The 144,179-nt window shown below is 37.1% G+C and overlaps 2 protein-coding genes and 4 non-coding genes across 6 annotated transcripts; 4 read left to right on the forward strand and 2 right to left on the reverse strand.

The window, feature by feature from the left end:
• Positions 1-113: 113 nt before the first annotated feature.
• On the reverse strand, positions 114-2,166 carry LOC107641727 (MYB-like transcription factor ETC3). Its single transcript, XM_016345197.3, has 3 exons — positions 2,002-2,166; positions 1,817-1,904; positions 114-439 (listed from the first exon to the last, which is right to left on the reverse strand). Exons 1-3 carry the CDS (start codon positions 2,066-2,068, stop codon positions 298-300), a joined length of 297 nt encoding a protein of 98 aa, XP_016200683.1. The 5' UTR covers positions 2,069-2,166; the 3' UTR covers positions 114-297.
• Positions 2,167-44,086: 41,920 nt separating this feature from the next.
• On the forward strand, positions 44,087-98,458 carry LOC148563480 (uncharacterized). The gene is made up of 3 exons (XM_088486824.1): positions 44,087-44,711; positions 44,970-45,185; positions 98,328-98,458. The coding sequence occupies exons 1-3, from the start codon at positions 44,087-44,089 to the stop codon at positions 98,456-98,458; spliced, it is 972 nt and encodes a 323-aa protein (XP_088342950.1).
• On the forward strand, positions 55,606-55,709 carry LOC148563481 (small nucleolar RNA R71). Its single transcript, XR_015885406.1, has one exon. It is a non-coding gene; the product is annotated as a small nucleolar RNA R71 (small nucleolar RNA).
• Positions 62,368-62,471, reverse strand: LOC148563482 (small nucleolar RNA R71). The gene has a single exon (XR_015884372.1). It is a non-coding gene; the product is annotated as a small nucleolar RNA R71 (small nucleolar RNA).
• Positions 86,880-86,983, forward strand: LOC148563483 (small nucleolar RNA R71). The gene has a single exon (XR_015885228.1). It is a non-coding gene; the product is annotated as a small nucleolar RNA R71 (small nucleolar RNA).
• A 20,230-nt stretch (positions 98,459-118,688) lies between the features above and the next one.
• Positions 118,689-118,796, forward strand: LOC148563484 (small nucleolar RNA R71). The gene has a single exon (XR_015884858.1). It is a non-coding gene; the product is annotated as a small nucleolar RNA R71 (small nucleolar RNA).
• Positions 118,797-144,179: the final 25,383 nt, after the last annotated feature.

The raw sequence follows: 144,179 nt of genomic DNA on the forward strand, positions 1-144,179 counted from the left end.
TATACATATGTTTAAAATATAATAATTAATTATTATTAACAATAAGTTAGCAGATAGTATATTAATACTCTATACTTTTTCTATATAAAATAACAAATTAGATGAACTTGGCAGTTGGCAAATAATTAAGAATGAAAGTAAACTAATGCAACGTTAATTAACTAACTCATTCCATAGTTTCTGCGTGGCACATATGTATATATATGACGAATTGAGGCAAGTGTTCAACTAATAACGCACGAGAAGGAATACAATAAACGAACGTAACAAATACAAAATTTATATACGGGGAGAAAATCACGAGTTATTGGGTTTACGTTGTTGTTGTTGTTGATTATTTGTTCTTCTAAGAGAAAAAGCATCGCCATGTCTCATAATCCAGAATCTCTCAATTTCTTCTGCTTTACGACCTGGAATGCGCCCGGCTATCAAATCCCACCTGTTTGTCATCGTAACAACGTACTAACTACTAAGTACTAAGCTATTAGCTACTTAATTAATTCAATAATAAGTTCCATAAATTAATCACATCTATATATGTATAATTCTAAAGAGGTATCATGATGAGTTATTAAACTACAACTAACAAACCCAACTCCCGTTCCATTATATTGCATGCAGGTACATACATATTATATATTATAATAAAAAATATTATTTGTACACTAAAATCAACTACTAAAATCAGCTACTAATATATTTGTATATATAAATATATGTATAGTTTAATTTATTTTTAATACGTATTTATATTTTAGTATGTATTTTATACTGATAGCTAATTTTGGTGACTGATTTTAATATATACGTAGTATAACTCTATTATAATATATGATAATATACAAAAATAATATTTGTATACTAAAATCAATAACTAAAATTAGTTACTAATGTATTGTGTATAAATATATGTGATTTAATTTATTTTTAATATATATTTATATTTTAATATATATTTTATATTAATAATAAATTTTATGGACTAATTTTAAGGTAGACGTAGCATAATCGGTTAATATATTCATCCGCGGTTGTTGAAATTAGATAGCTGCTTAGGTAAATAAAATGTAAAACAAAGATAGCTAGTAAGGACGTGGGGTGTCTGTGTTAGAAGAGAATAATGTAAGATTGCAACAAACGATGAACTGGGCTATAATACATTTTATCAAAAATATTATTTGTAAGCTAATATCAGGCATTAAAATTAGTTATTATATATTTATATATAAATATATATTATTTAATTTATTTTTAATATATATTTTATATTATAATTTATATTTTATACCAATAAATAATTATTAATTTTAATGTAATATTATTTCATATTCATACACTAAATTAAGGATAAGTAGCTAGGAAGAGAGTAAAATGAACCGGCATATGTATCAAAATAATTTTGTTTATATCAGCTGGTTCATTTTGTTCTTAAGATCAAAATTAACCAAATATATCATTCATTAAATATTAAGTGAAAGCGTAAAAACTAAATTTACCATGAATTATTAACGAAAAAATAGGATTTAACTACTTTGTGTTTTAAAAATATATTTTAAAAATATAATAATAAAATTTTTTAATATTTTTGATGTATTTAATATATTAAAAATGTAAAAGAAAAAATATTTTTTATAAAACATTTTTTTATAGTTTAATCTATGTCTTTAAAAGACAATTTAGGAAAATTCAAAAGAATAAAGAAAATAAAATCTGGATGGTTGTTTGTGACGTTGTGCGTGCCCTACCTACCCACTAACTAAAAAGAAGGAAGATTATTAAAAAATAAAAAAATAAAAATGAAGAAAGATGCATATACCTATCGCCAACAAGGCCATACATCCTGCGAATAAGATCCTCCTCTTGCTCGCTCATTTCTATAAATTCCCACTCATTACTACTCACTTCTGCATCCATTAACATATAAATTAACAAAAAGAAGTGTATGTGTGTATGTGTGTGTGTGGAATGAGATGAGAAGAGAGCGATGAAAATTAAACAAACCTTCAGAGTTAGTACTTGCAGTTGTAGAGAGCTTTGCCTTATTCTTCTGGGAACGGCGCTCCTCCATTATATTTTATGAGAGCCCACAACAGAGCAAATATAATTCTCTTTCTTTTCAAACTGCTGCGAAACAAAACAAAACACATGCCACTTATTATATAGCTTTGGCCATTATTCTTCAGTCAAACTAACTAACACGTAGCTTCAAATATATATAATAAATTTTTTTTCCCCCGATCCCCTAATGTTCAAAGGTACTTCGAATATAATTTTTTTTATATTATAACTTTCAAGTGTGTACCCCGTTGAAGACTAAAATAAAAACAAAAGAGCAAAGTAAAAGTTTAATAATTTTAATTTATATTGGTCAATATTTTTAATTAATAATTTAATTATTTTTAGTTTAATAATTTAATATTATATTTAATAATTAATAAAAAAATAATAAATTATATAGTTTTATAATATTACTCAAAACAAAAAAATTTTATAAATAAATTTAAAATTTAATTTTGATACATTGATTATAATATAAAATATTTTATATGGTTACTTAATCATATTTAATTTTTTAAATAAATATTTACATAATTAAAGTAAAAATTATTTTTTTGTGATGTAATAATATATAAAATTAAAAATACATGTAATTTTTTTTATATTTATCATGTATCGAAATTAAATTCATTAATTTATAAAATAATACCCTTGATTTTTTCCTCTCAAATCCTACTCTCTTTGATATCTTATTACTTTGGGATATATGTATAGTTGTAATAATTTATTTATTAACAACTAACAGTGTCATCCTCTCTTGTCTGTTTAATATTATATTCGACAGTGATATTTTCTGCTTATGTACATATTTCAAGTTTTTATTAATCTTTCCGCTTTAATTTAGAGAAGGGCCATGGTTGAAAATATTAAATATCTCTTACAAGGCAAATCGTTGACAATAATCACAATATCTAGAGAGATCCCAAGATTACCCTCTCAAATCTTCAAGAAGGAAATTAAATAACTTCTTGTGTCCCGGACAGCAGAGGATATAAACGCCATACAACGTCGTCAACTTAATTATAAAAATAAAAAAATAATGATGACCGCTTGGTGAATGCATCATATAGTATAGGAAGGGCTGGTACAAATGCAAAGCAATCTATCTCACTTCATAAAAAGAGAATATACAATGAGTTTGACTAGTAGATATTTCTTTTTCTGTGCTCCAATAAAGTAAGGAAGCAAAGTATTTTAAATAGAACTTGTTTTATAATTAATGTGACTATTCTTTTATAATTAAGTTGCGGTAACGATATAGATAAAAAGATGGATTTAGGTTGAATATTTTATTGCCTTATCTTAGCTATTATGCAACATATCTAGAAACTTGTTTTAATAATACGAATTGGAAAAGTATAGGGTACCAACATATTATCTGCCAACTTCTGCCGACTCTTATTTATAATTGTGTTTTATGGAAGTGTGTTCATGGATGTGTCTAATAATTAATATATTTTAAATACATATATAAAGAGACACATCCAAAATATATATCTATAAAGACACTTTTATTAAACACAGCTATAAAAAACACATTTTTATTAGACACATCCACGAACACACTTCTATGAAACACAATTATAAATAAGAGTTGGCAGAAGTTGGCAGATATGCTGTTGGTAACGTAGCGGAACCGATACGAATTATAATGGATCGGCATTCTAGAATGCACGTCGCTTTCTCGATCACCTTCATTTTCCTATTAATTAACGGCCTTTTATATAAAATCATCATTGATTCTAGAAGACTAGGGATTAGGCAATTTGACTAATGGATCATGAAAGGTACACGTTAGATGGAAAAAAAAAAAAATCAACCACTAAATTAATAATAAATATAATAAAATATCAAATATATATTAAAAATAAATTAAATATTATATATTTATATGATGATTAATTTGATAATTATTTTTGTATATGTTTAATATTTTTATATTATAACAAATTAGAACATAATAAATAAATATATTTTATCTAAAAAAATAAATTTGAATAACAAACACCACTGTTAATATAAAGTTTATATAAAATATTTAATGCTAATAACTTTATTAAATTCAGTAAAAAAATTTACTTTGATAAATTACATTGTATGAGTATAAATTAAATAAATCATTTAATAAATATTTATTGACTTGTGAATCGAGATATAAGACTTACATAATTTTAGCACGTACACTAACGTAAACATATATGGATATTTAATTATACATTATTATTACATTACCCTACCAATTATTTAACTTATATATATAATTTTAAATTGTTTAATATAACTTCACATTAATAAAATTCACATATGATGATAATATATATAATCAAACAATAGTATAAATTTTTCTAGGCTCTTGACATATGGCAATTTGTTTGGTTATACCATTAGCTAGTTTGATAAGAAGTAAAGAAGGATAGATATATTAACTATCAAAAAGCTTTTGAATATTACAAAGATATTTTGAAAAATCCATAATAAAAGTTGCACTTTTCATAATTTAGTAAATATAAAGTTATCCATAGTGTAAGGCATTTTCGTAGTAATAAAAGCCTTTTTCCAAAAGCTACTTTAATTCTTTTTTTTCTTTTTCTTTTTCTTTGACGAAGCGTATTAATTACAGTAGATGTCAGCTTGTAACTTTGACCAATCATGTAACAAACGGAGCTAACTTTGAATGTTGAAGAGAAGCTTCCCCATGGAAACTTGTGGTATTTAAGTGGGAATCGTACGAAGCTTCTATTCGTTCAAGGATGTGGACCTAACCTACCTTATTGTTTGTTTTTTTGTTTTTGTTTGATTATTTATTTACCCCTGTTCAGTATTCAGTATTCACTATTCACCGCTGCCTCGTTCCATATTCATTCATTGATACATGACGATGCATCCAAAATTACACGGCAATTCACATGTTTAAATCAAATAGAGATGAGAATTATCCAAATATAATATTTTTAAACTGTTTAAATTTGAATTCTAATTTATATAATATAATCTGCTATAGTGTGCAGGATTTTAGGAATTATCACGCAAAGTCTCACAGCGAGTCGCGAATTAGGTGTGAAAACTACCAAAGCTTATACCATCTTGGCCTACAGCAGATTACGTTAAATCATTGGAAACCTAAACGAAAAAAAAAAAAATATATCTAAAAGGACAATATTTTTATTAAAATTTGATCAACATTCAATTAATAAAAAAAAATGAATAATCTCATATTATTAAATAAAATTTTATAATATTAAAAATATTAATGATAATTAATTAATTATTACAAATCACAAAACTTGCTAATCTCCCCTAACACTGATCAACCTATAAATTGGAGTGAAAATAGGTCATATGGCGTGTTAAGAATCTGCAACCTAATCTATATTTGGCCTTATTTAATATAAAATAATTTTAAATTCAGACTAATTTAAAAGTTTGATTTTGTTATTAGACTAAACTGAAGTTCACAAAATAACTTAATAGTTTTAATTTATAGCCTGTTTTTATTTTGTTTTTTTTTTCGAGTTTCTTATTTTAATAATGGTGTTGAATTTTCTTACTCAATTGTTGAGAATTTCTCGCATGATTTTGGTACCTTTTGACTTGTTGATATTATTGGGTGATAAAACTTCTAAAATCAATACTTCATCTTGTATGACTCTTGTGTCTTTGTGCATTGATATGACCTCATATTGTCTTTTATGACCCACTTCTTCCTATTTGAACTTGATGCTCCATATGCTCTTCATGCTTTAACTGTGCTCTTGCATCAAGTAATAATTGATATGCCCTTTGCCTATATTGTTTTCTCAGTTACGTGCGTAGCTAACATGTAGTGAGAACCTTATTCTTATTTGGCATTAGCCCCCGCCTATGTTCTACTTGCTTTGATATCTTTGATGTAGGCTTAATTATCCTTCTTTATCTTTCTTTTTAGGTTAGCCACCAAGAAGGAAAGGATTGGAAAGGCTTCTAAATGGGGCAACAAACAAGTTCACTCGCACAACCTTTTGAAAGAGCTCATCAATTGTAGCAATCCGTCCACCTTGTTATTTTTTGCATGCACCGAGGACGGTGCAAATTTCTAAGTGTGGAGAGATCGTCCGACCGACCTTCATGGGTAACAACTTCCTTTTTCAATACCAATTTTTAATTTTTGTCTTTGTTAGATTAGTTGTTGCATTGCATGATAGGTTGCATGTTAGTTAGAATTTGTACATATTTCACCATTTCTTTTATGTTAGGACTACTTGGTTAGGGTGATGATTTCTTTTCCAAAAAAAAAATTATTTTTAGGGCACCCTACCAATTTGAAAATTTTTTTTTTCTTGTTGAACTTGTTGGAAGAATTTATTTTGGAACATGATTTTTGAGCTAAGAACACAAGCATGTAAGTTTTGAGCCTAATTGTGTGGTTACATCTTATAACCACTTATTTCTATTCTTGTATGTATTATTCTCTTTCTATGATTGTAATCTTTGATTTGTTTGATTTTTTATGTCCATTATTCCATGTATACATGCATTTATATGATTGAGGCCATCATTTCATTTAGCTCACTTACCCAAATAGCCTTCCTTTCATCAACTATTGTTAGCCAATTTTGAGCCTATTTAATCCATTTTGTTCTTAATGTTAGCACATCACTACCCATAAGCGAAAAACAATAAATGTCCTTAATTTGGATCTTTGATTAGTTTAGGCTAGTGAAGGTGTGTATCATTTAGGAATGGGAAACTTGGGACATTGGTTGAGGTAAAAGTGTAATTTTTATTTTTGTTAAAAATATTGGAAATTGGGTACATATTCATGCACTATATGTAAAATCATATGTATTGATACATTTATATATACTTTAGAAAAAAAATGATGATAAAGAAAAAGAAAAAGAACATATATATATATAAAAGAAAAAAAATATAGAAAAAGAAAAAAAAAAATAAAAAGGGGACAAAAATGCCCCAAAATAAAGTTCAATAAAAATCAATGCATATGGAATGTTAATTAAAGAGAATGCATGAGTATGTGAAAAAGTGGGAATCATGGGTAGCTGATTTGTATTAGAATTGCATAGGTTGTTGTATGTGTTTGGTGAGAACTTAGGTTAATCAAAGATTCAAATTTCAAGCTCACTTGACCATATGCATCCTACCTTGACCCTAGCCCCATTACAACCTATGAATAAGTCCTCATGATGAATGTATGCATGTATTGAATAATTGTTGATTGTTAGAAGAAAAACAAATCTTGGAAAGCATGAGTAGAAGAGAATTTAGTGATCGACCTTATACACTTGAGCGACTAGAGCGGATACACTTCCGGTGAGGGTTCGATGCTCAATTCCTTGTTCCCGGCATTCATGAGCTTTCTTCTTGCAAGTCTATTTGAACTTCATTTTGATATTTGAATTGGTAGGATTCATGAATCGTCATATGATCTTAGCCCTACTTGTTCATATATGTTCTTGGGGATTGATTTATTTTTAACCAAGTAGGTAGAATCATATTGCATTTAGTTGCATGCATGTAGATAGGTTTATATAGTTTCTTTGCATTGAATAAGTGTTCATACCCTTTTTCTTGTCCTTCTTTATTCTTAGCATGAGGACATGCTTGGTTTAAGTGTGGAGAAATTTGATAAATCCCGATTTTGTGGTTTATCTTGTGCTTAATTTAGGAGATTTTATCACCTTTTTCCACATTTATTCAATGAAATAGCATGGTTTTGTAATTCTCCCTTGATTTGTGCTTAAATGTGAAAACATATTTTTTAGGCCTTAAAATAGCTAAATTCAATTCACTTTAATGCCATTCGATACCTTGATGTGTTTGTTGAGTGATTTTAGGTTCATAAGGCAAGTATTGGATGGAAGAAGTGAGGAGAAAAGCATGCAAAGTGGGAGAACTCACGAAGAAATGAAGGAACCGTAAAGCTGTCAAGTCTAACCTCTTCGCACTCAATCGATCATAACTTGAGTTATAGATGTCCAAATGAGGCGGTTCTAGTTGCGTTGGAAAGCTAACATCCACGGCTTCAAAAATGATATAAAATTTACCATAGTTGCCTGACTTCTAGGGACGCGCACGTGCACTGTACGCGTGCGCACCGATGGAGCAGCGTGGGTCCACTTTGGGCAACTCGTTGGGGGCGATTTCTAGCTCATTTTGGACCCAATCCAACTCATTTCTAATGCTATTGAACCCAAGGATTGAAGGGGGAATGAACCAAGTAGTCATAGTTTAGTTTTCATCATGTTTTAGGGTAGAATTCTAGAGAGAGAAGCTCTTCCTTCTCTCTAGAATTTAGGGTAGTTTAGGTTAATTTCTCTCAATTTTCTCTTTCAATTCTTGTTTTGATTTCAATTCTCTTTATGTTTTAGTGTTCTATTGTCTTTATCTTCTTAGTTTCTCTTGTTAATTTCTTAATTTACTCTCTTTTATGTTGATGAACATTGTTGGATCTTGATTTCTTCGAATGCAATCTTATGTTTCCATGCTCTTTTATGTTTATCTTAGTTGTTATTGTTGATTTCTTGCTTTTGGTAGTTATGAGTTTCCTTTAATTCTTGCATTTTATGATGTTTATTTTTCTTACATACTAGGTGTTTGATAAAATGTTTCCTCTAGTTTTTGAGTAGTTTTCTTTACTCTTGGCCTAGGCTAAGGGAATTGAGTGACCTTGAGTCATTGGGTCTCATTGAATTGATGATTTGAGAACCCTCGATGATCAATTTGATACCCATTGACACTAACCCACTACTAATCTAATTAGTAGATAGGTTGGGACTTATGGGTTGATGTTGATTAAGCCATTTGATATACTTCAAGTATAGAAGTAAACTTAATGAGCTTGGTTCCTCATAATTGTTAATATATGGTTTGTAGACAAGGATGGTGATCTCAATTACCTATGTCTAGCCAAGAGTTCTTTTGCTTTATTTCATTAGTTTTTATCATTTACTTTCTTGTTGTTTACTTTCTTGCAAAAATATAAAATCAAACCCCCTTAAATCTTCATAGCCAATAATTAAACACTTCATTGCAATTCCTTGTGAGACGACCCGAGGTCTAAATACTTCGATTAATTCTTATTTGGGGTTTGTTACTTGTGACAACTCAAATTTTTTATTGGGAGGATTGTTTGTTGGTGTAGAACTATACTTGCAACGAGAATTAATTTTGAGAAATTCTATACCATCACAATAATTCGCTCATCAAAATGACGCCGTTGTCGGGAAATTGCAATGGTGTTATATTATTGGCTATTGTGAATATGTGAATATGTTTGCCTTTTGCTTATTTGTTAGTTTTTGTTAGCTTTAGGACTTTGTTGCTTATTTTTGTTAGCTTTTGCTTTTATTTGTTACTATGAATTTTCACCCCTTTGGCTATGAGTTTGGCTCAAATCATGTTGTAGGGAATGGGAACTATAATGACAATATGCATCAAGGATGGAACAATCAAGGATGGAGGGAACCTCAAGGGATTGATCACCCTTCTTGGCAACAACAACCTCCGGATTCTTATGGGTATAACTCTCATCCCAATGCATATCAATCTAATGGATGTGGTGACCCTTATTGTTATTGTCAACAACCACCACCACATGCCTATGAACCACCCCCTCAACATGATTTTAAACCACCTTACTCACAAGCCCCATACCACCAAACACCTCCATATGGCCCTAATCCTTATCCACCATACCAACCACCTTATGAGCCATATGAACCATACACAGAACCACCACAATTCCAATATAACTACTCCCAAGAACCACCTCCATATACACAATCTCCATACCCTTACTAATATGAGCCACCTTCTAACTACAACGCCTTTTCCTCAAACAATGAACCCTCTCTTCCACCACCTCCTGATGAAGCCCCCGCGCAGGAATTGAGAGATCTTGAATCTCATATCCTAAGGCGACACGAGGAGGATGAAAAAAGTTTGCGGAGTTAAGAGAAAAAATGGCTATCATGGTAGAAGCCGTTAGCAACATGGTCTCCTCCCGACTAAGCCTAAGCAACCAAGGCACTCCCATTGACGAATGTTGAGAAGCAACTAAGGAGCATAGTGAGGGAGTGAGTTTAGAGCTTCAAGGTGAAGAAGAGGAGTTGAAGAAAGAATTGCCACAAGGGGAGGAAGATGAGACAATTGAGCCGGAAGGAGTGGTTGAAGACCTAGGAGATGTTGGAAGTCCATGGGAATGTAGAATTAGAGAGCCCTCTTCCAAGATGCTTGATGTTGATGTTGAGGAGAGTGTACAACCTCTAAAGCATATTATGATTGAAAACTTTGAAGAGGTTGATCAAGAGATGGATTCAATCATTGAGGAGTTCCTATCTACAATTGAATCCTCCCATTGGGCTTGAAATTGAGGTCAAAGAAGAAGATGAACAATCTCTCATGCCCTTGGTGAGCAATGAAGAAGAGATTGAATTGGAAGAGAGCCACCAAGAGGAAGAGGTCGAAGTTGAGGAAAGTTGTAAAGAGGTGGAGATAGTCAAGAAAGTGCACAAGGGAGTAGACCTCGCATTGTCTAAGTGTGGGGAGGTCCCCCTTCCTAAGTCACCATCATCCAACACAACATTCAAGTGGGTAAAATTTCTATCCCTAAGCTTCACTTTCTCACTTGAATATGGTTTGATTGAAAATGATGGTCAACTTAGAGCCCTTTGTGGAGTTAAGAGTAAGAGAGAATTGTGTAGTGGTTGGAAACATCACTCTAGGTTCATGATGGTTGCATGCTCAAAGTTGAATGGCAATGGTTGGTGTAAAATCCAATTGCATGGGTCTAGGGGAATGTTTGGATGCTTAATTGAGAATTCACAAGCCTTGTCACCCAAATTTAACTATGGTAGTCAACGAGAAGATGGGTGTAAGAACAAGGTTTGGGACCCCGGAATCTATTTCAACGTTCAACACTCTTAGGGCCTTGTCATCTACCTAAGCTTACTTGAAGGCCTTGTGCGCCTAGTTTGGGATCCCGATGGACATTGGAGATACAAACAATGGTGGGGATTCAAGGATGAATTCAAGCATAAACCACTCTAGCAAGGACCCCCACCAAATGTCCAACTTAAGAACTTAAACTAAAAGTGCTAGGTGGGAGACATCCCACCATGGTAAACTCTTTTCATTTTTTCTTTTGTAAATATTGGTAGAATAGGTTTGATTTCATATTTTGTTTAGTTTGTTGAGTATATTTGGTAGTATAATATGTTAAATAAGGTTTTAGGGTGTTTTGGTAGCTGTTTGGAGGTTTGGAAGGCTTGGTTTGGTACAAGAACTTAAAAAATTTTTTGAAAAACAGAGCACCAACCCGCGCATGCGCGCACCTGGATTTCTTTTTCGTGTTTGACTGAACAACCATTGGTTCAGACTGGATAAGCCTACATTTAGCGTACTTATTGAGAGGTGGTGTCCTGAGACGCATACCTTCTATATGTCGTTCGGAAAGTACACCATCATGCTGCAGGATGTGACATATTAGCTAGGGTTGCCTGTTGATGGTGAAACCGTTAGTATATATCTCACGGACTTCCCGTAGTTCATGGCTAACGGGAAGCCAATGTGAGAGTGGTTTGAGGAGCTATTTGGTGAGCTGCCGCCGTCGAATAAGGTCAAGCAGATGATAATATACTTCACATGGTTCCGTGAGAAGTTCAAGGTGCTCCCAGCATTGGACAAGAAAAAACTTTAGGGTTTAATGTAGATTGGACAAGAAAAAACTTTAGGACTCTGCATTTTCTCCCTCAACAAGTGTAAATGCAATCGAGATGATGTCCGAGTTTCCATCATGCACAATCGCCAAAAACAAAGTACCACCGTACTTGTCATAATATTGAGTTCTATCGATGCTCACAAGTGGCTTGCCACGTCGAAAAGCCTCAATACACAGAGAAAATGTCTAGAAAAAGGGGTAAAAGTATACTATGAATTCATCAACCTACTCCTTAACTCTAACAGGAGATGTCTTTAAAATGAGAATACTTCCGACCATAGTTGACTACATACCAAGAATCCAATGTGGCAACTCGCCATAGGACTCCTCCCAATCACTATATATCTATACTATTGCCTTCTGATTAGCCAACCAAACCTTCATATATAGTAACCGCAACATCAACCCTGACCAACAGAAAGATGAAAGCACATATCACGTGATAATCAAGCTGACTGTGATCGCTTGATATCGACATAGCCAAACAAGTGTGGGGTTCATTACATCTTCTGACCTCTCAGGTACCCTTTTGTTGCTAGAGTGAGATTCGAATCGACCAATTTCATCCTTTTCCAAATTTCTTGCGTTTTTCGTGGTACTTAAGATGGTCTAACTCTAATATTCTGTACTCAACTCCACGGCGGATGCTATAACTCTTGACACTCAACACAACTTTCTCTTTATTCTGGAATGATTGCCCAATCTAAAATTCTGTACGGACAATTGTATCATGCAACTGTCGGCCACCAAAAGAAGACTGAAAGTCCGACTGTTATCCCATAGCTTCCAAGTTTAGGGTGAAAAAGTGTGGAGGATATTGTTGTTTGCTTGAACTTGAAGGACCATGCTGTGTATGTGGATTGCACCTTGTATTCTTATCACTGTCTCCAACTATGTCGACAAGATCCTCGTCCATATCATCCTCTCACATTGCATTTTCAACTCAATCTAGTTTTCCGTTGTCTACACCATCAAAAACCACGCGAAGATAACCAGCCATCGCAACCGCCAGCTCGCATAAGGAACGATTGTCTCCTACAACACAGGCATCTCCATCCTCGCAGTTTAAATCAACTGCAAAAGTCAGAGATGGAGCCACTAATGCGGCCGGTACAACCACAGGAATAGAACTCGAAGCTCCCCCTAAGGCAATCGATTGAGGATTAGGAGCTGATGCCCCAGAACCTGCAGGTCTTCATCATACCCTACCATAAACGTATCATACTTCACACTAATTGAGACAACTGCAATCGGGATCTTGTAGAATAACTTCTCCACCCATTTAGTTCCACACACGCAAGCTTTTCCAATATACTGGTTTGTAATCCGAAAAACTATTTAATGAATGGATAAAAACACTTAAAGGCGCTTTGTCATCAGTAAATTTTACACCCTTTTTTTTTTTTTTGAATTTTTCCTTTGTAGTGCACAAGCACTAAGATACTATTTTGACTAGACATTGTGTATTTGGCACTCTACTTCATATTCACGTTCATTTGGTATTTATAACGGGGATCTTAGTTTTTCATAATTTGCTATAGGACATCAAAGATTGTTACAATGTATCTCCTCATAATCCGCTACACCTAAATGGATATTAACCCACCTTATTCGAATATAATCAGCTACATCTAACAGAATATTATGTCACCTACTTCATGCATAATCTGCTGTGACCTATCACGGTTTGTGGAGCTTCAGATCTACAGTATATATAATTCTTTTTCTGCTGTCACAGATTATATCTTATGCATATTCATTCATACTCCGTAATGATTTGTAGCTTTTTACGTGAATATTTTTAAAATTCTCTTGGTTATAGTAGATTACATAGAATAAGTTTAAGACAAAAATATAAGCATTTTATGAATGTTGCATTTGTGTAATTAATTTTGATCTTCATTTGTTTTAAACATGTGAATTGTCCAAAATATAAGTACTTATTTTGGTTTTAAATTAGTATATACTTTACTTTATTTTTATTTTTAAAAACCTAATTAAGCAGCATTGATAAACTTTTTATTTGTAAATCTAAAATTAAAATATCTTCAATGTATTTTTTTTTGAGTCGGTCTCTTCTTTTTCTCCCTTTCTAGGTTCATTTAAGAGAAAAAAAAATACTAGAGGACCAATATTTTTAGTATAAAAAATAGAAAATTGCTTAGTGTTAGTTCATCCTTAAAACAAAAATAAAGAAAAAAGGGTTGATTATTTATTTTTAAAATTTTTAATTTTCTTTTATTTCTTAATCGTATGAAACTTAATGTTTATATAGACGCTACTACTTTATAAGCAGATTCACAAAGTAGTATCCTGTATCCCTAATTAGTATCGCACCAAAGAAGCTCGATGTTGAAACTTGAAAGATTGTCTTTGAACAATTCATCGAAAGATTGTCTTATAATGAAAGAATATCTCATGACATATTTTTTTTGTCAAATTAGAAATTAAAATATAAATTATAAGTTATATATAGAGTGAAAATGATAGAGAGAAATAGAGAAAGAGAGAGAGGTAGATAAGAGAATAAAAGAAGAGAGTTTATTAATTTTGAAAAAACATATTTCATTTCAGTTTTAATAAGAGAGTGTCATGTGACACATTTTGGTTGTTAAATTAGTAATATAATATAATTATATTTTAATTTTAATTTTTATATTTTAATTTAATTATAATTAGAGAATATCATGTTGCACGTTTTGATTGTCAAATTTATAATTAGTTATTGATAATGATATATAAGAGAGATAAAGTAGGTGAAAGAATGAGTGAGATAGAAAAAGAGAGAAAAAAAGAAAACTTGTTAATTTTTGAAGAAAAGATTTGATTTTAATTGCAATGAAGAAATGATATGTGATATATTTTGGTTATAAAATTAGTAATATATAATATATATGATTTCTAAACACATCGTTTGCCCATATTATTGAAAATTCTAGAATTTCTCAAATCCAATATATTCATGTTAAAATATTAAGAAAGAGAGCTGAGAGTACAGAAGCGTACTTGAATTCGTGAACATGATTGAAAGAATTTAATTATTTGATTTTTCTCAATCAAAACCTTCTGTATCCATGATAGAGCTGCATTGCAACTCCTTTGATGGTAAAAGAACTATGGAGGCAGCTTTGATGTGTTGGGACTAAAACTCTAAAATCACTATTTATATTTGAGTGTGACACCTATTAAACCCTAAAAATTTAAAAACATATCTCTAGTTTATTCTTATTTAATTCCAAATCAAAAGTAATAATGACTTATTTAATTCAGCATTTATAATAATAAATGAGATCACCGTTATATAAGTCATTTAATGTGAAATAGTTTGATTTGTGATTATAACTAATATATGTATTGCCCATAAATAGATTAAGAAATAATAATTTCTTAACAATCTCCCACTTGAGCTATACGTATATATTTTCCTGAGATAATCACATCTTATAAACTTTATACGCACATCTGAATGGTATTTTCCTGATTATTTTAACAATTTGACATGTCTCATATATCAGTTATGAAATTATCGCAGCTTTTCATCACATTAGTATCGTGACGAAAATAAATGATCACCATACTCAAACACATAGATCAAATTTAAATAAAAACATTTAGAAATTACATGCGAAAATGATCTCATGCTTGCCTATTTTCAACTGGTCTAACTTTAATAAACTTTATGAGATCACAAGTCAAAGTAAAAATAAAACTAAATACTTTATTTCTGCAGAAATATCTATTTTCATAAATTTGTCTAAATTATATGAGCATCCAAATACACACTTTCATTAAAATAATATATCATAAAATGATGATACCTATATGAATAGTATCCACATGAAAGATCTTGAATGTTTCTTATAAACCAAATATGCATGCATTTATGAGATAATTGCTAATATACTCATTAGACATTTAAATACTCTGAAATCTCTTGTTTAATAATAATAATATAAAATATTATATTAGTAACACATTATCACAAAATAATTCAAGTGATTTTTTAAATATATATTCATAATTTATGACATATATTTATAGTCACTTAATTGGACGTATTCAAAAGGTGTTTCATATTCAAGTGCTTTAGTGAAAAGAATAATAAGTATTTGAGAAAAGGACAAAGCGATGCTTGACTTTTTGGTTCAGACATTTAAGTCTCTAACCTCTTCAAAATATGGACATATCGATTCCTGAGTCTAATTTGTCTAATTTTAAAAACTCTCTTATATATATGCATCCATATCAACTAGATCAGTACAACGGGAGTTACGTTTGATTTTTTCGTTAAATCTGACAGACCCAAGTGATCATGAGAAATCGATATGTCCAAATTTTGAAAAGGTCAGTAACTTAAATGTATTTTAAAATCCTTAAGGACGCAGATCAAAAGATTAAGGACTTATTTGTCTTTTTCTCTAAGTATTTTCTTAACACTTTTCTAAAGAACTCTTCTAATGAGCATATAAGTATACCTACAATGGATCAAAATTGTCTTGACATCGAACAAAGTCAGAATTTGAACATCAATTATCTCTAACTTTAATTTCTGACTTCATATGTGTGAACATATAGGTAGCGTTTGTTTTGAGGTACTGAGACAGAGATTAGGAGACTGAGACTCAGTATTATGTTTGTTAGTTCAGAGACTGGTACTAAAATTTCTGTCTCTGTCTCTAAAATTTCAGTATTTCAGTACCTCCAAAAAGTGGAGACCCAAGGGACTAAAATTTTTAGAGATAGAGATTAAAACTTTAATAACATTTTATACCTAAAATACCTTCATTTCAATTAATTCATTCCAATTATACCCTTTGTACAAATTAAATTAGAATTTCATTCTTGTTTTAATTTCTGTCTCCTACTTTGCACCAAACAGAATACTGAGATTTATTTCAATCTCTGTCTCTTAGTCTCTGTCTCTCAGTCTCAGTCTTTCCGTCTCTGTCTCTCCAGCAAACGCTACCATAATGTTTTGCTATAACAAAATTTGTTTGTCTACTATCTAGTAATACATTGTTAATTGACTGAAATATCTGCCAAAGATACCAATAAAGTATACAATAAATATATGCCAAAGGTACCTTATGCACTTTTGAGCTTTATAACTTTCTTGAGGTACCTAATGAGACTATACTTGTCTTTCTTAGAGTTGAGTATACAACCTTATTTATAATTCTATATGATGCTGACATACAAGAATAGTAAGATATACTTACTCCCAGTAAACTGATATAAGTCATCAACCACATTTATCTCAAAAGGTCATATGAGATAATAATTTGATGAAATATATATAAGTTACTAATGACAAAAAGTCTTTTTTCTTTAATTTTAATTTAAAAAAAATCTATTTAAAAATAGACTAACATTGTGAGATATAACTTTAAAGTAAAATATATATATTCATACAAGTTATATATCATATGCATAAAATTTATATAATGTTGGGCCCATCACAAATACCTAGTACAAAATTAATATTTAGTTTTTGGACAGAAATATTAATTTGTAAGCGATATTTTAATACAGTAATCAAATATTGATAATAAATTCTGCCAAACAATAAGTATATCTTTGGACAAACTTATTGTTCACATGGAATCAAATAAGTATCACATATTTATTACCATAAATGTGCATGTAATTTGACCATGTACAGAACTTCCTTTGGGCCGTTCTGTGTAAGACCCGGTCAATTAACGGCTAACTAACCCATAAAATAAGAATTTATTCTAGAAAGTCAAAAAATGTTATTTTTATGGCTAAATGTGATAGAGGAAATTGAGACGAGAATTTCGGTACCAATTTTATAGAAATCGGACCAAGATTGGACCGAACGGGCCAAATCGGTCCAACCGGACCCAAAGTGGGCCCTTGGCCCAACATAACTAAACCCTAAAATCCTCATTTCAGCACTCTCTCTCCTCATTTGAGACAATAAACACGCTGAAATGGAGGCCATGGAGGGAAGAACACTCTCTCAAGTTCTATCTCTCACTTGATCTTCAAACCACCATAACTTTTGATCTAGAGCTTCGATTGCCGCTCCGTTTGCGGCCACGCGTTCACCACGGAGAGCTCTACAAAACCCATACAATTAATCTTGAGGTAAGCCACGTTTTACTGTTCAAAATTCCAGTCCTTGATTTCGAGTTTCATGAGTAAAAATGTTGAGATTTTGGGTTCTTTGATGTTATAGGACCCAACTCTCTTGAAGGAGAAGGTTAATCTTGTCTCTTTGGACCTTGGGTGTGGTAAGATTCTCAACCCTAGTGTAATTTGTTGTTCTATGAGGTTTGGGCATTGAGATGTTGTGTATGGGTATGATGATTGTGGCTTAGGTTGTGTATATGTGAATATTGGAGCTTGATTGGTGATTTTGGAAAGCTTGGAAGAGGGTTTTGTGTGATAAAATCTGTTCTTGGAGGTGTTGATACCTTGAGAGCTTGTGGACAAGTGGTTTGGAAGTGCTCCGGTTGAGCTTGGGAAATTGGCTAAGGTATGGTTTCGGTTTCCCGTATCTAATATGTAATGTGGTAGGAAATACTTAGGCTAGAGGCCCTAAGATAGGCATTGAATTGATGATGTTGTGGAATGGTTGAGATATATGATGTGATCATATGTGTGATTATGAATATTGATGCCTTGATTGTGTGATATGTGAGAAAATGCATGTTGTGATATATGCTTGATGAATGATTGAGGTTGAATTGATGGGTGGTGCCATATTGTTGGTGAGTATGATGATTATGTATAATGATGGTTGATTGGAAATTGATATTGTTAGAAATTGGGATGAGAAGGATGTATGACATAATATTGTGTTTATCCTTTGGCCTTTTGATTGAGAAGTGTTAAAATGGTTGGAGGTAGTTTTGAGAATTTTGGTAAAATGTCAATGCGTGAGTTGAGGATGGCTTGTTGTTGAATTTGGTACACTTTGATTGATTTCAAAGAAAAGGGATGAAATTGGCATGTTTTAATTGATTTTGAAAAGAGTTGAAAGTGGCTTGTTTTGAAAATGGCACTTTGTGGTTTTGAATGAAAATATGGTTTTTGGGCATACTTTGACGGGACATAATTTGGACTACGGATCTTTGATTTGTGCCAAATCTATTTAGAAATGAAATTGGATCCGGGATGTCCACGCCGTTCGAAGAACGGGTGAAAAATGATTTAAAATGAGAGAGTTATGACCGTCGGAAGATTGGGGGTTGAATGTGTGAATTCTGCAGCTTTTAACTTAGAAAATTTTTAGCAGAATGACCCCTCGCGCGTAGGCGCACTTGGCGCGTATGCGCTGTTCTTCGAGAAAGCATCATCCACGCGTGCGCGTGGAGTGCGCGTACGCGTGGCCCTGTTTTCATCCCAAAGTTGATTTTTGAGTTTTAAAAGCCAAACTTCATACTTCTAAGCCTCCAATCTCACCACTTATGTCTTAAATCATTATGATATGCCTGGCATGAGGAAAAGGGCTAGTGAATGTGGTAACTTGCGAGTGAAGCAAGGGAAAAATGAATGATCCATGAGGATCAAAGATGATTATGTGAGATGTGGAGGATGGCGGTGGAAGTACTTGTTATGCCATGGGCCGAATGGCCGTAATTGTTAATGAATTGGCTGGTTATGGATTTAACCGTGAGCCGGATGGCTGGATTATGCCGTGTGGCGGCGGAGCCATGTTTATGGCTAAGTATAAATGCATATATGCTGTTGAATGAATTGTGAATGTTGGCACTTCCACCATTGGAGATGAGGGTTTTCCTGGGTAGTAGCAATGGCTAGCCACCATGTGCTCCAGGTTGAGACTCGAAGCTCTGTTAACCCAATGTCGTAAGTGTGGCCGGGCACTGTGAAAGGCCCGGATGAGCTCGCCCCCGTAAATATTCACCAGTGATGGTGATGGATAAATATTCACCAGTGAGGGTGATGGATATGGATCATGATTATGATCAAGTTTATGATGAGTATAACTCGAGTTGGGGATGCACGACAGAGGGACAGTCCAATAGTTAGCTACCAGGACTTGTCGGGTTGGCTCTATAACCGACAGATGATATCATCAGCCACTAGGGACAGGCATGCATCATAAGCATACTACATGAATTGTTTGAGATTGCCTATTTGACTGCATATTACTTGCTAATTGTCTAAATGCCTTATCTGTTCCTATTTGTAAATCTCTTGTCTGATATAACTGTGTTTGCTATATTATACTCCTGCTGGTGGTTGGGAGGTCTGAAGGAATTGGAAAGGGAAGTATTAGTTAGACTGAAGAATCTTTAGTCAGTTGCCACTTACGGTTTAGCTTGTTTATAAGCTTTGATATTATCTGGAGGAAGCTCTAGGATTGCCTTCGGCTTTCCTCTATTATTATGTATTATATATGTGGAAGCTGTTACTGTGCTGGGGACCTCTGGTTCTCACCCATGCGGATTTTGTGGTTTTCAGATGCAGGACGCGAGGCTTCTCGTTGAGGCATGCTAGAGACTTCTGGATTAGCGAAGATCCTTTGTTCTCGGGACTCTGTTTTGGGTTATATATCTTGTTTAGATACTTTTATCTCCATTAAATAATACAAACTGTGATGATTCCTTCTAGAGGGGATTTTTGGAGAATAGGTTTTCTGTATTTGTGTCCCTTTGGGTTTCCTTTGGGGTTTCCTTATTTTATCATATGTATATATTGCTATGCTCGGACCGGTTCTCTTCGCAGCTGGGTTTTGAGTCTTGATATTATTGTTTTTGACACTCTTTATATATATGATCTCGCGTTAGCTTATCCCGGTTCGTTACGTTATCGATCGGAGTGTTGCCCGTTCGAGTTACGGTTTTTGTTTACCCCCTTTTTCTACAAAGGCTCCTAGTTATAATCAATTATTCATACTACTATACATACTAAATTTTTGTTTTAGAGGTCGTAATACCTTGCCATCTCTGAATTATGACTTAAGCATAAGACTTTGTATGGTAGGGTGTTACATTATGGTATCAGAGCAGTTCGTTCCTGTAGAGCCTGAGGAATGGACTGACTATGCTTCTTTGCATTCTCTGTATGTGTGTTATGTGCTGTTAGTATATCTACTTGATATAGTTGGCATAAACGTTCATGAGCATGCATTTGGGACTTTGAAGCACTAAACTTCCGATATTGAGACTGATCAACTTAATATCGATTGTTTGGTGTGTATAGGAACCAGATAGCGCCTCGTGGACGCGGTAGAGGTCGTGGGAGAGGTCGTACTAATGCTCGTGCGTCGGAGACTAACCCTAATGATCTGGTGAACTTTATGACTGCGTTGGAGAACATGACTGCTGCTATGCAAGCCACTGCTGAGGCTCTTGGCCAACAGATGAACAACCATGGTAATGACGGAGGTGGAGTTCAGGGCCCGATGACACTGGCAAACTTTTTGAAGGTTAATCCCCCGAAGTTCAAGGGAACTACTAGCCCGACTGAGGCCGATACATGGTTTCAGGCCATGGAACGAGCACTGCAAGCGCAGGTGGTACCTGAAGGGTAGCGTGTAGAGTTCGCTACCTATTTGCTCACTGGGGAAGCGTCGCATTGGTGGCAAGGAATCCGACGCCTCCTGCAGCAGGGTGATGATTATATCACCTGGAATGTCTTCCAAGAGGAGTTCTATAAGAAGTACTTTCCGACTTCTGCTAGGACGGCCAAGGAGCTTGAATTGTGGCAGCTGAAGCAGGGTACTATGTCCGTATCTGAGTATACTGACAAGTTTGAGGAGCTGTTCAGATTCTCTCGTATGTGTCAAGGGACTCCGGTGGAATATGAGGAATGGAAGTGTGTTAAGTACGAAGGAGGACTCCGGAGCGATATTTTCAGTTCAGTGGGACCAATGGAGATTAGGACTTTCTCCGAGTTGGTGAACAAGTGTAGGGTTGCTGAAGAGTGTGTGAAGAGGGCAACCGCTGAGAAAGGAAGTCACAAAGGATCATTTTTACAGAACCGAGGGAAGAGCTTTGCACCTAGAGGTCCGCCTTTCAAGAGGGGAGGTTCTTTTAGGAGGCCCAACAACAATTACTCCCAAGGAAAAAGGTTTGGGAAGCAGCCTCAGAATGATCAAGCTTGTACTAGGTGTGGGAGTCACCATCCGGGAGTACCATGCAAGGCCGGATGGGGTTTGTGCTACAATTGTGGAAAGGCGGGGCATAAATCCGCAAGTTGTCCGGAGAAGCAAAAGCAAGGTGCTGGGAAAGCACAACAGACTGGTCGGGTATTCACCACCTCAGCTGTGGGTGCAGAGGGATCCGAGACACTCATTCGAGGTAACTGTGAAATGGCTGGTCAAACTTTAAATGCTTTATTTGATTCGGGAGCATCGCATTCATTCATTGCATTTGAGAAAGCCCATGAGTTAGGGTTGAAGATCGTAACCTTAGGTTATGATTTAAAAGTGTATAATGCTACCCATGAAGCCATGGTAACTAGACTAGGATGCCCGAAAGTTTCGTTTAGGTTCAAGCAGCGTGATTTTGTCCATAATCTAATCTGCTTACCGATGATCGGTCTTGATCTTATCTTGGGATTGGACTGGTTATCCGAAAACCATGTCCTGCTTGATTGTTCTACCAAGTTGGTGTACTTTATGCCGGAGGATACAGAAGGGCCGGTTATGGTGAATAATTATTACTTGAATTCAATGATGGTGAACTGTTCTGGAATCAAATGTCAGGGTATCCTGTTGTTAACCGCTGGTGTTTCGGGTGATGATCAAAGGTTGGATCAGATTTCGGTAGTGTGTGAGTTTCCGGAAGTGTTTCCCGATGATATTGAGGAATTTCCACCTAACCGAGAGGTCGAGTTTGCTATTGAATTGGTGCCTGGGGCGGGACCAATCTCAAGTGCTCCTTATAGGATGTCACTGTTAGAGATGGCCGAGCTAAAGTCTCAGTTAGAGGAATTGTTGGGTAAGAACTTTATCCGACCAAGTGTTTCCCCGTGGGGTGCTCCAGTGTTACTGGTAAAGAAGAAAGATGGAAGTATGCGGCTCTGTGTGGATTACAGGCAGCTGAACAAGGTCACAATAAAGAATAAGTACCCATTGCCGAGAATTGATGATCTCATGGATCAGTTACAAGGGGCTGGAGTTTTCTCCAAGATCAATTTGCGATTCGGTTATCACCAGATAAGGGTGAGGGGTGAGGATATCCCTAAGACCGCTTTCAGGACTCGTTATGGTCATTACAAGTACACTGTAATGTCCTTTGGATTGACGAACGCTCCTGCGGTATTCATGGATTACGTGAATAGAGTTTTCCGTCCGTTTCTGGATAAATTTGTTGTTGTCTTCATTGACGACATACTAATTTATTCCAAAACTAAAGAAGAGCATGCGGAACACTTGCGGACCGTGTTGCAGATTTTAAAGGAGAAGAAACTCTATGCGAAACTGTCTAAGTGTGAGTTCTGGAAGAGTGAGGTGAAGTTTTTGGGTCACGTGGTGAGTAAGAAGGGAATAGCCGTAGATCCAACCAAGGTAGAAGCTGTGATGGATTGGAAGCAACCAACCACAGTAACTGAGATAAGGAGTTTTCTGGGTTTAGCTGGCTATTACCGAAGGTTCATCAAAGGCTTTTCGCAATTAGCTTTGCCGTTGACAAAGTTAACTCGCAAAGACACTCCGTTTGTTTGGACTTTTGAGTGCGAGGAGAGCTTTCAGACATTGAAGAAAAAGTTGACCACTTCACCTGTGTTAGTGTTACCTGAGCCGAACGAGCATTTTGAGGTGTACTGTGATGCATCGTTAAAGGGCCTAGGGTGCGTGCTGATGCAGCATCATAATGTGGTGGCGTATGCCTCATGACAGTTGAGACCTCACGAAGTTAGTTATCCTACGCACGATTTGGAACTCGCTGCGGTTGTGTTTGCCTTGAAGGTGTGGAGGCATTATCTCTATGGGGTTAAGTTCCAAGTCTTCTCCGATCACAAGAGCTTGAAATACCTCTTTGATCAGAAAGAGCTTAATATGAGGCAAAGGAGGTGGATGGAATTGTTGAAAGACTATGACTTTGAGTTAAATTACCATCCTGGAAAGGCGAATATAGTGGCGGATGCGTTAAGTCGAAAGTCGTTATATGCGTCTTGGATGATGCTTCAAGAGGAGAAGTTGCTCAAGGGATTCGAGAGTCTAAAAATTGGTGCTCGAGAAGTATCTGGAACCTTGTGTTTGAGCCGATTAGAAATCTCGAGTGACTTTAAGTCCGAACTCCTAAAGGCTCATGAAAATGATGAAGCGTTATGGAAGGTGTTACCGGCTATCGAGCAAGGAAAACAGTGGAGAGTGTCGGAAGAAAAAGATGGGTTATGGAGATTCAAGGGTAGGATCATTGTGCCGGATGTTGGCACTTTGAGGCAAGATATCTTAAAGGAGGCACACAAAAGCGGATTCTCCATTCACCCGGGAAGTACTAAGATGTACCATGATTTAAAGGCGATGTTTTGGTGGCCGGGTATGAAGAATGATGTGGCGGAATATGTTTCAAAGTGCTTAACTTGTCAAAAGGTAAAGATTGAACATCAAAGACCTTCCGGGATGTTGCAACCTTTAGAGGTTCCGCAATGGAAGTGGGAAAGTATTGCAATGGACTTTGTGTCGGGATTGCCAAGGACTAGGACTGGTTTTGATGCTATCTGGGTGATTGTGGACCGACTGATGAAGTCAGCTCACTTTCTGCCCATTCGGATGACTTACACCCTTGAGGAGCTAGCACGGTTATACATAAAGGAAATTGTGAGACTTCATGGTGTACCTGCTACTATAATTTCTGATAGAGATCCTCGTTTCACTTCGAGATTCTGGGGTGCATTTCAGAAAGCTTTTGGAACCCGATTAAGATTGAGTACAACTTACCATCCTCAGACAGATGGTCAATCCGAGAGGACGATCCAAACACTAGAGGATATGTTGAGAGCTTGTGTTTTGGACCAACCGGTGAGTTGGGATCGGTATATGCCGTTAGTGGAGTTTGCATATAATAATAGTTACCATGCGAGCATCGGAATGGCTCCGTATGAGGCATTGTATGGGAGGAAATGTCAATCTCCGCTATGTTGGTATGAAGCTGGAGAGAAAGGCTTGTTGGGGCCAGAGATGATAGCTGAGACCATTGAACAAGTCAAGAAAATCCGAGATAGGATGCTTACGGCGCAGAGTTGCCAAAAGAGTTACGCCGATCAGAGGCGGAAGCCCTTGGAATTTGAGGAAGGAGATCATGTTTTCCTTAAGGTTACTCCGACCACAGGAGTAGGTAGAGCGATTAAAGCGAAGAAGTTGAATCCTCGATACATTGGTCCATTTCAGATCCTGGAGAGGATTGGACCGGTGGCATATCGGATGGCTCTACCACCTCATCTTTCGAACCTGCACAACGTGTTTCACGTGTCGCAGCTTCGGAAGTACACTCCTGATGCTAGCCATGTGTTAGAACCCGAATCGGTTCAGTTAAGAGAAGATTTGACGCTTCCAGTGGCTCTAGTCAAAATTGATGATACTAGTATCAAACGGTTGCGTGGAAAAGAGGTTTCATTAGTCAAAGTGGCTTGGAGTCGAGGCGGTGTTGAGGAACACACTTGGGAACTTGAGTCGGAGATGCGAACGGATTATCCGCACTTATTCTCAGGTAATTGAATTTGAATTTGAATTTTGTGGGCAAAATTCCCAATTTGGTGGGTAGAATGTAAGACCCGGTCAATTAACGGCTAACTAACCCATAAAATAAGAATTTATTCTAGAAAGTCAAAAAATGTTATTTTTATGGCTAAATGTGATAGAGGAAATTGAGACGAGAATTTCGGTACCAATTTTATAGAAATCGGACCAAGATTGGACCGAACGGGCCAAATCGGTCCAACCGGACCCAAAGTGGGCCCTTGGCCCAACATAACTAAACCCTAAAATCCTCATTTCAGCACTCTCTCTCCTCATTTGAGACAATAAACACGCTGAAATGGAGGCCATGGAGGGAAGAACACTCTCTCAAGTTCTATCTCTCACTTGATCTTCAAACCACCATAACTTTTGATCTAGAGCTCCGATTGCCGCTCCGTTTGCGGCCACGCGTTCACCACGGAGAGCTCTACAAAACCCATACAATTAATCTTGAGGTAAGCCACGTTTTACTGTTCAAAATTCCAGTCCTTGATTTCGAGTTTCATGAGTAAAAATGTTGAGATTTTGGGTTCTTTGATGTTATAGGACCCAACTCTCTTGAAGGAGAAGGTTAATCTTGTCTCTTTGGACCTTGGGTGTGGTAAGATTCTCAACCCTAGTGTAATTTGTTGTTCTATGAGGTTTGGGCATTGAGATGTTGTGTATGGGTATGATGATTGTGGCTTAGGTTGTGTATATGTGAATATTGGAGCTTGATTGGTGATTTTGGAAAGCTTGGAAGAGGGTTTTGTGTGATAAAATCTGTTCTTGGAGGTGTTGATACCTTGAGAGCTTGTGGACAAGTGGTTTGGAAGTGCTCCGGTTGAGCTTGGGAAATTGGCTAAGGTATGGTTTCGGTTTCCCGTATCTAATATGTAATGTGGTAGGAAATACTTAGGCTAGAGGCCCTAAGATAGGCATTGAATTGATGATGTTGTGGAATGGTTGAGATATATGATGTGATCATATGTGTGATTATGAATATTGATGCCTTGATTGTGTGATATGTGAGAAAATGCATGTTGTGATATATGCTTGATGAATGATTGAGGTTGAATTGATGGGTGGTGCCATATTGTTGGTGAGTATGATGATTATGTATAATGATGGTTGATTGGAAATTGATATTGTTAGAAATTGGGATGAGAAGGATGTATGACATAATATTGTGTTTATCCTTTGGCCTTTTGATTGAGAAGTGTTAAAATGGTTGGAGGTAGTTTTGAGAATTTTGGTAAAATGTCAATGCGTGAGTTGAGGATGGCTTGTTGTTGAATTTGGTACACTTTGATTGATTTCAAAGAAAAGGGATGAAATTGGCATGTTTTAATTGATTTTGAAAAGAGTTGAAAGTGGCTTGTTTTGAAAATGGCACTTTGTGGTTTTGAATGAAAATATGGTTTTTGGGCATACTTTGACGGGACATAATTTGGACTACGGATCTTTGATTTGTGCCAAATCTATTTAGAAATGAAATTGGATCCGGGATGTCCACGCCGTTCGAAGAACGGGTGAAAAATGATTTAAAATGAGAGAGTTATGACCGTCGGAAGATTGGGGGTTGAATGTGTGAATTCTGCAGCTTTTAACTTAGAAAATTTTTAGCAGAATGACCCCTCGCGCGTAGGCGCACTTGGCGCGTATGCGCTGTTCTTCGAGAAAGCATCATCCACGCGTGCGCGTGGAGTGCGCGTACGCGTGGCCCTGTTTTCATCCCAAAGTTGATTTTTGAGTTTTAAAAGCCAAACTTCATACTTCTAAGCCTCCAATCTCACCACTTATGTCTTAAATCATTATGATATGCCTGGCATGAGGAAAAGGGCTAGTGAATGTGGTAACTTGCGAGTGAAGCAAGGGAAAAATGAATGATCCATGAGGATCAAAGATGATTATGTGAGATGTGGAGGATGGCGGTGGAAGTACTTGTTATGCCATGGGCCGAATGGCCGTAATTGTTAATGAATTGGCTGGTTATGGATTTAACCGTGAGCCGGATGGCTGGATTATGCCGTGTGGCGGCGGAGCCATGTTTATGGCTAAGTATAAATGCATATATGCTGTTGAATGAATTGTGAATGTTGGCACTTCCACCATTGGAGATGAGGGTTTTCCTGGGTAGTAGCAATGGCTAGCCACCATGTGCTCCAGGTTGAGACTCGAAGCTCTGTTAACCCAATGTCGTAAGTGTGGCCGGGCACTGTGAAAGGCCCGGATGAGCTCGCCCCCGTAAATATTCACCAGTGATGGTGATGGATAAATATTCACCAGTGAGGGTGATGGATATGGATCATGATTATGATCAAGTTTATGATGAGTATAACTCGAGTTGGGGATGCACGACAGAGGGACAGTCCAATAGTTAGCTACCAGGACTTGTCGGGTTGGCTCTATAACCGACAGATGATATCATCAGCCACTAGGGACAGGCATGCATCATAAGCATACTACATGAATTGTTTGAGATTGCCTATTTGACTGCATATTACTTGCTAATTGTCTAAATGCCTTATCTGTTCCTATTTGTAAATCTCTTGTCTGATATAACTGTGTTTGCTATATTATACTCCTGCTGGTGGTTGGGAGGTCTGAAGGAATTGGAAAGGGAAGTATTAGTTAGACTGAAGAATCTTTAGTCAGTTGCCACTTACGGTTTAGCTTGTTTATAAGCTTTGATATTATCTGGAGGAAGCTCTAGGATTGCCTTCGGCTTTCCTCTATTATTATGTATTATATATGTGGAAGCTGTTACTGTGCTGGGGACCTCTGGTTCTCACCCATGCGGATTTTGTGGTTTTCAGATGCAGGACGCGAGGCTTCTCGTTGAGGCATGCTGGAGACTTCTGGATTAGCGAAGATCCTTTGTTCTCGGGACTCTGTTTTGGGTTATATATCTTGTTTAGATACTTTTATCTCCATTAAATAATACAAACTGTGATGATTCCTTCTAGAGGGGATTTTTGGAGAATAGGTTTTCTGTATTTGTGTCCCTTTGGGTTTCCTTTGGGGTTTCCTTATTTTATCATATGTATATATTGCTATGCTCGGACCGGTTCTCTTCGCAGCTGGGTTTTGAGTCTTGATATTATTGTTTTTGACACTCTTTATATATATGATCTCGCGTTAGCTTATCCCGGTTCGTTACGTTATCGATCGGAGTGTTGCCCGTTCGAGTTACGGTTTTTGTTTACCCCCTTTTTCTACAAAGGCTCCTAGTTATAATCAATTATTCATACTACTATACGTACTAAATTTTTGTTTTAGAGGTCGTAATACCTTGCCATCTCTGAATTATGACTTAAGCATAAGACTTTGTATGGTAGGGTGTTACATTCTGTACTCGCATAAACTACGCACACATAAATTCATTTAGTGCGGCTTACCAAATATTCTCAACAAAATTCTATCAAACAATAAGCCTATCTTTGGATCGATTCATTATTCATATGAAAATTTGAGAATTATACATATTTATTATCGCATATATTTTCTATCAATTGACCAAACATCAACCTTTCTTTTGACGAATTATTAATTACATAATTAAATAAAAAAAATAAACACAAGGTTCAATGTTTATTATTTGGCCAAACAATAAACTTTTTTTGAGTCTATTATTATTCGTATAAATAGTAAGCATTAATTTATTCTAAATCAGTTACCAAATATATAAATATCATTGATATTTATATGTAACTCTGTCAAGTATAGATCTTTTGGCCGACTAAAATTCATATGAATTACATATCATTATATTTTTAATGTTTCAAAATAAATTAATTTTCACAAAAGAAAGAAACTATTTTGATAGCTTAATATTCAACTAATTTATTCTAAAACCAAATTTTATGAAATAGATAGGTATAATAATCTAAATTGTTACTAATTTTCTTATGTAACGAAACCAAATGCTTATATAGCACAAAAGTAATAAAATAATATGTTGATTTTGAAAAAATAAAAACCATAATTTGGTGATGACTAAACATTATAATCTTGGACCAAAAGTTTAATTGTATGTATAATTTGTTTAGCTAGTGTGTAGGCTAAAATAAAATGATATTACAACAAAAATGCTCAACAGCAAATAATACATTCTCTTGTGGCCCATAACAATTATTGCTGATCACTAACTAAGATGAAAAGATGCAACACTCTCCTCTGGTCTATTACCAAGCAATCGAGCTCTCATTCTCTCCTTTTAATCCAGGTGATTAGTTCCAAAAATAAGCAAGAAAAAGAAGTTTAGATTATGCTTCAAATAAAAAAGAAAAATGTGTTTATAAAATTAAGCAATAAAGAAAAAAGAAGAAGAAAAGTCATAGGTTAGGGCACAAAAATAAATACCATATCAAATGTTGAATCAGAAAATTATTTCCATCTTTCGGCTTCCATTGTAGCTGGTTGAAAATTCTTTTCTCCTGCATGCACCATTCGAATAAGTTCGAGAAAATAGAGGTTATGAATTTTTGTAATAAATCAAAGGTCAAGAACAAAACTTGAAGCCAAAGAATTGATGAATGACTCAAATTCTTGAAGCCAAATGAAAAAGGAAGAAAGAAACAGCTAGGTAAGGATACATGTCAACTTTAATCACTGCTGTTGTTCCGTCTCTTCTCTACATTACTACTCTGTTATTTGGAGAAGAAGAATAAGTTAAAAATGTTCAAACCAAGTTTAAGTTTTAGAAACTTTACTCCTCTTTAAAAAGGAATAAACAACCAAAAATTGAAATAAGGAGTAAGCACACAGTTTGGGTTCTCATAGCTTACAAGCTACCCTTCTCCTTCATGGTTTCGTATTAAATTTTCTATTCTTCAGTGTTCATCTTTCTTTGTTTTCTTTAATGAAAAAAAGGCATTATGTGAGGTATTAGTAAAATCCATTGAGAGAAAAGACAAAGAGAGTTATCTTAAAAAAGTCAAAAAATGATGTCAAACTATTTTATTTGTATTTCTATTTTGTATTCATGTTCTTGAGCGGATTTCCTTGCTAAGTTGGGTAAGCACTTAGTGGTTGAAAGTTTAGGGAGTGAATCTAACCAAATCAAATTTGGGTAGAAATTTGGTTTATTTCGGATAGGATTAGGTAGAATCCTAGAAAATTGTTGATTGTAATCTTTGTTAAAGATAGTGAAAATTTCACCACAATTATTGTGAAAATTGGATGTAGGCCACATTGCAAATAGTGGTTAAACCATAATATATGGCTATGTCATTCTCTCTTCTCTGTTCTGATTCTGGTTTTATTCGATAAGAGACAAAACAAAAGTGTCTCCTACATAATCAATCCAGTAGACATCACATCAACTCAGTACACTAAAAAATTTTATGTTTGCTCTGTTTCTAAAAAATTGTTAACAGACAAAATAAAAATGCCTTCTACATAATCAACATTACAAACTCAACAACAACACCGAGTTAAATCTAGTTTAAAGTCAAAGTACACAAATTTAAAAGAGGCCATAGATTCAACCTCCTTTTTTTAGGTCATTGATAACCTTCACAATAGGTTACAATATATAACAACCACTTAATATCGTGTGACCTCCTTAGTTATACATATATTTGCATATGAAAAATGCAAATTTCTTTGTTTAATAAAAAATTGAATCCTTGAAAAGATTCAAATAACAAAGAGGACATAAAAATTCTCAATGATTTAATTATGAATGACTCTGATACAACTTGTTGAAAATTCTAAGATTCCTCAACTCCAAGATCATCCATGTTAAATCATTAAGAAAGAGAGTTGAGAGCGCAAAAGCGTACATAAATTTGTGAACATGATTAAAAGAATTTGGACAATGCTATGATGTGGAAGAGCCTTTTTTTTTCAGCAGGTGCTGAAGAGACGTGGCATAATTGAAGTTTGACGTGTGTTGAAGTTGTTTGAGCACGCGCGGATAGCATTTGCTGGGACATCTACGGAAACATAGAAAATGCAGACTTTGTCGCAAGTATGTGGCTTAATTACCAGGGATTAATGTGTTGTTAATGATAATAATTATGGTGTTGGATTTTTTTGTTGTCCATGCACGTTTTGCTCCTTTGACATACATATTTTTGATTTGGGCTATTTTTTTGTGGATGTTAGTTGTGGATATAACTCTCATTTTTTGTTTTGCAAAAATAACAAAAAAATTTCATGTTCTTTATTACTAGAAAAAAGAATTATTTTTTATTATTTTATAGAGTTTTGACATAGCAATGCCCAATTTATGAAGAAAGTTTTAATTTTAAATTTAATTTTTGAAGAATGAAGATGTTTAAAAAATCTAATAGCATTAAACCCTATAATCATGTTATGTTTAAATAATAACAATAAATGCAGTTCATGATAAATATAATAATATTAATAATTTAACTTATGATGAAGGTTTAGGTTGATTTAGATGTGGTTTAGTAAAATTTTTATTTTTTAAAAATAACTTATAAAATGTTTTTAAAAAGTAATTTAATAAATACAAATAATAATAATTGTGTTTAGTAAAATAATTTTTAAAATTTAAAAATACTATAATAAATATAAATGTAAAAGTTAAACTTAAAAATTAATTAGTGTATGAGGTTATAGTAAATTTTTTATTTTTGATAAATACAAGCTAGTTTTAAAAAATGAATAAATTGAGAAGTTGTAAAAAAGGATTTGTGAATGTTTTAGATTTATTAAAATGCAAGAATGAAAGTGTAATAACCTAAAAGCTTTTAATTGAATAAATGAGTTATTTTTATAGCAAAGGAAGAAAAAAAAAATCAATATGCTAGGGTTTTACATTGTAGGATTTAGATTTTAGAATTTTCAATTTAGGGTATACGATTTACGTCAAAACTTATGTAAATAAGGATTTTTGGAAAAAACGAGGGCTAAATTATCATTCATCGAGTGCCCTTTACTCAATTAAAATTATATTTAGCCCCGAAATTTACGTAAGAAGTCGTTCTTAACCAAAGCAAGATATTATAAGTCTCGAAACACACTCACTTTTCATCGGAGGTTGTATCCTACACCAAAACTCATGTAAATAATAATTTTCGTTCAAAATGAGGGCTAAAATATCATTTATTATGTGTCCTTCATTCGATTGAAATTATATTTATCTTCAAATTTTTGTAGCTGGATGTGTTGAATTTAATTTTTAGTGATTTTCTAAAAAAAAGCATGGAAGATTATCTTGCTATCAGAAATTTTTGTGGTTGGATGTGTTGAATTGGTTTAGTAATAAGGATTTTATAATAGAAAAAAAATTCTTACACTAATATTTTCATCATTTAACTGCATTTATTATTTCAACAATAAACAACTATACGATTTATTCTTCACAACTTCTTCTTCTTTATTATTTTTTCCTCTTCAACATCAACTTCTTCTTAAGATCTTAATTAATTTTAAAATCCTAAACATCTATCAGAACTTCTATTCTATTATTTTAATGTCATAAGACTAAGGTTGTAAGAACCGAATCGGTCAATAAACTGATAGAATGACTGGTTCAATGATTTAAAGGTTCAACTAGAATTTAACTGGGTTCAACCAGTTTAATTAAATATATGATAAAATTATAAAAAATTTAATATATAATTTTAAATATTTAAATTTAATAATTTTTAAGCTGATAAATTTTAAAATTTTATAATTTTTTATAATTTATTATTAAAACTTCACAAATAATCAACAACAAAATATAAAAAAATAGCATAAACAAAAAAATTCCAGCATAAACACAATGCGACAAAGCAGTCAGAATCAAACCATAAACATCTCAAAATCAGAAAAATTTCAGCAATCCAGCACAATGCAATGAAGCATGCACTATAGCACCATTAACAATTCAGAATCAGAAAATCAGCAACCAGAATCACTAATCCAAAATCAGAAAAAATCAGCATAAACAATCCAAGGTAGAATTGTGGCAATGTTTCTATTTTTGAATCAATAACAACAAAACAATTCACCAAAATAACAAGTACAACATATTAGATTTAAAAATCAATCTCAGCAAAATTAATAAATTAAATAATTGAATTTATAACTCTTCAACAACAGAAATCAAATGAAAATTCAAAAATTAATATCTCAAAACTCAGAATCATCAATAATACATAATATGCATATTCAAAATAAATTTAAAATTTCAGAGGAATAGAGTTAGAGAGAGTTAGTCTGAGACTTGAGACCTGAGAACTTGAAAAATTTGACCGGAGATAAACTGTGACTGCAGGACACCACATGGAAAAGAGAAGCAACAACGGCGAGACACGGTATGGAGAAGAGAAGTAGAAATGATGGCAAGGAAGGGAGAAGCAGAAACGACGTATGGGAGGAAGGGAGAAGCAACGACGACCCATGACTAAGAGCGAAGAAGCGGCGATGCCAACCCACGGCGAGGAGAGGAGAAGCGGCGACGACGACCCACAGCGAGGAGCAGAGAAACGGCGACGACGACCCACGGCGAGGAGCAGCGACAAAGAGACAAAGAGGGCGGCAGAGAGAGAGAGGGAAGGGAGAGAAGGGTTCGGCGATGACAACGATGTGGAGCTGTGGGGGGTTGCGGTGGCTACGGGCTGGGTGGCTGTGGGTGGCTAGGGTTTTTTCCTTCAATTTCAAACTTTCTTCAGTTTCAGAGAGGAGGGGACGAGGAAGAGGGAGTGGGAGTGGGTTGCGGGTCTTGAGTAGCCATTTAGGGTTTTTTTTTAATAAACTATAAAGCAGCACCATTTTGGAGGATTACAATGATGAACCAAAAAATCTTTAAAATCGGCCGATTCCGACGATTTACCGGTTAACCGCCAGTTCGACCGGTTTTTTGTTGAGCGATTTATGAACCTAATTGAACCAGCCTAATGACCGGTTCCTGATTAATCCAGTTGAATCGACCGGTCCGGTTTGATTTTCAAAACTATGCATAAGACTATAAATTTAGAAACTTGAAAATTGTGTCATAGAATATAAAATTTTAATAGGTAATAAAATTGACTATATTGTTTTAACTTTAAGAATAAATATGATACTAACCAATAAATTTATCACAAATAAATTTTAACAAACATAAATCTTCATAAGTATTGCTATTAATGAAAAATTATTCTACTTAAAGACAAATATATACTATTTTTTTCCATAGTATTTTCTATTTCGGTGGGCTGAATATTAATCCACCATTGATTGAAGCTCTATTTATTAAGAGTATGCTGTTAGCCAATGAGATACTACATACACAACACGAAATTTAAATTTCTAATACTCACTTAAGTGAACAAACTCAATCAACACAAATTAGTTAAGACAAATACTAATTATTTTTAATTTAATATTTTTAATATTAAAAGTTATTAAAATTTAATTTTAATTATAACTTTATAAAATATTTATAGTCATAGTTATTATATATATTTTTATTTAATTTTTTAATAAAAAATTTATATATTCTTATATGTATACTGTACGGAAATATACACTAATCCATCATAAAAATAAAATTATTTGCATAAAAAAAATTCAGGGATCACATTTTTTTTTAAATAAATAATTAACAACTTAATTAATATCATTAATCATGCGTTAATCTAACATAATTTAAATTTGTGTTGATACAACTTGTATCTTTTGTGTCTCCAACTTTAAACAAGATAAACACGCTTCGCAAAAAAGCTACTCCACGTCTCTTCATCACATGAGGAAGGAAAAAGTATTTAGTATCGTAGTATTGACTCAAGAATTTTGTTATTTGATCTTTTTCAACCAAAACTTTATGTATTCTTAATAGAGTTGAATCGCAACTCTTTTGATAAGAAAAAAATTGTGAAGACAGTTTTGTTGTGTTAGGGATAAAAATCCTGAAGTCACTATTTATATTTGAGTGTAATATCCATTAAACTCTAAATCCAAAAAAAAAATATAGTATTTAAATAAAAAATAATAATATCTTATTTAATTCAGTATTTATGACAATAAATAAAATTATTATTATATAAATTATTTAATATAAAATCATTTAATTTATAATTATAATTAATATATATTATTTATAAATAGATTAAAAAATAATAATTTCCTAACAAATATAACAAGTTTCTTCAAGTTTTGGTTACTATATATGTGCTAATTTGTCGTGCCATTAGTGGAGATAGAGCAACAAAGCTTTTCCTACTTTCAAGAAAATAATTTTATCTTGGTTTCCATTATATGTATTCAATATTAGGAAAACAGTCAAGTGGTTAAGTATATCTAAATTCAAATTAGTTTTCACGGAAACTAAATTAAGCAACTTATGACAACTCCAATTGGACTATAGAAAATGGTTTTCTAAAGTAAGGAGTTGATAAAATGATAAAATTATAGTGAAAAAGAGAAAAAAAAAATGATGGTTGTACTACTATTTTTTTATATATAGTTTTTGTATACGGTTTTATGACATAGAAACTTTTTTATTTTTTCTTAACTTTATTTCTGAACAATAATTTTAATATCAAAAATAGAAAATATAAAAAAATGTGCACGAAATTAAAATAGTGCATATGATATATTTATATATATATATATATATATATATATATATATATATATATATATATATATATATATATATATGTGCACCACTTTAAAAGATAGATACTCCATCGGCCTGAGTATAAAGGAATATGTATATGTATTATATATAAACACTGTATATTATAGCTCGAAGCAGTGAAGAAAGGTGTCAATACAATGTGGTCCATTCTGGAGACCCAACAACGATATTACATTTATATTATGTATGTTACTTGTCTCATTATTTGAACACTTGCATATCACGAGATATATATGTTGCATATTAATTTGCATATCTTATCTCGTGATGGATATGATGCAAATAATGTATATATATGTATGTATGTTTGTGTTTGCTTAATCATGTGTGGTACAGAAATGTGCAGTTTTTAAGGTAATAATTATTAAAACTCAAGAAAAAAGACTAAGAAAATAGTTTTCTGTATTTAATTTGTATATCATATAATACAAGCTAATATATATATATATATATATATATCCTTAAGCTCAAACGATGACACTTTGAATTTGAAATTTATTAAAATAATGGAATAAAAAAAACTGCAAAAAACAAGGAATGGACGCAGATAGAACCGCTAAAAAATAATGTAGATGAAATTGTTAAAATAGGACAAAGTATTTATTTAAGTACCATTAAATCGATAAAAAATGTATTTTTTAATGAAAAAGATATTTTTTATTTTTTAGAGTTTTTGGATAAATTTTTAATAGTAAAATTAAAAGCACTAGAAAAATAAAAAAAACATCCTTTTTGAGAAGCTATAATTTACATCTTTTTTAAAAAAAATTTTTTAAAAAAAATATATTTTTCACATAATAAATAAACAAAAAAGTACTTTTATCTTATTTTACCCAAATATAATTGATAGATAAAAAGATCTTTTTACATGAGATATCCAAACATAAAATCACTTTTACTTTTGTAAAAGATCTTTTAAAAAAATATCATTTAAAAAAAAAGATCTTTTTCGAAAATAGTACCCAAACAAGCCCAAACTGCTAAAATAAGACACATACAGATCAAACTGCTGAAATAAAACACAGAAAGAACTGCCAGAAAGTGGCAAACTGTTAAAGCCAAGTTGCACCGAATTATCAACCATATTCTCTTGCCTCAAAGGTAGGTTATATCAAAAGGTTACTCTCTGCGACACCTTAGTTCTTTATGCCATACTTAACAAAGTCAAAATATCTTTGCATACTTAATGATGTATCACATGCATAATTGCATCCGTAGTGACAAAAATGTTTTTCTATCATATGGCATGTTTTTAAGCTGTTTTTTCGAATATTTTGGTGTTAATCTGTGTAACACCCTAATATTCAAATCCTTATGTTTGAGTCATAAGTCAATGATAATAAGGTGGTACGACTCTCAAGGTGGATTTTTAATACATAAATATAAGTATAATTGAAAGGAGTATTAAACGAGAAGCCTGAAAAGGAGTAAAATAAAATCGCGAAGTCATATCACTCACGCATCGACCACTAAAAGATAAAGCGTGAAGCCGGAAGCGATATATAGATAAAGGCATAAAGGAGAGTAAGAGAAGGATAGTATATAAATACATAATATAAGTAAATAGTCACTAGTCGCGACCCGCGAAGTTTAGGCCGGCTAGGGTATAGTATGAAAGTAATTGACAACAGCATCTCCTAGTCTCTCCCAAAAGAAACATAAGAGCCTCTATAGGCAAATTCAAAAGAGTTCAATACATAATAAAGCTTTCCCAAAATAACGGTGAAGAGATTCTAAGCAAAATACAAAGTAGAGAATATAAAGATCTTCGCCATCTTTCAGATGAACCACCGCTCACTTCTGAGCACCTGGACCTGTATCTGAAAAATAAGAGATATATACGGAATGAGAACCCCCGATCCATAGATTCCCAGTACGGTAAAAGTGCCAAATAAATACAATGCATTGTAATAAAAACTCACTAAGCATCCTAAACTTCCTTTCACCAAATATTCACCCTATGTTCTCGCTAACCCATGAGTAGGCAACTGTCATAAGGGAATGCTAAATCTAATTCCTCTTCCTCATGCTTCCCAACTTATAACTCTCCAACAAATCAGAATCAAAATCATAAGCCAAACCATCACAGTTATTTCATCTCAGCAATTCTATATCGTTATCTCATATCCTCACCTGGAGCAAGTGAAATCACTTCACTGCGTCTACCCAGAGAGCTCAAATTATCTCATTCAATAATCGTCATCATTATCCAATCACATCATCAATTCATCTCATCAAGAACAGCGCTCAGCGTCCATCGACACTAGCATGAAGGACCTCTCAGTTGTACAAACACAAGCAATACAGGCAAGTAATACACAATTAAAGTACAAGTAGAACAAGTAGCATATAATCAGGTAACATAGCATATATGATATAGCAATCCAAAACAAATAGACAAACACAAACAATTCAAACATATGCAAATAATGTATGCCTGCACTATGGCTGATGATATCATCTGTCGGTTATATAGCCAACCCGACACGTTCTGGTAGCTAACCATGGACAGAAACACCCATCGCGGAGCAAGTAGGTTTGAGCTACAACCCCCTTGCTACTACCCGCTTAACCCAGAGCCAGTGGAACAACCACTACTGTGGCTACTACCCAGGCGGGTGTTTAAAAGCTCAACCTGTAACACCTTAATATTCAAATCCTTATACTCGAGTCATAAGTCAATGATAATAAGGTGGTACGACTCTCAAGGTGGATTTTTATTACATAAGTATAAGTAAAATAGAAAGGGGTATTAATCGAGAAGCCTGAAAAGAGTAAAAATAAAATCGCGAAGACGTATCACTCATGTTTCGACGACTAAAAGATAAGGCGTGAAGGCAAAAGCGATATACATATGAAGTCATAAAGGAGAGTAAGAGAAGGACAGTATATATATATATATATATATATATATATATATATATATATATATATATATATATATATATATATATATATATATATATATATATAAGTACATAGTCACTAGTCACGACCTGCGAAGTTATAGGGTACAGTATAACAGTAGTTGACAACAGAACCTCCTAATCTCTCCAAAAGAAACATAAGAGCCTCTATATGCAAGTTCAAAAGAGTTCAATACATAATATAAGTTCTTCAAAATAAAGGTGAAGAGATTCTAAGCAAAATATTAAGTGGAGAATGTAAAGATCTTCGCCATCTTTCAGATGAACCACAGCTCACTTCTGAGCACCTGGACCTGGACCTGTATCTGAAAAACAAGAGATATATACGGAATGAGAACCCCCGACCCATGGGTTCCCAGTACGGTAAAAGTGCCAAATAAATACAATGCACTGCAATAAAAACTCACTAAGCATCCTAAACTTCTTTTCATCAAATATCCATCCTAGGTTCTCGCTAATCCATGAATAGGCAACTGTCATAAGAAAAAGCTAAATCTAATTCATATTTCTCATGCTTCCCAACTTTCTAACTCTCCCACGAATCAGAATCAGAATCATAAACAAAACCATCACCAGTTGTTTTGTCTCAACAATTCTATATCAATACATTATATCCTCACTTGGAGCAAGTGAATTCACTTCACTGCGTCTACTCAGGGAGCTTAAATTATCTCATTCAATAATCATCATTATTGGATCACATCATTAACTCATCTCACAAGAACAGCCCTCAGCGTCCACCGACACTAGTATGAGGGACCTCTCAGTTGTACAAACACAGGCAATATAGGCAAGTAATACACAATTAAAGTACAAGTAGAGCAAGTAGCACAAAATCAGGTAACATAGCATATATGATATAGCAATCCAAAACAAATAGGTAAACCTAAACAATTCAAACATATGCAAATGATGAATGCCTGCCCTATGGCTGATGATATCATCTGTCAGTTATATAACCAACCCGACAAGTCTTGATAGCTAACCATTGGACTGTCTCTCTGTCGTGCATCCCCAACTCGAGTTATTCTCAATCATAAACATGATCATAATCATAATCGTAACACCTACACTGGTGTTTATTCACAGGGGCGAGCTCATCCGGTACTTTCACAATGTCCGGCCACACTTACGACATAGGGTCAACAGAACCTCGGATCTCAACTTGGAGCTAGTGGAGCTGACCTACTGCATCAACCTAAGAAAATCCGAGACTCTGATAGTTTCAATGTCAAATCATACTCGACTGGGAGCAAGTGGGGGCTAACCACTGCATCTACCCCAGGAGTCTTAAAGGCTCAACCTGGAGCGAGTGGAATCACCACTACTACCGCTACTACCCGGGCGCCATCATCTCTGACCCGGAGCAAGTGGGACGAACCACAACCCTCACTACTACCTAGACATCACAATCTCTGACCCAAAGCAAGTGAGACGAACTACAACCGTTGCTGTAAGACCCGGTTAATTAATGGCTAATTAACCCATAAATGAGAATTTATTCTAGAAAGCCAAAAATATTATTCTTATGGCTAAATATGATAGAGGAGATTGAGACGAGAATTTCGGTACCAATTTTATAGAAATCAGACCAAGATTGGACCGAACGGGCCAAACCGGGCCAACCGGACCCAAAGTGGGCCCTTGGCCCAACATAACTAAACCCTAAAACACTCATTTCAGCACTCTCTCTCCTCACTTATCACTCAAACACGCTGAAAGGGGGAAGAATGGGGGAAGAACACTCTCTCAAACTTCTATCTCTCACTTGATCTTCAAACTACCATAACTTTTGATCTAGAGCTCCGATTACCGCACCGTTTATGGCCACGCGTTCACCGCGGAGAGTTTTAAAAACCCATACAATAAATTTTGAGGTAAGCCATGTTTTGCTCTTCGAATTTCCAGCTTTGATTTCGAGTTTTATGAGCAAAAATGTTGAGATTTTGGGCTCTTTGATGTTATAGGACCCAACTCTCTTGAAGGAGAAGGTTAATCTTGTTTTCTTGGACCTTCGGTGTGGTAAGATTCTCAACTCTAGTGTAATTTGTTGTTCTATGATGTTTGAGTATTGAGATGTTGTGTATGGGTATGATGATTGTGGCTTAGGTTGTGTATATGTGAATGTTGGGGCTTGATTGAGATCTTGGAAAGCTTGAAAAGGGATTTTTGGTGGTAAAAATCTGTTCTTGGAGGGGTTGAGACCTAGAGGACTTGTGGACAAGTGATTTGGAAGTGCTCCGGTTGAGCTTGGAAAATCGGCTAAGGTATGGTCTCGATTTCTCGTATCTAATATGTAATGTGGTAGGAAATACTTAGGCTAGAGGCCCTAAGATAGGCATTGAATTATTGATGTTGTTGAATGGTTGAGATATATGATGTGGTCATATATTTGATGATGATTATTGATGCCTTGATGGTATGATGTATGAGAAATATGCATGTTGTGATATATGCTTGATGAGTAATTGAGGTTGAATTGTGGGTGACACCATGTTGGTGGTGAGTATGATATTGAGTATGTGTAATGATGGTTAATTGAAAGTGGTATCATGGGAGATTGGGATGAGAAAGTATGTATGACATGTTTATGTGTTGTCTCTTAGCCATTTGATTGAGAAGTGTTAAATTAGTGGGATGATGTTTTGCAAATTGCGGTGAAGTATTGATGTGTGAGTTGAGGAGGCTTGATGTTGATTTTGGTACATTTTGATTGATTTCAAAAATGGTTGAAATTGGCATGTTTTGGTTGATTTTGAAAAGAGTTGAAAATGGCACCTTGTGGTTTTGTATGAAAACATGGTTTTTGGGCATATTTTGACGAGACATAACTTGGACTACGGATCCCCGTTTTGTACCAAACTTATTTAGAAATAAAATTGGATCCGGGATGTCCATGCCGTTGAAAGAACGGGCGGAAAACGATTTAAAATGAGAAAGTTATGTCCGTCAGAAGATTGGGGGTTGAATCTGTAAATTATGCAGCTTTTAACTTAGAAAATTTTTAGCAGAACGACCCTCCGCGCGTAGGCGCACTTGGCGCATACGCGCCGTTCTTCAAGAAAGCACTATCCACGCGTGCGCGTGGTGTGCGCGGGCGCGTCGATGCGCTGCACCAAATGCCCAGCTATTTTCCCGAGAGTTGTGCCAGAATTGTGCCAGTTTTGTGCCTGGGGCGCAAGAGCACCCACGCGTACGCGTAACTGACGCGTGCGCGTCGTTTGGCTATTTTTCAACCCGCGCGTCCACGCGTATGATGCTTGTGCGTCGATGAATTTTGTGGCCATCCACGCGTGCGCGCAGAGTGCGCGTACGCGTGGCCCTGTTTTCATCCCAAAGTTGATTTTTGAGTTTTAAAAGCCAAATTTCATACTTTTAAGCCTCCGATCTCACCACTTATGTCTTAAATCATTATGATATGCCTAGCAATGAGACAAGGAGCTAGTGAATATGGTAACTTACGAGTGAAGCAAAGGAAAAATGAATGATCAATGAGGATCAAAGATGATTATGTGAGATGCGGAGGATGGCGGTGGAAGTGCTTGTTATGCCAGGGGCCGAAGGGCTATAATTGTTAATGAATTGGCTGGTTATGGATTTAACTGTGAGCCGGATGGCTGGATTATTGCCGTGTTACGACGGAGCCATGATTATGGCTAAGTATAAATGCATATATGCTATTGAATGAATTGTGAATGTTTGCACTTCCACTATCGGAGATGAGGGTTTCCCTGGGAAGAAGCAGTGGCTAGCCACCACGTGCTCCAGGTTTAGACTCGAAGCTCTTGTGACTCTATGTCGTCAGGGTGGTCGGGCACTGTGAAAGCCCCGGATGAGCTCACCCCCATGAATATTCACCAGTGAGGGTGATGGATATGGATCATGATTATGATCAAATTTATATTGAGTATAACTCGAGTTGGGGAGACACGACAGAGGGATAGTCCAATGGTTAGCTACCAGGACTTGTCGGGTTGGCTCTATAACCGACAGATGATATCATCAGCCACTAGGGACAGGCATTCATCATATGCATACTACATGAATTGTTTGAGATTGTCTATTTGACTGCATATTACTTGCTAATTGTCTAAATGCCTTATCTGTTCCTATTTGTATATCTCTTGTTTGATTTAGCTGTGTTTGCTACATTATACTCCTGCTGGTGGTTGAGAGGTCTGAAGGAATTGGAAAGGGAAGTATTAGTTAGACTGAAAGATCTTTAGTCAGTTGCCACATATGGTTTAGCTTGTTTATAAGCTTTGATATTATCTGGAGGAAGTTCTAGGATTGTCTTCAGCTTTCCTCTATTATTACATGTTATATATGGGAACTGTTACCATGCTGAGGACCTCTGGTTCTTACCCATGCGGATTTTGTGGTTTTCAGATGCAGGACGTGAGGTTTCTCGCTGAAGCATGCTGGAGACTTCTGGATTAGCGAAGATCCTTTGTTCTCGGGACTCTGTTTTGGTTTTATGATTTCTCTTAGATACTTTTATCTCCATTAAATAATATAAACTGTGATGACTCCTCTTATAGGAGATTTTGGAGAATAGGTTCCTGTATTTGTGTCCCTTTGGATTTCCTTTGAGGTTTCCTTATTTTATTATATGTATATATTGCTATGCTCGGACCAGTTATCTTCGCAACCGGATTTTGAGTTTTGATATTCCCATTTTTGACACTCTTTCGTATATATATAATCTCGCGTTGGTTTATTTTTGTTCGCTACGTTATCGATCAAAGTGTTGCACTTTTCGAGTTATGATTTTTGTTTTACCCCTTTTTCTTATAAAGGCTCCTAGTTATAATCATATTTCACAATACTATTCGTACTAAATTTTTGTTTTAGAGCTCGTAATACCTTACCATCTCTGAATTATGACTTAAGCATAAGACTCTGTGTGGTAGGGTGTTACATTATGGTATCAGAGCAGTTCGTTCCTGTAGAGCCTGAGGGATGGACTGATTATGCTTCTGTGCATTCTCTGTGTGTGTGTTATGTGCTATTAGTATATCTACTTGATATAGTTGGCATAAACGTTCATGAGCATGCATTTGAGACTTGAAGCACTAAACTTCCGATATTGAGACTGATCAACTTAATATCGATTGTTTGGTGTGTATAGGAACCATATGGTGCCTCGTGGACGCGGTAGAGGCCGTGGTAGAGGTCGTACTAATGCTCGTGCACCAGAGGTTAACCCTAATGACCTGGTGAACTTTATGACTGCGTTGGAGAACATGGCTGCTGCTATGCAAGCCACTGCTGAAGCTTTTGGGCAACAGATGGACAACCGTGGCAACGACAGAAATAGAGCTCAAGGACCAATAGAGATCAGAACTTTCTCTGTGTTGGTGTACAAGTGTAGGGTTACTGAAGGGTGTGTGCAGAAGGCAGCCACTGAGAGAGGAAGTCACAAGGGACCATTCCCACAGAATCGAGGGAAGAGCTTTGCTCCTAGAGATCTGCCTTTTAGGCAGGGAGGTTTTTTCCGGAGGCCCAACAACAACAACTCCCGAGGGAAAAGGTTTGGAAAGCAGCCTCAGAATGAGCAAGCTTGTGCTAGGTGTGGAAGTCACCATCCGGGAGCCCCGTGCAAGGCTGGGTGGGGCTTGTGCTATTACTGTGGTAAGGCGGGACATAAGGTCCCAAACTGTCCGGAGAAGAAAAAACAAGGTGCAGGAAAAGCACAGCAGACTGGTCGGGTGTTCACCACCTCAGTTATAGGTGCCAAGGGATCCGAGACACTTATCCGAGGTAACTGTGAAATGGCTGGTCAAACTTTAAATGCTTTATTTGATTCGGGAGCATCGCATTCATTCATTGCATTTGAGAAAGCCCATGAGTTAGGATTGAAGATCGTAACCTTAGGTTATGACCTAAAAGTGTATAATGCTACCCATGAAGCCATGGTAACTATGCTAGGATGCCCGAAAGTTTCGTTTAGGGTCAAGCAGCGTGATTTTGTCCATAACTTAATCTGCTTGCTGATGATCGGTTTTGATCTTATCTTAGAATTGGACTGGTTATCTGAGAACCATGTCCTGCTCGACTGTTCTACAAAAACAGTGTGCTTCATGCCGGAAGATACAGAAGGGCCGGTGGTGGTGAATAGTTACTACTTAAATTCTATGATGGTGAATTACTCTGGGACCAAATGTCAGGGTATCTTGTTGCTAACCGCGGGTGTTTCGGGCGATGATCAAAGATTAGAGCGAATTCCGGTTGTACGTGAGTTTCCGGAAGTGTTTCCCGATGATATTGATAAATTTCCACCTAACCGAGAGGTCGAGTTTGCTATCGAGTTGGTGCCTGGGGCTGGACCAATCTCGAGTGCTCCATATAGGATGTCACCACTGAAAATGGTTGAGTTAAAGTCTCAGTTAAAGGATCTGTTGGGTAAGAATTTTATTCGACCAAGTGTTTCACCGTGGGGTGCGCTAGTGTTACTGGTAAAGAAGAAGAACGGGAGTATGCGGCTCTGTGTGGATTACAGGCAGCTGAACAAGGTCACGATAAAGAATAAGTACCCGTTGCCGAGGATTGATGATCTCATGGATCAGTTACAAGGAGCTGGGGTTTTCTCCAAGATCGATTTGCGATCCGGTTATCACCAGATAAGGGTAAGGGGAGAGGATATCCCTAAGACCGCTTTCAGAACTTGTTATGGTCATTACGGGTACACTGTAATGTCTTTTGGGTTGACAAACACTCCTGCAGTATTCATGGATTATATGAACAGAGTGTTCCGTCCGTTTCTGGATAAATTCATTGTTGTCTTCATTGACGACATACTGATTTACTCCAAGACTGAAGAAGAGCATGCGGAACCCTTGAAGACCGTGTTGCAGATTCTAAAGGAGAAGAAAATCTATGCGAAATTGTGTAAGTGTGAGTTTTGGAAGAGTGAGGTGAAGTTTTTGGGTCACGTGGTGAGTAAGAAGGGAATAGTCGTAGATCCAGCTAAGGTGGAGGCTGTGGTGGATTGGAAGCAACCAACCACAGTAACTGAGATAAGGAGTTTTCTGGGCTTAGCTGGCTATTACCGAAGGTTCATCAAAGGCTTTCCACAATTAGCCTTGCCGTTGACAAAGTTAACCCGCAAAGACACACCATTGGTTTGGACTCCTGAGTGCGAGGAGAGCTTTCAGGCATTGAAGAAAAAGTTGACCATTGCACCTGTGTTGGTGTTACCCGAGCCGAACGAACCATTTGAGGTGTACTGTGATGCCTCACTAAAGGGCCTAGGGTGCGTGCTGATGCAGCATCATAATGTGGTGGCGTATGCCTCACGCCAGTTGAGACCTCATGAAGTTAGTTACCCTACGCACGATTTGGAACTCACTGCGGTTGTGTTTGCCTTGAAAGTGTGGAGGCATTACCTCTATGGGGTTAAGTTCCAAGTCTTCTCTGATCACAAGAGCTTGAAATATCTCTTTGATCAGAAAGAGCTTAATGTGAGGCAGAGAAGGTGGATGGAATTATTGAAGGACTACAACTTTGAGTTGAATTACCATCCGAGAAAGGCGAATGTAGTGGCGGATGCGTTAAGTCGGAAAGTCGTTATATGCGGCTTGGATGATGCTTCAAGAGGAGAAGTTGCTCAAGGGATTCGAGAGTCTACAAATTGGTGCCCAAGAAGTATCTGGAACTTTGTGTTTGAGCCGATTAGAAATCTCGAGTAATTTTAAGTCCGAACTCCTAAAGGCTCATGAAAATGATGAAGCGTTATGGAAGGTGTTACCGGCTATCGAGCAAGAAAAACAGTGGAGAGTGTCGGAAGAAAAAGATGGGTTATGGAGATTCAAGGGTAGAATCATTGTGCCGGATGTTGGCACTTTGAGGCAAGATATCTTAAAGGAGGCATACAAAAGCGGATTCTCCATTCACCCGGGAAGTACTAAAATGTACCATGCTTTAAAGGCGATGTTTTGGTGGCTAGGCATGAAGAATGATGTGGCGGAATATGTTTCAAAGTGCTTAACTTGTCAAAAGGTGAAGATTGAACATCAAAGACCTTCCGGGATGTTGCAACCTTTAGAGGTTCCGCAATGGAAGTGGGAAAGTATTGCAATGGACTTTGTGTCGGGATTGCCAAGGACTAGGACTGGTTTTGATACTGTCTGGGTGATTATGGACCGACTGACGAAGTCAGCTCACTTTTTGCCCATTCGGATGACTTACACCCTTGAGGATCTAGCACGGTTATACATAAAGGAGATTGTGAGACTCCATGGTGTACCTGCTACTATAATCTCTGATAGAGATCCTCGTTTTACTTCGAGGTTCTGGGGTGCATTTCAGAAAGCTTTTGGAACCCGATTAAGCTTGAGTACAGCTTACCATCCTCAAATAGATGGTCAATCCGAGAGGACGATCCAAACACTAGAGGATATATTGAGAGCTTGTGTTTTGGACCAACCGGCGAGTTGGGATTGGTATATGCCGTTAGTGGAGTTTGCATACAATAATAGTTACCATGCGAGCATCGGAATGGCTCCGTATGAGGCCTTGTATGGGAGAAAATGTCAATCTCCGTTATGTTGGTATGAAGCTGGAGAGAAAGGCTTGTTGGAGCCGGAGATGATAGCTGAGACCACTGAACAAGTCAAGAAAATTCGAGATAGGATGCTTACGGCGCAGAGTCGCCAGAAGAGTTACACCGATCAGAGGCGGAAGCCCTTGGAATTTGAGGAAGGAGATCATGTTTTCCTTAAGGTTACTCCAACCACAGGAGTAGGTAGGGCAATTAAAGCAAAGAAGTTGAATCCTCGGTACATCGGTCCATTTCAGATCCTGGAAAGGGTTGGACCGGTGGCATATCGGATGGCTCTACCACTTCATCTTTCGAACCTGCACGACATGTTTCACGTGTCACAGCTTCGAAAGTATACTCCTGATGCTAGCCATGTGTTAGAACCTGAATCGGTTCAGTTAAGAGAAGATTTGACGCTTCCAGTAGCTCCAATCAGAATTGATGATACTAGTATCAAACGGTTGCGTGGAAAAGAGGTTTCATTAGTCAAAGTGGCTTGGAGTCGAGGCAGTGTTGAGGAACACACTTGGGAACTTGAGTCGGAGATGCAAACGGATTATCCGCACTTATTCTCAGGTAATTGAATTTGAATTTTGTGGGCAAAATTTTCAATTAGGTGGGTAGAATGTAAGATCCGGTTAATTAATGGCTAACTAACCCATAAATGAGAATTTATTCTAGAAAGCTAACAATATGATTTTTATGGCTAAATATGATAGAGGAGATTGAGACGAGAATTTCGGTATCAATTTTATAGAAATCGGACCAAGATTGGACCGAACGGGCCAAACCGGGCCAACTGGACCCAAAGTGGGCCCTTGGCCCAACATAACTAAACCCTAAAACACTCATTTCAGAACTCTCTCTCCTCACTTATCACTCAAACACGCTGAAAGGGGGAAGAATGGGGGAAGAACACTGTCTCAAACTTCTATCTCTCACTTGATCTTCAAACCACCATAACTTTTGATCTAGAGCTCCGATTGCCGCACCGTTTGCGGCCACGCGTTCACCACGAAAAGTTATAAAAAACCCATTCAATCAATCTTGAGGTAAGCCACGTTTTGCTCTTCGAATTTCCAGCTTTGATTTCGAGTTTCATGCGCAAATATGTTGAGATTTTGGGCTCTTTGATGTTATAGGACCCAACTCTCTTGAAGGAGAAGGTTAATATTGTCTCCTTGGACCTTGGGTGTGGTAAGATTTTCAACCCTAGTGTAATTTGTTGTTCTATGATGTTTGGGTATTGAGATGTTGTGAATGGGTATGATGAATGTGGCTTAGGTTGTGTATATGTGAATGTTGGGGCTTGATTGAGACCTTGAAAAGCTTGAAAAGGGATTTTTGGTGGTAAAAATCTGTTCTTGGAGGGGTTGAGACCTAGAGGACTTGTGGACAAGTGGTTTGGAAGTGCTCCGGTTGAGCTTGGAAAATCGGCTAAGGTATGATCTCGGTTTCTCGTATCTAATATGTAATGTGGTAGGAAATACTTAGGTGGTATACGAAATTGTTACTCAGATTAGGTTGTAAAATTATTTGTTCGTTCTCTCCCTGGCAATGGCGCCAATAACTGGTGCACAATACCATGGTCCAAACATAACTTCACAACTTCGCACAACTAACCAGCAAGTGCACTGGGTCGTCCAAGTAATAAACCTTACGTGAGTAAGGGTCGATCCCACGGAGATTGTTGGTATGAAGCAAGCTATGGTCATCTTGTAAATCTCAGTCAGGCGGATATCAAATGGTTATGGAGTTTTCGAATAATAATAATAAATAAACAGAAAATAAAGATAGAAATACTTATGTAATTCATTGGTAAGAATTTCAGATAAGCGTATAGAGATGCTTTCGTTCCTCTGAACCTCTGCTTTCCTGCTATCTTCATCCAACCAGTCCTACTCCTTTCCATGGCAAGCTTTCTGTAAGGGCATCACCGTTGTCAATGGCTACATCCCATTCTCTCTGTGAAAATGGTCCAAATGCTCTGTCACGGCATGGCTAATCATCTGGAGGTTCTCGATCATGCTGGAATAGGATTCACCCTCCTTTTGCGTCTGTCACTACGCCCAGCACTAGCGAGTTTGAAGTTCGTCATAGCCATCTCTTCCCAGATCCTACTCGGAATACCACAGACAAGGTTTAGACTTTTCGGATCTCAGGAATGGCCATCCATGGGTTCTAACTTATACCACGAAGATACTAATAACTCGGACTTGGTCCCCTGTATTAGATATCCAAGAGATATTCATTCTAGCTTGTTTGCATGTAGAACGGAAGTGTTTGTCAGGCACGCGTTCATAAGTGAGAATGATGATGAGTGTCACATAATCATCACATTCATCATGTTCTTGGGAACGAATGGATATCTTAGAAGCGGAATAAGTTGAATTGAATAGAAAAACAGTAGTACTTTGCATTAAATCATGAGGAACAACAGAGCTCCACACCTTAATCTATGGAGTGTAGAAACTCTACCGTTGAAAATACATAAGTGATGAAGGTCCAAGCATGGCCGAATGGCCAGCCCCCATGATCTAAGAACTAGACGTCCCAAGATGTCTAATACAATAGTAAAAAGTCCTATTTATACTAAACTAGTTATTAGGGTTTACAGAAGTAAGTAATTGATGCATAAATCCACTTCTGGGGCCCACTTGGTGTGTGCTTGGGCTGAGCTTGAAGTTTACACGTGCAGAGGCTCTTTCTGGAGTTGAACGCCAGGTTGTAACGTGTTTTTGGCGTTCAACTCTGGTTCGTGACGTGTTTCTGGCGTTTAACTCCAGACTGCAGCGTAGAACTGGCGTTCAACGCCCTTTTGCGTCATCTAAACTCGGCCAAAGTATGAACTATTATATATTTCTGGAAAGCCCTGGATGTCTACTTTCTAACGCAATTCGAAGCGCGCCATTTTGAGTTTTGTAGCTCCAGAAAATCCATTTTGAGTGCAGGGAGGTCAGAATCCAATAGCATCAGTAGTCCTTCTTCAACCTCTGAATCTGATTTTTGCTCAAGTCCCTCAATTTCAGCCAGAAAATACCTGAAATCACAGAAAAATACACAAACTCATAGTAAAGTCTAGAAATGTGAATTTAACATAAAAAACTAATAAAAACATTCCTAAAAGTAACTAGATCCTACTAAAAACATACTAAAAACAATGCCAAAAAGTGTATAAATTATCTGCTCATCACAACACCAAACTTAAATTGTTGCTTGTCCCCAAGCAACTAAAAATCAAATAGGATAAAAAGAAGAGAATATACTATAAATTTCAAACTATCAATGAAACATAGCTCCAATCAGATGAGCGGGACTTGTAGCTTTTTGCCTCTTGAATAGTTTTGGCATCTCACTTTATCCATTGAGGTTCAGAATGATTGGCATCTATAGGAACTCAGAGTTCAGATAGTGTTATTGATTCTCCTAGTTCAGTATGTTGATTCTTGAACACAGCTACTTTATGAGTCTTGGCCGTGGCCCTAAGCACTTTGTTTTCCAGTATTACCACCGGATACATAAATGCCACAGACACATAATTGGGTGAACCTTTTCAGATTGTGACTCAGCTTTGCTAAAGTCCCCAATTAGAGGTGTCCAGGGTTCTTAAGCACACTCTTCTTTTGCTTTGGACCTTGACTTTAACTACTCAGTCTCAAGTTTTCACTTGACACCTTCACGCCACAAGCACATGGTTAGGGACAGCTTGGTTTAGCCGCTTAGGCCATGATTTTATTCCTTTAGGCCCTCCTATCCACTGATGCTCAAAGCCTTGGGATCCTTTTTATTACCATTGCCTTTTGGTTTTAAGGGTTATTGGCTTTTTGCTCTTGCCTCTTGGTTTTAAGAGCTTTTGGCTTTTTCTGCTTGCTTTTTCTCTTTTTTTTTCTAATTTTTTTTCGCTATTTTTTTTCTGCAAGCTTTTGTATTTACTGCTTTTTCTTGCTTCAAGAATTATTTTTATGATTTTTCAGATTATCAAATAACATGTCTCCTTGTCATCATTCTTTCAAGAGCCAACATATTTAACATTCTTAAACAACAACTTCAAAATACATATGCACTGTTCAAGCATTCATTCAGAAAACAAGAAGCATTGTCACCACATCAATATAATTAAACTAAGTTCAAGGATAATTTTGAAACTCATGTACTTCTTGTTCTTTTGAGTTAAAACATTTTTCATTTAAGAGAGGTGATGGATTCATATTCACTACTTTAAGGCATAGACACTTAGAAACTAATAATCATGTAATAAAGACATAAACATAGATAAACATTTAACATAAGAAAATGAAAAACAAAAAGTTTAAGAACAAGGAATGAGTCCACCTTAGTGATGGTGGCGTTTCCTTCTTGAGGAACCAATGATGTCCTTGAGCTCTTCTATGTCTCTTCCTTGTCTTTGTTGCTCCTCCCTCATTGCTTTTGGATCTTCTCTAATTTCATGGAGTATGATGGAGTGCTCTTGATGTTCCACCCTTAGTTGTCCCATGTTGGAACTTAATTCTCCTAGGGAGGTGTTGATTTGCTCCCAAAAATTCAGTGGAGGAAAGTGCATCCCTTGAGGTATCTCAGGGATTTCTTGATGTTGAGCTTCCTCATGCATTTCTTGAGCTCCATGAGTGGGCTCTCTTGTTTGCTCCATCCTTTTCTTAGTGATGGGCTTCTCTTCCTCAATGGGAATGTCTCCTTCTATGAAAGCTCCAGCTGAGTAACATAGATGGCAAATAAGATGAGGGAAAGCTAGCCTTGCCAAGGGGGAGGACTTTTCGGCTATTTTGTAGAGTTCAAGGGAGATGACTTCATGAACTTCTACTTCCTCACCAATCATGATGCTATGAATCATGATGGCCCGATCCACAGTAACTTCAGATCGGTTGCTAGTGGAGATGATGGAGCGTTGGATGAACTCCAACCATCCTCTAGCCACAGGCTTGAGGTCCAGTCTTCTAAGTTGAACCAGTTTGCCTTTTGAGTCAATCTTCCATTGAGCTCCTTCTACACATATGTCCATGAGGACTTGGTCCAACCTTTGATCAAAGTTGACCCTTCTAGTGTAGGGGCGTGCATCTCCTTGCATCATAGGCAAGTCAAACGCCAACCTCACATTTTCCGGACTAAAATCTAAGTATTTCTCCCGAACCATGGTGAGATAATTCTTTGGGTTCGGGTTCTTACTTTGATCATGGTTCCTAGTGATCCATGCATTGGCATAGAACTATTGAACCATTAGGATGCCGACTTGTTGGATGGGGTTTGTTAGAACTTCCCAACCTCTTCTTTGGATTTCATGTCGGATCTCCGGATACTCATTTCTCTTGAGTTTGAAAGGGACCTTGGGGATCACCTTCTTCTTGGCCACAACATTATAGAAGTGGTCTTGATGAGCTTTGGAGATGAATCTTTCCATCTCCCATGACTCGGAGGTGGAAGCTTTTGTCTTCCCTTTCCCTTTTCTAGAGGATTCTCCGGTCTTAGGTGCCATCAATGGTAATGGAAAAAAAACAAAAAGCTTATGCTTTTACCACACCAAACTTAAATTATTGCTCGCCCTCGAGCAAGAGAAGAAAGAATAAATGAAGAAGAAGAAGAAAATATGGAGGAGAGGAGGGAGAGGTGTATTCGGCCATATAGGGTGGGTTTTGGTGGGAAATTGATTTTGAATTTTGAAGGTAGGTGGAGTTTATGAGGTAGGTTTATGGGGAAGAGTGGATAGATGTGAGTGGTGAAGTGGTGATAGGGAAGAGAGATTGAGGTGATTGGTGAAGAGTTTTGGGGAAGAGTGTTTATTGGGAAGAGAGGATGAACATTGAGAAGAGGGAAGAGAGTGAGTGGTGGTAGGTGGGGATCCTGTGGGGTCCACAGATGCTGAGTTGATCCTGTGGGGTCCACAGATCCTGAGGTGTCAAGGATTTGCATCCCTGCACCCATTAGGCATGTAAAATGCCTTTGCATGCAATTCTGGCGTTTAAACACCGAATTGATGCTTGTTCTGGGCGTTCAGCGCCCAGATGCAGCATATTTCTGGTGTTGAACGCCAGCCAGATGCTTGTTTCTGGCGTTCAGCGCCAGCTCTTCTTCACTGTGCATTTCTGGCGTCTGAACGCCAGGATGCTGCTTGTTTCTGGCGTTCAACGCCAGATCCATGCTCTGTTCTGGCGTTGAACACCAGCTAGATGCTCCTTTCTGGCGTTTAAACGCCAGTAAGATCCTCCTCCAGGGTGTGATTTTTCTTCTGCTGTTTTTGATTCCGCTTTCAATTTTTATATTTATTTTGTGACTCCACATGATCATGAACCTAATAAAACATGAAATAACAATAAAAATAAATTAAAATTAGATAAATAAAAATTGGGTTGCCTCCCAACAAGCGCTTCTTTAATGTCAATAGCTTGACAGTGGGCTCTCATGGAGCCTCACAGATGTTCAGAGCATTGTTGAGACTTCCCAACACCAAACTTAGAGTTTGGATATGGGAGTTCAACACCAAACTTAGAGTTTGGTTGTGGCCTCCCAACACCAAACTTAGAGTTTGACTGTGGGGGCTCTGGTTGACTCTGCAGTAGGAGAAGTTTACTGTACCTCTTTTCCATGTTTACAGAAGGATAACCTTGAGTTGTAAACACAAGGGAGTCCTCATTCAATTGAAGGACTAATTCACCTCTGTCAACATCAATCACAGCTCTTGCTGTGGCTAGGAAGGGTCTTCCAAGGATGATGGATTCATCCTCATCCTTCCTAGTATCTAGGATTATGAAATTAGCAGGGATGTAAAGGCCTTCAAACTTTACTAACATGTCCTCTACTTGTCCATAAGCCTGTTTTCTGGAATTGTCTGCCATCTCTAATGAGATTTTAGCAGCTTGTACCTCAAAGATTCCCAATTTCTCCATTACAGAGAGTGGCATGAGGTTTATTCCTGACCCAAGGTCACATAGGGCCTTCTCAAAGGTCATGGTGCCTATGGTACAAGGTATTAGGAACTTTCCAGGATCCTATTTCTTCTGAGGCAATCTCAGTTGATCCAATGCATTTAGTTCATTGGTGAACAGGGGAGGTTCATCTCCCCAAGTCTCATTACCAAATAAATTGGCATTCAGCTTCATGATTGCACCAAGGAACTTGGCAACTTGTTCTTCAGTGACATCCTCATTCTCTTCAGAAGAAGAATACTCATCAGAACTCATGAATGGCATAAGGAGGTTCAATGGAATCTCTATGGTCTCTAGATGAGTCTCAGATTCCTTTGGTTCCTCAAAGGGAAACTCCTTATTGATCACTGGACGTCCTAGGAGGTCTTTCTCCTTGGGATTCACGTCCTCCCCTTCCTCTTTGGATTCGGCCATGATGGTTATATCAATGGCCTTGTACTCTCCTTTTGGATTTTCTTCTGTATTGCTTGGGAGAGTACTATGAGGGGTTTCAGTGATTCTTTTACTCAGCTGGCCCACTTGTGCTTCCAAATTTCTAATGGAGGACCTTGTTTTATTCATAAAACTCACAGTGACCTTAGATAGATCAGAGACTAAGTTTGCTAAATTAGAGGTATTTTGTTCAGAGTTCTCTGTCTGTTGCTGAGTGGATGATGGAAGAGGCTTGCTATTGCTAAACCTGTTTCTTCCACCATTATTAAAGCCTTGTTGAGGCTTTTGTTGATCCTTCCATGAGAGATTTGGGTGATTTCTCCATGAGGGGTTATAGGTGTTTCCATAAGGTTCACCCATGTAATTCACCTCTGCTATTGCAGGGTTCTCAGGATCATAAGCTTCTTCTTCAGAAGATGCCTCTTGAGTACTGTTGGATGCAGCTTGCATTCCATTCAGACTCTGAGAAATCATATTGACTTGCTGAGTCAATATTTTATTCTGGGCTAATATGGCATTCAGAGTATCAATTTCAAGAACTCCCTTCTTCTGAGGTGTCCCATTACTCACAGGATTCCTCGCAGAAGTGTACATGAACTGGTTATTAGCAACCATGTCAATGAGTTCTTGAGCTTCTGCAGGCGTTTTCTTTAGGTGAATGGATCCACCTGCAGAAGTATCCAATGACATCTTAGTTAATTCAGACAGACCATCATAGAATATATCCAGGATGGTCCATTCTGAAAGCATGTCAGAAGGACACTTTTTGGTCAGTTCCTTATATCTCTCCCAAGCTTCATAGAGGGATTCACCTTCTTTCTGTCTGAAGGTTTGAACATCCACTCTAAACTTTCTCAGCTTTTGAGGAGGAAAGAACTTGGCTAAGAAAGCCTTGACCAGCTTATCCCAAGAGTTCAGGCTATCCTTAGGTTGAGAGTCTAACCATATTCTAGCTCTGTCTCTCACAGCAAACGGGAAAAGCATGAGCCTGTAGACTTCAGGATCTACTCCATTAGTCTTAACAGTGTCACAGATCTGCAAGAATTCAGTTAAGAACTGAAAAGGATCTTCAGATGGAAGTCCATGAAACTTGCAGTTCTGCTGCATCAGAGAAACTAATTGAGGTTTCAGCTCAAAATTGTTTGCTCCAATGGTAGGGATGGAGATGCTTCTTCCATGTAAATTGGAATTAGGTGCAGTGAAGTCACCAAGCATCCTCCTTGCATTATTATTATTTTCGGCTGCCATCTCCTTTTCCTGTTCAAAAATTTCTGTAAGGTTATCTCTGGATTGTTGTATTTTAGCTTCGCTTAGTTTCCTCTTCAGAGTCCTTTCAGGTTCAAGGTCTGCTTCAACAAGAATGTTCTTGTCCTTGCTCCTGCTCATATGAAAAAGTGGGAACAGAAAAATAATAATAATAGGGATCCTTTTTGCCCAGGTATAGAGGTTCCCCTGTGTGAGTAAAAGAAGAAAAGAATGTAATGTAAAGAAGAGAAGAGGAAAAACTCGAACACAGAGAGGGAGGTAGTGTTCGAATTTTTGGATGGGAGAGAAGTGTTAGTAGATGAATAAATAAATAGAAGGAGACGAGAGAGAGAGAGAATTTTCGAAAATAAAATTTTGAAAAGGGGTTAGTGATTTTCGAAAATTAGGAATGAAATCAAGTTAAAATTAAAAATTGAAACAATTAGTTAATTAAAAAGAATTTTTTTTTAAAAAAAAGAGGGAGATATTTTCGAAAATTAGAGAGAGAGAGTTAGTTAGGTAGTTTTGAAAAAGATAAGAAACAAACAAAAAGTTAGTTAGTTAGTTGAAACAAATTTTGAAAATCAATTTTTTGAAAAGATAAAAAGATAAGAAGTTAGAACAGATATTTGAAAATCAAATTTTTGAAAAAGGTAAGATTTAAAAAAAAAAGATATGATAGGAAGATATGATTAGAATTAGTTTTGAAAAAGATTTGATTTTTAAAATCATAATTAATGACTTGACTCACAAGAAATCACAAGATATGATTCTAGAATTTAAAGTTTGAATCTTTCTTAACAAGTAAGTAACAAACTCGAAATTTTTGAATCAAAACATTAATTATTGATAATATTTTCGAAAATTATGAGATAAAATTAAGAAAAAGATTTTTGAAAAATATTTTAAAATATTTTCGAAAATGACTAAGAAAAATGAAAAAGATATGATTTTTGAAAAAGATTTTGAAAAAGATAAGATTTTTAAATTGAAAATTTGATTTGACTCATAAGAAACAACTAAATTTTAAAAAGTTTTGAAAAAGTCAACTCAAATTTTCGAAAATTTATGAGTGAAAAAGGGAAAGATATTTTTTTTATTTTTGAATTTTTAACGACGAGAGAGAAAAACACAAAAAAAATGACTCACAATATGAAAATTATGAATCAAAACACATGATGCATGCAAGAACACTATGAATGTCAAGATGAACACCAAGAACACTTTGAAGATCATGATGAACATCAAGAACATAATTTTGAAAAATTTTTGATGCAAAGAAAACATGCAAGACACCAAACTTAGAAATTTTTCATGTATAGACACTATGAATGCAATAATGCATATGAAAAATAAGAAAAGACACAAAACAAGAAAATATGAAGATCAAACAAGAAGACTGGCCAAGAACAACTTGAAGATCATGAAGAACACTATGAATGCATGAATTTTCGAAAAATGCAAAGAATTTTTAGAAAAAATGCAATTGACACCAAACTTGAAATTGACTCAAGACTCAAACAAGAAACACAAAATATTTTTGATTTTTATGATTTTTTTTGGATTTTTCGAAAATTAATGTGAAAAAGAAAAATAAGGATTTCAAAATTTTTAAGAAGAATTCCAGGAATCTTGCACTCTTAGTCTAAAGCTCCAATCTGAGGGTTAGACATGGCTTAATAGCCAGTCAAGCTTTAGCATGTAAATCAGGTGGATCAGGAACAGCAGCAGGTGGATTAGCAACAACTAGCTTGCTCTTGATAATGTTGGGTTTGGAAGCCCCAGTCCAAATGGATTTAGACATGGCTTTACAGCCAGTCAGGCTTCAACATGCTTCATGAAACACTAGAATTCATTCTTAAAAATTCTGAAATAATTTTCGAAAACAAAGGGAAAATTTTTTTGAAAGATTTTTGAAAAATTTTTTTTTGAAAACTTTTTGAAAATAAAATAAGAAGAAAATTACCCAATCTGAGCAACACGATGAACCGTCAGTTGTCCAAACTCGAACAATCCCCGGCAACAGCGCCAAAAACTTGGTATGCGAAATTGTTACTCAGATTAGGTTGTAAAATTATTTGTTCGTTCTCTCCCTGGCAATGGTGCCAATAACTGGTGCACAATACCATGGTCCAAACATAACTTCACAACTTCGCAAAACTAACCAGCAAGAGCACTTGGTCGTCCAAGTAATAAACCTTACGTGAGTAAGGGTCGATCCCACGGAGATTGTTGGTATGAAGCAAGCTATGGTCATCTTGTAAATCTCAGTCAGGCGGATATCAAATGGTTATGGAGTTTTCGAATAATAATAATAAATAAACAGAAAATAAAGATAGAAATACTTATGTAATTCATTGGTAAGAATTTCAGATAAGCGTATAGAGATGCTTTCGTTCCTCTGAACCTCTGCTTTCCTGCTGTCTTCATCCAACCAGTCCTACTCCTTTCCATGGCAAGCTTTCTGTAAGGGCATCACCGTTGTCAATGGCTACATCCCATCCTCTCTGTGAAAATGGTCCAAATGCTCTGTCATGGCATGGCTAATCATCTGGAGGTTCTCGATCATGCTGGAATAGGATTCACCCTCTTTTTGCATCTGTCATTACGCACAGCACTCGCGAGTTTGAAGTTCGTCACAGCCATCTCTTCCCAGATCCTACTCGGAATACCACAGACAAGGTTTAGACTTTCCGGATCTCAGGAATGGCCATCCATGGGTTCTAACTTATACCACGAAGATACTAATAACTCGGACTCGGTCCCCTATATTAGATATCCAAGAGATATTCATTCTAGCTTGTTTGCATGTAGAACGGAAGTGTTTGTCAGGCACGCGTTCATAAGTGAAAATGATGATGAGTGTCACATAATCATCACATTCATCATGTTCTTGGGAACGAATGGATATCTTAGAAGCGGAATAAGTTGAATTGAATAGAAAAACAGTAGTACTTTGCATTAAATCATGAGGAACAGCAGAGCTCCACACCTTAATCTATGGAGTGTAGAAACTCTACCGTTGAAAATACATAAGTGATGAAGGTCCAGGCATGGCCGAATGGTCAGTGATGCCAGGGCATCTTGGCCAGTTTCACTGACCTTTTCTTTACTGTTTTTAGGTTAGTTTCATGCATTTCTTTAGGAAATAAGCTAGTTTTGGGTAGATATTCACTTATGCCTTGATTCAAGCATACATTGTGCATTTTACATAATTTCATGAGGATTTTGCATAAGTTTAGTGACAATTATTATGTTGCATTACTCATGACTTGGACTAGAGCTTTGATGCACTTTATTGCTTGATTTCAGGACCAAAAGGAAGCAAGAAAAGGGGAGGTAACTTGCAAGATTAATGAGAAAAGTGATTGCCAATAACACTCTCAAAAAGCCATCAATGCCCACGTTAGAGAGTCACGTTAACTAAGTTAACGTGAACTCTAACGTGGAGAAGAGAAGTTGAGCCAACGTTAGTGACACTTAACATTGTCACTAACGTTGGCAATTACTCATAAGTGGCCACGTTAGAAGCCACATTAACTTAGTTAACGTGGCCTCTAACGTTAAGGGGGGAAGAGAAGCCAATGTTAGTGACACTCAACATTGTCACTAACGTTGGCCTATGGTGCAAAGTACCACGTTAACTCCCACGTTAACTTGGTTAACGTGGGAACTAACGTAAGGGATGAAGAGTTGTCGACAACGTTAGTGACACTCAACATTGTCACTAACGTTGAAGCAACCACACAACCCCCAAGAGTCACGTTAACTTCCACGTTAACTTGGTTAACGTGGAAGCTAACGATGAGGAATGAAGGATGAGCCAACGTTAGTGACACTCAACATTATCACTAACGTTGGGATGGCTAAAGATGGCCACGTTAGAAGCCACGTTAACCTAGTTAACGTGGACTTTAACGTGAGACCTAGGGGCACTTTGGAACATTAGTGACAATGTTGAATGTCACTAACGTTCTCGAAGGATGGCAAGGGCTACGTTAGAAGCCACGTTAACCTAGTTAACGTGGGCTTTAACGTGAAGCAAGAAGGGGCACACTGGAACATTAGTGACAATGTTGAGTGTCACTAACGTTCTCGAAGGTTAGCAAGGCAACGTTAAAAGCCACGTTAACCTAGTTAACGTGGGTTTTAACGTGAGGCAAAGGGGCGCATTGGAACGTTAGTGACAATGTTAAGTGTCACTAATGTTCTCGAACTTATATTCTCACTAAATATTAACACCCCTAACGTCCTGAACTAAAGTCTCCGCCCACTTCGCACTTTCTCTCTGCAAGTAAAGCCAAGCCCAAATAAAGAAAGGAACTGCTTCAAACTCAAGATCCAAAGGCCCAAGACTTGAAGAATCACACTAGAATCTGAGAAGAGTAGTATATATAGGAGTAGCTTTGAATTGAGAAAGAGTCCTAGAGGCTGGAAAAAAGAGAACTACTCTCTGTATTTTACTTTCTTTGCAATTTCTAGTTTTATGATGTATTCTCCATCTTTGTTTTCATTTTCAAGAGCTATGAACAACTAAACCCCTTTCATTGGGTTAGGGAGCTCTGTTATAATTTGATGGATCAATACTAATTTTCATTATTCTTCTTCTATCTTTCCTCTTGATTTTACTTGAAAGCTTTTGATCTTCATCCAATTGAGTAGTTATCTTGGAAGAGAAGCTACTCAAACTTGGATCTCTTTTGAACCTTGAAAGAGGAATGAAGAGATCAAGCTAGAAATGCTTTCTCATGCTGGACCAAATTGGGTTTGGATGGGTATGTGACTATAACCCTCTCAATACTTGATTTGGAAAATGCATGTGGTATAATCAGTGACTATACTTCATCTCTTATCATGAGCAATTGACCAAGGAATTGTCTATTGATCAAGATTTGAGAGATTGAATTGCAAGAAATTGTAATTCAATCACTTAAGATTGCCAAGGAGATCAATGAGTGCATTGATTGAGGAAGAGATGAAAATGAACTTGATCCGGAGAATTGCAACATCTCCTAAGCCCAATGAACTCTCCATCTCTGATCTTACCCATTCTCTTTAATTTTTGCCATTTACTTTTATGAGCAAATCCCCCATTCCCATTTACAATTCTGCAATTTATTTTTAGTCATTTACTTCCAGTCCTTTAATTCTAGCATTTACTTTTCTGTTATTTACATTCTCGCCATTTTTATTTTCTGCAACTCTCAACCCAAATTCTGGATTCGCTCAACTAGAACATTCTTCTAATTAAAGTTGCTTGATCAATCAATCCCTGTGGGATTCGACCTCACTCTATTGTGAGTTTTTACTTGACGACAAATTCGGTACACTTGCCGAAGGGAGATTTGTTGAGAGACAAATTTTCCGTGCATCAAGTTTATGGCGCCGTTGCCAGGGATTGATTGTGCATCAACAATGATTAAATTGGAAGATCACTAGATTGAGCATTTTTATTTTGTGAATTTCATTTTCTGTTTGAGTTATTTACTTTTTGTTTTAGTTAAACTTCTTCCCTTCCCCCTCTACTCTTTTGTTTTTCTTTGTTATTTTCAATTCTGTTTGCTAACCCACTAACTGTTTGATATATTGCATCACCCACAACTAACAGTAATTCTGACACAAATACTGTCTGCACCTATTTTCTTTGCTTGTACTTGTTGGTTGCATGACAGGGAGAAGAAGCGGGGCTTCAACTTCCTTTGATTCTGAACCTGAGAGAACCTTCCTTAGACTAAGGAGGGAGGCAAAAGAAAAATGTGTAGTTGGTGCTGAAGAAGAGGAGGAACACTTTGAGGAATACTTTGAACCAAACATGGAAGAAAACATGGAAAATCATCATGAAGAAGAGACTCACAACCATGGCAGAGGAGGTGGAGCAAATCATGCTGGGGAGGATAGAAGAGTTTTGGGCTCTTACATCAATCCAAACCCAGGCAGTTGTGGAAGTAGCATCCAAAAGCCAACAATCCATGCCAACAACTTTGAACTTAAACCACAGCTCATCACCCTTGTTCAGAACAACTGTTCGTTTGGAGGAGGTGTTCAAGAAGACCCCAATCAACATTTGACCACCTTCCTGAGAATATGTGACACAGTAAAATCTAATGGTGTTCATCCTGATGCCTATAGACTGCTCTTATTTCCTTTCTCACTCAGGGACAAGGCAGCCAAGTGGTTGGAATCCTTCCCAAGGGAGAGCTTGACAACTTGGGAGGATGTGGTGAACAAATTCTTAGCAAGATTCTACCCTCCTCAACGAATTAATAGGCTGAGAGCTGAGGTTCAAAATTTCAGGCAACAAGATGGTGAGACTCTATATGAAGCATGGGAGAGGTTCAAGGACTTAACAAGGAGGTGTCCACCTGACATGTTCAACGAATGGGTGCAGCTGCACATTTTCTATGAAGGTCTCTCTTATGAGTCAAAGAAGGTCGTAGACCATTCATCTGGAGGATCTTTGAACAAGAAAAAGACCATTGAAGAAGCCATAGATGTTATCGAAACAGTAGCAGAAAACGACTACTTCTATGCTTCCGAAAGAGGGAACACAAGAGGAGTGATGGAGTTAAACAATGTAGATGCTCTGTTGGCCCAAAACAATCTCATTACCCAGCAGCTAGCTGACCTCACCAAGAAGATGGAGAGGAACCAAGTAGCAGCAATCTCATCTTCATCAACAATCCAAGAAGGAGTGAATGAAGAAGCAGAGGGGAGTCAGGAGCAAGGCAACTACATTGGGAATTCACCAAGGAAAAACTATGATCCATACTCAAAGACTTACAACCCTGGATGGAGAAACCACCCAAACTTTGGGTGGGGAAGGGAGCAAGATCAAAACCAAGACCAGAGACGTTACAACTCCAACAACAATGCAGCTCACCAGCAATTCACCCAGAGGACATCTCAACACCCCCACAATAACACTTCTCCACACACTTATCAAAACCAAAATAGCACATCTGCCCCGAACCACTCATCAATTGATGACAAGCTCTCTAAGATTGAAGCCTTACTTGAAGGAATATGCCAAGAGATTCAAGAAAATAAGGTGTTCAAAGAGGAGGTGCGAGCCATTATTAAGAACCAGGGAGAGACCATTAGGAAGCTGGAATTCCAGGTGGGATATTTAGCTGAGAAGATTCCAAAACCTACAGATAGCTTCCCAAGTGACACGGAGAAAAACTCCAAAGGAGAAGCAAAGAAAGTAAGATGGGAAGATTGCAAAATGGTCACTACAAGTGATCAAGAGACTGAAGACAAGCAAGGAAAACTTCTCGAACAACCTGAAGACAACTCAATAAAGGAGGAGGATAGAGATCACAAAGAACCAGAAATATCACAACAAGAGTTGCTGAAGCTCTATGCACCCTTTCCTCAACTGCTCAATGGTGCTGTGGGAAAGAGAATATACTCAAGGTTCCTAGACTTGTTTGCATCTTTGCATGTGAACATACCATTCATCAAGGCAATTCAACAAATGCCTTCATTCATCAAGTATATGAAGGAACTTCTTCCCAGGAAAAGCTCACTCAAGGGAGGGCAGACTATAGTGATGAACAAGGAATGTAGTGCCCTTATTCAACCTGAGTTGCCTACAAAAAGAAGAGACCCAGGAAGTTTTCATATCCCTTGTGCCATAGGTGAAAATATGTTCGACAGAGCACTATGTGATTTGGGGGCCAGCATCAACTTACTGCCCTTATCCCTGATGAAGAAGCTGCAGATCAATGAGATAATGCCCACAGATGTCATTGTCAGACTGGCTGACAAAACTCAAAAGCAAGCAATAGGAGTAGTGGAAAATGTGTTGCTAAAGGTTGGGAAGTACTTTCTCCCAACAGACTTTGTCATTCTGGACATGGAAGAAAGTCACACTCACCCAATCATGTTGGGAAGACCATTCCTAGCTACAGCCAGAGCACTTATCGATGTAGAGAAAGGGGAGCTAATATTGAGAATCCATGATGAACGACTTAGCTTTAATGTCTTCAAACTCTCACAAGAAATAGATCAAGAGGACAAGGAACTAAGCACAGATGATAATGAGACACTAAAAGAAAAAAGAAGCACTGAAGCACAGCCAACTCATTCTGAGACCCCCTTAACTGACAAACAAGGAAAACAGCAATTGCCACAGCTCAAGAAAAAGTTAGAGGAACCCAAACCTCTAGAGGCAGGTGAAGACAGCATCACAACTCCTTGGAGAAAAGAGGTCACCAAGGGGAAGGCAACCTCAAAAGAAACAAAGAAGATCAACAGAGTTCTTTCCCTGGAACATGTGGAGATCATTGATCCAACCAATGGATACAAGTCCACAGCAAGAGGGGAGGACTTTAAGCACTACCAACCACCATGATGAAGGAAAAACGTCAAGCTAGTGACGGTAAAGAAGCGCTTCATGGGAGGCAACCCATGTTTTATATGCTTTCAGATGATAATGAATAAGTCAATCTTTATGAGCTTCAATCCAAACTTGACAAACAATTGGTGAAAATCTTCTTATGCAGAATATAGTGAGGAACAAGTTTGGTGTTCAAAGCAAACCAAGATGCATGCTAGTCTTGGGAGCTTTGAACACAAAACCTCCATCACAGTGATCCAAACTAAGTTTGGTGTCACCTCATGGTGCCACCAAAATACATATAAGGACCCACCAATAGTTAGTTAGTTAGTTGGAATTCATAAATAACAATCAAATCCTTTCTTTCATTTTATTCTAGCCGTAGAGTTTCAATTTTTTTATGATATTAATTTTCTTATTTTAAATCTTTATAGGAGAGGAAAAGAAGCATGAAAAGGGATAGATTGGACAACCAAACAAAGAAGGTTCGGACACCACAAAAGGAGGGGCTTCACACTTGTTCTAAAAAGGGAATACATTGGAAAATGTTGCCATGCAACATTGAAAAAAATGGGACCCTAGAAGACCGAGCAATCCCCATCATAAAGTGATGATCCTTGTCTTCTAGCCATGCATAACCCCAACCGTCCATCAAGTGACTATTTCATCAATCTACACCCTCCATTCCTTCACAACTTCTCTATATAAACGACCCTTGTCCGTACTACCCTTCATTGTCATCACACACCCTTCACCACTCTTCCTTTATGTACAAGACACCCTCTATCGATTATAAACATTTTTCCCCTCACTCTCTTCACTGCCATAAAATCCTAAACGACCAAAAGTCTCCACAACCTTACCACCTTCACATATTAACCATCATTCATGGCATCTTCAAGTTCTAAGAGAAGGGAGGGAAAGGAACCCATGGAAGAACACCCATATGATGAGAAGAGATTTACAAGCTTGCATCATGCATTGCAATACGGGTGGATGGTTGATAAGGAAATCATCTATGAGCTGGGGTTTCAGGTTAAGAAGACTGAATGCCCCGAAATCACAGAGAAGGTAGAAAGGAGAAGATGGGAGCTCCTCATTGACTCGGTCACTAAGGTGAATGCAAATCTCATAAGAGAATTTTATGCAAATGCAGTCAGATATGATAAGAAAGATGAGTCATATACAAGCTTTGTGAGAGGAACAATGGTGGATTTTGGTCCCATGAGTGTAATGAGGGCATTGAAGCTACGGTCTATATCGTTTGAAGAAGAAAGTTACCACTCAAGATTGAACAACAACCCCAATTATGACCAGCTTTTACGAGACCTTTGTGTACCAGGAGCTGACTGGGAAAGGGGTGCAGGAAATAAACCAAAGTTCATTAAGAGAACAGACCTCACTCCTGAAGCTAAGGGGTGGTTCGAGCTAGTGGGGAGGTCTATTCTCCCAGCTGCAAACAACTCGGAGGTGAATCTCGAGAGAGCAACAATGGTGCATTGTATACTCAAGGGAGGAGAAATCAAAGTTCATGAGATCATAGCTCAAGGCATTAGAAAGATGGTAGAGAAAAGTGACTCAAGAGGAACATTAGGTTACCCCAGCACTATTTACCGAATATGCAAGAAAGTTAGGGTGGTTTTTGAAGATGAGGACCCCATTTGGATAAAGGAAGGCATTCCAATAACGGTCCGAAGGATGAACACTGCAGCATCCCCCCTGCCTCAGTGAAAGCAAAGGAAGAGGACAGCCCCTCAAGTAGTGGAAGGCCAAGTCTCAGAGGGTCAAGCACAACAGACCTTGGACATGCACCAATTGCAGGAGGTCATTGATGGCTTATCTAGACAATATTTGGAAAGCCAAGGAGCACAGAAAGAGCTTCAACTACAGATGATGGGGCAGCAAGAGGAAACACTTTCAAGATGGATGACTCAGCAAGGTGAGTGGCAAAGGCAAATGATGGAACAGCAACTAAGCCAAGGACAACAATGGGGAGAAGCATTCAACAGGATGGAACAAAGGCAAAACGAGCAACAAGAATCCACCCAGAGGCTAATCAACATCCAAGCACATCAAGGGGCACACATACATGAGATGCATCGAAGACAAATAGAACAGGCAGAACTATTGGACGAGCAAAGGGCATTCGCAGAAGGAGTTTACATGAGTCAAACAGGACATCAGATAAACACTCAAGCCAGGCTCGGCTACTTAGTGGGACAACTGCCAGTATTGCATCCAGGAATAGCCAAATATGACGAAATGAAGGATGAATTAGCACGAAAGGAAAGACAAAGGGTGGAAGAGAGTCATGAGTCAGTGAGGAAAGCACTTGAGGATTGGAAGCAAGCAAGATTGGCACGGATGCGAGGAAATGCAAGAGGAAACAAGGAGGACAAGCAAGGAAAAGAGCATGGACATCCACAATAGTAAAAGGTGGTGGAGTTCCTTCTTTGTTCCATCTTTCTCTATGTCTTAAAATAAGGAAGATCTTGTATGAAATAGAACTTGCTTCCATGTTATGTTAAACCTTTTTCAATCATGTCTTTTAAGTTTGTGGTATTGAATAGGTCTATGTGTGCTAGTCTTTATGTCGCTGCATCCTTACTTAACTTACTTGTATGCTTGTTCCTTTTAAATCAAATGAAGAAGAGAATGATTATGTTTTTAAAAGACCAGAGTGGAATTCATATTGTGGAAGTGCATTCATGAATCTTTGGGGTAGTCATAAGTTAGCTAAGTTGGTTTGACCACAAGGCTGGGATGACAATTATATGGCCTGAATACTTTTCTTTGGATACACTCATGAGACTAAGTTAATAACAAGATCCTAAGAAGAGAAAAGGGAAAGAATAATAGAAGTGAAAAAAAAAAGAAAAAGAGTAAGCAATAAGGCTAGGCATCAATGGTTTTAATCTTGAGGCAAGTGTCTGCGGTGCTCCTGTGTGAGGGATCTACTTGGATGAATAAGCTCTTAGGGGTGCCTTATCACTTGGTAACTTGGGTTAACTAACTCGGGATTATCAGCTGAAAGTCCACTATCAAGAGTAACCTTCACTACAGAACACTTAGTAACCCAAAGAGGTGCTGGACACCAAGGTCTCAAGAAAAGAAAATAAATGAACTAAATGCCTGTAGTGTGTATGTATGGGGGATAGGCTTGAGGGAGTAAGTCCTTAGGGGTGTCTCAACACCTAGCACCTTGAACCAACTGGTTTGGGAGTGTTGGCTGAAAGCTTATCTTAAAGAGTTGCCCCCTTACAGAGCACTTAGCCTAAATAACACAAACAACCCTTGAAATAACAATAATAAAAGGATCAATAAATAAAGGTCTCATGGGATATAAACAAAGTGGGTGTTTTAGGACATGATAAAGGTCTGAAAGCCAGTAATGGAATGAACCTAAGTTGCTATGCATGAAACCACCATAAAATCAGTAACATAACTTCCACAAGAATGACTCATTCCTCTGGATATTCCATTCATCATTCTCTCGTTCCAGTACTTGCTTAGGGACAAGCAAGCTTTAAGTTTGGTGTTGTGATGTCAGGGCATCTTGGCCAGTTTCACTGACCTTTTCTTTACTGTTTTTAGGTTAGTTTCATGTATTTCTTTAGGAAATAAGCTAGTTTTGGGTAGATATTCACCTATGCCTTGATTCAAGCATACATTGTGCATTTTACATAATTTCATGAGGATTTTGCATAAGTTTAGTGACAATTATTATGTTGCATTACTCATGACTTGGACAAGAGCTTTGATGCACTTTATTGCTTGATTTCAGGACCAAAAGAAAGCAAGAAAAGGGGAGGTAACTTGCAAGATTAATGAGAAAAGTGATTGCTAATAACACTCTCAAAAAGCCATCAATGCCCACGTTAGAGAGTCACGTTAACTAAGTTAACGTGAACTCTAACGTGGAGAAGAGAAGTTGAGCCAACGTTAGTGACACTTAACATTGTCACTAACGTTGGCAATTACTCATAAGTGGCCACGTTAGAAGCCACATTAACTTAGTTAACGTGGCCTCTAACGTTAAGGGGGGAAGAGAAGCCAACGTTAGTGACACTCAACATTGTCACTAACGTTGGCCTATGGTGCAAAGTACCACGTTAACTCCCACGTTAACTTGGTTAACGTGGGAACTAACGTAAGGGATGAAGAGTTGTCGACAACGTTAGTGACACTCAACATTGTCACTAACGTTGAAGCAACCACACAACCCCCAAGAGTCACGTTAACTTTCACATTAACTTGGTTAACGTGGAAGCTAACGATGAGGAATGAAGGATGAGCCAACGTTAGTGACACTCAACATTGTCATTAATGTTGGGATGGCTAAAGATGGCCACGTTAGAAGCCACGTTAACCTAGTTAACGTGGACTCTAACGTGAGACCTAGGGGCACATTGGAACGTTAGTGACAATGTTGAATGTCACTAACGTTCTCGAAGGATGGCAAGGGCTACGTTAGAAGCCACGTTAACCTAGTTAACGTGGGCTTTAACGTGAAGCAAGAAGGGGCACACTGGAACGTTAGTGACAATGTTGAGTGTCACTAACGTTCTCGAAGGTTAGCAAGGCAACGTTAAAAGCCACGTTAACCTAGTTAACGTGGGTTTTAACGTGAGGCAAAGGGGTGCATTGGAACGTTAGTGACAATGTTAAGTGTCACTAACGTTCTCGAACTTATATTCTCACTAAATATTAACACCCCTGACGTCCTGAACTAAAGTCTCCGCCCACTTCGCACTTTCTCTCTGCAAGTAAAGCCAAGCCCAAATAAAGAAAGGAACTGCTTCAAACTCAAGATCTAAAGGCCCAAGACTTGAAGAATCACACTAGAAGCTGAGAAGAGTAGTATATATAGGAATAACTTTGAATTGAGAAAGAGTCATGGAGGCTGGAAAAAAGAGAACTACTCTCTGTATTTTACTTTCTTTGCAATTTCTAGTTTTATGATGTATTCTCCATCTTTGTTTTCATTTTCAAGAGCTATGAACAACTAAACCCCTTTCATTGGGTTAGGGAGCTCTGTTGTAATTTGATGGATCAATACTAATTTTCATTATTCTTCTTCTATCTTTCCTCTTGATTTTACTTGAAAGCTTTCGATCTTCATCCAATTGAGTAGTTATCTTGGAAGAGATGCTACTCAAACTTGGATCTCTTTTGAACCTTGAAAGAGGAATGAAGAGATCAAGCTAGAAATGCTTTCTCATGCTGGACCAAATTGGGTTTGGATGGGTATGTGACCATAACCCTCTCAATACTTGATTTGGGAAATGCATGTGGTATAATCAGTGACCATACTTCATCTCTTCTCATGAGCAATTGACCAAGGAATTGGCTATTGATCAAGATTTGAGAGATTGAATTGCAAGAAATTGTAATTCAATCACTTAAGATTGCCAAGGAGATCAATGAGTGCATTGATTGAGGAAGAGATGAAAATGAACTTGATTCGGAGAATTGCAACATCTCCTAAGCCCAATGAACTCCCCATCTCTGATCTTACCCATTCTCTTTAATTTCTGCCATTTACTTTTATGAGCAAATCCCCCATTCCCATTTACAATTCTGCAATTTATTTTCAGTCATTTACTTCCAGTCCTTTAATTCTAGCATTTACTTTTCTGTTATTTACATTCCCGCTATTTTTATTTTCTGCAACTCTCAACCCAAATTCTGGATTCGCTCAACTAGAACATTCTTCTAATTAAAGTTGCTTGATCAATCAATCCCTGTGGGATTCGACCTCACTCTATTGTGAGTTTTTACTTGACGACAAATTCGGTACACTTGCCGAAGGGAGATTTGTTGAGAGACAAGTTTTCCGTGCATCAGCCAGCCCCCATGATCTAAGAACTAGACGTCCCAAGATGTCTAATACAATAGTAAAAAGTCCTATTTATACTAAACTAGTTACTAGGGTTTACAGAAGTAAGTAATTGATGCATAAATCCACTTCCAGGGCCCACTTGGTGTGTGCTTGGGCTGAGCTTGAAGTTTACACGTGCAGAGGCTCTTTCTGGAGTTGAACGCCAGGTTGTAACGTGTTTCTGGCATTCAACTCTGGTTCGTGACGTGTTTCTGGCGTTTAACTCCAGACTGCAGCGTAGAACTGGCGTTCAACGCCCTTTTGCGTCATCTAAACTCGGCCAAAGTATGAACTATTATATATTGCTGGGAAGCCCTGGATGTCTACTTTCTAACGCAATTGGAAGCGCGCCATTTTGAGTTCTGGAGCTCCAGAAAATCTACTTTGAGTGCAGGGAGGTCAGAATCCAACAGAATCAGCAGTCCTTCTTCAACCTCTGAATCTGATTTTTTCTCAAGTCCCTCAATTTCAGCCAGAAAATACCTGAAATTACAAAAAAACATACAAACTCATAGTAAAGTCCAGAAATGTGAATTTAACATAAAAATTAATAAAAACATCCCTAAAAGTAACTAGATCCTACTAAAAACATACTAAAAACAATGCAAAAAAGTGTATAAATTATCCGCTCATCATTAGGCTAGAGGCTCTAAGATAGGCATTGAATTGTTGATGTTGTTGAATGGTTGAGATATATGATGTGGTCATATATGTGATGATGATTATTGATGCCTTGATGGTATGATGTATAAGAAATATGCATGTTGTGATATATGCTTGATGAGTAATTGAGGTTGAATTGTGGGTGACACCATGTTGATGGTGAGTATGATATTGAGTATGTGTAATGATGGTTAATTGAAAGTGGTATCATGGGAGATTGGGATGAGAAAGTATGTATGACATGTTTATGTGTTGTCTCTTAGCCATTTGATTGAGAAGTGTTAAATTAGTGGGATGATGTTTTGCGAATTGCGGTGAAGTGTTGATGTGTGAGTTGAGGAGGCTTGATGTTGATTTTGGTACATTTTGATTGACTTCAAAAATGGTTGAAATTGGCATGTTTTGGTTGATTTTGAAAAGAGTTGAAAATGGCTTGTTTTGAAAATGGCACCTTGTGGTTTTGTATGAAAACATGGTTTTTGGGCATATTTTGACGAGACATAACTTGAACTACAAATCCCCGTTTTGTACCAAACTTATTTAGAAATAAAATTGAATCCGGGATGTCCATGCTGTTGAAAGAACGGGCGGAAAACGATTTAAAATGAGAAAGTTATGTCCGTCGGAAGATTGTGGGTTGAATCTGTAAATTATGCAGCTTTTAACTTAGAAAATTTTTAGCAGAACGACTCTCCGCGCATAGGCGCACTTGGCGCGTACGCGCCGTTCTTCAAGAAAGCACCATCTACACGTGCGGATGGTGTGCGCGGGCGCGTCGATGCGCTGCACTAAATGCCCAGCTATTTTCCCGAGAGTTGTGCCAGAATTGTGCCAGTTTTGTGCCTGGGGCGCAAGAGCACCCATGCGTACGCGTAACTGACGCGTGTGCGTCGTTTGGCTATTTTTCAACCCGCGCGTCCGCGCGTATGACGCTTGTGCATCGATGAATTTCGTGGCCATCCACGCGTGCGCGCGGAGTGCGCGTACGCGTGGCCCTGTTTTCATCCCAAAGTTGATTTTTGAGTTTTAAAAGCCAAATTTCATACTTCTAAACCTCCGATCTCATCACTTATGTCTTAAATCATTATGATATGCCTAGCAATGAGATAAGGAGCTAGTGAATGTGGTAACTTGCGAGTGAAGCAAGGGAAAATTAAATGATCAATGAGGATCAAAGATGATTATGTGAGATGTGGAAGATGGCGGTGGAAGTGCTTGTTATGCCATGGGCCGAAGGGCCGTAATTGTTAATGAATTGGCTGGTTATGGATTTAACCGTGAGCCGGATGGCTAAATTATTGCCGTGTTACGGCGGAGCCATGATTATGGCTAAGTATAAATGCATATATGCTATTGAATGAATTGTGAATGTTTGCACTTCCACTATCGGAGATGAGGGTTTCCCTGGGAGGAAGCAGTGGCTATCCATCACGTGCTCCAGGTTGAGACTCGAAGCTCTTGTGACCCTATGTCGTTAGGGTGGCCGGGCACTGTGAAAGCCCCGGATGAGCTCACCCCCATGAATATTCACCAGTGAAGGTGATGGATATGGATCATGATTATGATCAAATTTATATTGAGTATAACTCGATTTGGGGAGACACGACAGAGGGACAGTCCAATGGTTAGCTACCAGGACTTGTCGGGTTGGCTCTATAACCGACAGATGATATCATCAGCCACTAGGGACAGGCATTCATCATATGCATACTACATGAATTGTTTGAGATTGTCTATTTTTGACTGCATATTACTTGCTAATTGTCTAAATGCCTTATCTGTTCCTATTTGTATATCTCTTGTTTGATTTAGCTGTGTTTGCTACATTATACTCCTACTGGTGGTTGGGAGGTCTGAAGGAATTGGAAAGGGAAGTATTAGTTTGACTGAAGGATCTTTAGTCAGTTGCCACATATGGTTTAGCTTGTTTATAAGCTTTGATATTATCTGGAGGAAGTTCTAGGATTGCCTTCGGCTTTCCTCTATTATTACATGTTATATATGGGGAACTGTTACCATGCTGGGGACCTCTGGTTGTTCTCACCCATGCGGATTTTGTGGTTTTCAGATGCAGGACGTGAGGTTTCTCGCTAAAGCATACTGGAGACTTCTGGATTAGCGAAGATCCTTTGTTCTCGGGACTCTGTTTTGATTTTATGATTTCTCTTAGATACTTTTATCTCCATTAAATAATACAAACTGTGATGACTCCTCTTATAGGAGATTTTGGAGAATAGGTTCCTGTATTTGTGTCCCTTTGGGTTTCCTTTGGGGTTTCCTTATTTTATTATATGTATATATTGCTATGCTCGGACCGGTTATCTTTGCAACCGGATTTTGAGTTTTGATATTCCCGTTTTTGACACTCTTTTGTATATATATAATCTCGCGTTGGTTTATTCTTGTTCGCTACGTTATCGATCAGAGTGTTGCGCTTTTCGAGTTACGATTTTTGTTTTACCCCTTTTTCTTATAAAGGCTCCTAGTTATAATCATCTTTCACAATACTATTCATACTAAATTTTTGTTTTAGAGGTCGTAATACCTTGCCATCTCTGAATTATGACTTAAGCATAAGACTCTGTATGGTAGGGTGTTACAATTGCTACTACCCGGGGAGACTCTATACTAACCAACCTGGAGCAAGTGAGACGCAACCACAACCTTTGCATCTACCTAGGAGGTATGTTCTCATATGCCCAGGAGAAACCAAGGAGGGGATCCTAACCTCCCACCATCTCGCTGGGGGCGATTTTACAATACTAGGAAGAACGAGAAAGGGGATCCTCACCTTCCTCCATTTCTCTGGGGTCGCACTTTCGAGAAAGAAAGCTCAAGATAAAACAATCATTCAAAGCCATTTTTTCATTTCCAGCCATAATTTAATATTTATCATAGCCATCCAGCTCATGGCATAGCCAATAACCATCCAATAATCATTATCAATACAGCCATTTGGCTCACGGCATACACCGCACTTCCATCATCACCCTCAACACCCATACAATAATCATTAATCATAACTCATCATTAATTCTCCCCTCACTTCGTCTCCAAGTTACCACATCTCCTAGCCTATTTCTATCGCTAGGCATACTATAAGTATTTAGGGCATAAAGGGTGAGAAAGGAGACTTAGAAGTCTAAAATTGGCTTTGAAAACTCAAAACATCAACCTTGGGGTGAAAATAGGGTCACGCGTGCGCGTCGCCCATGCGCACGCGTGGAATGCCTCAATATACATCGACGCGTATGCGTCCCTCCACGCGCACGGGTGGATGGAAGAAAATCCAAGTGATGCTTACGCGTCAGTCACACGTATGTGTGGGTGTGTTTTGTGCCCCAAGCACAAAACCAGCACAACTCAGGCACAACTCTCTGGAATTTAGCTGGGCATATTGAATTCGCTCATCGACGCGTACGCGTGCGCGTGGGCCACGCGCACGCATGGGTAGTGAAACTTTGAAAACGACGCATACGCGTCGGCCACGCCTACGCGTGGGAGTGCTTTCTGCCAAAAATTTTACTAAGTTAAAAGTGGCAGAATTCACAGTTTCAAACCCCAATCTTCCGACGGGCATAACTTCTTCGTTTCAAATCATTTTTCACCCGTTCTTTGAACGGCATAACGATCCCGGATCCAATTTCATTTCTAAACAAGTTTGGCACAAAACGGGGATCCAGAGTCCAATTTATGCTCCGTCAAAGTATGCCTAAAAATCACATTTTCATACAAAACCACAAAGTGCCATTTTCAAAACAACCAATTCCAACCCTTTTTAAAATCAATCAAAACATACCAAAAATCAACATCAAGCCTCCTCAACTCATACATTAACATTTTTATCAAATCATGACCCACTAATCCATCATTTTAACCAATTTCACTCAAGTAATTTCAACTTCAAACACAATACTATATAGTACATAATTTTTCATCTCAATCCCCAACAATACCATTTTCAATCAACCATCAATACACACAATCAATATCACCCTCACAATCAATATGGCTCCACCCACAATTCAACCTCAATTTCTCAAACCTTATTATTCAATAACCAAACCAATTATTCACACATTCAATATCTAAATCCATCCAATCACTTATATCATCACACCATACACATATCAACTTACCTTTCTTACCGCTTTCTGGTCTCCGGCCCAAAATTTACGGCCTCCAGCCCAAATTCACAATTTAAATGCATAGTCCACAAACCAATATTCGTTATTCACTCTATCAAATTCTCAACACACTATACATACAATTCAGATAATTCTCAACCCAATCATTAATTTACATTACATATCAACTATGCATATTAATACCAACCATTCACACAATCCAAACTTAATCCTAGAGGCATCTAGCCTAGAAATTCTCATCACACCACACGGTACTTAAATGAAACTTAAACTGTACCTCTTGTAGCCAAATTAATTGAGCTTCTTATTGGAAGTCTCCACTAACCCTTAGTTCCAAGCCTCATTAAAGCTCCACAAGCAACACCAACCTCCCAATTGTGCACCAAAATCACCAAATACACTAACATAACCAATTTCACATATATACATCAACCTAGGGTTCATGAAAATGATAAATCACAAGGGTTGGAGGGTTTCTTACCTTAACTCACTGAAGTTTGTGATGAATATCACCCATGGCTCATACTAGAGCACTCCTAAATAATCAAAATCACAAGATTTTCTCAAAACCTAACCCAAATTTGAATTTAAAGAGAAAAATGAAAACTGGGCAAAGAACAGTGGAATACTCACTACAAAACTTAGATAAAACTGTAGAAGGTGAGAAGAGCCACACGTGACCGCAAATGGCTCATCAATCGGAGTTCCGTAGCTCAAGTTATGGTGATTTGAAGTTGGAGCTAGGATTAGGTTTTCTCCTTTCTCCTCTCTTCTCTCAATTCAGCGCCCCTACCCTCTTTCTTTAGGGTAAATAAGCTGAAATGCTCATAACTAACGTTTATATATATTGGGTCTTGGGCCCACTTGGGCCCGGTTCACTTATTTTTGTCCGTTGACCCAATTTTGGGCCAAAACCTTCAAGATTAGAGCTTTAAATCGCATTTTAAATATTTCCACTTGTCCTAATTATAAATCCTAATTTCTTAGCCTTATTCACTTATAATTAATTTTCCCAGCTGCAGTACCAGACAGATCTCAGCCGGTACTGTCGGTCAAAATTTCAGTGTGTGTTTTTACGCAGAAAACTATGCTTTCCGACTCAGAAAAATTTACTGAGTCCAAATATCATATTTAAATTATCAAATTCCGATTGCTAGATTTTCTAACCATATTCGTTTCTATTTAATTTATTATTTAATTAATTACAGTATGACCGGATTTTACAATATATCTTATGAGAACCAAGAGAATAAAAATTCTTATCTAAAAGGCGGTGATGTAGTAAAACAAACCAAGAAAAAAGGGACTAAAACTACAAGAGACATGGTTATGGAAGAAAAAGAAGATAAAAGTATTCCTCCTCCATCGGCTGCTGGTACATCATCATCCAACAAGTACTTGGTTAATGGCATTATGAAGGATTTCTTACAAGAATTTGTGAATTTAACCAAGCATATGATCAACTCGAGCAAGTAAGCCAGAAAACTAGTTATTCAAAATGAAAATTCATTGAGAAAATTTCAAAGCTGAATTGAAGTGCTTCTAAAGTACATTGATTCCTTGGACGATGAACCAATGCAATCTTATCAAGAAGAAGAAGAATGCTTGAAAACCAAAGATGAGAAATCTGATGTCTAGACTTTTGTTGTTTCTGTTAATGCTAAAACTCAATTTTGCTGTGCATGGGTTATGATATTTAATACTCTTTTGTTAATTTGGATGACTGTAACTTGAATTGACAGATTTTAGTTTGAACTGATAAACCATTATGCTTAACAAAATTTTTTGCAGGGCATATCTCACCTCCTTGATAACAAAAAAGGGAATGAATATGTAAAATGAATTCAATATGAATTACATTGTCTAATTCATAATTGATGCTATTGTTTTAGTATTGTTCTGATTGTTGATGCTGCTATTTTAATACTGGTCTAATTGTTTAATTTGTTCTATGGCTGTTTGATGTCGAATTGAAAATTTTTTAGGATTGATAGTTTATTAAATTTCTAAAAAATGCTTTATCAGGCTGGTTTAATATTAGACCAATGAGTTTGATTGGTACATAAGTTTGTTTGTAAGAATTTAAAAGGATAAATCTTGGGTGTTTGAAATTATTTATAAGTATAGTTTCTGCATAGATACTACTGTTTTAATGACAATTACAGGTTGAAAAGGTTCACATTCAGGAGGAGCCAACCAAATGAAAGAAAGGGGAAGATAAATTTGAAGTTGAATCTTTAAAAGGAAGTATCTTTAAACTCTTCTCATTTTTTTTTAATTCCAATTCATTTTAAATCATAATGTTTGTCATGAAAGAGAAAATTATTGAGTTTGAGAAAATAAAAACAATAATTTGATGATAACTAAAAAAATATAATCTTGGTCCAAAAGTCCAAGTTGTATATATAATTTGTTTGGTTAGTGTGCAAGCCAAAATAAAATAATATTGCAACAAACGAGGTCCAACAGCAAACAATGCATTCTTTTGTGGCTCATAATAATTGTTGCTGATCACTAACTAAGATGAAAAGATGCAACTCTCCTCTGATCCATTACCAAGCAACCAAACTCTCCTTCTCTCTTCTTTCTTCTCTCTTCTCAACCCACGTGATTAGTTCCAAAAGTAAGCAAGAAAAGAAAGTTTAGATTAGGGTTCAAATCAAAAGAAAATAGGTGTTTACAAAATCAAACAAACAAGAGGAAAGAAGAAGAAATGTCAGAGGCTAGGCACAAAAGCAAAGATCAAATCAAAGGTTGAATTAGAAAATTATTTTCATTTTTGTACTTCCATTGTGGTTTGTTGAAGATGCCTTTCTCCTGCATGCACCATTCGGGTAAGTTAGAAAAAATAGAGGTTGTGAATCTCTACTACAAATCAAACGTCAAGAACAAAATTTGGAGTAAAAAAATTGATGAATGACTCAGATCCTTGAAGTCAAATAAAAAATGAAGAAAGAAAAGCAGTTAGGTAAAGATGCATGTCAACTTTAATCACTGCTATTGTCCCATCTCTTCTCTGCATTACTGCTCTATTATTTGGGAAAGAAGAACAAGTTAAAGGTGTTCAAATCAAGTTTAAGTTTTGGAAGCTTTACTCCTCTTTAAAAATGGGGTAAACAGTTAATAATTGAAGTAAGGAGTGAGCACACAGTTTGGATTCTCATAGCTTACAAGCTACCATTCTTCTCCTTTATAGTTTTACATTAAATTTTCTGTTCTTTAGTGTTCATTTTTCTTTGTTTCTTTCAATGAAAAAAGGCATTATGTGAGGTATTGAGAGAAAAGGCAAAGAGAGTTATCTTGAAAAAGTCAAGAAATTATGTTCAACTCTTTTATTTATATTTCTGTTTTGTCTTCATGATCTTGATGGGATTCCCTTACTAAGTTGGGTGAGTACTTAGTGGTTGAAAGTTTAGGGAGTGAACCTATCCAAATTAAACTTGGTAGAAGTTTGGTTTGTCCCGGATTGGATTGAGTAGAATCCTAGAAAATTATTGATTGTAATCTTTGTTGAAAGATAGTAGATATTCTACCACAGTTGTAGTGAGACTGAATGTAGGCCATATTGCACATGGTGGTTGAACTAGGATGTATGGTTGTGTCATTCTCTCTTTTCAGTTTTGATTCTGGTTTTATTCGATACGAGACAAAACAAAATTGTCTCATGCATAATCAATCCAGTAGATATCATAGCAACTTAGTACACTCAAAAGTTTCATGTTTGTTCTGTTTTTAAATAATCATCAAGAGACAAAATAAAAATATCTCCTGTATAATTAACATTGCAGATTCAACAGCAACACTGAGTTAAATTCAGTTTAAAGTCAAAGTGCACAAGTTTAAAATAGGTCATAGATTCAACCCCCTTTTCTAGGCCATTAATAATCTTCACAATAGGTTACAATATATAACAACCACAAAATATTGTGTGCCCTCCTTAATTATACATATATTTACATACGAAAAATGCAAATTTCTTCGTTTAATCCAAAATTGAATTCATAACAAAAAGATTTTTAAATAACAAACAGGACAAAAAAAATTCTCAATGACTCAATTATGGATGGTTCTGAGACCACTTGTTGAAAATTCTAAGATTCCTCAACCCCAAGATCATCCATATTAAATCATTAAGAAAGATTGCTGAAAGCGCAGAAGTGTACATGAATTCGTGAACATAATTGAAAGAATTTTTTTATTTGATCTTCCTCAACCAAAACTTCTGTATCCCTAATAGGACTAAATCACAACTCCTATGATGGGAAAAGAACTGTGGAGACAGCTTTCTGTGTTGGAGACCAAAATCTTGAAGTCACTATTTATATTTAAGTGTGACACCCCTTAAATCCTAAATCCAAAAAAAAAAATAGTAAAATCTCTAATTTTATTCTCATTTATTCTAAATCAAACAATAATAATATTTATTTAATTTAACATTTATGACAATAAATAAGATCATCATTATATAAGTCATTTAATATAAAATAATATAATATAATTTGTGATTATAATGAATACATATATTTTGAGATAGTCTAAGGGGCAGCACTTAACCAACAAATAAAAAGTAAGGTCAAATCCATTGAAAACCTGAGGTTTAAGCACAGAGGAAAGTGCATAACATGCCTCCCCTTGCCATTACGCCATCGTGCTTCTCAACAATATATGTTACAAAAAATATATATATAATAAATCATGAATGAATTTTTATTTTTTTTATCCTTTTAAGCATGGATTGACATAGATACCAAATAAGTAACAACACATGATATATAAACATATTGATATATTGATGTTGATTGTATTATCTTTTATTTTCTCTTGTTTATTTAAATTAAAAAAAATATTTTATACTAGTGATTGATTTGTTATCTCTTTTTGCACTATAAATTATATCTAAAAATTGATATTTGATTGTTATTATATATTTCTCTTGTTTATTTGAAAATATTTTTGTTATATTTTTATTTAATTATGACTGAATCAACCAGGTAAATTAGTGACTCATCGATTGAACCAATAACCCAATCGTATAATCAGATTAATTATCGATTCGATTCTGATAATTATATCCCCTAACATTCTTCCATATATTATTCATAAATATGTTAGAAAATAATAATTTCCTAACAAATATAACAACTTTCTTCAGGTTTTGGACTTTTGCTTACTATATATGTGCTAATTTGCCGTGCCATTAGTGGAGATAGAGCAACAAAGCTTTTCCTACTTTCAAGAAAATAATTTTATCTTGGCCTCCCGTTATATGTATTTAATATTAGGAAAACAGTCAAGTGGTTAAGTATTTCTAATAATCCAAATTAGTTTTCATGGAAACTAGATTAATTGCTTATGACAACTCCAATTGGACTGTAGAAAATGGTTTTCTAAAACAAGTTAATAAAATGATAAAATTATAGAGAAAAAGAGAAAGAAATGATGGTTGTACTATTTTTTTTTTTATATAGTTTTTGTATACGATTTTATGATATAGAATTTTTTTAACTTTATTTCTGAACAATAATTTTAATATCAAAAGTAAAAAATATAAAAAAATGTGCACGAAATTAAAATTGTACATATGATATTCTTTATATATATATATATATTAGTGCCACTTTGAAAGATAGATAATCCATTGGCCTGAATATAAAGGAATATGTATTATATATAAACACTGTATATTATAGCTCGAAGCAGTGAAGAAAGGTGCCAATACAATGTGGTCCATTCTGGAGACCCAACAACGATATTACATTCATATATTATGTACGTTACTTGTCTCATTATTTGAACACTTGCATATCACGAGATATACATGTTGCATATTAATTTGCATATCTTATCTCGTGATGGTTATGATGCAAATAATGTATATGTATGTATGTTTGTGTTTGCTTAATCATGTGGTACAGATATGTGTAGTTTTTAAGTCAAGAGAGAAGACTAAGAAAATGGTTTTTTTTTTATTTAATTTGTGTATCATATAATACAAGCTAAGATTATATATATATATATAACAACAACTAACTAACAACTATAATAATAATATTTTTTATTTTCTTATATCTCTTTAAACTTAAATGACACTTTGAGTTTGAAATTTATTAAAATAATAGAATAAAAAAATTGTAAAAACAGAAAGAATAGACACAGATAAAACTGCTAAAAAATAATGTAGATGAAATTGTCGAAACAGGACAAACAGCCAGAGTAGGACACAGATTGTCAAAATAAAATACAGACAAAACTGCTAGAAAGTGACAAACTGCTGGAAAGGTGGCAAAAACTCTATACGCACATCTTAATAAATCGTTTTTTATTCACAACTTCGATACAACTAACCAGCAAGTGCACTGGGTCGTCCAAGTAATAAAACCTTACGTGAGTAAGGGTCGATCCCACGGAGATTGTTGGTATGAAGCAAGCTATGGTCATCTTGTAAATCTCAGTCAGGCGGATAATAATTGATTATGGAGTTTTCGAAAATACTAATAAATAAATAGAAAATAAAGATAGAAATACTTATGTATATCATTGGTGAGAATTTCAGATAAAGGTATAGAGATGCTTTCGTCCCTCTAAACTTCTGCTTCCCTGCTGTCTTCATCCAATAAGTCCTACTCCTTTCTATGGCTGGCTTTATGTAAGGACATCACCATTGTCAATGGCTACTTTTCATCCTCTCTGGAAAATGGTCCTATGCGCTGTCACTGCATGGCTAATCATCTGGAGGCATCACCGTGGTCAATGGCTGCATCCTATCCTCTTGTGAAAATGGTCCAAATGCTCTGTCACAGCACGGCTAATCATTTGAGGTTCTCGATCATACTGGAATACGATTCACCGTCCTTTTGCGTCTATCACTACGCCCAGCACTCGCGAGTTTGAAGTTCGTCACAGTCATTCAATCCCAGAATCCTACTCGGAATACCACAGACAAGGTTTAGACTTTCCGGATTCTCATGAATGCCGCCATCAATCTAGCTTATACCACGAAGATTCTGATTAAGAGATCCAAGAGATAATCATTCAATCGAAGGTAGAACGGAAGTGGTTGTCAGGCACGCGTTCATAGGGAATGATGATGATTGTCACGTTCATCACATTTATGTTGAAGTGCGAATGAATATCTTAGAAGCGGAATAAGTTGAATTGAATAGAGAAACAGTAGTACTTTGCATTAATTCATGAGGAACAGCAGAGCTCCACACCTTAATCTATGGAGTGCAGAAACTCTACCGTTGAAAAATACATAAGTGAAAGATTCAGGCATGGCCGAATGGCCAGCCCCTATGATCTAAGAACTAGACGTCCCCCGATGACTAACACAATAGTAAAAACTCCTATTTATACTAAACTAGTTACTAGGGTTTACAGAAGTAAGTAATTGATGCATAAATCCACTTCCGAGGCCCACTTGGTGTGTGCTTGGGATGATCTTGAAGTTTCCACGTGGAGAGGTCTTTCTTGGAGTTGAACGTCAGTTTGTAACGTATTTCTGGCGTTCAACTCTGGCTTGTAACGTGTTGCTGGCGTTTAACTCCAGACTGCAGCGTAGAACTGGAGTTCAACGCTCTTTTACGTCATCTAAACTCGGCCAATGTATGGACTATTATATATTGCTGGAAATCCCTGAATGTCTACTTTCCAACGCAATTGGGAGCGTGCCATTTTGAGTTCTGTAGCTCCAGAAAATCCACTTTGAGTGCAGGGAGGTCAGAATCCAACAGCATCAGCAGTCCTTCTTCAACCTCTGAATCTGATTTTTGCTCAAGTCCCTCAATTTCAGCCAGAAAATACCTGAAATCACAGAAAAATACACAAACTCATAGTAAAGTCCAGAAATGTGAATTTAACATAAAAACTAATGAAAACATCCCTAAAAGTAACTAGATTCTACTAAAAACATACTAAAAACAATGCCAAAAAGCGTATAAATTATCCGCTCATCACAACACCAAACTTAAATTGTTGCTTGTCCCCAAGCAACTGAAAATCAAATAGGATAAAAAGAAGAGAATATACTATAAATTCCAAACTATCAATGAAACATAGCTCCAATCAGATGAGCGGGACTTGTAGCTTTTTGCCTCTTGAATAGTTTTGGCATCTCACTTTATCCATTGAGGTTCAGAATGATTAGCATCTATAGGAACTCAGAGTTCAGATAGTGTTATTGATTCTCCTAGTTCAGTATGTTGATTCTTGAACACAGCTACTTTATGAGTCTTGGCCGTGGCCCTAAGCACTTTGTTTTCCAGTATTACCACCGGATACATAAATGCCATAGACACATAATTGGGTGAACCTTTTCAGATTGTGACTCAGCTTTCCTAAAGTCCCCAATTAGAGGTGTCCAGGGTTCTTAAGCACACTCTTCTTTTGCTTTCGACCTTGATTTTAACCGCTCAGTCTCAAGTTTTCACTTGCCTTTTGGTTTTAAGGGCTATTGGCTTTTTGCTCTTGCCTTTTGGTTTTAAGAGCTTTGGCTTTTTCTACTTGCTTTTTCTTTTTCTTTCTATTTTTTTTCTGCAAGCTTTGTTCTTTGCTGCTTTTTCTTGCTTCAAGAATCATTTTTATGATTTTTCAGATTATCAAATAGCATGTCTCCTTGTCATCATTCTTTCAAGAGCCAACATATTTAACATTCTAAAACACCAACTTCAAAAGACATATGCACTGTTCAAGCATTCATTCAGAAAACAAAAAGTATTGTCACCACATCAATATAATTAAACTAAGTTCAAGGATAAATTCGAAACTCATGTACTTCTTGTTCTTTTGTTTTTAAAACATTTTTCATTTAAGAGAGGTGATGGATTCATATTCACTACTTTAAGGCATAGACACTTAGACACTAATGATCGTGTAATAAAGACACAAACATAGATAAACATTTAACATAAGAAAACTAAAAACAGAAAGTTTAAGAACAAGGAATGAGTCCACCTTAGTGATGGTGGCGTTTTCTCCTTGAGGAACCAATGATGTCCTTGAGCTCTTCTATGTCTCTTCCTTGTCTCTGTTGCTTGATCCCTAGTGATTTTGGTGCTCCTATCCTTAGTTGCTCCCAATAATTGTGTGGGGGAAAATGTATCCCCTGAGGTATCTCAGGGATCTCTTGATTTGCAGTCAAATGTTCTACCACTGAGCTATAGATCCTTTACATGTATCTCTCCATTTCCCATGACTTGGAGGTGGAAGCTTTTGTCTTCCCTTTTTTTTTCTATTTTTTTCTTTTTTCTTAGGTACCATCAATGGTAATGGAAAAACAAAAAGCTTATGCTTTTACCACACCAAACTTAGAATATTGCTCGCCCTCGAGCAAGAGAAGAAAGAATAGATGAAGAAGAAGAAGAAAATATGGAGGAGAGGAGGGAGAGGTGTATTCGGCCAAGAAGGGGAAGAGAGGGTTGTGTTGTGTGAAAATGAAGAGGAATGGAGGGCTTTATATAGGGAAGGGAGGGTGAACATTGAGAAGAGGGAGGAGAGTGAGTGGTGGTAGGTGGGGATCCTGTGGGATCCACAGATGCTGAGATGATCCTGTGGGGTCCACAGATCCTGAGGTGTCAAGGAATTGCATCCCTACACCAATCAGGCATGTAAAATTCCTTTGCATGCAATTCTAGCATTTAAACGCTGAATTGATGCTTGTTCTGGGCGTTCAACGCCCAGATGCAGCATATTTCTGGCATTGAACGCCAGCCAGATGCTTGTTTCTGGCGTTCAGCGCCAGCTCTTCTTCACTGCGCATTTCTGGCGTCTGAACGCCAGGATGCTGCTTGTTTCTGGCGTTCAACGCCAGGAACATGCTCTGTTCTGGCGTTGAACGCCAGACAGATGCTCCTTACTGGCGTTTAAACGCCAGTGAGATCCTTCTCCAGGGTGTGATTTTTCTTCTGCTGTTTTTGATTCCGTTTTCAATTTTTATATTTATTTTGTGACTCCACATGATCATGAACCTAATAAAACATGAAAAAAATAAAAATAAAAATAAAATTAGATAAATAAAAATTGGGTTGCCTCCCAACAAGCGCTTCTTTAATGTCAATAGCTTGACAGTGGGCTCTCATGGAGCCTCACAGATGTTCAGAGCATTGTTGAGACTCCCCAACACCAAACTTAGAGTTTGGATATGGGAGTTCAACACCAAACTTAGGGTTTAACTGTGGGGGCTCTGGTTGACTCTGTTTTGAGAGAAGTTTACTGTGCCTCTTTTCCATGTTTACAGAAGGATGACCTTGAGTTTTAAACACAAGGGAGTCCTCATTCAATTGAAGGACTAGTTCGCCTCTATCAACATCAATTACAGCTCTTGCTGTGGCTAGGAAGGGTCTTCCAAGGATGATGGATTCATCCTCATCCTTCCCAGTATCTAGAACTATGATATCGGCAGGGATGTAAAGGCCTTCAACTTTTACTAACACGTCCTCTACTTGTCCATAAGCCTGTTTTCTTGAATTTTCTGCCATCTCTAATGAGATTTTGGTAGCTTGCACCCCAAAGATTCCCAGTTTCTCTATTACAGAGAGGGGCATGAGGTTTATCCCTGAACCAAGGTCACACAAACCTTTTCAAAGATCATGGTGCCTATGGTACAAGGTATTAAGAACTTTCCAAGATCCTGTTTCTTCTGAGGTAATGTCAGTTGATCCAGATCACTTTGTTCATTGGTGAACAAGGGAGGTTCATCTTCCCAAGTTTCAATACCAAATAATTTGGCATTCAGCTTCATGATTGCACCAAGGTACCTGGTAACTTGCTCCTTAGTAACATCCTCATTCTCTTCAGAAGAGGAATACTCATCAGAGCTCATGAATGGCATAAGGAGGTTTAATGGAATCTCTATGGTCTCTAGATGAGCCTCAGATTCCTTTGGTTCCTCAAAGGGAAACTCCTTATTGATCACTGGACGTCCCAGGAGGTCTTCCTCCTTGGGATTCACGTCCTTCTCCTCTCTTGTGGGTTCGGCCATGATGGTCATTTCAATGGCCTTGCACTCTCCTTTTGGATTTTCTTCTGTATTGCTTGGGAGAGTACTAGGAGGGATTTCAATGACTCTTTTACTCAGCTGGCCCACTTGTGCCTCCAAATTTCTAATGGAGGACCTTGTTTCATTCATGAAACTTACAGTGGCCTTAGATAGATCAGAGACTAAGTTTGCTAAATTAGAGGTATTTTGCTCAGAGTTCTCTGTCTGTTGCTGAGTGGATGATGGAAAAAGTTTACTATTGTTAAACCTATTTCTTCTACCATTATTAAAGCCTTGTTGAGGTTTTTGTTGATCCTTCCATGAGAGATTTGGGTGATTTCTCCATGAGGGATTATAGGTGTTTCCATATGGTTCACCCATGTAATTCACCTCTGCTATTGCAAGGTTCTCAGGATCATAAGCTTCTTCTTCAGAAGATGCCTCTTGAGTACTGTTGGATGCAGCTTGCATTCCCTTCAGACTCTGAGAAATCATATTGACTTGCTGAGTCAATATTTTATTCTGAGCCAATATGGCATTCAGAGTATCAATTTCAAGAACTCCCTTCTTCTGAGGCGTCCCATTACTCACAGGGTTCCTCTCAGAAGTGTACATGAACTGGTTATTAGCAACCATGTCAATGAGTTCTTGAGCTTCTGCAGGCATTTTCTTTAGGTGAATGGATCCACCTGCAGAAGTATCCAATGACATCTTAGCTAATTCAGACAGACCATCATAGAATATATCCAGGATGGTCCATTCTGAAAGCATGTCAGAAGGACACTTTTTGGAAAGTTGCTTGTATCTCTCCCAAGCTTCATAGAGGGATTGACCTTCTTTCTGTTTGAAGGTTTGAACATCCACTCTAAACTTGCTCAGCTTTTGAGGAGGAAAGAACTTGGCTAAGAAAGCCGTGACCAGCTTATCCCAAGAGTTCAGGCTATCTTTGGGTTGAGAGTCCAACCATACTCTAGCTCTGTCTCTTACAGCAAAAGGGAAAAGTATGAGCCTGTAGACTTCAGGATCTACTCCATTAGTCTTAACAATATCACAGATATGCAAAAATTTAGTTAAGAACTGAAAAGGATCTTTAGATGGAAGTCCATGAAACTTGCAGTTCTGCTACATCAGAGAAACTAATTGAGGTTTCAGCTCAAAGTTGTTTGCTCCAATGGTAGGGATGGAGATGCTTCTTCCATGTAAATTGGAATTAGGTGCAGTAAATTCACCAAGCATCCTCCTTGCATTATTATTATTTTCGGCTGCCATCTCCTCTTCTTGTCCGAAAATTTCTGAAAGGTGCTTGCTGGATTGTTGTAATTTATCTTCTCTTAGTTTTCTCTTCAGAGTCCTTTCAGGTTCTGGATCTGCTTCAACAAGAATATTCTTGTCCTTGCTCCTGCTCATATGAAAAAGAGGGAACAGAAAAATAATAATAATAGGGATCCTTTTTACCCAGGTATAGAGGTTCCCATGTGTGAGTAGAAGAAGAAAAGAATATAATGTAAAGAAAGAAACACAAGGGTGAGGAGAGCAGAGATGTGAGATGAAGAGAAGTGTTAGTAGATGAATAAATAAATAGAAGGAGATGAGAGAGGAAGAGGATTTTCGAAAATTATTTTTGAAAAATGGTTAGTGAGTTTCGAAATTAGTTTTTGAAAAAGGTTAGTAATTTTTGAAAATTAGGAATAAAATTAAAATCAAAAATAAAAATAATTAGTTAATTAAAAAGAATTTTTGAAAAAGATGGAGATATTTTCGAAAATTAGAGAGGGAGAGTTAGTTAGGTAGTTTTGAAAAAGATAAGAAACAAACAAAAAGTTAGTTAGTTAGTTGAAACAAATTTGAAAATCAATTTTGAAAAGATAAGAAGATAAGAAGTTAGAAAAGATATTTTAAAATCAAATTTTTGAAAAAGATATGATTTTGAAAAAGATAAGATAAAAAGATATTTTTGAAAAGATATGATTGAAATTAGTTTTGAAAAAAGATTTGATTTTTTAAAATCACAATTAATGACTTGATTCACAAGAAATCACAAGATATGATTCTAGAACTTAAAGTTTGAATCTTTCTTAACAAGCAAGTAACAAACTTGAATTTTTGAATCAAAACATTAATTGATGATGTGATTTTCGAAAATTATGATATAAGATTAAGAAAAGATTTTTGAAAAATATTTTTATAATTTTCGAAAATAAATAAAAAAATGAAAAAGATTTGATTTTTGAAAAAGATTTTGAAAAAGATAAGATTTTTAAATTGAAAATTTGATTTGACTCATAAAAACAACTAGATTTTAAAAATTTTTGAAAAATTCAAATCTAATTTTTGAAATTTTGAGAGAGAAAAAGGGGAAGATTTTTTTTTATTTTTGAATTTTTTTATGATGAAAGAGAAAAACGTGAAAATGATGCAATGCATGAGAATTTTGGATCAAAACAATGAATGCATGCGAGAATGCTATGAATGTCAAGATGAATACCAAGAACACTTTGAAGATCATGATGAACATCAAGAACATATTTTTGAAAAATTTTTAATGCAAAGAAAACATGCAAGACACCAAACTTAGAAATCTTTCATGTTCAGACACTATGAATTCAAGAATACATATGAAAAACAAGAAAAGACACAAAACATTTTTTTATTTTTATGATTTTATTAATTTTTTTTTGGAGTTTTGTATATTATTTTCGAAAAAACATATAGAAAAAAAAAAGAAAATAAGGATTTCAAAATTTTTAATATGAATTCTAGGAATCTTGTACTCTTAGTCTAAAGCTCCAATCTGAGGGTTAGGCATGGCTTAATAGCCAGCCAAGCTTTAGAAGATACAAATCAGGCATGCAACAGCTGATATTCAAATTAACTTGCCTCTATGCTGATGGTTGGAAGCCCCTATCCAAAAGAATTAGACATGGCTTTACAGCCAGTCAGGCTTCAACATGTTTCATGAAACACTAGAATTCATTCTTAAAAATTCTGAAATAATTTTCGAAAACAGATGAGAAATTTTTGAAAGATTATTGAAAATTTTTTTTTTCGAAAACAAAGGAGAAATTTTTGAAAAATTTTTTGAAAAATTTTTGAAAATAAAACAAAAAGAGAAGTACCTAATCTGAGCAACAAGATGAACCGTCAGTTGTCCAAACTCGAACGATCCCCAGCAACGGCGCTAAAAACTTGGTGCACGAAATTGTGATCTCAGGCAACGGCACCAAAAACTCTGCACGCACGTCTTAATAAATCGTTTTTCATTCACAACTTCGATACAACTAACCAGCACGTGCACTGGGTCGTCCAAGTAATAAAACCTTACGTGAGTAAGGGTCGATCTCACGAAGATTGTTGGTATGAAGCAAGCTATGGTCATCTTGTAAATCTCAGTCAGGCGGATAATAATTGATTATGGAGTTTTCGAAAATACTAATAAATAAATAGAAAATAAAGATAGAAATACTTATGTATATCATTGGTGAGAATTTCAGATAAAGGTATAGACATGCTTTCGTCCCTCTAAACTTCTGCTTCCCTGCTGTCTTCATCTAATCAGTCCTACTCCTTTCTATGGCTGGCTTTATGTAAGGATATCACCATTGTCAAAGGCTACTTTTCATCCTCTCTGGAAAATGGTCCTATGCGCTGTCACTGCATGGCTAATCATCTGGAGGCATCACCGTGGTCAATGGCTGCATCCTATCCTCTTGTGAAAATGGTCCAAATGCTCTGTCACAGCACGGCTAATCATCTGAGGTTCTCGATCATACTGGAATAGGATTCACCCTCCTTTTGCGTCTGTCACTATGCCCAGCACTCGTGAGTTTGAAGTTCGTCACAGTCATTCAATCCCAGAATCCTACTCGGAATACCACAGACAAGGTTTAGACTTTCCGGATTCTCATGAATGCCGCCATCAATCTAGCTTATACCACGAAGATTCTGATTAAGAGATCCAAGAGATAATCATTCAATCGAAGGTAGAACGGAAGTGGTTGTCAGGCACGCGTTCATAGGGAATGATGATGATTGTCACGTTCATCACATTCATGTTGAAGTGCGAATGAATATCTTAGAAGCGGAATAAGTTGAATTGAATAGAGAAACAGTAGTACTTTGCATTAATTCATGAGGAACAGCAGAGCTCCACACCTTAATCTATGGAGTGCAGAAACTCTACCGTTGAAAAATACATAAGTGAAAGGTTCAGGCATGGCCGAATGGCCAGCCCCTATGATCTAAGAACTAGACGTCCCCCGATGACTAATACAATAGTAAAAAGTCCTATTTATACTAAACTAGTTACTAGGGTTTACAGAAGTAAGTAATTGATGCATAAATCCACTTCCGGGGCCCACTTGGTGTTTGCTTGGGCTGAGCTTGAAGTTTACACGTGGAGAGGTCTTTCTTGGAGTTGAACGCCAGTTTGTAACGTATTTCTGGCGTTCAACTCTGGCTTGTAACGTGTTTCTGGCGTTTAACTCCAGACAGCAGCGTAGAACTGGCGTTCAACGCCCTTTTACATCATTTAAATCGGCCAAAGTATGGACTATTATATATTGCTGGAAAGCCCTGGATGTCTACTTTCCAACGCAATTGGGAGCGCTCCATTTTGAGTTCTATAGCTCCAGAAAATCCACTTTGAGTGCAGGGAGGTCAGAATCCAACAGCATCAGCAGTTCTTCTTCAACCTCTGAATATGATTTTTGCTCAAGTCCCTCAATTTCAGCCAGAAAATACCTAAAATCACAAAAAAACACACAAACTCATAGTAAAGTCCAGAAATGTGAATTTAACATAAAAACTAATGAAAACATCCCTAAAAGTAACTAGATTCTACTAAAAACCTACTAAAAATAATGCCAAAAAGCGTATAAATTATCCGCTCATCAGTAGGATATGATTAGAAATACTTTATGCTTTGAGTACCTAAAAGGTTAGTGAACTAATGCAGATAATGATTCTAGATAATTGGGATAAATTGTGGCTATGAACTTTGATGGTTTTGAAATGGACTAGGAAATGATCGTTGATGCGTAATTGGATTTAGATGATGAGTGAGTTCAAGTCGTTGTGTTTGAGAGATGAGTACTATGATATTTGGTCATGGTGGCCTTGGATTTAGATTGAAATTTATAATGATTGGTTTTGAAAGACAAATTTTAAAACTATTAAATTGAAATGCTGATATTGTACTGAGATTGGTTTGAGGGAACCCGTGACGGGTGGTAAACTCCAGCTTTTAGGGGAGGTGCTGTCGAAATTTTCCAAGAATTTGAAAGAGTGTTGGTTATGGTTTTGAAAATGATTTTTGATTTGAGTAACTTTAACAAACGAGATGTGTTTCGAATGCTTTTATAAATTATTAAAGAAAATCAGATTCTTATGATTTTGTTAACTTATTATTTCAATCTCATTTGACTTCTAAAAAATGAAGGAAGTTTTGATTAATTAGTCAAAGACTTTAAAACAGCAATATATATATATATATATATATATATATATATATATATATATATATATATATATATATATATATATATATATATATATATATATATATATATATAGATTCAAGGGTTTGGGAATAAGAAAGTAAGTCTGGAGGTTATGCTTGGAGTTGACCTGTGATTAGTGGTAATTGACTTGACAGAGAGTGAGGATAGTGATGGAGTATGATTAAGGTATGGTGATAATTTTTGGTTGATTATAGTGATGTGGGATGATGACTATAATTAATGATGATGGTGATATTATTCATGATATGATTTGAGATTTGATAAGATGTGAGTTGATGAGGGAATGAAAGTAATGAACGAGGCTGTTGGTTGGCGTTGATGAATGATCGAGATCCTCAGAGATAAAGGAATCAGAGCGCGGCAACGGAAGCGCGCAAAGAAAAAAGACCTTGGGACTACTATACGTTGGATATAGAGGCAGACTACGCTCACGTACTCATGGTGGCGGATGGAATTTTCGAGGGCAAAAATTTCTGTTAGGGGGTAGAATGTAAAACTCGGTCAAACCGTAATTAATTAAATAATAAATTAAATAGGAGCGAATATGGTTAGAAAATTTAGCAATCGGAATTTGATAATTTAAATATGATATTTGGACTCAGTGAATTTTTCTGAGTTGAAAAACATAGTTTTCTGAATAAAAATGTGCACTGGAAATTTGACCGGCAGTACTGGCTGCGATCTGTCCGGTATTGTGGCTGAGAAAATTAATTAGACGTGAATAATTTTAAGAAATAAGAATTTATAATTTGGGAAGATGGAAATATTTAAAATACGATTTAAAACTCTAATCTTAGAGGTTTTGGCCCAAAATTGGGCCAACGGACTAAACCAAGTGAACCGGACTAAAGTGGGCCCAAGACCCAACATATATAAACATTAGTTTTGAGTATTTCAGCTCATTAACTCTAAAGAAAGGGGTTTGGGGCGCAGCTATGGAGAAGAGAGGAAGAAGAGAGAAAATCCTATCTCCATCAATTTTCAAATCACCAAAACTTTCTCTCCGGAACTCCGATTGATGATCCATTTACGGTCACGCATCGCTCTTCTCATCCTCTACAATTCTATCTAAGTTTTGTGGTGAGTATCCCACTTCCTCTGCCCATTTTTCATTTTCCTCTTTAAATTCGAATTTGGTTTGGGTTTTGAGGAAATCTTGTGATTTTGGTTGTTTAGGAGTGCTCTAGTATGAGCCATTGGTGAGTTCCATCAACCAATTTCGTGGGTTACGGTAAGGAACCCTCTAGCCCTTGTGATTTATCAATTTCATGAATTCTAGGTTGATTATAAGTGTGAAAATTGATTATGTTAGAGTATTGGGTGATTTTGGTGCACAATTGGTAGATTGATATTGCTTGTGGGGCCTTTGTGAGGCTTGGAGCTAAGGGTTGGTGGAGGCTCTCAAGAAGAAGCTCAATTATTTTGGCTACAAGAGGTACAGTTTAAGTTTCATTTAAGTACTGTGTGGTGTGATGAGAATTCCTAGGCTAGATGCCCCTAGGATAAGTTTGGATTGTGTAAATGGTTGGTACTAATATGCATAGTTGATATGTAATGTGAATTAATGATTGGGTTGAGAATTGTGTGAATTTGTATGTTTGGTGTGTTGAGAATTTGATGAATTGGATAATGAATGTTGGTTGTGGAATATGCATTTAAATTGTGAATTTGGACCGGAGGCCAGAAAGAGGTAAGGAAGGTAAGTTGATGTGTGTATTGTGTAATGATATAAGAGATTGGATGGATTTTAGATATTGAATGTGTGAATAATTGGTTTGATTATTGAATAATAAGGTTTGAGGAATTGAGGTGTGGAATTTGATAGTTTTGGGTGAAATTGTGTAGATGAGGTAAGTTTGGTTTTGGTTGAGTGTAATTATGTGAATGTGGTTGGGTTGTGGTCATTTGGATGAGTGGAAATAAATTTGGCTTGTGAACATTGGAAAAATTGGTAATTTCTGTTTTTGGGTAAAAACTGATTTTTGACCAATTTCGGCGGTGCGTAACTCGGAGCTTGGAGTTATGAATTCTTCAAAACTGGATTTTTATGAAAGTTTATTCAACGATCTTTCCAACGGTTTCAGAATGGTTGAAAAAGGAATTTTGTAGAATAAGTTATGTGTGTCGGAAGTTTGGGGTTTGAAAATGTAATCCTGCAGCTTTTTAACTTAGTAAGATTTTTGGTAAAACGTACTTCGACGCGCATGCTCGGCCGACGCGCATGCATCACTCACAGTTTTTACCCTCTCACGCGTGCGCCTAGCCGACGCATACGCTTCACTGTATTAATGCAGATGCCCAGTAGAAAATCCAGAGAGTTGTGCGGGTACTGTTCTGGTTTTGCGCGAGGAGCACAAAACGCACCCACGCGTACGCGTGGCTAATGCGCACGCGTCACTCTACTTTTCCACCTTTTCATGCGTGCGCATGGGCGTCGCTCACGTGTCACTTCCTTTTTCCGCTTTCCACACGTGCGCATGGGCAATGCACACACGAGACCCTGTTTTCAGCAAAAGTTGATTTTTGAGTTTTTAAAGCCGAATTTGAGACTTCTAAGCCTCCATTTTCATCCTCTAAGTCCTTAATCTTTATAGTATGCCTAGTAATGAAAAGAAGCTAGGACATGTGGTAACTTGTGGATGAAGTAAAGTGAGAATCAATGATAAATGATGAGTAATGATGATTGTATGAGTTATTGAGGGTGATGATGGAAGTGTGGTGTATGCCGTGAGCCGAAGGGCTGTATTTAATAATGATTATTGGCTCGTTATGGGTTGTGTTATGAGCCGGATGGCTGTGATAAATATTGATTTATAGCTAGAAATGAAAATATGATTTTGAATGATTGTTTTATCTTGAGCTCTCTTTCTCGAAAGTGCTACCCCAGAGAAATGAAAGAAGGTGAGGATCCCCTTCCTTATTCTTCCTGGTATTGTAAAATCGCCCCCTGCGAGATGGTGGGAGGTTAGGATCCCCTCCTTGGTTCCTCCTGGGCATATGAGAAGGTACCTCCTGGGTAGATGCAAGGGTTGTGGTTGCGCCCCACTTGCTCCAAGTTGGTTAGTATAGAGGCTCCCCGGGTAGACGCAAGGGTTGTGGTTTCACCCCACTTGCTCCGAGATGTGGTGAAATATACCTACCTGGGTATATGCAGTGGCATTGATCCACTTGCTCTGGGATGTGGTGAGACATACCTACTTGGGTAGATACAGTGGAGTGATTCCACTTATTCCGGGTTTGGTTTTGAGACTCCTGGGGTTGATGTAGTGGTTAGCCCCCACTTGCTCCTAGTCGAGTATGATTTGAGATTGAAACTATCTGAGTGTCGGATTTCCTAGGGTAGATGCAGTGGGTCGGCTCCACTTGCTCCAGGTTGAGATTCGAGATTCTGCTGACCCTATGTCATAAGTGTGGCCGGACACTGTGAAAGTTTCGGATGAGCTTGCCCCCGTGAATAAACACTAGTGTGGGTGTTGTGTGATTATGATAATGATTGTGAATAACTTGAGTTGGGGATGCACGACAGAGGGCTGTTCTTGATGAGATGAGTCGATGATGTAATAGAATAATGATGATGATTATTGAATGAGGTAATTGAGATCCCTGGGTAGACGCAGTGAAGTGATTTTCACTTGCTCCAGGTAGAGAATGAGATAATTTGAGCTCCCTGGGTAGACGCAGTAAAGTGATTTCACTTGCTCCATGTGAGGATATGAGGTAACGATATAGAATTGCTGAGACAGAATGGTTGGGGATGGTTTCGTTTATAATTCTGATTGTGAATTGTCAGAGAGTTAGAAAGTTGGGAAGCATGAAAAATATTAATCAGATTTAGCATTCCCTTCTGACAGTTGCCTATTTATGGATTAGCGAGAACATAGGATGAATATTTTGTGAAAGGATGTTTAGGATGCTTAGTGAGTTTTTATTACAATGTATTGTATTTATCTGGCACTTTTACCGTACTGGGAACCCATGGGTCGGTGGTTCTCATTCCGTATATATCTCTTGTTTTTCAGATACAGGTCCAGGTGCTTAGAAGTGAGCTGTGGTTCATCTGAGAGCTGGCGAAGATCTTTATATTTTCTACCTTATATTTTGCTTAGAATCTCTCCACCTTTATTTTGAAAAGCTTATATTATGTATTGAACTCTTTTGAACTTGCCTATAGAGGCTCTTATGTTTCTTTTGGGAGAGATTAGGAGATTCTGTTGTCAACAACTGTTATACTGTACCCTAGCCGGCCTAAACTTCGCGGGTCGCGACTAATGGCTATTTACTTATGTTATATATCTATATACTGTCCTTCTCTTATTCTCCTTTATGACTTTATCCTTATAACGCTTTCGACTTCACGCTTTATCTTTTAGTTGTCGATGCGTGAGTGATACGACTTCGCGATTTTATTTTTACTCCTTTTTAGGTTTCTCGATTACTACTCCTTTCAATTTTACTTATATTTATGTATTAAAAAAATCCACCTTGAGAGTCGTACCACCTTATTATCATTGACTTATGACTCGAGCATAAGGATTTGAATATTAGGGTGTTACAGCTCTAGTTGGAATCTACAAGGTCGCTCCAGTAAGCAAACGCCTTGCAAGTCGTCGAAATGCAGAAGTTCCCATCTTCTGTGTGTTTCCATGCCACTCTGTCAATGCCGTTGTCATTACTAGGGGGAGGTTGTGCTATGATCTTCAATCTGATGGACTCTTGTAAGAAGTTCTTCAGCTTCACTTGATCCCATTCATCTCTATCATTGGTCCATTCCCAAACAGTGTTATCTATATCAATCTCATCTCTGATTGCATGGCTGATTTGGTTTTCTTCTCCTTCAACCCAAGTGTTAGTCTAGAACTTAGTAGTAAGACCATCTCCCACAAAAGTGATAGTATGGTTTTGGAACACGAGCCAGAGTTTGATCAATTCTTTCCAAAGATGAGAGTCTAACTTTCTTGAATTGGGTTGTGCTTGTTAAATGTTGTTGTGCTGGTATTTCTCACAAAACTTCTTTGCCCAAAGGGTTTCATAGTTTTGTTTCAATTGGCATATAATTTTTAGAAGAAAAGCATCATTCATGGTTTATAGGTTTTGGAACCCAAATCCCTCATCATGTTTGGGTTTACATAATGTTTTTCAATTGATAGCATGCGTTCTCCTTTTATTCATCTCCCCAAATGAAGTTTCTTTGAGCCTTCTCAATGTCATTGCAAATAGACTTAGGAATTCTTCCGTGTTGCATATCGAAATCAATTCTTAGGATTATAATTGATTGTGCAGTGCTAACATAATTCTTCCTGCTAGGGAAAGACATTTACTTTTCTAGCCTTTTAGTTTTCTTTGAACTCTTTCCAAAACAGTCTTGAAGTCATCTTTTCCTTTCCTTTGGTTATTTAGCATTGCCCCCAAGTACCTCCCTAAAGCATTGTTTTCTTTGAAGCCCGATGTGTTAGCAACATTGGTTCTGGTCAAAGTTGGAGTATTTTTAGAGAAAGCAATAGTAGATATAAGGAATTTACTTTCATACCTACTTCCTTGCAAAAATTCTCCAAAATGCTATTAATTTTCTCCATTTGTTGAGAGGTTGCTTCTGCAAAAGGAAGTAAAACGTCCGCTAACATCAAGTGAAGGATTTGCATACCATTTCTTCCAACTGTAAAAGGGTTCCAATTTCCTTTGTTGACTTCTTGTTCTATGTGTTAAGAAAGTTTATCCATACATATAACAAAAAAATAAGGAGAGATTGGATATTCTTGACTTATCCCTTTCGAAGGGCTAAAGGACTCAGTTTTGTTTCCGTTCCAAAGCACACTGTAGTTTACTGATTTCACGCCCTCCATGATTAAGTTGTTAAGTCTATTGGGTAGTCCAAACTCTCTCATTCTCTCTTGAATGAAGTTCCAGTTGATTCAATCGTAGGCTTTTTCAAAATTAATTTTGATTGCCATATACCTTTTAATTTCTTCCTCTAATCCTCTTCATGGAGTGCATGACTTCCTTTGATATGAGGATGTTGTCTTGAATCTTTCAGCTAGGGATGAAACTCGATTGATGTGAGAATATCCTATCATTGATGTATGGTTTGATTCTTTGAACTAGGATTTTAGATAGGATTTTGTACCTCACATTATATAAGGCTATAGATCTGAATTGGGAAACAAATTTCGGATGTTGAATTTTTAGAATGAGAGCGATGAGGGTAGCATTTGCTTTCTGAATGGAGTTGAGCTAGAGATAATAGTTTTGAATGAAGTCACAAACTTTTCCTTTTATAAGGTCCCAGTTGTTCTTGAAAAGCGCAGCTGGGAATCCATCTTCTCCCAGAGCTTTGAATGTCCCTATGCTGAAAAGAGCTTTCTTTATCCCCAATTAAGTAGGTTTTGCTTCCATACTCTTGCAAATAGAAGGTCCAAATTAGGAAGAGATAATGTATCTAAGTGGAGAGGAGAGATATGTACCTCTTCGTTGTACAGGTTCTTGAAGTAGTCAATGACGTGATTCTTGAGTTAATCTTCCTTTTTAATCCATTCACCATGTTGGTTTCTTAATTTTAGAATCCTGTTTTTCCTTATGTGAATGATAGTCTTGGTATGGTGGAACTTAGTGTTCCTATCACCTTTAGTGATCTATTGTTCCCTCTATTTTTGTAGCCAAAATGCCTCTTCTTTATCTAGAATGTCATTATGTTCCTTGTTCAGTGAAACTTCCAGTTGGTCTAAGTAAAGATTTTGGTCATAGTTATACATCTTTGTATCCCAGCAATTCTATTCAGAATCCTTCTTTTGGTCTTGAAAATATTGCCAAAAACTTTCTTGTTCCAGATGGTTAAATATTTGGTAACCTTTCTCAAGGTGTTGCACATTTGTTTCATGAATCTTGCAAGAATTTATTGAACTCAGGATAAAAGGACCACATAACCTCAAATTTGAATGACCTTTCCTTTTTAACAGTGGAGTTTGCATTTTAAATAATGAGAATGGGGTGGTGGTCAGAATTAGTCTTAGGAAGAATTTTCACGATTTCTTCATGATGTTTGAGTCTCCACTCAGGGTTGGATAAAGCTTGGTCGAGTCTTTTAAACAGTCTGTCATAACCATTCCAAACTGACCCTCTCCAAGTGTATCTAGAACCAACAAATCCAAGGTCAATGAGACCACAGTTATTGATCCAATATGCAAAATTGTTGCTATTTCTAGCATCCGTAGGGCTTCCTCCCTTCTTCTCTGATGGTTCTTTGATCTCATTAAAATCACTAGCAATAAGCCAAGGTTTATCCATGTTATTAGCTAACTTTTGAATTTTTGGCCAGAGATGTCTTCTATTGTCGGGTTGAGGGCTGGCGTAAACTGCTGTAAGGTACTACTCCTCCCTGTTGGATTTGACAATCTTGGCATGGATATACTCCTGGTCCTACTCCAACACAGTATATTAAAGCTAGTGTCTTTCCAACAAATCTAAATACCACCAACAAAACCTTGGTAGGGGTGAATATGGATTGGATAATATCCACAGATTTATAGTATTCATCCACATCCAATCCACAAATTATGGATATTATCCGATCCGCAGAGACATCAGATCGAATAAGATCTGATCTGCACTCTAATAGGATCGAATCATGGATATCCCACAAGTATCCGTAGATTCGATCCGCATATTCGCAAAATAAATAAATAAATAATAAATAAATAAAAATATATACTTATTTTAGCATTCGAAAGCTAATCCCTTATGCTGCCGTCACACCTCTCTAACTCTCGTTCACCCTTTCCCTTTCTCTTCCCTTTCTGCTTCTGTCCTTACTCACCTCACCTCACTGCTTGCTCCAAACAGCAGTTCATCTCACCTCACCCCTTGCTCTAGACGGTAGGTCATCTCACCTCACTTCACTCCTCGACTCCTCCTCACCACACGATCACTGTTCTTTGTGCTCTTCGCTCGCCACTCGCTGTTGCTCCTCGCGTGCTCGCCGCTACTCCTCGCCATTTTCTAGTTTCTTCCTTCTACTTGTGTATCTGTAGTGCAAATATGCTTCAGCTCATTTCACTTCTATTTTTACTACTAAATTTATCTTTTTAATTCTGTTTATTCTTTGATTTTTGAAATGCAGACTTGTTTCTGGTTGTTTCTGCATCATCTTTCGAGTTTTACTATTGAAAAATTTTGTTTTTAATTTTTGGAATGTATATCTTTGTTATTGTTGTGGTAGCTGTAATTGATCTATTTTAGGTAAACATTGATGCGGAATTAGGGTTTTACTTTTTTTATTTTGTTGATTTTTTTAAAATTAAACATAATTTTTATTTTTCGGATGTATCTGATATCCGATCTATCCGCAAATTTGTGTATCGGATCGGATCTAAGCACAAAAAATGTGGATATTAGATTCGATCTAATATGATGAGATTAGTGTGGATCGTATCAAAATTTTGGCCATATTCAATTTGTGTGCACCCCTGAACCTTGGGCTTCCTCAACAATAAAGTTATTGAACCATTGATAATATTTCTAGCATTATCACCATTAATCTTAGTTTCTAATAGAATAACAATATCCGGGTTATATTGATTTCGGATCTCTTTGAAGGTGCATTGACGTTGGGATTTTTGCCAGTAAAGAATGTCATAAAAACAGTCGCGTTGTAGATATAGTCTCTAAACCGACAGAAATCCCTTCGTACAAACGTTTTGGTTGTCACAAGTAATAAACCCCTTTTAAAATTGATAACCGAGTATTTAAACCTCGGGTCGTCTTCTCAAGGAATTGCAGGGAGGTATGTTCTTATTATTGGTTATGAGTCTTGTCAATTGGGGGATGTTGAGTTTGGGCAATGCGCACAGGTATATTTTCAAGCAATAAAAATAAATAAATAACTGCAAAATAAACTCTTGGCAAGGTATGAGAACTGGAGGTCCTATCCCAGTTATCCTTATCAATTGTAATGAGAATTGGATTTTTCTCCCACTTTATTAACCTCTAACTATGGAGGTAAGTTAAGTGGATGAATTAATTCTTGAAGAATTCCAATTTTCAATCAACAATGAGTTTGATAACTCAAGAGTCACCAATTATTTAACCAAAGCCAAAAGGGAAGAAATTCTACTTGAATGAAAATAATTTGGATAAATCGAGAACTTTAATAAATTAAAGAAAGCAATCATAAGTCTGAAATACCTCAAGATATATTAAATAGAAAATCAATCTAAACATAGAGAGTCATAAACAAAATTGAGAAAAGCAATAAAAGAACATTGAACCTGGGATTGAGAGTCACTCCTAAAACTAAGAGAAATCCTAAATCCTAATCCTAAGAGAGAGGAGAGAACCTCTCTCTCTAAAAACTACATCTACTCCTAAAATTTGTGAATTGTGAGAGTCTCCTCATGAATGGATGTATTCTCTCACTTTATAGCCTTTAATCTGTGTTTTCTGGGCCGCAAACTGGGTCAAAAACAGTCCAGAATTCACTGGTTTCGAATTTTGCCATGCTGGATTTCCGTCACTGCGATGCGGCCGCATGGATCACGCGGTCGCGTCGCCTAGCATCAGGAGAACTATAGAATATTATATATAAAATCGAAGCCCGGACGTTAGCTTTCCAACGCAACTGGAACTACGCCATTTGGACCTATGTAGCTAAAGTTATAGCTGTTTGAGTGCAGAGAGGTCAGGCTGGACAGCTTAGCAATTTCTCCAACTTTTTGTATTCCTTCCATTTTTGCATGCTTCCTTTCCATCCTCTGAGCCATTCCTGTCCTATAATCTCTGAAAACACTTAACACACATATCAAGGCATCTAATGGTAATAAGAGAGGATTAATATTAGCAAATATAAGTCCAAAGAAACATGTTTTCAATCAAAGCACATAATTATGAAGGAAATATAAAACCATGCAAATAGTATGAATAAGTGGGTAAAGAGTTAATAAAAACTACTCAATTGAGTACAAGATAAACCATAAAATAGTGGTTTATCAACCTCCCCACACTTAAACACTAGCATGTCCTCATGCTAAGCTCAAGAGAAGCTATAAAGATGAAGAGGAATGGTATGAAATGCAACCTATGAATGCAACTACATGCTAAGATGTTTTTACCTACTTGGTTAAAATAAAAAAATCCTTCAAGAACAAATATGAACTGGATTTCACTAATTCAAATCATAAAAAAAAATGAAGTACAAATAGACTTGAAGAAGAAAATAGCTCATGAAAGCAGGGAACAAGGAATTGAGCATCGAACCCTCACTGGTAGTGTATAATACAACATCTAACCATCCATGTAATCATGCAATCCATGTAATCATAATACAACATCTAACCATCCATTAACCATGTTTTCCACATATTCATGCATTCTAATTTCAAGTACAGTACATATGCATTGCTTTCACCACTTACTTTGGGGCATTTTGTCCCCTTTTATTATTTGCTCTTTTTCTTTTCTTTTTCTCCTTTATTTTTATTTTTTTTATATTATTTTTTTTGTTTTTCTCAATGCATATGATTAAAGTATTGAATGCATGAACATATTCTTAACATTCTTTCACATTTTCAGAAAATTCTAACATATTCAATTCTCAAACCAAATGTTTCCAAACCTACTTTTTCCACACTTAAATTATAAGCACTCTCACTAGTCTAAGCTAATTAAGGATTCAAATTAAGGACATTATTATTTTCCGCTTAGAGTTAATGATGTGCTAAATAAAAAGAACAAAGGGGGTACCATAGGCTCAAAATTGGTTTGCAAGGGATAATGAAAGGTAAGGCCATATGGGTATGTAAGCTCAGTGAAATAAAGACCTCAATCATATAAGTGCATGTATACATCAAATTATGGAAATATAGAATTAGGCAAGACAAAGATCACATTTTTTTGAGAGAAAAACACACATCAAAAATAAAATATTGGTTGAAAAATGCAACCAATTCAAATAGGCTCAAAATCTCACAGGTTTTGTGTGTTCGAGCTCTAAACCATGTTCCAGTATAATATTTCTTCAAACAAGTGTAATATTAAATTTTATTCAAATTAGTGAAATGCTCTAAAAGGTTTCTTGAAAAAGAAAATATTACTTCAACCAAGTGGTAAAATATGCAAAAAATCAAACAAATATGCAATTAAAAAAAACAAATAAAATAAAAATTTTGGTGTTGAGTCAGGAAATAACTAACCCATGGAGATCGATATTGACCTCCCCACACTTAAAGATTGCACCGTCCTCGGTGCATGCTGAGATTTGCAGGTGGATGGGTTGTTTCAACTGAAGCTTTTCTCATCAAGGAATGTGCATAGGAACTTGTTTGTCTCTCCCATGTGAACGTCTTCCGGTTCTCTTCCTGGTGGCCATCCTAAAAGAAAAAGGGAAGGAAAGTAACCCAAAGAAAAGATAGAAAACAAATAAAACATGGGTTGGTTAATGCCAAAAGTGAGGGTCTCAATTACATGGTAGCTACAACATGCAAGTGAGAAAACAATAGAAGCACATGGCATACTAGTGGTGCAAAATATTGCAACAATGAGGGAGAGAGTGTGGGTAAGGAGAGATAATATAAATTCATATCAATGTAAAAGTAATACAAGTATAAAAGATTGGCATTGATTTAAATAATATTACTCAATCAGAATTAAAACAAGTCACTAAGCATCAAGAAAATACTAGAAAATATGTAACAGTTGAATAAGAATATTTGAACACCAATAATAATTTTAGAAAAATAAAAATATGCAATGAATGAGAGTATGCAAATAAATTTAAATAAACTAGAATGGGAGTGAGATAAAATAAGAAAGGAAGAAGAAAGAAATAAGAAAAGATAAGAGAATAAGGATTCGGAGAAGAAAAGATAAGAAAATTGGCACTAATCTGGATAGGTTGTGCGACGCCGCCGACGCGGTCGCGTGGGTGACGCGGTCGCGTGGTGCGCAATAAGGTTAGGCGACGCGGACGCGTAGGGCACGCGATCGCGTGACTTGATTTGTGCTAGTGGCGCGAGTGCAGCCTCGCGGTCGCACAACTCTCTGTTCAAAACTTAGTATTGCCAAAATCCTGGGTGACGCGGTCGCGTGGTTGACGCGATCGCGTGAGTGGCCATCATGGGGATATGATGCGGACGCGTGGGGCACGCGTTCGCGTGGTGAGGCTTGGGCTTCCAGCACGATTCCAGCCCAACTCCAGCTCAACTTTCGGCCATGCACCCGGGTGACGTCGATTTTCAGGTCACGCGGCCGCGTGGGTGACGCGGTCACGTGGGAGGCCATTATTCCCAGGTGACGCGGTCGCGTTAGCGACGCAGTCACGTGGGGTGATTTGTGCCATTGGCACGCCTCCAGCGCTGCTCCTGCGAAACTCTCTGTTTATATTAATATTGTCTTCCATCTCCTTGCGACGCGGACGCGTCGCTGATGTGGTCGCGTCGCGTGCTCGCTTTTTTTTTTGTAATCTGAGAAATGTAGAATGCAGTGTTAATATGAATGTGATGCAAAACTTCAGGTTCAACATAATAAAATAACACTCGAAAACAAATAAAACTAAATAAAAATGAAAAAGAACGATCATACCATGGTGGGTTGTCTCCCACCTAGCACTTTTAGTTAAAGCCCTTAAGTTGGACATTTGATGAGCTTCCTGTTATGGTGGTTTATGCTTGTACTGATCTAGGAATCCCCACCAATGTTTGTACTTCCATTAGCCTCCGGGGTCCCAAACTAAGCATGTAAAGCCCTTAAGAAGCTTCAAACAGATTCTTAGGCTCCCGGGGTGACAAATGTCAGAACAGATTTCAGGATCCCAAACCTTACTTTTACACCCGTCTTCAAGTTGATTATCATGATTCCATCCGGGTGGTTCAGCTTTAGAATTCTCACTGAAGAGTCCAAACAACTTCCTAGACCCATTCAACTGAGCTTTACACCAACCTTTGCATTTAAACTTAAAGCTTCCAACCATAATGAACCTTACAGGACAATTCTTACCACTGACCATCTTCCTCTTACTCTTAATGCCACAAAGAGCTCTAAGTTGACCATCCGTCTCCAGTAGCCCATATTCAAGTGGGATTAGAAAGCTATGGGATATGAATTTTACCCACTTGAATGTTGTGAAGGATGATGGCAACTTAGGGGGAGGTATTTTTAATGAAATTGCAAGTTCCACTCCCTTGTGCTCTTCTCTGATAATTACCACCTCTTTGCAAGCTTCTTCAATTTCAACCTCTTCCTCTTGGTAGCTCTCTTTCAATTCAATCTCCTCTTCATTGCTTTCCAAGGGCATGGGAGGTTGTGCTTCTTCTTCTTGAATCTTCATCTCTTGATCAACCTCTTCCAAGTTTTCAACTATGATATGCTTAGGAGGTTGTACACCCTCCTCAGCATCAATTACAACCGTCTTGGAAGGAGGCTCTATGTCTTGACTTTCCCATGGAGGTTCTGCATCTCCTAAGTCTTCAACCACTTCTTCTTCTTCTTGAACAATGACAGCTTCTTCTACTTGTTCTAGTACAAATTCATTCTCTGTCTTGTCCACTGGGGTTTCTGGTATCTCCTTCATGCTACGCTCTTCACTAGACTGTCCACATGGAGCTGTGGCTGATCCTTGTATATTTGAGTGCCTAGAAGCCCATTGAATTAATGCTTGCTCCAGTTGTTGAGTGGTTGCCTGAAATCGATCCACTGTTTCCTTGAAACGATCCTTTGTCTCTTGATGCACTCGGTTATCATAGGTAGGATCATAGTGCTCTTGGATTGATGGATATGGAGATGGCAGATATTGAGGTGGTGGTGGGATACGGAGATCATTATTCTGTGATTGAAAAGGAAGTGCACTAGAGCTTGAGGGTTGATTGTTAAAGGTATTTGGTGGTCTGATTTGGGCGGCGAGAGCTCGTATAGTAGAGTTTAGATCGGTAAGTGCTCTCTCCATGGAGGTTTGGGGTGGATCTATGTATGGTTCATTTGGTTCATAAGGTGGTTGGTATGGTGGATGTGGGTTAGGGTCATATGGAGGCGAATGGTGGAAAGAGGCTTGTGAGTATGGCGGTCCCAAGTTGTGTTGAGGAGGTTCATAGACATATGATGGTGGTTGTTGATAGTCCATTGGAGGTGGTTGTTGCCATGAGGGTTGATTAAATCCTTGTGGCTCCTCCCATCTTTGATTGTTCCAACCTTGATGCCTGTTCTCATTGTAATTTCTTCTTCCTGCAACATAATTGTAACCAGACTCATAGCCCAAGGGGTGAGAGTTCATAGTAGCAAAATAAAAATAAAAAATGAAAATAAAAACAAATTTAAATTAAAAGGTTATTTAAATTTTGAATTTGAAAATTAAATTTTAAAATTTGAAATTTGAAATTTTGAAATTTGAATTTTTGAAATTTGAAATTTGAAATTTGAAAATTTTTAAATTTGAATTTTGAAATTTGATTTTTGAAATAAGATAAGATAAAAATTTTAAAAATAAAAATCTGAAATTTTTTTTTTCGAAAAAAAATAATAAAAATAGTTTTGAATTTAATGTGAAAAGAGAAAAACAGTAAAATGACACCAAATTTCAAATTTTTAGATCAAAACGAAGAAAACAACTAAGAACATCTTGAAGGTCAAGATGAACGCGAAAAACAACTTGAAGATCAAGATGAACACTAAGAACAAATTTTTGAAAAAAATTTTTTTTTTTTATAAAAACCAATAACCTCTTAATCTATGAAAAAGCAAAAATAAAAACAAATAAACAAGCAAAAAATCAAAAAAAATATTTACAATAACCAATAATAAGGCACACATTTGCAATTCTCCGGCAACGGCGCCATTTGACGTTGGGATTTTTACCAGTAAAGAATGTCATAAAAACAGTCGCGTTGTAGATATAGTCTCTAAACCGACAGAAATCCCTTCGTACAAACGTTTTGGTTGTCACAAGTAACAAACTCCTTTTAAAATTGATAACCGAGTATTTAAACCTCGGGTCGTCTTCTCAAGGAATTGCAGGGAGGTATGTTCTTATTATTGGTTATGAGTCTTGTAAATTGGGGGATGTTGAGTTTGGGCAATGCGCACAGGTATATTTTCAAGCAATAAAAATAAATAAATAACTGCAAAATAAACTCTTGGCAAGGTATGAGAACTGAAGGTCCTATCCCAGTTATCCTTATCAATTGTAATGAGAATTGGATTTTTCTCCCACTTTATTAACCTCTAACTATGGAGGTAAGTTAAATGGATGAATTAATTCTTGAAGAATTCCAATTTTCAATCAACAATGAGTTTGATAACTCAAGAGTCACCAATTATTTAACCAAAGCCAAAAGGGAAGAAATTCTACTTGAATGAAAATAATTTGGATAAATCGAGAACTTTAATAAATTAAAGAAAGCAATCATAAGTCTGAAATACCTCAAGATATATTAAATAGAAAATCAATCTAAATATAGAGAGTCATAAACAAAATTGAGAAAAGCAATAAAAGAACATTGAACCTGGGATTGAGAGTCACTCCTAAAACTAAGAGAAATCCTAAATCCTAATCCTAAGAGAGAGGAGAGAACCTCTCTCTCTAAAAACTACATCTACTCCTAAAATTGTGAATTGTGAGAGTCTCCTCATGAATGGATGTATTCCCCCACTTTATAGCCTTTAATCTGTATTTTCTGGGCCGCAAACTGGGTCAAAAACAGTCCAGAATTCGCTGGTTTCGAATTTTGCCACGCTGGATTTTCGTTACTGCGACGCGGCCGCATGGATCACACGGTCGCGTTGCTTAGCGTCAGGAAAACTATAGCATATTATATATCAAATCGAAGCCCCGGACGTTATCTTTCTAACACAATTGGAACCGCGTCATTTGGACCTCTGTAGCTAAAGTTATAGCCGTTTGAGTGCAGAGAGGTCAGGCTGGACAGCTTAGCAATTTCTCCAACTTCTTGTATTCCTTCCATTTTTGCATGCTTCCTTTCCATCCTCTGAGCTATTCCTGTCCTATAATCTCTGAAAACACTTAACACACATATCAAGGCATCTAATGGTAATAAGAGAGGATTAATATTAGCAAATATAAGTCCAAAGAAACATGTTTTCAATCAAAGCACATAATTATGAAGGAAATATAAAACCATGCAAATAGTATGAATAAGTGGGTAAAGAGTTAATAAAAACCACTCAATTGAGTACAAGATAAACCATAAAATAGTAGTTTATCATGCATCTAAAAGCTATGTTAGCCGCACCCTTATTATTCCAAGATAAGATAAGATAATTATTAAAATAAAAAATAGAGAAAGGCCAAAACTAATTAAGCTTTATATCTGCAACTTCCTCATGATTAAGAGCACTAATATTGGGTGTTGTGAAATCGACATCCACAACAAGTTTATGTATAACTTGTTACATGTCTATTTCCATGATGCCCTCTTTGCTTTGTTCTTTTTCTCCAGGGTCAGGAGGTTTTCCTTTATCATGGTCTGGCTACATAGTTGATGTGGAATTTCGCAAAATCACAACTCGGCAAGTGCACTGAATCGTATCAAGTAATATAACGGTGAGTGATTTATCGTTCTCACGAGGATTAAAGGACTAAGTAACAATGATTAATTTATTATTCTAATTAGACAAATCAAGGAAACAGAGGAATAAGATTGAAACGTGTGAACAAAGAGCAATAAGAATAGCAAATAGTGAATGTGAAAACAATAATGGTGAGAATGTTAAGGTTTCAGAGATATTTAAATTTTAGGATGAATATATCTTGCTATCTACTTTAATCATACAAAGATGTGTTCATGGCAAACCTTAAATAATTAAAGTTCAATCCCTTGGTAATCTAATTTTTCTTAACTTAATTAACCGTCAATTCCTTGACCAATTAACTATGAGAAGAGTTTAAGCATAGTTTCTGATTTAAAGCCACACAATTCTTAAGGAAACCCTAATTGATTTTATGTCACTTATCAAAATTACTCTTGGATATCGAAATAATTATGAGAGGAGTTTCTAGATTAATTCCAAAGATTAACTCTTCCAAGATAATAAAGGAATTCAATTAAGATTAAAGTTATTTTCCAATATACTCTAACTCTTAGGATGAAGAACAAAACTCACTTCTTGAATTAAACATCAAGGTATAAATCAAAAGTAGAAAAACAATAATATTAATCCATCAAAGTAAATAGAGCTCCTAACCTTAACAGAATAAATTAGTTGCTCATGGTAGAATGAAAAACAAAGGTTCTAAATTGAAAAACATCCCAAAAGAAGAGAGGAGCACGTGTGTGACTCCTTCCCTTTAAATTCTAACCCTAAAACTAATATCAGAATTCAAAACTAATCAAAACAGAATCAAATGTAATTCAAAGCAAATATTAATGACTCTTAACTAACTAGTGATCTTCTTTGTAATTGAAATTCAAAACTTGGTGCTTTGCTTAGTCAAAACCATAGGCTTCAAACTTCAATTTTGAGCCAACAAAAAACTTGAAGTTAGAGGGATTAGTGAAGGATCCAAAACCCTGGGAGTTGGGCCAATTCCATGCATTATATGCCCAGACTTTGGCGTATAATGCATGGGCTTCATGATTGCTACTTGAGGGGCCTTCTTATGGCGTATAACGCATGGGAGGTGGCATATAATGCATGAAGGGAATTGGTCCCTAGAGAGTGCATGTGTTGGTGCGTTATACGCACCATTCCCTGCGTATAACGCATAGGCAAAATTGGTCCTTGGATGGTGCACTTTGGCTTTGTTCGTGGCTTCTATCAACCTAGGAGGAGGTTGTGTTAAACGTAGATCCACTATAGAGTATTATATATGGTTGGAAAGTAATGGATGTTAGCTTTCTAACACCGCTAGACTACTTTATTTGAACCTCTCTAGCTCAAGTTATGCTCGTTGAAGTACGAAGAGGTCAGGTTTTGGCATATATACGCCAAATGCCATGCGTATAATGCATGGCTTTGTTTGGCCATTAGAGCTGCATAATTTTGGTGCATTATATGCACCATTCCATGCATATAATTCATGGCTTTGGTTGGTCCCTGAAAGTGCACAATTTTGGTGCGTTATACGCACCACTCTATTCGTATAACGCAAGGCTTTCCTCAATACATCCAGGAGCTTCAATTGTTGCATTCTTGGTCCATAGAGCTCTCTGTTTGCTTGCTCCTTCTCTTGCTCTTGAGTGTTCCTCTTGCTTTCTTCTTTTCATTCTTGTTCTCGCTCATTTTCAACACTTTCCTACACATACCAAAACTCAAAGCAACTTCAAGATATATTGATTAAGGCACTTAAAATCTTAATTATAACAAGGAATTCACTAACTTTATTGAAAGAAATACTATTGGGCCTTACTCTTTGCTTTTCTTTCTTTTTTTTCTTGCTGCTTCTTGGTTGTATTGATTTTTGAGATCCTCCATAATACTTCTCTAAATTTCATTCCATGTCTTAGAGCTCCCTATGCAAGTTTTCACAAACATGTAACCTCATGATATACTCACATTATCAAAATCTCTACTTTTTCTTAATCTTACTTGCCCCAAATTTAAAAAATTTTCTTCAACTTTTTCATTCAAAAACTCTTTGTTACATGCTTAAAGATATTGAGTGCAAGTAATTTCAAAAATAAGGTGGCATGAAATATGAATGAATCATGATTATTAACTAAGAACAAAAATAGATGCAAGATATAAGAAATAAAAGCTTAAGGATAGAGTTACTTCCCTCTTCATCGTCTTCTAGGATATGTAGACCATAGCTTCCAACACCAAACATAGAATGGTTACTTGTCCTCAAGAAAAAAAGAAAAATAGTGGTGATAGAAATATGAATAATCATGATTATCTAGAGAAATTAAATAAGTGATGCAAACTCTTATTTAAATGAACTAAATGGAATTAAAAACAAAAATAAATTAAAGACTAAATAAATAGGGTACCGATGGTTGGGTTGCCTCCCAACAAACTCTTCTTTAACATCATTAACTTGACAGTTAATTTTTGTTAAGTTGGAGGTGGATCATAGTGCTCCAATGCCTCCCCTCTCACCATGAATTTCCTCTCATCATCTTCATCTATGAGTTCAATGTGTTCCAAGGAGATGACCATGTTAAGTATGTAAGATCCATTTCATTTGTTGGACTTGTCAAGCCATATCCATGGTGGGGAAGGAAATTGTATCACTTGCTATCCAGGGGAGAAGTCACTTGTAGGAATCTTCTTATTCTTCCATCCTCTGGGCAGCTTCTTGAGAACTTTCTTTTCTTCATTTGGTGATACACTCTTAACACCAAACTTAAATGTGATGTTAGAGGGTGTTTTATTGATTTTAAAGGGAGGCTTTGGTTGCAAATTCTTGTTAGCTTCATCGGGAAATTCTTGGAGGCTTGGATCACTTGATTCAACCTTCATGCAATTCTCCTTGTCACTTGAGTGATGCATGGTTTTGAAAACAAGAAAAACTAAATGCTCATCATGTACCCTCAATATTAATTTACCCTTTTCATCATCAATGATGAGGGCTCTCCGAGTGGCTAGGAAAGGTCTTCCTAGAATGATGGAGGTATTCTCATCTTCCTCCATGTCAAGAATAACAAAATCTACTAGGAGGAAAGACTTTTCCACTTTGATAAAGACATTCTCAATTACCCCATGTGTATGCTTTATTGACTTGTCTGCCATTTGTAAATCACATAAGACTTTTTCAAGGAGTGTGTTTCCAATGGTGCATGGAATTTGAAGCCTCTTAAACACCTCTAGGAATTTGAAGTATTGCTTCTCTTGGTTCTCCCTCTTGAGCCTTTGAGGCTATGTGTTCATACCCTGGGTCGAGCTATGCGACCCGGGCTGGCTAAAGACACGAGTGACTGACCTCTTCAAGACGGTCGCCACCGACCTCTTACTAAAAGAGTTCGGCCAAATCACCATAGAGGCCCATGCAGGACCAAACAAAAGGAGCAAAGCCCATTCTAAAGGCGGCAAAGACAAGAAAGATAAGGCAGTTCCCCTAAAAAGATAAGATAAGATAACTATCTTATCTCATGGGAAGGTCACTCTACACTACTATAAATACACTGGAGCACCCAGGTATAACTCATACTCTGATTCTATACAAAAAAAAGCTGCTTAAATCTCGTGCTAACTTAAGCATCGGAGTTTCTTGCAGGTACCACCACCCTCTGGTGATCAAGGATCAGCAGTACCACCAGATTCAACAAGTCGGACACGACAGCTCCGACCACCACAACAGATCTCATCCGAGATCAACCTCAGTTTCAGGTAACCCTCGGAACATTGGCGCCGTTGCTGGGGAACTTGGAAGTCATTCCATCATCATGGTGGAGAACCTTGACAACGACCATAATTCTGATTTGAAAAACAGGACGCCGCATAAGAACGCAGACATCATACCGAAAGATACACCTCAACAAAATGGAGACAAGCATTCTCCAAACACAGAAATTTTAGATGCCCTCCGAGAACAGCAGGAACGTCTCAAGCAGCTCGAACAAGAGGTCAAACACCATCGCGAAGCCAAAAGAGATCTCCGGAGGGAAACAAGACGACATCGAGAGTTAGAGGACAAGCTTCTAAAGCTCGAGGTCGACCTTAAGACCAAAACCATTTGATCCAGTCATGAAGACAGCTCCCACAAAGATCAAGACCCATTCACCAAAGAGATCATGAAAGCTAAAGTCCCAAAGGACTTCAAAGCTCCTAACATGACCCTAGACGACGGTACATCAGATCTGAGGCATCATCTCAGCAATTTCAGAAGTAAGATGTATCTCACGGATGCCTCAGATGCAATCCGCTGTAAAGCTTTCCCGACCGCCTTAACCAAAACGGCAATAAAGTGGTTCGACAGCTTGCCATCATGGTCAATAGCAAGCTTTGATGACCTCGCCAAGAAGTTCCTAGCCAGATTCTCCATCCAAAAAGACAAAACCAAACATTCCCCAAGCCTGTTAGGGATTAAGCAAGGAGATCGAGAGAGCCTCCGCAACTACATGGAAAGATTCAACAAGGGATGTCTAGACATACAAAGTCTGCCAATAGAAGCAACTATCATGGGTCTCATCAATGGTCTGCGAGAAGGACCCTTTAGCCACTCCATATAAAAAAAGCATCCAACGTCTCTAAACGAGGTACAAGAATGGGCAGAGAAGTATATCAACATAGAGGAGAACCCTCGACTAGGGGAAACCTCAAAATCCGGAATCTCTTACCCCCTCGAGACAAGGATAAAGAGTCCAGGAAAAAAGAAGACTAGCCAATTGAAAAACCTAGAAAATACCACAACTACACTCCACTCAGAGTGTCCCTTGTGGATGTATACAGAGAGATATGCAACACTGAGAAGATCTCACCGCCTCGCCCGATTAAACACAAAAGGGGAGGAGGAAATTAGACAGAGTACTGTGAATACCACCAAATCTACGGGCATTCTACCACTGAGTGCTTTGACCTAAAGAATGTCATAGAAAGATTGGCACAAGAAGGGCGACTAGACCGGTTCTTAGCCAGTAAGACGAAGGAACCGAGAAAGAGAAGAAGGGAAGAAGAGATTGGACGAGCTGAACGCCCCCACCACACCCCCCAAAAGACACGTTCATATGATCAATGGAGGATTCGCATGAGGGGGATCTCTAAATCATTATGCAAAACACACCTTAAAGAGGTGTACTATGTCGGAGGAGGAGACATGTCGGCCGACCTCCCCAATATCACCTTCACTCAAGAGGACGCTGCGGGAATCATCCCGGGATATGATGATCCCATGGTTATTACCATCATACTGGCCAACGCTAATCTCCACCGAACACTGGTAGACCAAGGAAGCTCTGCGGATATCTTGTTTAAATTCGCCTTCGACAAGCTCGGTCTACAAGATAAAGAGCTCAGAGCATATCCGAATAGCTTGTTCGGACTGGAAGACACTCCAATCCAACAACTTGGATATATCTCACTGCACACAATCTTTGGAAAAAGAATTCGATCCAGGACACTTAACATAGACTACATAGTAGTCGATGTGAGCTCAGCCTATAATGCCCCAATAGGTCGGACAATGCTAAACCAGCTCACCACAGTGGTCTCCACTCCACATCTGTGCATGAAATTCCCAACTCCATAAGGGATCGCCACGATAAAAGGAGACCATAAGATTGCACGACGCTGTTACAATGAAAGTCTAAACCTTAAAGGCAACCCCAAAGGGGAGAAAATCAACACTATTGAACTCGGGGGAGTACGTGCTCGTGAGAAACTTCGACCGCGACCCGAAGGCGAGATCGAAGAAGTCCAGATCGGGGATGCCCACGATAAAACAACAAATATCGGGGCAACCTTAAAGAGAGACTTAAAGGAGCCACTAATACAATTCCTAAAGGATAATGCCGATCTCTTTGCATGGAAGGCAGCGGACATGCCCGGGATAGATTCCAAGCTAATGTGCCATAAGCTGGCAGTATACCCTGGATCTCGGCCCGTGCAACAGAAACGCAGGAAGCTCGGGCCAGAAAGATCCCAAGCTGTGGAAGAGCAAGTGCAAGCTTTACTAGAGGCAGGGTTTATAAGGGAGGTCAAATACCCATTATGGCTAGCCAACATTGTCTTAGTGAAGAAGTCAAATGGCAAGTGGAGAATGTGTACTAACTACACTGACCTCAATAAGGCCTGCCCAAAAAATCCCTACCCGCTCCCAAACATAGATACTGTAGTGGATGCCTCTTCCGGATACAAGTACCTCTCCTTCATAGATGCCTATTCAGGATACAACCAAATCCCAATGTACCCACCTGATCAAGAGAAGACTTCATTCCTAACCCCAAAGGCAAACTATTGCTATATAGTTATGCCATTTGGGGTCAAAAACGCAGGAGCTACCTACCAAAGATTGATGAACAAAGTCTTTGCTGACCATATTGGAAAGCTGATGGAGGTTTACGTAGACAACATGCTGGTAAAAATACAAAGTGAGAAATCATTGTTGTCTGACCTCACCAAAGTGTTCGACACCATCAGAAAGAACGGTATGCAACTTAATCCCGCAAAGTGCACCTTCGCGGTAGAGGTTGGCAAATTCTTAGGCTTCATGCTTACCCAAAGAGGAATCGAGGCAAATCGAGATAAATGTCGGGCTATACTCAACATGAAAAGTCTGACTTGCATCAGAGGTACAACAGCTCAACGGCAACATTATGGAAGGAAAAGAGGTTTGAATGGACAGCATAGTGCGAGCAAGCGTTCCAAAATTTCAAAAAATTCTTGGGATAACCACCCATTCTTACCTGACCACGGGAAGGAGAAGCACTCATATTATACCTCACAGTGGAAAGTCGGGCAATAGCCTCAGCACTAGTCAGAGAAGACAAAAATTGGCAACAACCCATCTACTTCACCAGCAAGGCTCTCCAAGGGGCCGAACTAAACTATCAAAAGATAGAAAAGTTTGCCTACGCCCTCATACTCACTTCTCGATGACTCCGCCCATACTTCCAAGCTCACATTATCAGGGTTCAGACCAACCAGCCCATAAAAGGCATCCTACAAAAAACAGACTTAGCAGGAAGAATCCTACAGTAGGCAATCAAATTATCCGAATTCAATCTTCGATATGAAGCTCGGACAGTCATCAAATCATAGTACCTGGCCGACTTCATTGCAGAATACACTGACGCCCTGGAAACCCCCACAAAATAGAATCTCTACGTGGACGGCTCTTCAAACAAAACCAGGAGTGGCACAGGTGTAATTATAGAAAGTGATCAGGGAACCCAAATCGAGCTCTCACTAAAGTTCGAATTCCCTGCTTTAAATAATCAAGCTGAGTATGAGGCACTACTGGCTGGTTTGAGGCTGGCTAGGGAGGTAGGAGTTCAAAAGCTTGTCATCTTCAGCGATTCACAAGTAGTTACCTCACAAATAGAAGGAAGCTACCAAGCTAAGGACCCTACCATGAAAAAATATCTGGACAAGAACAGAGACCAGCTCGGACAATTCGGGGAATATGAGGTCCAACATATACCTCGAGAACAAAACGCTCGAGCTGATGCACTCTCAAAACTAGCCAGCACTAAACCAGGGGGTGATAACAGAAGCCTTATCCAGGAAACATTGCCAAGTCCATCGATCTCAGAAGAAGAAAAGGTCCTAACCATATCAGGTCGGGATCAAGGATGGATGGCCCCCATAATCAACTACCTCAAATCAGAGATACTTCTCACAGATAAGAAGGAGGCAAAAAGGCAAATACGAGAGGCACAGTACTACACCATAGTGGGCGACATCTTATATAGGAGAGGGATCTCAACACCCCTCCTAAAATGTGTGCCGACCTCCAATACAAGGGAAGTCTTGGAAGAAGTACATGGTGGCATGTGTCGCAACCACCGGGGGGCACGAGCCCTTTCTAAAAAGGTACTCCGAGACGGTTTCTTCTGGCCAACCTTGGGAAAAGAAGCAACAAATTTCGTCAAAACATGCCCACCATGTCAGAAGCATGCTAACTTCCATATCGCTCCACCAGAGGAGCTCATTAGTGTTACATCGCCCTGGCCATTCGCAAAATGGGGGCTCGACCTCCTTTGACCCTTCCCCCAGGGGTCAGGACAAGTCAAATTCCTCATTGTGGGAATAGACTATTTCACAAAGTGGATTGAGGCAGAGCCCTTAGCTAATGCTACCGCCCAAAGAAGTCGGAAATTTCTATATAGGAACATTATCACAAGGTTTGTGGTCCCTTACTCCATCACCATGGATCATGGCACTCAGTTCACGGACACAGGTTTTAGAAATTTGGTAGCTGACTTGAAAATAAAGTACCAATTTACATCTATAGAACACCCACAAGCCAACAGACAGGCAGAAGCTGCCAATAAAGTCATACTGGCTGGGTTAAAAGGGAGACAGAAATAGCGACAAGCAAAAAGTCATACGAAAGGCAAAACTACCAGAAGGCGCACATTTTCCTCAAGCAGGAGTGGCAGGGAAAAAACACACAACAATGATCAAGACGTAAAGATGTAATCTTTTTGCAGAAAGATTCAAACTTTTTCAAGGCAAACTCAAGTAAAAATCAAAACTTTACAGTGAAGGCATACAGAAGAAACAAAGATCGAAAGTGAAAGGAAGAAAAACCAACCTGCAGAGGAGAAGACGGTAGTTCCTCGAGGCAAAGAATGACAAAATCTGCACCAAACAATCGCTTGGAGACAAAGAATATAGAAGGCTTGGAAGCGTGAAAACAAGAGAATGAAGCGCTACAGCAAAATAATAAACAAAAAGCAAAGAGGAAGGAGAGAAGAAACGGAAGAATGATTCTTTGAAATTCAAAATGAAATGCAAAAGAGGGAAGAGAGGAAACGGCGAAGGGAAATTAATGAGTTTTTTAACCCTCGCATGTTCCCAAGAAAGCGCAATGCGCGCTGCAATTAAAAAGAAAAACGCCTCGTATTCAAGGAGTCCAACAGGAGTTATACAGGAGATCAACTGAAGACAAAATGATCGAGCTCGACTTCCTCAAAGGTTCGAAGTCTAAAGATACGACCTTAAGGGAAAAATCGAGCCCAAGTAAGGGAACTGTTCATACCCTGGGTCGAGCTATGCGACCCGGGCTGGCTAAAGACACGAGTGACCGACCTCTTCAAGACGGTCGCCACCGACCTCTTACTAAAAGAGTTCGGCCAAATCACCATAGAGGCCCAAGCAGGCCCAAATGAAAGGAGCAAAGCCCATTCTAAAGGAAGCAAAGCCAAGAAAGATAAGGCAGTTCCCCTGAAAAGATAAGATAAGATAACTATCTTATCTCATGGGAAGGTCACTCTACACTACTATAAATACACTGGAGCACCTAGGTATAACTCATACTCTAATTCTACACAAAAAACATGCTTAAAGCCCGTACTAACTTAAGCATCGGAGTCTCCTGTAGGTACCACCACCCTCCGGTGATCAAGGATCAGTAGTACCACAATATTCAACAAGTCGGACACAACAGCTCCGACCACCACAACAGATCTCATCTGAGATCGACCTCAATTTCAAGTAACCCTCGGAACACTATGAAATTCTTGGTTGATAAGGAGTCACTATTTTTTTTTTTTTTTTTGAGATTTAATTGTTGGTGCATGAATAGTGCTTTCCCTTTCTTGTTTTTCTTCTCCCACATGGGTCTCATTTTCATTTGATGCCACTGTTTGGTCTTTGTTCTTTGTGCTAACTACCCTTCCACTCCTTAAGCTAATGGCCTTGTATTTTTCTCTTGGATTGGGAATTGTATCATTTGAAAAAATGTTGGATGGCCTCTCAATGAGTTGCTTAGCAATTTGTCCAATTTGTACTTTCAAATTTCGGATGGATGCACCTTGATTTTGAAAGTTGCCTCTTGTCTCATCCATGAAAATTTGAGTTTGTTGCATGAATGTGGAGGTGGATTGGGCTATTGTGGTAGTGGCTTGGGATAGTTTTTCAATGGTGATTTCAAGGGAGGAAAATTTGGTTTCTAGAAAAGAGAATTTGGTTTCCAAAGAAGAAAGTCTTTGGTGAATTTGTGGTTGTATGGGTTGAGGTTATTGTTGGCGAGGTGTAGTGAAGTTCTTTGCCTCTTGATTGCCCCAACTAAAATTTGGGTGGTTCCTCCATCCGAGATTATAAGTTTTTGAGAAAGGGTCATTGGATAGTGGCTTTTGAAAACTTTCTATGTAATTCACTTGCTCCTCCTTGAACAACCCACAGGCTTCATCCTTTTGAGCTCCTCCACACAAATTGTAACTTGCTTGTATAGCCACTGATGAGACTTGCATGTGCCCCAATTGGTTTGTGAGTGAGGAGATTTGTTGAGACAACATTTTATTTTATGCCAAAATAGTGTCCAAAGTATCTAACTCCATCACACCTCTCTTCATTGTTCTCTCAGATGAGTATAAAGATTGATTGTTAGCCACAATCTCAATCAATTCTAAGGTTTATTCAGTAGTCTTCAAGTGCATGGATCTTCCAGTTGAGGAATCCAATAAAGTTCTGGAAGTAGGAGTGAGCCCATCATAGAAAATTTGAAGTTATACCCAATCAACAAACATATCTTGGGGACACTTTCTCAACAATTCTTTGTACCTTTTCCAAGTTTCATAGAGAGATTCTCTATCTTTCTGAGTGAAAGTTTGGATATCATGTCTTAGCTTTGCCAACCTCTATGGTGGAAAAAATTTGGTTAAGAACTTATTGACCAAATCATCCCATGTTGCAATGCTTTCTTTTGGTTGAGTTTCAAGCCACTACTTGGCTCGATCCCTTACAGAGAATGGAACAGTATCAAGCGATAAGGTTCAGCAAAGACCCCATTGGATTTGACTATGTCACATATTTATAGAAAGCTAGAGATGAACAAATTAGGATCTTCTTGAGGGCTCCTACTGAATTGGTAATTTTGTTGCACCAAAGTGATGAATTGAGGCTTTAACTCAAAGTTGTTTGCCTCCACAGTGAGCCTCACTATGCTACTCCCACAACTATTGTTTATGGGGGTAGCAAAGTCTCCAAGAGTCCTCCTTGCATTGGCATTGTTGTTTGCCATGCTTTCTTGCTCAAGTTCCACTTGAATTTTCTTCTCTTGAATTTTAGATTTCTTCCCTAATTTATAAAGAGTTCTCTCAATTTCTGGATTAAACAAGAAGAATTCCTTCTCTTTGTTTCCCTGCATGCAAAAGTAAGGAAAAACAAAGAGAAAAGATGGAATTCCCAACATCACAGTGAAGGAATTCCAGTGAGTAGCAAAAGAAAATAAAAAGGTCTAATTTAGAGAATCAATTAATGGGTAGTTGTTAATATTAATTAACCCCCAGCAACAGTACCAAAAACTTGATGCAGAATTTTGCAAAATCGCAACTCGACAAGTGCACCGAATCGTATCAAGTAATATCACGGTGGGTGAGTTATCGTTCCCATGAAGATTAAAAGGATAAGCAACAATGATTAATTGATTATTCTAATTAGACAAATTAAAGAAGTAGAGGAATAAGAATGAAACTTGTGAACAGAGAGCAATAAGAATAGCAAATAGTGAATGTGAAAACAATAATGGTGAGAATGTTAAGGTTTAAGAGATATTTAAATTTCAGGATCAATATATCTTGTTATCTACTTTAATCATACAAACATGTGTTCATGGAAAACCTTAATTAAGCTTCAATCCCTTGGCAATCCAATTTTTTTTTAACTTAATTAACTATCAATTCCTTGATCAATTAACTATGAGAAGAATTTAAGCACAGTTTCTAATTTAAAGGCACACAATTCTTAAGAACCAACCCTAATTGATTTTATGTCACTTATCAAAATTAGTACTTGACATTGAAAGAATTATCAGAAGGAGTTTCTAGCTTAATTCCAAAGATTAACTCTTCCAAGATAATAAAGGAACTCAATTCAGATTAAAGTTATTTTCCAATATACTCTAACCCTTAGGATGAAGAATGAAACTCACTTCTTGAATAAAATATCAAGGTATAAATTAAAAGTAGAAAAACAATAATATTAATCCATTAAAGTAAATAGAGCTCCTAATTTAAACTGAGGAGATTAGTTGCTCATGGTGGAATGGAAAGCAAAGGTTCTGAATTGAAAAACGGCTCAAAACAAGAGAAGAGCACATGTGTGGCTCCTTACCTTTAAATACTTACCCTAAAACTAATTTCAGAATTCAAAACTAATAAAAACAGAATCAAATCTATTTCAAATGAAATCTTTTCTTAATGACTCTTAACTAACTAGTGATCTTCCTTGTAATTAAAATTGAAAACTTGGTGCCTTGCTTAGTTGAAATCATGGGCTTGAAACTTTAATCTTAAGCCAACAAAATAATTGAAGTTGGAGGAATTAGTGAAGGATCCAAAGCACTGGGAGTTGGGCCAATGCCATGCGTTATATGTCTAAACTTTGGCGTATAACACATGGGCTTCATGATTGCTACTAAACAGGACTTCTTGTGATTTATAACACATGGGAAGTGACGTATAATGCATGGGAGGAATTGATCCCTGGAGAGTGCATGTATCGGTGCGTCTGCGTATAACGCATGGGCAAAATTGGTGTCTAGATGGTGCACTTTGGCTTTCTTCGTGGCTTCCTTCAACTTAGGAGGAGGCTGTATTAGATGTAAGTCCATTATAGACTATTATATATCATTGGAGCTTTGGATGTTAGCTTTCTAACGCTACTAGAATCACTTCATTTGGATCTCTCTAACTCATGTTATGCTCATTGAAGTACAAAGAGGTTAGGTTTTGGCGTATATACGCCAAATGCCATGGTATAACGCATGGGCTTTGTTTGGCCACTAGAGCTGCATAATTTTGGTGAATTATACGCGCCATTCCATGCGTATAATGCATGGCTTTGGTTGGCCCCTAGAAGTGCACAATTTTGGTGCATTATACACACCATTCTATGCGTATAACGCATGGCTTTCCTCAATACATCCAGGAGCTTCCATTGTTGCATTCTTGGTCCAGAAAGTTTGCTTTCTCCTTTTCTTGCTCTTAAGTGTTCCTCTTACTTGCTTCTTTTCATCCTTGTTCTCGCTCATTTTCAACACTTTTCTACACATATCAAATCTCAAAGCAACTTCAAGATATATTGATTAAAACACTAACAACCTCAATTATAATAATGAATTCACTAACTTTATTGAAAAAAATACTAAATAAAACAACTAAATCTCATGCATCAATACTATTGCTAGTGTTCACAATAGCTTCATCGGTCTCCATAGAAGGGCTTGCATCATCAACATCAATCCCGTTTTTATTTTGAATCTATAAGTTATTTTTTAGGTTCTATTCTATATTCTCTTGCTTGTTTCCATTAGAAGTATGTGTCATATGTGTGTTTTCTGTGGTTTTTGTAGTTTCATTTTGGTTGACTTTTTTTGTTTTTCTTTTATTTTTATTTTTTTGTTATTTATAATTTATTATATTTATTTAAGAGATTTTTATATATAAATTGGCCAATTTCTTATTTATAATTTAAAGTTTTAGTAATTGAAAAATAATGAGAATTTTATATGGTTTAGTTTGAATATATTGATTTTGAACCTTATTTTATGAATAAAGAAAAATTAATTTGATTATCTCTAATTTTAAAATTTGAGTACTCAATTGAAAAATTTGAAGAATAATTGGTATTTTCAAAGCTAATTATATTGGGTTAAATTTTATTTTAAATTATTATTCTACCCTTTAATTTTTTATTAAAATTCCTATTCTACCAAACCCTGACTCCCTAAATCAACCCATACTAACCCTAATTTAATTACCCTCCCCTCACCTTACCCACTCCCTCACACATACATACCATGCCGCCACCCCCGAACCCAGCGGAAGAAAGAAAGAGAGAAGAGAGGGAGCTACGAAGAGGGAGGAAGAGGGAAGAGAATAAGAAAGGAGAAGGGGAGACGGCGCCGGCGGGGCTGGGTACCACCGTTGTCACCGAGCTACATGCTACCATCCTCGACGGCGTGGTCACATTGAAAGAGAGAGAGAGATGAGGACCCGTCGAGCCACGCATTGCCGCCGTCCATGCGTCGTCGTTGAACGTCACCGAGAGAGGAAGGAACGCGAGCTAGAGGAGCTGTCGTCAACGATCCATGCCTCCGCGTCTCACCAAGCCATTACCGTCGTACTTTGTCATCTCCATTGCCGCCGAATAGAAGAGAGGAAACTGCTCCTGTTGCCGTTGAGCTAAACGCCGCCATCAAAACTGATCCCGGCCGACGCTGTGCTTGGTGGGCTCCCTCACCGCCACTGCTATCGCCAGGGCTGTCAAGAGCTGTCATTGTCACCGTTTATGTCTAACCAGAAGAGAAGATGTGACGGTGGAGGGTGTTGGTGTTGTTGCAGGTGACACCAAGCTGTTGTGTCACTGTCGGAGCTCTTTGTCGCCATTCTGCTCGCCGAACGTCATCACCAGAGCTGCAGCTGCTTTGTTCTAGGTTCTTTTTTTGTGTGTCGTAAGTTGTTTTACTCCGAAAACCCTTTTAGTTGTTGTTCTATTATATGTTGCTGAAGTTTTTGCGGTGTTATTGTCATACGGTTGAGTTCTGGTTATTGCATGTCGCGATTAAAGTTGCTGCTATTGCTGTAGAAGTAGTATGGAATTGTGGTTGCAGTTGTTACTGTTGCGGGCCAAAAGAATAAGGGTCTTGACACGTTTTGTGGCTTACGGGTTTCGACTATTCGAGGTAGGGCTTTTTCTTAAAAGTGTTTTATTATAAAAAATTGTTACAAGTCGATATTGATACAAAAAATATATTTTTAAGATTATGTGAGTCTTATGGATTGAATTGAGTTGCTCTGAATGAATGTAATTATTTTTCTACTTGATTTATTGACTATTTGAGAAGGCCAGATACTTTGGTTTGTTTGTTGACTTTGTTGAATTGGTTTTCTTGATTCATTAGAGTTGGTTTGATATTGGAAATGATTTCATATTTGAAAATGGTTTGATATTTGGAAATGGTTGAGAAGGGTTTGAGAGGTGTTTGCATGAGACCCCTGAAACGTGGCAAAGTCTGAGTTTTAAAGGAGATGTTGTCGAAATTTTTATAAGTTTAGATTAAATTGAATACTAAAGAAAATAAGATTTGTTGTTGCCCTCTAAATTCTAGAGACTTTTCTATGGAGTTTAATTTAATAAATCTTGATTTGAAGTAATTTAAGTGGTTGATTTACGAATAAATGATTATGTTGTTTCAATTAAGATTTTGAATTGCGAACAGGATGATTTTTAAGGCTTTTGAAGAGGTCTAAACTTGAAAATATTTTGAAGTTAGTTTGGATTCTTTGGTTAACTAAAAATAAAGATTTAACTTGCTTTTCAAAAGAAATAAAGTTGAAAATATGTTTTCGGTATTTGATTAAACAGAATGGATTTTATTTGACTAATTTTGGTTTAAGCACTATGCTTTTTAGGAGTTTTAGAGGAAATTAAAGTAATAGAAGTGAGTTAGATATTTAACTTATTTTGGTTTTGTTAATTATGAAAAGAAATATGTTTTGGATACTTGATTGAATGGAAATGAGTTTTATTGAATTGATTCAAATTAAATATGAGGTTTTAAAGATTTTTAATGAAAAATAAAGTAATGAAAAAAAGTTGATTTACTTATTTAGTTTTGAGTAAAAACGAAAAGAGATTTATTTATTTAGTTAAAGATTCAAAAAGTTAATTAATTCTTAATCTAAGGGTTTGGGAATAGGCAAGTTGAGATTGAGGATTCTCACTCTTGCTGCAATAGACAAGTTGAGGTTAAGGATTCCCTCTCTTGTTACATCGAGGAGTTGAATGGAGAAGGTTGAGGATTCTCTTTGATTCAATTTCTGGTTGTGGTATGAACGAGTTAGGTTGAGGATTCTCTATCGTTACATCACAGTCTCTCTCTGATTAGAAGTTTGAGGATTCCCTTCATGTTGAGAGACGATATTCGGGTTAGCTATCGAATGTGTCAGGTTTTAGCAGTTTAACTTACACGTGAGCTCATGGCCAGTAGGACAAGCACACATCATACTGCATTTGTTTGCTATTGTTTGGGTGTACTTAAGTGTTTTGGTTTTTCTATCTGATAAATTCTGTCTAACTGTTAATTGTGGTACTTGTTGTAACTACTCTCTAATTGTGTTTGCTTTACATTGTTTGTGCCTGTGATTGATTCTGTTTTGAGACCGAGTGTTGAATTGATTATATGTTGGGCCGAAGGCTGAGATTTAATTTATATGTTGGGTCAGAGGCCGATATTTGATTATATGTTGGGCTGGAAGCCGTGATTGGTTATGCTTGGGCCGGACGCCGTGGTTGGTAAGTTTGGATTGATTAGCACTTTGGCATGTATTGAAATGTTAGGTGATTTATCGAGATTGGGACCTTTTATAAATAAATATATGAAGTTGGATTTTTGAATTATTTATATGTTGATGTTTGAATAGATTCATAAGATGAACGATCATCGCTGTGGTTGAAATCCATACTCTTCTTTATACGTATTCCGTTATAACAATTCTGAACTTTTCTAGTGAGACTGTGTGGTTAGGTTCTCACCCCCTACAGACTTCTCTTTTTAGGACGGACAAGGAAGCTTATGAAGTTTTTGCTAAGTTCTTGGTTGTGCTATTTCTGTTTGTATATATATATATATATATATATATATATATATATATATATATATATATATATATATATATATATATATATATATATATATTAGTTATAGTTTTTCCTCGCCTTTATTATTATATTCTTGTAAGAGAGATAGGAATCGTGATTGTAATGATATTTATGTATATAATATTTGTAGGTTACTTGTATGAGAAGTCTTGTATGTTTATATATATGTATGTATATAAAGATTGTGATTGAATTTGTTTATATATGCATGTTTGTAAAAAGAAAAAGAACATTCAGTTTTTCAAAGAAAATAGCGATATGATTTTGAGTTAAAGACTCCTATTTTATTATTAAGTGTATAGAAGTCATCATAATATCCTTGCTATCAGAGTGACGTGGCTGGAAGCGTGACATTCTGATAGTAAGGATGTTACAAGAGGGGGAAGTGCGTTGGAAGGGAGGGGGGAATGCGTTGGGGAGGGAGCGATGGATTAGGGTTGGTTGGGGGGTGGCTTTGCTAGGTCACTAAAACACGGTGGCCATGTCAGTATCGTGCTCGCCGGAGATGTGCTCCGGTGAGCTCGGGGGCACGCTTGTCAAATTTCAAAATCTTTTAGGGACCATTTTGTCAACAATAAAAGTCAGATACCATTTAGCCAGTACATAAATTTTTCAGGTACCAATTTGGTATTTACCTGTATAATCAATCTTGCAAGTTTTTCCAACCAAATCTCCTATTTTTCATAGGATTTTCTCATGGTACAGCTCTATAGGGAGGCCTGAGAGTCAAATCCAAGCTGTAATCATATCTATAGTGGTTAAGAGAAGGTTAAAATTTGGCTCCCATAGTCTAATTGCTAAATAGTGGTAAAAAATATTCCAAGGACCTTCAAGGAGGGCAAAGTCCAAGTCATCTTGGGCATAGAACTTCACTAGGTAAAATGCATTTCCCAAGTCTATAACATCTAGTTCTCTAAATCTGTCCCATATGGCATGGATTCTTCTTTTCATTACTGCATAACCAATCTTTCTCCCCATAAGTTTTACAATGAGGGATCTCCACCAACGTTTCTATAACTTTTTTTTAGCTTCTTCATTAATGACTATGTTAAAGAGACCTTCACCCATGTCTTCCACTGTTATTTTTGGTTTCTTGTGGCTTTTTTCTGGTTTTCCTTCTCATCTTCTAACCACGCTGTTTCAGGTAGAGCGTCATGTTCATGCACCATCTCATCATCTTCAGAGTCTTCAGATTCACACTCATCATCTTCAAGCTCCTGGTTTATCCCTGTGACCATACTGGCATAGGATCTTCCTTTTTTGATATCTTCATTGTTCTGCATCCAGCTTTCAACTCGAGAAACCAACGCAGATGTTCCTTCGAAGCCTTCTTCTCTCTTTTTTTTAACTTTTTAGCACTACTTATGGGTAGCTTCGTTCTCTGTTTCAGAGTGGTATCTTTCATCCGGATCTCCCTCCAGTTAGCCATGATCAGCTATTAGAGAAGGTGGATTAGCAATGCAAGTGTCCATTTGGGATCAAGGTGTACGGAGAGAAAACTGATGGCTAAATTGAAAGAGTAACCCCGACCACTAATTGATTGCAATGTTGTTACTCCACCCTACTAAGAAAAAAAGAGTAAAGTATCACTTTTGTCCCCAACGTTTGTGGTAAGTTTTAAAGTTGTTCCTAATGTTTAAATCATCCTATTTATATCCCTAACGTTTAAAAATTGATTCAATGTTGTCCTACCGTCATCTATACTAATAGAACACTAACAGAATTAAAAAAATTCTAATAAATTTGAAAAGAAAAACTATTTTTCTTCTTCCTTCCTCTGTTCTATATACTTTCTCTCCCTTTTTTTTGGTACTCTGTTCCAAAAATACAATCTTACCTTCTTCCACCTCCACACCTACAAACCCCAAAACAAACAACACCTACTACTTCCCCTCACTCATTTTGTTGCCGATTCCATGGCTTCTAGCCGTACCCGTACGCACCTCCTTTATTCTTGTGTATCCCACAACGGCCACCAATCATGGAGTACGTTGGTCGCCGCGAGTTCCACCATCAAAGGCGTCGACGATGCGAGCATCTGTTCCTCTGTTAAGCTTTTTAGTGTCGTTGGCACCGACGAAGACCACCACATGCGAGTTCAGATGCGGTTGATTTGGTGGCACTACAAGAAAAATGATGAATACCTCGGCTTTACCGGCGGATTATTGATGGCTTAAGTGTCAAATTCGTCAGATCAAATCATTATCGGCGGATTTCTGTTTTCGATAGTAGATTTGTCGGTAATAATTGGAGGAAAAACGAAAAAAATAGACACAAAATTTAGTGTGAGATTTACCAGCGGAAAAATCCACTGGTAAACCCAATTAGTGAAATACTGTGTTTTGGTGACCCGCAATGCGCTACCGTCATATTTATTTGGCAGTAAATCTGACAGTAACAAGCCCTAAAATTTGAAGTGCGAACCCTCTCCCCCTTCATTTTCACTCCCCCTCTCTCGCTCTAACCTCTCTTCTCCCGCTCTCTCTAACCCTCTCCTCCCCCCACCGCTCTGTCAACCCTGTCGCCGCCGACAGAGCCTCTGCAGCCTCCTTTCACCGCCTCCTCTTCCCCTTAGCAAAACCAGCCCCTTCTTTCATTCTTTCCCCTTCGCAGCCCAACATCAGCCGCGACTCCTTCTCTCTCTCTCTCTGTTTGTCTTGTCGTCCCACACCGTCGCGATGCTCCACCAGTAGCAACTGTCGCTGTCACATCTCCCTCCCCTAGGTTCTTCTTCCTCTATTCGAAGCTCAGGTTTCATGGTCACTCTTTTTCTCTATTTAAGTTAATTTAGGATTTAGTTACATATTAATTTCTAGTTAGTAAGTGAAATTGGTTATCATTATTTTCTGCCGGTTAGATTATTTAGATTAGGATTAAGATTTTTATAATTAGAATTGCTATTAGTCTATATATAGTTCAACATGATGTTATGTTTCTTGAATTTGAATTTCAATTTGTTTGGGCTGGATTAATTGATTTTCTGCTAAATTTCTATAATGTGCTGCTAATTGTTGTGTGATGATGCTGATTTGTGTGAATTAATGTTGAAGGAATACTTGGTTGTGCTATTTCTTGTTGTTTGATGCTTTTGCATGCTAAGTGCTCAATTATATGTCTCTATGTGTAATTTGTGTTTAGTTGATAATTAGTATTATCCTCGAGTTAGATTTAATTTTTAGTTTTAGCTAGAGGACTTAAATTGTTAAGATAGGATAGATTTAAAATATTAGGTTGTACTAATTTATTATGTCAATATAAGTGCACTATTTGTAGGATTATTCTAATTCATATATATAGTTATTGAAGAAATCATTTATTTTAAGGCAACAATTAACACTCATTTTTTAAATCTTGGTGAAATTTAACTTAATTCCCTATATTTTCAAATAAATTTATAATGACTAACGTTACATATAATGACATTCTTTTAGATTTAAATATCCATATATGATACCCTTATAAATGTATACAATAGTATAAACAAGTTGATATATTCTGCTGGAAATGTTTTGAATTTAATTGAGTTTTACATGACTGATATTGTGAATTGAGGTTGGTTGGATTTGTGAGAACCGTAAAGGTGGATATATGTCCAATTTTAGGAGAGGTTATGTCAAAAAATTTTTGAAATAATATAAATGTTGAAGGATTTGTGTGGTATATATGATACTTAGTGTTAATTGGTATTCTCTTTGTAGACATGACGACAGGTAGCAGAGGTGTCACGAGTCGGTCTCGTGGTCATGGTAGAGGGAGGGTTTCCACTGGTACCCCAGGGACTTCTCAGTCATCGCCCTCTAGCCTGACTACCTCATCGATCCCTGTGACGTCACAGGCGGGTCCATCAGACCAGTAGTTCATCATGGTACCGAACCCCAACTATGTGACTCCTTCTGCTATACCCCACCTTCGCCCCCCAACAACTCTAGCGACAGAGACTGCGGTGGGTGATTTCTCTAATGCGTCCCAGCCAGATGCCCCTTTACTACCTCCCGTCATACTGATAAGGATTTTTCTAATGTGTGAGTATTATTTTAATGTCTTATGATGAGTTTGGAAAACTCCAAATTAATTTGATAATGATCAAACATTATTAAAATAATTAATTGCAAAATTAGTAATTTTTGAATTACATATGTTGATTAATAATTTTGTTGCTTGCAGATTTCTCGTCATTGGGCTAAAAGAAACATAAGCCCAATATGTTGATAACTTCCAACCTTGTGAAATATTGCTATTGAATATGTGGCTGAGTTTTATGTCAATTGGGCCAGAAAATTATTGTGCAAGCCCAAAAATAATTCTTGTTACAAGACCAACAAAGGCTTGGTCCGAAAATGAAAAATGGAAGAAAGCAATACTGCATGCTATCAACGGTTATCCACTCCCCTCTTGAAATGGATTTCAAATTCATTTAATTATGTTTAAGTACCTTGGTAACATGAGAGAGAAAGCTTACATTGATTTGATGGCATTAATTGATTTACACGTTACTAGGCATGGGGAGTGGGAAATTAACTCATTTTAATTTCCTTTCTTAATTCCATTGAAAGCTTTTCTGCATTCTCTCTCTTCTCTCTCTTCTCTCTTCAGTTGTCACTTCAACAGGAAAGAAGGAGATGCAAGCTAACAATAAAAATCACAGAGAAGCTAGAAGCAAGGAAATGACTAAGGTGATGATGTCCTTAGCAAAAAGAAGATCCAAGTTTTGGCGTCGCTGAGATCTTTGCCACTTATGGTAAGAAGTGGTGAAGAAGTCTCAAGATCACCATGCCTAAAAATGGTGGAAGATCCAATTCGGTCAAAGAAGAAGATCCCTGGGGTTTGGCTCGTCTCTACTTTTGTTCATCCATCACAGGAGGTCCTGTAGCTACGTGGGGAAGAAGCAGAAGATAGAGCAGATGGAGCTGTCAAAGATTAAGGGTTCATCAAGTGTCAGAAATCCTTCTTGGGGACCAAGTCAAGATGAAAGGCTCAAATTGATGAAGCTTGATGAGATGGGATGAGAGTGAGGTAATTGCATGTTGGTTTTTGCATACGGTTCCCTCTCTTCTCTCTCTGGCCGAACCGGTTTTGTTATTGAAGAAGAAGAAGAAGATTAGCTCGGTTGAACCGTTTCAACCTTGGAGGCTTTTCCTTCTATAATAAGGGTGAACAGCCAAGGCTTGAAGCAAGGAGAAAAGAGTGAAAGCACAGAGTTCTCATAGCTACCCAAGCTAACAGAAATTCTTCTCCTTCAATGTGTTTCATGTTGTATTTTTCTATTTAGTTTTGTCTGTCTTGAGTCTCATGGTGAAAAAGGCAAACAGTGTGAGGTTTGTAAGAAAAAACCAGTGAGCGGAAAAAGGCAGAGGATACAAAATTAAAAGAAAAAATCATAGATGTCCTAGAGGTCCTTTGTACATCTGTGTTGTGTTTCATGATTCTGTGGGAATCCCCTTGCAAGTTGGGCTAGCACTTAGCAGTTGAAAGTTTGGTAGGTGACCAAGTCAAGTTCAAGATTGGGGATAGATTCTGGACTTGTCCCGGATAGGAAGGGTAGTTCCTAGGGAGAATTGGTGTCTATAATCAAGATGATTATAGTGAAATTCCATCATTGTTGTGATGGAGACTGGATGTAGGCTGCATTGCACTTGGCAGCTGAACCATGATACTTCTTGGTGTGATTCTCTCTTTCTCTTCTACTCCATTTCAGTTTCTGTTGCTAAGGAGACAAAACTGAAAAATATCTCCTGACTGGGTACGAGACAAAAAAGAAAATGTCTCGTGTCTGGTTATGAGACAAAACGCAGAAAAATCTCCTGAAGCTAATTTAAAAGGCAGCAAGTATTACTCAGCAAAAATGGGCTAAGATTCAACCCCCCTCTCTTAGCCACTGATAGACCATCATCTTATATCCGCAATCTATTTTGAATTTGTTAAGTTTTATGTGTTTTTATGTGTTTACTAATCTTAAGTTTTTAATTGATAGATTTGCACCAAACAATAATGCATGTACACAGGAGATCTCCAATGTGATTAAGTCCATATACGACCACCCATGGCCGAGCTACACAAAACAACAATGCATGTACACTGGTGACCTCGCGATTTAGCTCCGCTCAGATATTACGAAGGAACTGGATGTCTATTTTAGTACTAATGAGGGGTTCAAATGTCGTCGTCTGATAAACAGAACTAACAGGGCTTCGCCGAGGTCGTCGAAGTATATTGGTGGGTCGGCGACTTTCATGAAGACGAAGAGCAGGCTTTTATGTAGTTTGCTAATCTTTGTTAATTATTACTTAAATTAATTGTTACTTGATTTAATTTATTAGTTGGTTTCAATATGTGTAGCCTAAGTCGTTGGAGCGTGAGGCGATATTGACGGAGACCTTCAAATATACCCATATGTTGAAGGCCAACAAAGAGAGATTTGTTTATGAGTAGTCTGTGGCTCATTATGTGAGTTTCATTAATTCTAATTTTGAAATGTATTCGGTTTAAAGTCAATTAACTGTCATCCTAATTACGTGTGTTGCACAGGAGGACTATACGTAGAGATTGGAGGTTGCGACCCAGCAATCTCAACCTAGTAGGGAAGGCCCCGGCTCCGATGCCTCAGTCGTTGATGTTGTTAGGGTTTGGCGCGAGACCGCCTCTGAGCCCTACAAGAATCGCGTCTACGGGTTAGGGTCGTTCTTCGTCAGCGGCCTCCACACCTCTGCATTGGCGGCTTCATCTGTCTTTGCCTCTGCCACCAACCTTGTCGATCCCAAGAAGGATGTCAATTTAAGGGAGGAGATGTAGAAGCTAACACAGGAGCTTCACCAACATGCTCAGCAGTTTGAGCGGAGGTATGATGAGCTTCTTCCACGCGTGGGAGACATTGTTGCCATCAGGTCGGAGCTGACGAAGAAGCTAGAGCGGCTAGAGCATTTGTAAGACCAGATGGCGGGGTACAATGACCAGATGTGCGCTAGAGGGAATGGCGCTGCTGGTACCAGCGACGACGCTACTTGTAGGGAACCGACATCAGCACCTAGTCCATCGCCTCAGTAGGGGGAAGGCAATGATGACGACGATTACCGGAATCCATAGGGTTTAGGGATTTAATTTATTTTGTCTATTTCATTGTATTTTACTTCTTTGACTTTTTATTATATGCAAACCCTTGAAATTTAATAAAATTATTAGTTGATTTCTAATATTTAGAATTTGTGTCTTAATTTTGTAAACAAAAATTTTAATTTGACTACTAATTGTGCGCTAATTGTGCAAAAAAAATTACATATCGTCAGATTTACCGGTGAAATAATCCAATGGTAAATAGGCGCCACAAAACATAATATGTCGTCAAAGTTACCATTGAAAAAATCCGACAGTAACTAACCGCTTATTTTTTCGTATTAATTGCAATTTTCAACACACAATCCGCCAGTAATTAGCGTCGGCCGAAATAATTCACTGGTAAATATTTTTCGGTGCCGTTTATACCGTCAAATGCATTCCGACGATAAATTTGATGATAAACTAATTACCGATGGGTTTATTTGATAAATTCGCCAGTAAATCTGACGGTACTCAATGCTTTTCTTGTAGTGTGGTGGTCGCGTCACCCTCTCCTCTGTCTGTTCTTGGTTTGCGTCCTCCACTTTCTCCATCGTAATGGCACAGAGGACAATGTTGTTTCTAACCTTGAGTTTCTGAAAGTTTTGATTTTGGGATATGGATGGTGGTGGTACGTACTCTCTGTTGAGGATAGTTTGACTCCATTGATTATGAGTATGGTTTCGACCCTACTAAAAAAACTGACAAGTTGCATTGTGAGGTTGATAGGGGTTCTAATTCTAGTTCTAGTGGGAGAAATTATTGATAGGATTATGGTTTTCATTGGTGATTTTGAGTTTGTGGATTGAAATGTTGACAGAAATTTTTGAAAGTGGGTTCAACGCCTTAGCGGTTATGACCAGAGTTGGAAGAGAATCTGTGAAAGTCGTTAGTTGGAAGTACTAAGGTACTTAGAGACCTGCAAGTGTTAGTGAGACAAAGGCTTAACTTTTAAGGAGCAAAAAAGAAAAAAGCATCGTGGCTCGTGCACGTTGAAACGACCCAACGTTACCATTTTCTTCTCGGAGACTGAGGAAAGGAACCAAGTTACGAAGCGGAAGTTCGGATTTTTGACTAGGAAGAAGGTATGTTGAGATTGTAGCGGGTAGCAGATACGCCAAAAAAAGAGTGGTGGTAGAGAATTTGGTTTTACATTTTTTTTCTTCTTTTTTAATTTTTCCTTTCTGCTTTGGGTTTAGACTTTAGAGTAGTTGAGAGAGAGAGGGATTTTTTTTTTGTGGTTATTAAAAAATTTTAACTTTTGGTCATTTTTAATTATTTTTAAAATGACTATGTTACATGTATATTAAAATTAGTTATTAGTATAAAATAAATATTAAAATATATATATATTAGTGGCTGATTTTGACGTGTGAATATCATTTTTATTTTTAAAAATACTTCTCTTAGCTTAATTTTTACATCAAAATACAATAAAGATAAAATTGAAAATAAATTATGGTTGCTAGTATAAATTAAACCGGTTTCTGTTTCCGCGAGGCACACCGCACACGGCACACATATAATTGCATGCGAAAACGGGGGTGAAATACAGAGCAAGAAAATACGAGTTACAAGTCTTACTTACCATCCATTAAAATTGACATTATTATTTATGTTTCTACAAAAATTATTTTATTACTATAAAGTATTCCTCTGTAAGGCAATTGCCATGCATATAGTAATGGAGTAACAAAAAAAAAAAAAAAAAAAGTGAAATCAAGATTGAAGGGTACGTATACCGGTATAGTATATATATACGCGGAATTGCGCATGCATGATGATGAGTACTAGTCTATAATGAGCTATATATCATATTTAAAAACTAGAAGTGGGTCAAAAACTTGCGGATTCTCTTCAACAAGGGAGCATTATTATGATTATTGTTCTTGTTCTGTTGATCTTCTTGCGGGTGCTTGCGGTGGCGACGGAGATAAATCTTCCTCCACAACTCACTCCTATCCAGGGCCATGTTAATCTTACGCTCGCGTTCGCGTTCGAGCTCGAGTTCGCGAGACAGCAGCATGGGTTCAATGTGCCGGACCCTCAACAATTCAGCAGGAACCTGACGCACCCAGTTACGAGCCACTTTATCAAACTCCTGATCCAGCTCTGGTTTGCTCATCGTCATGTAATTATTACTCCGGCGTGGGAGGCGCGGCGTCAACGCCTTGTTCTGAGGATTACTATTGTGGCGGCACCGGTGGCTCAACCGTAAGCCTAACGGTAACGGACGTCTAGGGATACGAGGGTCGTCCATGGAACGAATACGGAGAACCGTTAAAGGAGTAGCATCGTTATTTGTAGGGTTTGATGTTTCTTTGGACGACGTCGTTTCTTTATTAGGAATTACCTCCGCTGATGATTCGTCTTCTGCTGCTTTCGTGGTTTCAGTTTCAGGCTGGTCGTCACTATCAGGTTTATTATTAGGTTGGAATTGGATGAATGGTGAAGGTTCTTCAATGAGTTCGGGTTTGTCGAGAATGGAGTTGGCATCGTGGTTGGGGCGGTCAATAATGTCAATGATGGTTGATGAGACAAAGGGGTTGCGGGCACATGATAAGGTCCATAATAATGATGATGAAACGAAGCATAGGAACAACGCCTGAGAAGCAGTTTTATCCATGCTTATTAATTATTGCTAATGATGGGGTAGCTAGGTAGTAATAATGGTAATTATTTATTAACTTTACGATTAATTTACATATATATAGTGGTTAGAGTGGCGGGAAAATCAAATTAAACATGAGGAAGTGGTGCGAGAAAGAAGGAAGGAAGATGGAGAATAGAGGAAAAGCGGGCTATTGGGGAAACCGACCACGTGACTGGACGGAGAATTCTACAATAAAATCTGACTCAGTCTCCTTCTTTTCTTTCAAGAGCCCATCATATATATATATATATATCACCAACCACATTTCCACATATTAGTATTTATCATTGTTGAACCCAAAAGATTAATGAAAAAATATTACATAATGATCCCAAATCAACAAAGATACATGTTTGAAACTATTAGGTTTTACTGATAATTTTTCCGAATAAGAAATAATTACTAAATTAATTTATATATTTCATAAATTATTAATATATTTTATATTTTAATATATATTTTTCTAATACATTTTTCAATGCAGACTTTGATAAAAATTACTCATGGCTCATGAGTCATAATTAAAAATATAACAATACTAATTATATAAAAAAATCAATTATTAAATCAATCATTTGTATAGAATATATATATATATTGACTAATTTAATGATTATTTTTTACATAAACATAGTGTTTTTGTTAAAAATAAATAAATAAATCAGAACATTTTATTGTAGAAATCTTATTAACAACTGTCCTAGGCCTAGCTAGTTTGATCTCCTTTTACACTTATTAGCCATACTTAAAAATTGTTTACTTTTTGAGAAGAGTAGTGAAGAATTGGACAAAAATAGCAAAACAGATTCTGTTAGTAGTAGTTAGATATTTTCCTAATTTAGCATTCTGTTATAGTTATAGGCTAGTTTTCTGTGATAGAGAGGCAGCACATCTATATATAGCTGAAGCCGCTCACAATGTAGAACAACAATTATAATAGATCATCAATGAATTACACATTTCAGTCAATTTACTAATCATCTTTTCCCTCTGTTTTCCTTACTTTGTTCTTGATATGAGCTTCAAGAAACCTTGTTCCTGGAATCTTGACAACTTTATGTTGGATAATAATAGTAGTAATTAATTAAACACATAGTTAAAGTGAAAACTTTTCAAGAAAAGTGTGGTGTATTTGAAAGAGCCTAGCAGCGGAAACGACACAAATGTCCAACACAAGAACAATATAGAAGCATTCACAACATAATATGGCAGCAACTATAACAATCAAATATAGCAAGTAAAGCAATAACAAGAACATACCAAGATTTTAACGTGGAAAACCCTCTCAATGTGAGAGGTAAAAACCACGGGTCGTCCAGACTAATGAAATAGCTCCACTATAATCAAATAAGGTACAAGAGAGTCTCAAATAAAGTACAAAAATGTACAAATAATCAGCCAAAACATCAAAGCACCAAAGCTCATAAATGAGAAGCAAGAAGATGAAATATACCCAAAAAATAGAGCTGCTGTCGAAGCCAATTTCTCCCTCTTCAGACCTCTAATTAAAATCTTCACCATTCAGAATGAAGAATAAGATGTGAAAAATCTACAATCCAAATTTCACATTGATCCAACGGTGAAAGAATGAGAAACTGCCGTTCAAAGATTACTGCTCTGTGTAAAAATGGAAAAACTAATTTCTCTCTTGCGAAGCCAATTTCTCTCACTGAAAATCTCCAATCAATATCTCCACCAACCATAATGAATAACAAGATGATAGAAACACGCAGTTTAAATTTCAAGCCGATCCAACGGTGAACAACTGAGAAACTGTCATTTGAAATTTACTGCTTTGGGCAAAAACGGAAATTATGTTTTTCCCCTTCTCTTTCTCTCTTTGGTGGCTACTCTCTTTCTCTCAAATGACCTCCAAAATCAAAATTAGGGTTGTGACACTAGGGTGCAAGAATACACCCCAAAATATTGGGTTTGGGCCTCACAAAAGAGAGAAAAAACCCAACAAATCTCTCCCTTCTCGACTAGGTGGAGGCCCTCGCCATTCCGGCAATCAAACAACAGGTTTCAAACTTTTCTCTTGACAATGCTTTTGTCATCATATCAGCACCATTGTCATCAGTGTGAACTTTCTCAAGTTCCAACAACTTGGAATCTAACACATCCCATATCCAGTGATACCTAACATCAATATGTTTAGATCTTGGATGAAAAGTAGAATTCTTGGCAAGATGAATAGCACTTTGGCTATCACATAACAACACATAACGGTCTTACTTGAAACCAAGTGCTGTAAGAAACTTCTTCATCCACAACAACTCTTTACATGCTTCAGTTGTTGCAATAAACTCTGCCTCTGTGGTAGAAAGTGCAACACACTTCTGTAGCCTTGACTGCCATGAAATAGCTCCCCCTGCAAACTTGACCAAATAACTTGAAGTAGACTTTCGAGAATCAATATCTCCTGCCATGTCTGCATCAGTAAAGCTAACTAGCAAAGGTTTCTCACCACCAAAACTCAAACTCAAGTTAGTTGTACCTTTGAGATATCTCATAATCCATTTAATAACATTCCAATGTTCTTTACCTGGATTAGAGAAAACGACTCACAGTACCAACCGCATGAGCAATGTCTGGTCTAGTACACACCATAGCATACATCAAGCTTCCAACAGCTGAGGCATAAGAAATTTCATCCATTGCTTGTTTTTCCTCATCAGTGGTTGGACACTGCTTGGTACTCAACTTAAAATGAGGAGCAAAAGAACTAGCAACACATTTGGCATCATTCATGTCAAACTTTTGAAGCACCTTCTTTATGTACTTCTCCTGTGACAAATAAAGCTTCTTGGAATCTCTATAACGAGTAATAGTCATGCCCAAAATCTGTTTGGCAGGACCCAAGTCCTTCATAGCAAAGAACTTGCTCAACTGTTTCTTCAACTCATTAATCCTCAAAGCATTCTTGCCCACAATCAAAATATCATCTACATAAAGCAAAAGAATGATAAAATCATCATCAGAAAATTTTTGCACAAATATACAATGATCTGAAGTTGTCTTACGGTAACCATGCTTCCCCATAACAGATTCAAACTTCTTGTACCACTGTTTTGGAGCTTGCTTCAACCCATAAAGACTCTTCTTAAGCTTGCACACAAAATCTTCCTTTCCTTTAACAACAAAGCCCTCCGGTTGCTCCATATAGATCTCCTTATCTAAATCACCATGAAGAAAAGCTGTCTTCACATCCATTTGCTCAATCTCCAAATCAAGAGACGCTGCTAATCCAAGCACAGCACGAATGAATGACATCCTCACAATAGGAGAAAAGATCTCCTCATAATCAACACCTTTTCTCTGGCTAAAGCCTTTAACAACCAATCTAGCCTTATACTGAGGCTTAGAATTGTGTTCTTCATTCTTGATTCTGAATACCCATTTGTTCTTCAAAACTCGCATACCCTTCGGTAGCTTCACTAACTCATAGGTATAATTCTCAAGCAAGGACTTCATTTCTTCTTGCATAGCTTCAAGCCATTGAACTTTGCTTTCATCTTCAACAGCCTCTCCAAAGCATTCAGGTTCTCCCCCATCAGTCAACAAAACAAACTCATGTGGAGAATACCTTGACAAAGGCTTCCTCTCTCTTGTAAACCTTCTGAGTGCATTTGCAGGAATTTCCAAAGCTGGTTCTTCATCTTGATCATCATCACCAACTTCATCAAGGATCAGATCAATTGTTCCATCTTCACCTGCACTTGTATCATGCTCATTATTTTGAGCTTCAACTCTACCATCTTCTACCATAGGCATAGAGGGAGTAATATCCAAGTCAGAAGAATCATCACTAGGCTGAACCATTGGCTTCTCCGCATTATCAACATCCTTCAATGTTTGGTCTTCAACAAAGACAACATCTTTACTCCGAATCACCTTCTTGCTAACAGGATCATAAAACCTGTAACCAAACCCATCTATGCCATAGCCAATAAAAATACATTGCCTAGTCTTTACATCAAGCTTAGATCTCTCATCTTTGGGAATATGAACAAAAGCTTTACATCCAAAGACTCTTAAATGATCATAAGAAACATCTTTACCTGACCATACCTTCTCTGGCACTTCAAATTGCAAGGGAACACATGGTGTCAGGTTCAAGACATGAACAACAGTGCTCAAAGCTTCACCCCAAAAGGATTTTGCCAATCCAGACTGTGACAATAAGCACCTAACTCTTTCAACCAGTGTTCTATTCATCCTTTCAGCCAAGCCATTCAACTGAGGAGTCTTCAGAGGAGTCTTCTGATGTCTTATACCATACTCTCTACAATAAGCATCAAATGGACCTGAATACTCACCACCATTGTCAGTACGAATACATTTCAACTTCTTCCCAGTTTCTCTTTCAACAGAAGCTTGAAATTGCTTGAACACATTCAAAACTTGATCTTTGGCCTTCAAAGTGTAAACCCATATTTTCCTAGAATGATCATCAATAAAGGTTACAAAATAGATAGACCCTCCAAGTATTCTTGTCTTCATCGGCCCACATACATCAGAATGCACCAAGTCAAGTATCTCTGGCTTCTTTGAAGGTGGATGACTTTTGAAAGAAACCCTGTTTTGTTTCCCAGCAAAGCAATGGTTGCACTTTTGCAAAGCAACCTTACAACCAGATAAAAGATTCCTCTTGGATAACATATTCATGCCTTTCTCACTCATATGACATAATCTCTTATGCCATAAATCAGTTTCATCAACAAACTCAGCAGCATTGACAACATCTTTCATCATCTTTGCTCGAGTTAAATAAAGAGTAGAGTGTCGAGTACCTCTAGCAACAACCATAGAACCCTTGGTGAGCTTCCAGCTATCACGAGAAAATGAGCTATCCAAGTCTTCATAACACAACTTACCAACAGAAAGTAAGTTCAACCGAATATCTGGAACATGTTTCACACGCTTCAAAGTCAACTTGGTACCGTTGGAGGTTTTTAAGCAAATCTGTCCAACACCAGCACATTTTGCAACACCTTGATGAGCCATTTTCACATCACCAAAATCACCAGGAGTATAAGAGGTAAACAAATCCCTCCTAGATGTAACATGAATAGAAGCACCACTATCAATCACCCAACTAGTGCTATTATCAACAAGGTTAACAGATTCAAACTCCTCAACAAGAAGAAAATCATCATGAGTAACATTAACCTTGTCTTCGTTGCTACCATCATCTTTATTTTTGCTCTTGTCTTTACTTGCCTTTGCTTTCTCCTTCTTTAGTTGCCAACAAAATTTCTTCACATGTCCCTTTTGACCACAATGATGACACTCAATATTCTTATACTTTCCTCGAGACTTGCTTCTGCTTTGATCTCTACCTTTAGGACCTCAACTTTTGCTTCTCCCCTTAGACTCAGAAACAAGAACATCTGAATGTGTAGTCGATGTACCTTGTGACTTTCTTCTCATCTCTTCATTCAAAACACTGCTCTTGGTAAGATCCATAGAGATTACACCATCAGGAGCAGAATTGGACAATGATATTCTGAGAATTTTCCACGAGTCTAGTAAGGAGCCAAGAAGTAACAATCCTTGAACCTCTTTATCAAACTTGATACCCATGAAAGATAACTGATTCATAATTCCTTGGAAATTATTCAAGTGATCTGTTATTGATGTCTCATCTGTATACTTCAAAGCCAACAACTGCTTGATCAAAAATATCTTGTTATTCCCAGTTTTTCGAGCATACAACTGTTCAAACTTAATCCAAAGAGTCCGAGCATGTGTCTCTCCAATAATATGGTTCAACACATTATCGTCAACCCATTGCCTAATATATTCACAGACTTGTCTATGCAACAAAGTCCAATCATCATTAGATTTATCATTAGGCTTCTCTGTACCAAAAACTGGTTGATGAAAATTCTTGACATAAAGCAAATCTTCTATTTTTTACTTCCATAAATCATAATTAGGACCATTAAGAGTGATCATCCTACTATTATTAGTATTAGCTTCCATTATTTACAAAATCACAAGCCCAGAAAAATACCAACAAGCTCTGATGCCAGTTTGAAAGAGCCTAGCAGCGGAAACGACACAAATGTTCAACACAAGAATAATATGGAAGAACTCACAACATAATATGGCAGTAACTATAACAAGAAAATATAGCAAGTAAAGCAATAACAAGAACACACCAAGATTTTAACGTGGAAAACCCTCTCAATGTGAGAGGTAAAAATCACGGGTCGTCCAAACCTATGAAATAGCTCCACTATAATCAAATGAGGTACAAGAGAGTCTCAAATAAAGTACAAAAATATACAAATAATCAGCCAAAACATCAAAGCACCAAAGCTCATAAATGAGAAGCAAGAAGATGAAATATACCCAAAAAACAGAGCTGCTGTCGAAGCCAATTTCTCTCTCTGTAGATGTCCAATTAAAATATTCACCATTCAGAATGAAGAATAAGATGTGAAGAATCTACAATCCAAATTTCACGTCGATCCAACGGTGAAAGAATGAGAAACTGCTGTTCAAAGATTGCTGCTCTCTGTAAAAATGGGAAACCTAATTTCTCTCTTGAGAAGCCAATTTTTCTCACTGCAAATCTCCAATCAACATCTCCACCAACCAGAATAAAGAACAAGATGATAGGAACACGCAGTTTAAATTTCAAGCCGATCCAACGATGAACAACTGAAAAACTGCCATTTGAAATTTACTGCTTTGGGCAAAAACGGGAATTCTATTTTCCCCCTTCTCTTTCTCTCTTTGGTGGCTACTCTCTTTCTCTCAAATGACCCCCAAAATCAGAATTAGGGTTGTGACACTAGGATACAAGAATACACCCTCAAAATGTTGGGGTTGGGCCTCATAAAAGAGAGAAAAAAACCCAACAGTATTTCCCTTTTACACGTAAAAAATGGCTTGGGGACCGGGTGCTATACTGAAACAAGGTTGACAAAAGAAAAAATCTAGAGCAAAAGAATGAAATTAAATCCATGTAGGTAGTTATGTTAGTTTTAGTTTTTACAACCAGTATAAAAATTATTTCTAACAATAATAGAAGATCTTGAAATTTATGATTATCACATTATAAGAACATAATTCAAAACATATTTAGATCCATGTTAGACTGTCCTTGAATTATGGTTTTTTTTTATGTTTGAAGTCTGGTTCTAATTCAAAAACTTGAAGGTTATGAACGTCCCTCCACACTTCTACCGCTCTCAGTGATCTTTGTGTTATGGGTAATTGAACATATAACTCTAATCAATTGAGCTATTGGGCAGCCTCCCAATGTTTCTATATGTTCCCTCTCTTCTTTCTTTTTTTTCACTTTCTTGTTGATAGCACAAAAAAAACCAAAAACGGTTATTTTTCAAAGAGATTTTTCTTTTCTTGTCACGTCTTTTTTTTTAAAAAACTGTAAATTTTATATTTTCAGTTCTAAAGAGAGAGGAGAGGAATATCCTTTATTTTATTATTTTAATATTTTCACTAATTCTATTTCTTTCATTGGTAACGGCCATCATATTTAACTCCCTATAATTAGAACTAGTTTCATTAATTACATGGACCACATTATTATTTTAATAAAATAACTTACAATTTTTCACTTGGTCCATGTGATGACTTGAAGGTTCGACAACCATAAATGTGCAATACTTTATGTTGAAATAATCAAAATATCATCCTTACTTGAATTGAATTAATTGGATCATAGCGATAGATGTCTATTAGTGACATGGTTCCTTTCATGTACCACAAAATCAACTCAACTTAACATGTATATTAGGAGATATATAGTAACATGCTATCTCTCTAAATGTTACATATAATTACCATAACGTAATAACCAGTAAGTAAGTAGAAACGTAACTTTAATTGAATTCACAAGTGTCATAACAAATAAGCAAAGTATATAGTCATACATATTATACTTTTATGGTAACAAGGACTTATCAATTACGCCCATCTCCATTACATGACCAAAAAAAATTTTAGGTAGCAATCCCATAGTTAATGGATCCGGTATCATCATATCAATACCAATATGCTCAATAGACATTTTTTGTTTCTGTACTTCTTCTTTAACTATCAAGTACTTCAAATCTATGTATTTTGTACCCTTAGAGTACTTGTCATTCTTAAAAAGAAAACAATTGCAGAATTATCGCAAAAAATTCTTAGTGGCTTTGCTATACTTTCAATGATATTAAGCCTTGAGATAAAATTTTGCAACCATAATGCTTGAACGGTGGCTTCAAAGCATGCCACAAATTCTGCTTCCATAGTAGAAGTAGTAATGATAGACTCTTTTAAACTTTTTCATGAAATAGCTCATTCAGCCAACATAAAGACATAACCAAAAGTTGACCTTCTCAAGTCTATACATCCAGCAAAATCTAAATCTAAATAGCTGACCACTTTAAGATTATCTGATTTTCTGTGAATGAGTATGTGTTCTTTGGTGCCTTATAAATATCTAAGGACTTTCTTTATAGCTTTCCAGTGTTCTATTCCAGGATTACTTTGATATCGACTCAACATCCCAATAGCAAAACTTATATCTGGTCTAGTGCATGTCTAAATATACATTAGACTTTCAACTACTGAAACATAAGAAATAGACTCTATTGCTTTTCGTTCCAATTTATTTTTGAGATATTGCATTTGACTAATTTCATCTCCCTTCTAAATTGGAATTATTCCTAAAGAACAACCTTCCATTCTAAACCTCTCTAACACCTTTTTGATATATTTTTTCTGTGACAATCCTAATGTACCTTGCAATCTATCACGGAATATTTCTATTCCTATTATATAGGATGCATCACCCATATCTTTCATTCCAAATGTATTAGAGAGAAAGTTCTTTACATCATATAACAAACCAACATCATTAGCAGTGGTGCACGAAATTGTGATCATCAACAATGGCGCCAAAGACTTGGTGCTCTCAAACGTGAATCACACTTTGTCACAACTTCGCACAACTAACCAGCAAGTGCACTGGGTCGTCCAAGTAATAAACCTTACGTGAGTAAGGGTCGATCCCACGGAGATTGTCGACTTGAAGCAAGCTATGGTCACCTTGTAAATCTCAGTCAGGCAGATTCAAATGGTTATAGAGAATTTATAATTAAAACATAATTAAAATATAAACTAGGATAGAGATACTTATGTAATTCATTGGTGAGAATTTCAGATAAGCGTATAGAGATGCTTTCGTTCCTCCTGAACCTCTACTTTCCTGCTGTCTTTATCCAATCATTCCTACTCCTTTCCATGGCAAGCTGTATGTTAGGCATCACCGTTGTCAATGGCTACATCCCGTCCTCTCTGTGAAAATGGTCCAATGCGCTGTCACTGCATGGCTAATCATCTGTCGGTTCTCGATCATACTGGAATAGGATTTACTATCCTTTTGCGTCTGTCACTACACCCAGCACTCGTGAGTTTGAAGCTCGTCACAGTCATCCCTTCCCAGATCCTACTCGGAATACCACAGACTTTTTGGATCTCAGGAATGGCCGTCCATGGGTTCTAACTTATACCACGAAGACTCTAATATCTCAGACTCGGTCCCTTGTATTAGATATCTAAGAGATACTCATTCTATCTCATC

This window comes from Arachis ipaensis, chromosome B5, assembly GCF_059453495.1.
Source record: "Arachis ipaensis isolate K30076 ecotype BB chromosome B5, ASM5945349v1, whole genome shotgun sequence".
Taxonomy (NCBI): domain Eukaryota; kingdom Viridiplantae; phylum Streptophyta; class Magnoliopsida; order Fabales; family Fabaceae; genus Arachis; species Arachis ipaensis.

Bases quoted from the DNA above. Each gene is read 5' to 3' on its own strand.
- LOC148563480 (XM_088486824.1), top strand. From the start codon at position 44,087: ATGGTGCCTCGTGGACGCGGTAGAGGCCGTGGTAGAGGTCGTACTAAT. The intron at 44,712-44,969 runs GTAACTGTGAAA...ATCTTATCTTAG, and splicing joins ATCCGAGACACTTATCCGAG to AATTGGACTGGTTATCTGAG. The intron at 45,186-98,327 runs GTGAGTTTCCGG...TTCCTTGTTCAG, and splicing joins AGAGCGAATTCCGGTTGTAC to TGAAACTTCCAGTTGGTCTA.
- LOC107641727 (XM_016345197.3), bottom strand. From the start codon at position 2,068: ATGGAGGAGCGCCGTTCCCAGAAGAATAAGGCAAAGCTCTCTACAACT. The intron at 1,905-2,001 runs GTTTGTTTAATT...TAATGGATGCAG, and splicing joins TGCAAGTACTAACTCTGAAG to AAGTGAGTAGTAATGAGTGG. The intron at 440-1,816 runs GTATATGCATCT...GATGACAAACAG, and splicing joins TATGGCCTTGTTGGCGATAG to GTGGGATTTGATAGCCGGGC.